This window comes from Cyprinus carpio, chromosome B10 (genome assembly GCF_018340385.1).
Source record: "Cyprinus carpio isolate SPL01 chromosome B10, ASM1834038v1, whole genome shotgun sequence".
In the NCBI taxonomy this organism is placed as follows: domain Eukaryota; kingdom Metazoa; phylum Chordata; class Actinopteri; order Cypriniformes; family Cyprinidae; genus Cyprinus; species Cyprinus carpio.
Window position 1 is genome coordinate 6,799,423 of NC_056606.1, and position 143,722 is coordinate 6,943,144.

At 36.8% G+C, this 143,722-nt stretch overlaps 11 protein-coding genes across 22 annotated transcripts in view; 5 read left to right on the top strand and 6 right to left on the bottom strand.

Moving 5' to 3' along the window:
* Positions 1-10,153: 10,153 nt before the first annotated feature.
* Positions 10,154-14,986, bottom strand: ndufa8 (NADH:ubiquinone oxidoreductase subunit A8). Its single transcript, XM_019094332.2, has 4 exons — positions 14,812-14,986; positions 12,801-12,964; positions 10,584-10,749; positions 10,154-10,459 (listed from the first exon to the last, which is right to left on the bottom strand). Exons 1-4 carry the CDS (start codon positions 14,860-14,862, stop codon positions 10,322-10,324), a joined length of 519 nt encoding a protein of 172 aa, XP_018949877.1. The 5' UTR covers positions 14,863-14,986; the 3' UTR covers positions 10,154-10,321.
* A 42-nt stretch (positions 14,987-15,028) lies between these two features.
* On the top strand, positions 15,029-41,563 carry morn5 (MORN repeat containing 5). Of its 5 annotated transcripts, none has more exons than XM_042732269.1 (6): positions 15,029-15,320; positions 16,087-16,234; positions 16,556-16,667; positions 16,766-16,897; positions 25,733-25,826; positions 41,452-41,563. In XM_042732269.1, exons 1-6 carry the CDS (start codon positions 15,274-15,276, stop codon positions 41,462-41,464), a joined length of 546 nt encoding a protein of 181 aa, XP_042588203.1. In that variant the 5' UTR covers positions 15,029-15,273; the 3' UTR covers positions 41,465-41,563. The 5 variants fall into 5 exon arrangements, with proteins under 5 accessions (XP_042588203.1, XP_042588200.1, XP_042588201.1 ...); XM_042732266.1 differs by lacking the exon at positions 41,452-41,563 and adding an exon at positions 37,540-38,463; XM_042732267.1 differs by lacking the exon at positions 41,452-41,563 and adding an exon at positions 26,686-27,154.
* On the bottom strand, positions 28,604-42,497 carry LOC109097833 (LIM/homeobox protein Lhx6-like). Of its 4 annotated transcripts, none has more exons than XM_042732263.1 (9): positions 41,700-42,497; positions 40,999-41,070; positions 40,375-40,557; positions 38,606-38,727; positions 31,644-31,861; positions 31,459-31,559; positions 30,333-30,428; positions 30,062-30,236; positions 28,604-28,969 (listed from the first exon to the last, which is right to left on the bottom strand). In XM_042732263.1, the coding sequence occupies exons 1-9, from the start codon at positions 41,775-41,777 to the stop codon at positions 28,881-28,883; spliced, it is 1,134 nt and encodes a 377-aa protein (XP_042588197.1). In that variant the 5' UTR covers positions 41,778-42,497; the 3' UTR covers positions 28,604-28,880. The 4 variants fall into 4 exon arrangements, with proteins under 4 accessions (XP_042588197.1, XP_042588196.1, XP_018966999.2 ...); XM_042732262.1 differs by having other exon boundaries at positions 31,644-31,864; positions 41,700-42,476; XM_019111454.2 differs by having other exon boundaries at positions 28,604-28,960; positions 31,644-31,864; positions 41,700-42,469.
* Positions 42,498-43,942: 1,445 nt separating this feature from the next.
* On the bottom strand, positions 43,943-57,065 carry LOC109097832 (probable RNA-binding protein 18). The gene is made up of 6 exons (XM_019111453.2): positions 57,048-57,065; positions 56,270-56,383; positions 49,765-49,891; positions 49,161-49,241; positions 45,209-45,297; positions 43,943-44,988 (listed from the first exon to the last, which is right to left on the bottom strand). The coding sequence occupies exons 2-6, from the start codon at positions 56,374-56,376 to the stop codon at positions 44,826-44,828; spliced, it is 567 nt and encodes a 188-aa protein (XP_018966998.1). The 5' UTR covers positions 56,377-56,383; positions 57,048-57,065; the 3' UTR covers positions 43,943-44,825.
* Positions 56,283-74,181, top strand: LOC109061465 (ribosome-recycling factor, mitochondrial-like). 3 transcript variants are annotated; one of them, XM_042732273.1, is made up of 7 exons: positions 56,283-56,420; positions 60,910-61,080; positions 61,404-61,556; positions 64,557-64,675; positions 69,672-69,763; positions 72,189-72,348; positions 73,572-74,181. In XM_042732273.1, the coding sequence occupies exons 2-7, from the start codon at positions 60,912-60,914 to the stop codon at positions 73,647-73,649; spliced, it is 771 nt and encodes a 256-aa protein (XP_042588207.1). In that variant the 5' UTR covers positions 56,283-56,420; positions 60,910-60,911; the 3' UTR covers positions 73,650-74,181. The 3 variants fall into 3 exon arrangements, with proteins under 3 accessions (XP_042588207.1, XP_042588206.1, XP_042588205.1); XM_042732272.1 differs by lacking the exon at positions 56,283-56,420 and adding an exon at positions 57,244-57,345 and having other exon boundaries at positions 60,875-61,080; XM_042732271.1 differs by lacking the exon at positions 56,283-56,420 and adding an exon at positions 57,247-57,345.
* A 12,509-nt stretch (positions 74,182-86,690) lies between these two features.
* On the top strand, positions 86,691-91,810 carry anxa3b (annexin A3b). Of its 2 annotated transcripts, none has more exons than XM_042732274.1 (14): positions 86,691-86,828; positions 87,268-87,312; positions 87,447-87,494; positions 87,585-87,672; positions 87,820-87,914; positions 88,001-88,114; positions 88,215-88,305; positions 88,420-88,500; positions 88,603-88,658; positions 89,360-89,453; positions 89,609-89,704; positions 89,893-89,951; positions 90,075-90,197; positions 91,465-91,810. In XM_042732274.1, the coding sequence occupies exons 2-14, from the start codon at positions 87,298-87,300 to the stop codon at positions 91,525-91,527; spliced, it is 1,023 nt and encodes a 340-aa protein (XP_042588208.1). In that variant the 5' UTR covers positions 86,691-86,828; positions 87,268-87,297; the 3' UTR covers positions 91,528-91,810. The 2 variants fall into 2 exon arrangements, with proteins under 2 accessions (XP_042588208.1, XP_042588209.1); XM_042732275.1 differs by lacking the exon at positions 86,691-86,828 and adding an exon at positions 86,884-86,904.
* A 1,350-nt stretch (positions 91,811-93,160) lies between these two features.
* paqr3b (progestin and adipoQ receptor family member IIIb) lies at positions 93,161-97,479 on the bottom strand. 2 transcript variants are annotated; one of them, XM_019085647.2, is made up of 7 exons: positions 97,323-97,479; positions 96,646-96,844; positions 96,411-96,573; positions 96,124-96,279; positions 95,142-95,339; positions 94,945-95,035; positions 93,161-94,058 (listed from the first exon to the last, which is right to left on the bottom strand). In XM_019085647.2, exons 2-7 carry the CDS (start codon positions 96,828-96,830, stop codon positions 93,916-93,918), a joined length of 936 nt encoding a protein of 311 aa, XP_018941192.1. In that variant the 5' UTR covers positions 96,831-96,844; positions 97,323-97,479; the 3' UTR covers positions 93,161-93,915. The 2 variants fall into 2 exon arrangements, with proteins under 2 accessions (XP_018941192.1, XP_042588210.1); XM_042732276.1 differs by having other exon boundaries at positions 97,327-97,476.
* A 1,818-nt stretch (positions 97,480-99,297) lies between these two features.
* antxr2b (ANTXR cell adhesion molecule 2b) lies at positions 99,298-110,142 on the bottom strand. Its single transcript, XM_042732277.1, has 19 exons — positions 109,963-110,142; positions 109,729-109,874; positions 109,379-109,453; positions 108,966-109,037; positions 108,786-108,867; positions 108,589-108,693; positions 108,307-108,375; positions 106,083-106,163; positions 105,938-105,998; positions 104,889-104,987; positions 104,510-104,579; positions 103,982-104,060; positions 102,978-103,073; positions 102,820-102,870; positions 102,644-102,739; positions 102,390-102,563; positions 102,198-102,278; positions 99,853-99,919; positions 99,298-99,771 (listed from the first exon to the last, which is right to left on the bottom strand). The coding sequence occupies exons 2-18, from the start codon at positions 109,869-109,871 to the stop codon at positions 99,881-99,883; spliced, it is 1,473 nt and encodes a 490-aa protein (XP_042588211.1). The 5' UTR covers positions 109,872-109,874; positions 109,963-110,142; the 3' UTR covers positions 99,298-99,771; positions 99,853-99,880.
* A 1,577-nt stretch (positions 110,143-111,719) lies between these two features.
* Positions 111,720-113,971, top strand: si:dkeyp-41f9.4 (PR domain zinc finger protein 8). The gene is made up of 5 exons (XM_042731980.1): positions 111,720-112,016; positions 112,096-112,263; positions 112,883-113,098; positions 113,664-113,855; positions 113,954-113,971. Exons 1-5 carry the CDS (start codon positions 112,014-112,016, stop codon positions 113,969-113,971), a joined length of 597 nt encoding a protein of 198 aa, XP_042587914.1. The 5' UTR covers positions 111,720-112,013.
* Positions 113,972-115,478: 1,507 nt separating this feature from the next.
* rasgef1bb (RasGEF domain family, member 1Bb) lies at positions 115,479-124,324 on the bottom strand. Its single transcript, XM_019085650.2, has 14 exons — positions 124,054-124,324; positions 121,687-121,876; positions 121,473-121,595; positions 120,157-120,294; positions 119,577-119,801; positions 118,800-118,874; positions 118,588-118,680; positions 118,205-118,307; positions 118,008-118,087; positions 116,924-117,019; positions 116,737-116,832; positions 116,530-116,653; positions 116,032-116,104; positions 115,479-115,907 (listed from the first exon to the last, which is right to left on the bottom strand). The coding sequence occupies exons 2-14, from the start codon at positions 121,867-121,869 to the stop codon at positions 115,886-115,888; spliced, it is 1,431 nt and encodes a 476-aa protein (XP_018941195.1). The 5' UTR covers positions 121,870-121,876; positions 124,054-124,324; the 3' UTR covers positions 115,479-115,885.
* Positions 124,325-142,932: 18,608 nt separating this feature from the next.
* Positions 142,933-143,722, top strand: part of LOC109068931 (chondroitin sulfate proteoglycan 4-like) — a 14,470-nt gene continuing 13,680 nt past the window's right edge. The window contains exon 1 of the mRNA XM_042732278.1: positions 142,933-143,200. Coding sequence (XP_042588212.1) covers positions 143,116-143,200 — 85 coding nt within the window. The 5' untranslated portion in view covers positions 142,933-143,115. The remainder of the gene's footprint in view (positions 143,201-143,722) is intronic.

Consider the following 143,722-nt stretch of genomic DNA (forward strand, 5'->3'; position numbering starts at 1 on the left):
TATTGCAATGCATCACTTGACATTACCCAAGCAAGTTTGAGCTGCAGAGTATCAGCTGAAAGCAATTTTGTACTGAGCGCAGCTGCCAGGCGGATAAGACTCCCTCTTTCGTTTACTTTGAAATGCTGCTTTTTTTTAACATCCAAAATACACAAGGCAGCCAAATTGCTGACATGTGTGCGAGGAGCAGTGAAATCCTGCATTCTTTCATGCCCCTCTATGCAAAACTCCCCATTGTTTATTTAAAGAACACAGAACACTTTAGCACTATTAAGAAACATGTCATATAGTAAACTAAAGGTTTCCTCCCAGGAAAAATCCCCCGTCGTTTATTTTTCTTTGCAAAAAGTTATTTTACTTTCTATTCGCAAACTCGCCACATACAGAATTAAAGCCATGGTTGTTGTAATTGAGTTGTGTACGGCTGGACACTAACAGGCAAGGAAAACGTGGAAGTGAGGTGCTTATTTGTGTTCAGGAAGTTGGACGAGTGGACTGGACTCCATCGCTCACTCACATCACATCACATCAGTGTTCACACATAACACCCGAACCACGCGGTTGCCTGGCATGAGCTGAGGACTCGCTTTCAAGGTGTGGTTCTGCTTCAAACCTCAGCTACTGTCTTTAACGCTCACATCCACAAATTGGTTAACCAATCTCCCCTCGGAATTGTTTGATTGTATTAGCTAATTAAGAAGACACACGGATAACCCTATTTAGTGATGCACCAAAATTAAAATGCTTAACCAAGCCCACTAAGCCAAGACTCAAATACAAAAATGCTAATTTTAAGTTATCTTTTGATTGAGAATTAAATATTTAAAAATGAGGAAATATTAATTATTTAATAATCACTTGTTCTTTCTTCAATTGGCATTACTACAATAATAACTAGGCTTCAATGACTTGTAAAATAAGTGTACAGTATAAACCAGGGCTTCCAATTTAACATGGTAGTTTAATACAATTAAACTAAATAATGAACCCCTGAACCGTCAAACTACACTTACCAGGGTTGTATCCCATTCAAAATTCAATTGAGTAAAAAACAGGAAGCAGGATTTCAATTTGAATTTGAATGCAAGGAATCATGGCTGGGCCTCACGAAGGGTGTTGGTGTTGGTGGTGGGGGGGTTGTGTGTGTTCACCTCCAAGAAGTTGTCCCACCATTCATTAGAGACAATCCTGTAAGAAAGCAGAATTAAATTAAATTAAGAAATTAATATGACCTCAATTTTGAACTAGGAAAGCTAAGTTTGTCAAGACAAATGACAGGATTCTCTGTCAAATTCCTGTCGCACTGAGGATTTTAAAATAATTAAAAGGAAATTTTGGCCAAATTTCAGTGCATTCCTACCCCTAATGGTAGCTGGTAGTTTAGAAGTCTTCCAATCTTCCCTCAAACATTCTTGAATGAATTTGTGTCAAAATGGATGTTCATTTAGTTTCAGCAATTATGTCTATGAAAACCCCATATGTTTTGACCACCATTTGCAAGCCAAGCTCTGTTAGCTGTTGATCTCTATAAGATCTGTTGTCATTCGGCGTTAATCTAAATAGCTGGTGGAAGTGGAAAGGGCAGAAAGGTCATGGTAAACAAGAATGATGTCATGAGACTCGATGAATATGGTTGTAATCATGTCAAAAGCACTGACCTTTACATTGAGTGACAAAACTGAATTGGATTCAGGATCCTTCTACCAGCTAAACACTTCCAGCCTTCCTGTCACTGAATGAGGTCTGCAGTGTAAATATAATCTGAACCTTTAACACACCGACAAACAGCGCGAGCACGAACTGATCTTCACATCCTTCTTTTGATTTCCAGGATGGCTGAGTGGATCCATCGTAAACAGAGGAATTCTGACTTCATTACAGTGTGCAGAGGTCTCTCTAGACAATGTGCTGGACAATCCAGATCATTTTGCATTCTCATGTCAACCGCCAAGACTATTGTGTCGTCCAACCAGTGACTAAGCTCTTGACTTCCCTGGATTTGCCACTTGTTCCCAGTGAGCAGCTGCAGCAGCGTGGCTTTCAGCAGTAAACAGGATTCTTCCGACCGACACTATCCTGTGGTTACCTGGAACAAACACACCTCCTTTTATAAGTGCTTTGACTCGTGGCTTTACTTGGATGTCTGGGCGGCATGCAGAAACATTCTGTTGAATGAAACAACCACTAAATAATGCCGCAGAGCCAATACAGCTGGAAAACTCCACAGAAGCTCTGAATGACGTGGCGGTCAAGACCGTATGATTCAATAAAACCTGGAAGTTAAGGGAAGATGCAAGAAAGAAAAAGAGGAAAGGTACATGAGAAGGTTAAAAAATAAAGATTCTTTGTGAAACTTTGGAGCACCTTAGGTTCATGAAAGAATTCAAAAGAGCTGCAGCAAAGTAGAAGGCTTTCAGTGAAGAACTGAAGAACTTAAATTACAGTCTGGTTCACTGCTGGTCTAGATGGTTGACCAGCATGGTTTATCTGGTGATACTGGTTAACCAAAGAACTTTGGATGGATCGGCTAAGAACATCATCCAGCACTGCATAAGCTTCAGGGCTGAACTTAAAGGAAAATTAAGAAACAGTATGAAAAGTCACCATATATTTTAAAACCAACATATTTGTAGTTAAAGAGATGGATTGGAACTATGGTCAGCTATTGAAACATTAAAGATAAAGAAAGTCTTGAAAATGGACATTAGAAGGTGAAGGGTTTGGGACTCCCAGAGCTCGGAAGTGTGTGGATCAGATCAAGGCTTGGAGTGGGAGGTGGTCCACAGTGACTGATGGCCCACCACGGCCCGAGAAACTTGAGTTGCAGGGAAAGCTTAACACACCTTGACATCCATAGGAAACTCAAGCCCAGCTCCGAGCAGAGTCAGATACGTACCACCAAAGCAGCGTGGCCGCTTCGCTCAGCACAGCTTTTAACTCAATCTGTTTAGATGAGCGCACAGAAAAAGAATGTATCCATCCTGCACCTCCTCCCCTTCACCGCTCTCTCCAAAAGCCCTGAAACCACATAGCCTACACAAATGCATTAAAATGACATGTAGGCAGATATGTATGGGAAATGAGCAACTGCATTTGAGGAGCATTCAGCGCAGTGCCAACCAGTGAGCTGACATGAGATCTCGCTGTATACGTTTGCTTGGGAGCAACAAATATAAGCTGCTGCCTACAAGACGGTGCCAAGATGTTTGGAGAAATCAAGGAAATAGCCCTACAGGAACATGTCAGTATAAAACAACAGCAAATACTGTAGTTTGAATAAAAAAAAAAAAAAAGTAGAGGTTTGTTTGATGATCGCATGTATTGGCTGGAGAGCCTATGTCTATGATGTAATTCCATCTCAGTAAGAAAAGGAAAACTCAAAGGAGTGGATGGAAAGATAGTCCATGGGACAATTTCTGGAATACAGTGAATTTAATTGCAATGCACCTAAAAAAATACTTGTGTCATTCCAAATCTGAATACTTTTATTATTTTCTTGTGTAACCTTAAAAATAAAATTTACATAGACTACTTGGTTCTTGGCTTTATTTTAGTGACATGGTTACTATGATAATGGTTTTCAAAAATTCTCCTTTTATGTTTCTTCAGGAGGGTAAATAAATGATGACAAGAAGTTTAATTTTTGGCTAAACTATCCCCTGAACATCTCAGTTCATCCTCGGCCAAGTCTTGCCTGAGGATACTGTGATTATTCTCCCTTCATTGAGTGAAACCAATGAATCAAGGTTGAAGTTTCAACAAACAATGCCATATATAACACTGCCCCTCTGACAAGAAATGAGGGGAAGGAGTGAGAGAGGGAAAAAAAAGAGAGAGAGAAAAGGATTTGGAGTTTGCACGAACACTGTGGCCAGGGCTGTAAATAGTCCTGAAAGCTGTATCTCAGAAGGAGAAATGGGAGGCTGGTCACGAGCCAACACAAACACAGGGCTGGCCCAAGAGGATCTGCACCGCAGGGCCCGTTTTCCTACTTTTCAAATACAGAGCCCCATGCCCTCATCAGCTGCCCTCCTCCACATCCCCTCGCAACTGTCAACAGCTGGGTCTGTCATTCACTGGAACCTCTTTTAATGAGCAATCAATCACTCTGCTATTTGTTTATCTATCCATATACAATATGAAGTCAAGAATGGAGCCTCAAGCCAGGCTTGTTGCATTCAAAGCATGCGTTCACTCCAGAGGACGCAGCAAAATTGCCATGTAAAAGGGGTTATGTTGCCACAGGCATACGTTGGATGGAGCTCTGCAATTAATCTTTGGAAAAGCGTGGAGACACCTGCAGGAAGGCCGTGATGCGTTTAGACGTCGCGTGTCATCACATACTTCAGTAACGGTTTGCAAACGATTTGTGACGCACTGACACTTTTCAAAAACTATAACTTCTGCCCAGTGCAATATCGTATTATGCAGCCAATTCAGAAAATAAACAAGCATTTATGCGCTGACACCTTTCAGTTTCAACACACACGTATTCGCGCCAAAATAACGGTTATTGCGAGAGAGCACGTTTGATAAACAAGCTGAAGTAGAACGTTTTCTGCCGTTGCTCAGGTGTGGTCAGGACGGTATGCACGTGTGCAGTTTTGTCCCGTTTTTAGCACATCGTTTTGGCTTGTGAAAAGAGTGGCTGAATGGATAGATCTGGCAAAGCTATAACGAGCCTTTTCAAAACAGAAAAGCCACTTCACACGCCATTTGGAATGCAAAGAACGAAGTGGCCATTAGTTATCAGATGTCTGTTTTGAAAGGATATACTGGAAATTTACATGCAAATCACTGCGTGAGGTCCAAGGATGGTGGGTGTGTCAGCTGAGGTAAAAGCTTGGTGGAATTTAGTTATTAACTTTCATAACAACATCAACTTATTTTACATGAATTTATATATTTAAGACCCTTATCATTCTAACCACTATCATTTAGTTTCACTGTGAATCCATCCATAGAGTTGAAGAGTGGGTAGTGATCTTACACTTTCTACTTTAAGCTACAGTTCACCTAAAAATTCTGTCATCATTTACTCACGTTTTGGTAAAAACCCATTTGACCTACTTTCATCTGTGAATCTCAAATGAAGACATTTTGAGGTATGTGGTTGCTCTGTTCCATTCAATTACAATGAGTGGGGACTAAAGCGTTCAAATTGGAAAGGACTCATGCATATCATAAAAAGTGTTATTAACTTAGTAGTATGATAAGTGTTGTATCTCCAATGTAAAATTTGTACTCTGATGATAAACCAGTATAGAAACAGTTTAAAAGTTACCAGACTACTTATGAGCAATTTTTTTTAGATATAGAGCTTCACACATGACATGTGAGGAAAATTTTTTGCGTATATTGTAGCTATGGATTAGGAATTCCCTTGACTTATAAATTCATTATCATGTTTTATTAATTAATTCCATTTTGTAGTTAAATCGCGGCCATGTTTTATTAATTTCTATTTTTACTTTTGGTTAAATTGTGGCTATATACTGTATACTAATTTGTTCCCTCGTTTTAAACGACCAGTTAGTGTGCTGATTTACCTAAAAAAGAAAACAAATTAAGAAGTTGTGGGAACAAATTATTAATTCATGACCACAATATCTTTGTGGTCTCCAAGGTGCTTCTAAGAATACCAACATGCTATATGTCCAAAACCAAATATCATGACAATACCATCCTATTGATGGTAATCATGATATTTTGATAAATGCCATTGTACTGAATGATTACCACGATATGTATATAGTATTCCAAGTAATACAAAAGATTACAATGCTATTGCCAATAATTGTCTAAAAATCCATGACATCACCATGGTATTTTTTTTTAGTAATTATGGTAAAACTATGCTATCTTATGAAATACCATGTAAACACCATGCCATATGAATTGGATAATCAAATGGTACCATAGCATGAGCATCTCAAAGTTGTACCACAGTTGTACTTTATTACAGTCATAGTAGTTTTTTGGTGGACACTGTCAAGGTGTTCAATGTGTTTCTTGTATTCTGCCAACTGCCATTTGAGTTTGCATGTGTGCATGAGTAAAATCAGTCTGTCCTGTCAAACACATGACATTAATCCCATTAAAATGCAGGGCCTATTATACTTATGGTATGGATCAAGTGCTGCGTTATCCTGCAGTTTGCATGTATTGTTACACACAGTGACATCTGGAGCGCTTGTCTACAGACTGTGGCAGCCTGTGTATTTTACTTAGACCTGCATGTGAGTTCAAAGCCACTTGAGTGAGAGGCCATTTTAAGTGGAAACATGAAAGCGCCTCTCAACACGCCAGATCAGAGACGAGGAGAAAGCCTCAAGTAAACATATAACATGCCATCTTTTCGTAAACAGATGCAACAAGGAGTTAAAACTACAGCAAGCCATATACACCAAGACAAAACCACAGTCAATAGGTTGTTTCAACATATCACACGGGCAGCAGGTCCAGGTTCTGGGGATCTCCGAACAGGTCATAGCTCATGCTTCAAAACATTATGTACGATGACTGAATGATAAGGTAACGCCAGGCAACAAGTGGTTTGTGCACATCGCTACCTTAAATATTTATTTGATCCTGTCAAAAGTCAGCGGTGAACAATAGGAATATTGACAGTATGGGAATGAGAATGAGCTCGTTTGTTTGAGTGTTTTAGCACCATGGACTCCCGTGCGGGCTGTTGCTTTGTGAAAGTCCAGTATTGTATTTCTTTCCGTTGCCAAAGCGTGCTTCCTGCGCCGGGGCAGAGTCGACCAACACTGACCTCCATTTCCTTTGTTGAGGTCTGAACTAGTGCTGCCACGAGCCCCCGGGCCCTGCCTCCAGACCCCGGCCTCCCTGCGCAGACCTGCGAAGCGGCCCAGGTCACCGCCGTCACTGTCGACGTTTCCTGCGGGATTCGGTGGATCGGACCGCACCTTTGGATATCTGGCGAGAAATTTATAATTAAACACTTTTGGCTCAGTAACAACAATGGCGCTTGACTTGCTAGACCTTAAAGTGATAGTGCACCCAAAAATTGTTCCAAAAAACGTTCTTACATTGAAAGTCAGTGGGGTCCAATGTTGTTTGGAACCCAGTGTTCTTTAAATATCTTCTTTTATGTTCTACAGAAGCAAGTCATACAAGAATTTTCATTTTTGGAGAACTATTCCTTTAATTGAACCGCATCGCAAATAGATGTTTCAAGTAAAATAGCCACTTATGGATTTAGACAAAACATCAGGCCAAAAAGCATCCAAGACTGGATATGTTGGTCCATTCTCATGGTTTCGGGATACTTTTTAGCTTGTCTGTTTTTAGATATGGATTGAGTCACTCCAGTTAAAGCCTACAGTATATATTTGTATGTTTAATTGTCCACTAAAAATTTAAATTTGAATTTGAATCTCTACTTAAGTTGTATGACTAGAGGTGTTCAGGTCACTAAGCCTTAACAGTTAACAGTGATGCATACATTAGCAAACACCATTAATGACTGACATGAAATTGAACAAATTGTGAGTCTAAGATGAAAAACGTGGCCTTGACTGGCTTAGCATTAAAATTATGACTGCCAGGATGAATATTTTATCTCTTTGCTCTTGCAGCTTTGGTCATAAGGGTGGAGTTTTAAATAATTTGATGATGAGCTTTAACATCTATCACCATGTCTTTGGACAAACACATATTATAAACACTTACGGCATGGAAACAAGGACATCTGCGGACTGCAGCAGTCCTGCTAAAAGTCATTGTTTTCCTACTAAGTAAATCAATGTCACATTTAAAACATTTACCGTTTCCACCTTTAACAAAGATAAGACTTTTAATTATAGACGGTCCCAACTCTCTATTCTGACTGGATTAGCTGAAGTTGACTAAAATAAAAAATAAATATACATTTTTTAAAAATAAGTTACTAGAAATAATTTAGTAATATAACTACTCTTAATTTAGTTTAAGTTGATGTACAAAATTAACTAAAACAAACACTGATATATATATATATATATATATAAAAAATTAGTTTATAATATATATATACACTGATATATATATAAAATGACAACAAAATTGCTAACTTTAAAATTAAAATGGAGAATCTAAAAATAAAAACTAATATGAAATATTAATAAAAACTATAGTAGTTTCTCAATGATGCTAAAACAACATTGATTATCTGTCAATTAAAATTATGATTAATAAATTTTACATTTATTGGACGTTTATTTTATCCTAATCCTACTACACTTTATATCGTGCCTTCCATGTGCATTGAAGTCACTGTAATGGATGCCTTCTATAGCTTATTGCTTTATTTGATCTCAAAGCACAGTTTACTATACAGTACTAAGCGTTATTGCCAGTGAGCTTCAACTAGAGAGACCCCATAAAAATTTGTCCCAGGACCTGGTAATTTTAGCATCAACCCTATTGTAAAACATTTGAACATAAGGCGACCTTGTTTTATAACTTAAATATTTTGTTATTATAAGCTTACATTTATTGTTTTGCCCCAGTGTTAACTGGTACTCTATATGTGTCATACTTCCCTTGATCTGATACCCTCAGGGCTCGTATCCCATAATTCCTCTGTCACTGGCACAAAGCTGGCCCTGCTCTATTAAATTTCTCTAGCCAAAGAAATGTCAAAGCAAATTCAGCAGTGCCTCTCAGGCTGCAGTCTGACATCAGCTTACTTTAGTTCTTCAAAGAGTACGAATTTCATCCCAAATGACGTTTGACTTGTATGGAGCAAGAGCGACTCTTGAGCTAAATTTGCACATATGAGGGGAAAAAAAGAACAAATTTAGTTCCACAGTTTGATTAAATTTCACATGTGGGACCTCCCAGAAAACGCTCCACATTGATAGAGAATCATACAGCGCCATTTTACTGGGACAATGAGCGTCTTTTACCTGCTTGTCATAAAGGTTAACATTCGAAAACCTGTTATGAAAATACACTGCAAAATGGAGCTTTGCACACAGGTTTATTTACTTAAGACAGCAGTGCTGTTGCCTGTAGGGCCAATTGACCTGTGCTGCTCTGGCTGTGCACTACTGACTCTTTGAACTTGTAGTGTTGTTCAGACGGTCCTGCTCCAGGGGCTGGTAAGGAAGTGAGGAGGCAGCTCTGGGGGAAATCGGCCTTTACCCGAGGGGACCGAGTCTCCAGCCCCTGAGGTCCATGACACTACACAGCCACAATCTGGTTTTGAAACACACACCATACCGCTGGATTAAGACAGGGGATGATGTCTGGCCAGAACAGCAGGCCAGGTGAATGAATGAATGAAAGCACCTTTATCAAGCTGTAAGGGTGAATACGTGATCGTATGAACACTTCTCACAGCCACAACACCGTTACAGAAAACACAGACAGAGTATAGTACCTGGACTACGTGCAGCTTCAAATTCAGAATCGCATTTAATTTCTAGAATCAATACAAGCTTGTGCTATCTGTGGCAGACTCATCGGTCAGTTTATAATCCTATATGGAAATGGAAGCCTATAGGTAAAGGCATCACATTAGAATAAACATTAAAATACACTGCTTTGCCATTTTGAGCTTTTGTATAATCAGACTTGTTAAAGATAACATTTAATAGTGTTATTACATTATTACGCTTTGAAAGATTAACTTTAAGTGAGGGTTAGATGGCAGTAAAGGAAAAATAAATGGAAAATATGGGCAATGAGAATAAACATAAATGCATAAACATTATATTTGGCGCATAAACATTATATTGAACATTTATCAAACTCTTGTTATTGTTTTATCGAGGATAATTATATAGCGACAATTAGCATTATCGTATTATCGGCCAAGCCCTAATATATATATATATATATTATCGTATTATCATATATATATATATATATATATATATATATATATATATAGGAAATTTAAATCTTAATTTCTAGCATTTTAATTGCAATTAGAGCAAGATTGTTTAATTATTTTAATAATAATTTATTAATTTAAATACGTTTAAATTATCCTGAGAACTACTCACCTAACAATAGGAACAATAGGACAACTTTACAGCTCAAATATTGGTCAGTGACAGAATACATTGAATTGCATTGAACCCAGAACATTCTTAAATCAAAACTATATAAAATACACAAAAAGCAAACTGAAGCCAAGTTTACATTACATCTTTTTAATTCGATAACATGTTTTGAATGAACAATTTATTAACATTTCTACACAATACATAAGGATTACAGTGCAACCACTGGCACACTGTCTCTCGTCTGGTCAGAAGCACGTAGATGGTGAACATGATATTAATAGGACAGCGATTGCCCCTGTTTACCAGTTCCAGAAGAACAAGCGGCTGCCATGCTTGGACGGCTGTAGCTCAGCCTGAATTGGAGTATTGGGCTCAGGTCTTGGTCTTGAAAGGTAGGGGTTTTCAGGCAAGGGCCGAGAGGTTGCCACCTTGGTCACCTGTGGGAGAGGTCAAACGTTTAAAGTACAGGATATGGACCAGGAGACCAAACAGACATCGAAACCGCTTCTAATATAAATTGGTTAATTTTAAAATAAGAAAGCAACGGATATATTGACCCACTTTGGACAGGTCTCCTAGCTCTGGCCTCTCCCAGCCCAGCTTCTCCAGCACACAGTTATCAAACGCCTTCTGCTGCTTGCGGCAGTGGCGCAGCTCAGCCAGGTTAGAGTAATCCAGACAGGTCCAGTACTCTGTGAAGGTCTCGGCACAGTTCCCCTTTATCTGCCTGAGGGTCAAGCAATATGTGATTAAAACAAACAAAAAAAAACTTAACTACATGCTAACAGTAGGGTTTACACTGTGTCCTAACCAGCCATAAGGAATCATGGCATACCTGAAAAGCATAGTAAAAACACATACTTGATATCAACATGACACATAATGCTTCTTTAGACAGCAACTTTTTTTTTTTTTTGGTTGTTCTTGTTGCATTTTTGTAAAATATCATGGAAAATGATTCCTGCTTTTATAATCTATGTTTCAGGTTTAACCCTCAAAATGTGTTGTGGTCATTTTTGACCAGTAGAGGGTTTTCATTTTCCCGAAAATGCCAGTTAAATGCATAGTTCATCCAAAAATAAAAATGTAGTCATCATTTACTCCGCTTCCACCTTGTTTCAAACCTGTATGAGTTTCTTTCTTCTGTTAAACACAAAAGAAGATATTTTGAAGAATGCTGGTAACCAAATAGTTGCCGGTCCCAATTGACTTCCTTAGTATTTTTTCCCCCATACAGTCTTCAAAGTATTTTTGGTGTTCAACAGAAGAAAGAAAATCATACAAGTTTGGAACAACATAAATAATGAGAAAATGTTTTGGGTGAACAATCACTTTAAATGTTATCGCATTGGTCTAAAACTTAATGACTTAATTCACACAGTGTACAACAACTTCCCAAATTTTTGATATTTTTTTGTATTTTTTAGAACTTCCCTCCACCTTGTTATACTCCCCAGTGTTCCTGTTAAAAAATAACTCACCTACACAAATTGCTTATAAATTTCTCATTATACTATATTATTAACAAATATTGGATTAATTTTTTTCCCGTTTCAATTACAGGTTTTTACTAGGGGTGCACGATAAATATCGGCCGATAATTAATGCGCATCTCGTCATTAATGATGGTTATCTGATGATAGTTAGTTTAGATGGTTCTCTTGCATGAACATAGAGCAGCTGTTACTACACAGAGCCTTGTTAACTGACAAGTGATAATGAATGGAATTTACCGCTGATTAGAAAAGTGTCTTTACTGACGAGATGCGCATTAATTATCGGTCGATATTTTCGTGCACCACTAGTTTTTACAAAGGCTTTGTATTTCTTTTTGGAATTGACTGATCATAGGTCTCAATGATCTGAGCTTATGCACCTCAGTTTTTCAGTGAATATTTCCCAAATTATTCACAAACAATGCTTTTTTCACTCTTAAACTGAGGGGCATAAGTGTAGATCAAAAAGGCCTATGATCAATCAGTTTCAAAATGAAATACTGCTAATGTGCTAACTGAAAGAAGGATTAAATCCAAGATTTGGTGATAATATAGCAAAAATAAGAGATTTATTTACAAGGAATTAGCACAAGGGTAATATAAATAAAGAGCAGGACTTTTGGTTTAGTGACTTTTAAGGAATGGATGGTGCTACTCAGCTTAATGCTGCAAAATTCAGCATTGCTCATGGCTTCTTGTGTCGCACTTGTTCTACTTAAAAACAGGTGTCGGATGTTTATTTAGATTCTGATTCTAGTACATGGAATATGTTAATGTTGTTTGTAAAACATCTCATCCACATGATCAAATTTTAGTATTTTATAAGCTTATCCTTCCATACACTTGCCCATTCATGACAGAAAATGGTCACAGTGCAGATGCATGACAATATGAAAACACAAGCCTACAATAATTCACCTGTTTGTTTAACTTAGCTAGTGGTGAGAAAAACATCTAAAAAAAACTACATGACAAAAACACACAATAGTGACTCATGTGAGAATCTCAAGTCATATCATAACAATCACAAGTTTACTTTATTCCGATATACTGCAAAACATCTCTGTATTCTTCTGTTCTATTTAGCATCTCTGAATAGGTCATTTTATAACGATAAACACTGAGAATTAAAATCTAAAGGAATTTCTCATTTGTAACAAAAAAACAAAACAAAAAAAAAAGTGTGTAAATTGCTTCACAAATACAATGTGCTCATAATTAACACATATCTTAAAGATTTTGAAGCACAATGTCAGGACAAACAGATAAAAGTGTTGAGTACCTGAAGAAGTTGAGTGCACATTCATTGACTTTCATCCCTTCCTTCAGACACTTTCTGGGGTCCTTCTCTTCCCAGCGGCACAGCATGAACTCTTTGTTGGCCTTGTCACATTGAGAGCCATAGTGATGAGCAGATGCCTTCAGTACGGCTGACGACACGTTAACCTGCACAGAAAACAGCAAAGTCCAGAGATCACATATAATGCAGGACAAAATCATTCACCTTTATTTTAATTTAATGTATGACATTAAAGATAAATGACTATTAAAGCACCAGGTCTGATGTGCATTAGATATTAATCTCCAATATAATATGGATCACATGGCATGCCTTTTCACCCAATAACATATTATGTATAAAAGCCTGTTATATGAAAAAAGCTGTCAATGTTAGTTTGATTTGTTACCCATTACCCTTAATAACACACACACACACACACACTGTTAGTGAGGTTATTAGAAAGAGAGAGAGAGAGAGAGAGAGAGAGAGAGAGAGAGAGAGAGAGAGAGAGAGGGCCTGCTATGCCGGCAATGTCCTATAGAAATCCCTATTAGAATATGGATGAAATTATTAGAATCAGTAATTGAGCCCATTGCCCTCAATGGCAGTGAGGTGTGGGGTCCACTGACAAATCCAAAGCAAGATTTCACCAAATGGGAAAAACATCCAATTGAGACCCTGCATGCAGAACGCAGTAAAAATATATTACACATGCAACGGCACACAACAAATAACACATGCAGGGCAGATTTAGGCAAATATCCTCTAATCATAAAGATACAAAAAAGGGCAATTAAATTCTGGAAACATCTGAAACTCAGTGACCCCCAATCATATCATCCTGCAATACCACGAGATGAGCAAAGAAAGCAGTCCCCTCCCTCAGCTGATCCAGAGCTTCAGACCTGATGCTTCACTAACATCTACTGATGCTCTGAATCACATCAGAATCAATCAGATTACTGCACAAATCAAACACAACTACAAACCCAAACACAACAACAGAGTACAGTGCAATGCTATTTGGCCCTAAAGAGAGAGTACAGTATGGCAGAGTATCTGTACACAGTGTCAGATAAGAAACACGCTGAAGAAGAAGCACGCTGACCAGATACAGACTCAGCGGACACAAGCTGATTGATAGAGATGGGCGGACACAGAAAAACATGGCTGCCACCGGAGCAGAGATTGTGTTCACACTGTGATCTGAATCAGATGGAAACAGAACTGCACTTCCAAACAGAATGCTATGATAAAATACAGCAGATCCATCAGACATTTAAGTAATAAATGTAAAAAAAGTAATAACACAAGAACTGCTGTGTTTACAGCTCAGTATGTGTCTGTCTGTCACTAGAGAAGAGAAAACACTCCACCTGCCCTGATCTGATGTCTCCAGCACATGTAGATTATGTTACGCCAGATTACTGTATTATATTACTTAGATGTATATTTTGCCTCAGTAAATCTAATACTGTATCTTATTTTATTTTATTTCTAACTTATACACTTACATACACCAATTCATTTTGCACTACATGCTTAATACTTTTTATATATTTTTATTATTACTATTATTCTTTTTCATTCTGTTAATACATAGGTGCACTATTTGTAAGCAGCACAGCTGCTTTGGCAATACAAATGTACAGTTTTTGTCATGCCAATAAAGCTCACCTAAACTAAAATTTCATTGAAATTGAGAGAGAGAGAGAGAGAGAGAGAGAGAGAGAGAGAGAGAGAGAGAGAGCGAGAGAGAGAGATAGTGACGTTAACAAAATATGAAACCAACCATTGGCACTTAGCAAGCCGCTAAAAACAACACTAATGTAACTTAGTCAACCCATTAGTTTCCAGTTCATTCAAATCCATGCTTTCTTTCCGATCTTAACTAACCAGCAACACTAGCTGAACACATTTAAATGAACTTCACAGGTTAACGTTAGCAGTGTTAGTCCTGCAGCTTCAGGCTAACACCTGTTTGTGTTTCCACTCTTTCAGACCTCGTTACCTCTTCGACGTTCAGTTCCTTCAGCGTCGGAACCTCAACCACGTCGGGCATGGTGCGACTTTTAGTCCACTAAAGCTAACCAAAATGAGTTTGACAGTTCACACCACAACGCAACTCAAGGTCCTCGTCTCTGCAGCAGGAGGAGGCCGCACGGAGAAGGTCAGTCAACTGCGCATGCGCGAAGAATCACGGGCGCATTTCGATGACGTCATGCGCGTGGAAACTGAGACGCTGTAGCGCCATCTTGGCTCCAAATAGAACGCAAAGTTATGGCACTACTTTTCTGCCAGTACTTTTCCAAACATTTGCCTGGCTCTGAGATGATTATTTATCATTTATTCTATCGCTTATTCATGCATGACCGTGGCATCTGTCCCAGAGGCGTGCTACCATTAAATATTTAACGTCTCGGTTGTGTTTCCATGGAAACAGTATCACGCTCTCGTTTCGCTGGTGATCAACATGGAGTTTATGGGAAGCAGTTATGATGGAGATTACAATAATAGCAGGTAAATCAACTTTTAATGATGGCTGATGACATTTATATGCCCTATCACTTGAATCTAAGTTTATGTGAGTGCCACACACTTCCTACATGTAATATTTTATACGATGTTTCCCGTTTTTAATGCTACCTTCATGAGCAAAGCTAAAGAGAGAACGGATTCTTGCAATATTACGTGTTCAAATGTTATTTCAATTGCTATATCGTTCGAAATCACACTGTTGTATATGTTCTCTTTTCCTATGCATGCTTTGGCAATGCAAAATAAAGCTAACTGAATTTAATTGAAAGGTCTACACAAACACATTTATATATTACATATACATACACATAGATAGATTACATTCATGTGAATAATAAATGCATAACTTTAAATGTGATAAGTGCTGGACCAAATTAAGGGCACTATGATTCTTTCATGCATCTGGTAAATTAAATATTTTTATGTATAAATTTTAAATGCATAAAATAATGTAAATTGAAACTATTTTTATATTATTTAATGAATTGTAAGGTTATGAAATTATGTCTTTTATGTGTGATTTCCTGAATATTTGAATTGTTTTCCATGACTGACTAATCAAGGGGTCATGCCATAAATACGACTCATTATTTTTCAAGTAACAAAAACAATAATGTATAATATAACAATACTGTTCACAATCAGTCTGGCAGTACTATTGTGATTTTAAAGATACAGTAATTTTAACAATGAGGAAGAAGTGAATTAAACGGTCTAAATTCCTCTCATCACATGTTGTTTTTCAAAGGATGGAGGGGACGGGTGAATACACACTTCCCACTCACACCAGATATATCGGAGAGATGAAAGACGGCGTGTTCCATGGAAAAGGAGTGCTGCATTTCCCCAATGGAAGCAAATATGAGGGAACTTGGGAGAAAGGAATATGCAAAGAGGTCTTTCCCTCCTCCTAATTTTAATAATTATCATCATATTTAATATTTAACAAGCAAAGTATCGAAAATATATTCTTAAATATTAACAATAATAAAATAATATATGCTGATCAAAATCAGAAGACAACAAGTATTGTAATTTGTAACACTTTCTGGTTGTAAACATTTATTGGGTCATGATGATAGTCGATGTAATGAACTGCACATGTGGTTACTGTGCTGTTGAGTGCATTTGAACAGATGACACTTGATTTGATATTTTGTATTTAATGCAATGACATTTAATTAAATGCTTGGATTAAGTGTTTTTGTTACACATAGGGAAAGTACACATTTTCTGATGGCCTGGAGTATAAAGAGATGGACTGGGATTACTGTGATGGGAAAGACAGGCGGTTCTACTCTGAGAGGTGTAATGGGCTCAAACCAGCAGGTATGGTTGAAATTATTGGAATTGATCATTTACAGCTAAGCAGCACGATTCTCTAAAATTATAAGAAAGGAAATAAGTCTCACCGTGTCTTTGAATAGGAGAATCCCAGGTAACTGATCAGGACCCCCCGCGGGCCATCCCTGATGGTTGCTATGACAGCGGCGATGGCTTTTATGATCCCAGCACTAGAGTCGTCAAAGACTATGATGGCAATTTTCTCAGGAACACAGGTAAGAGAATGCGTCATGCAATGCCAGAGCAAGTTTTAGTCTGTGTGTGTGTGTGTGTGTGTGTGTGTGTGTTTTAGTTGTGTGTGTTTGTGTGTCATTTGTGTTATTTGTCATTCACAATTTCCTACAAAATGTTCCATGAAATCCACGAAATCTCGATATATTTCTTAGTTCAATCCTTTTCGGATCTGAAGTACCTTTTAGCAAACATTTGCCTTTGGTCCTTCCACCTGGAACACATAAGACCACAAGCATTAGAGTGGCATAAATGGATTAGCTAAATGCATGTAGATAGTGTAGGGCTAAAGAGTGAGCTGTGAGATTGTAAGATAACTCATCTGTAGGTCTTTTCTCTCGGCAGACATGCCTCTGTGCTGTAGTCACTTGAATTGTTTTCAAGGAAAATGTAAAACACATTTCCCAGTGCCCGACATGGGATCTCTGATTTGAGGTGAATTCATTATGTCAGCCTCATAGATAGGAGGCCAGAACCCCCTATCAGCACAAGACCAAGACATGTTATTGATTAGAAAAGTTTATGGAATTAATAATTCCTTTGTTACCGCAATTAATTTATTGAATGTATCTACATGTTCGTATATATTTTGGGCTACAAGCAACTTACAATGTGATACATTCTATTCCTTAAAATTTTTTTATATATATATATATATATGTATATATATATTATATATATATATATATAATTTTATTAATAATATAAATTAATATTTAAATAAATAAATACACAACCGTTCAAACGTTTGGGGTCAGTAGGATTTTTTTTTTTTTCAAAGAAATTAATACTTTTATTTAGCAAGGATGTATTCAATTAAACAAAAGGGACAGTGAAGACATTTATAATGTTACAAAAGAATTACTTAAAATAAATCTTGTCATTTTTTAAACTTTCTATATATCAAATAAATCTGAAAATGCTTTTTGAGCAGAATTTAGAATGATTTCTGAAGGATCATGTTACCAGACTGGAGTAATAATGCTGAAATTTCAGCTTTGTATCACAGGAATAAATTACATATTAAAATAATACAGTCTTTTTATAAGCTGTAGTAATATTTCACAATATTACAGATTTTCCTGTATTTTTGATCAAATAAAAGTTTTTTTCAAAACCAAAATTTTACCAGCCCCAAACATTTGAAGTGTCTATCATTTATTTTTGCAGTTTGAGTAGAGGTGCACAATATATTATAATTTGTTTATTGTGACAATAAAATTACCATCATAACCAAGTTGTGGAATTACATTCTATAAATGTAACCTATAATGTGTTGATATATTGTCTTGTACAGTTTCTTTTGTAATATGCACATAAAACATAACCAGTCATATGCGTACACATAAAATTAACACTAGCATGTCATGTTGCTCTGTGAAGATCAGTTTATTTTCTAAGCTCTGTCACGTTGACTAATTTTACTTTTAGATTTATCTGCATTAATTTTCAATATGCCATATTGCATACTGAGTATAAAAACATGATAATGTATTCCATCTGCATTTTTTTAAGTTACTGTTCTATGTATACATGTGTCAGACTTACATCTTTTGCTGCTGTGCTATTATTTTCCTGCTCTCATATCTAGGTATCTGCATATGGAAGTTTGCTTGGGAATAATTTGGCAGTTTGCTGTATTTTCCAGTATTGTGAGATGCATAATTTGGTAAACACTGTCTAAAGCAACTACATGCAACACGATCTGCAGCCCCAGCTTTCGTCACAGTCTGATTGTGAGCTTGCATGACTATTTCATACATCTACAGTTACTATAACATAGGAAGACAGACACATCCTGAACAGATGTCAGAAGAGTTCTGTATCGAAACGCATACAGATTTCTTCTGTGAAGCAGAGCTCATGACAGAGTAAATTGGAAGCTGTTTATTGATATTGTTAAGAAACACAATCCGTGTGCGGTAAAGGAATAGTAGCAGCATGGTGATGCTAATAAAATTTGTCTTTCTTTCTTCCTTATGTGTCGCCATCAGGCCCACAGATTTTTTTAGCCTACAGAAATCTTCAGGAAGCACTGCAGATTTCCTTATAATTCGAACACCCGTCATTTACAAAGTGTTACACATCTCCAGCCGCTAAGTGTTTGTGGCCAGTCTGTATCTGTTAGCTTTGAGACCAACTATATCGGTAGATGTTGATATTCCTTCTGGGTTTAGCACAGTCTCAGTGTTTTGGTATTTTACTTCACACTAATATGTGTATATGTGTCTTCATATTGGACAGTTATTCATGTTCCTACATTTTCGTACACATTTTCATGTGTCAGTCACTCCATGCCTCTATTCAGGGTTAGCAAACACACTGTCACTTCTGCGTCAGAGTGGTACTTGTTCAGTCTTCAGATCAGATCATTTCCAGGCCTCTGGGATTACATCCTTACCACATGCGGCTGGAAAGTGAGAGCAAACATCAGAGACTGAGACTTACACAAGAGTGCAGACCTGTCACATTAAACCACATCCTGGTTATGACTCCCAGAGCCAAAGCCCACCCGCTTCCACATCAGTCCACATCACAGACTTCATTTGCATTTACATTCACATTCTAAGTAGAAACTTTCAAACTGAAGCCACTTACAATAAAGTGGACATATCACATAAGCCGTAGTTACCAGTTATGACTGCTCAACATAACAACATTGGTTCGACCTTTAAAGGGATAATTCACCCAAATATGAAAATTCTGGCATTAATTACTCACCCTCGTGTCGTTTCAAACCCATAAGACCTTTGTTCAGATTCGGAACACAAATTAAGATTTTTTTCGATGGAATCTGGAGCTGTCTGACCCTGCATAGACAGCAACACAACTGAAATGTTCCCAAGTCCAGAAACGTAGCAAGGAGATCTGTGAATTAATCCATGTGACATCAGTGGTTCATCCGCAATTATACGAAGCTACGAGAATACTTTTTGTGCGCAAAAGAAAAAATAATAATGACTTTATTCAACAATTTGTTCTCTCCGCATCACCCTGGTACCATTTTGGAGAATATCTCAGCTGCGTCATGGCGGAACTGTTTCCTACGTTGTTGTGATTTGAACTGAATGGAAACAGCGTATCAGCGTGACGCAGCTGAGATATTCTCCAAAATGGTACCAGGGTGATCTCCTTGCTACGTTTCTGGACTTGGGAACATTTCAGTTGCATTGCTGTCTATTGAGGGTCAGACAGCTCCAGATTCCATCGAAAAAAAACTTAATTTGTGTTCTGAAAATGAACAAAGGTCTTACGACACGAGGGTGATTAATTAATGACAGAATTTTCATATTTGGGAGAACTAACCCTATAACGGAATAGTTTCCCTAAAAATAATAATTCTATTATTAGTTACTTGCCTTCATGTCGTCCCAAATCTGCATGAGTTTCTTTGTTCTGTGGAACACCAAAAATGTGAAAATCTGCAAATTCATACAGATTTGGAGCAACAGGTGACTGAATTTAAATTTTTGGGTGAACTAATCCCTGGTCCTGCTTGGATTTTTTTGCTGGCTATCTGTTTGTCCGACCAATGGTAATTAAGCATGACGTCTACCCTGACTAAGTCCCATGGAGCAGGAATTGTTCACATAGTCTTCATAGCGGAATTCCCATTCAAACATACATCTGGCCTTCAAATCAACGGCAACTCCTACGTTGGAATGTATTACAATATGGAATATTGTGCATTCGTTTGGATTTATTTTTATCGCCTGGAGGTGATGGTGCATTTGTCAAAATGGGTGTGAAGACAGAATTTATTACAAGTAGCTTCCCTTCAGGATGGAGGATCACAGAGGGCACAGACGCTGAAGAGGCAAACGAAGAGGAATCACGTTCCCTGTGGGAGGATGTTTTTGGGAGGAGAGGAAAAAGGGACAAGTCCAACTACAGCTGTGGGGCTGAGAAACAGTCGGATCCAGGAGGTCGGCATGATGGGGGTGGCAATCCTAGGCAGCAGCAGCCTAGGCTGGACAGGAAGGCCTGCGGAAATGCCCAGGCTGCAGGCCAACTCTGAAGCTAGTTGGAGAGCAGGAGAAAAGCAGATAGGAGGAAGACCTGAAGAATCTCAACACACTGGTCATTTGAAGTCAGGGAGGGTGGGTTATTACAAGCAGCGGTTGCTGGCATGTCATGTAGGACTGCCCCTTGAGATGGGCAAAAGGCAGACTGAGACTCCTCCATATGTCCTGCTCTGCCCCAGTCAACCAGATTCTCCTCCTCTTTGTCTTGTATCCAAGACCAAAACATACTCTGATCAAGTTTAAAGCCATATGGCTTTTCTTTTCAAAAAAGGGAAAATTATATGGCAAAAAAAAAAAAACATTTAAATGACCAAAATAACAGTAAATACATAGTTAGTGGTATTTGCTCTTTCACTATTGTCTGTTCTTAACCTCTAACCCCAAGTATTCAACATTGGCGTGTAACCGTTTATGTTGCGGAGATGAATGATACCTCAGATCTTGCAGCTTGTTGAGGAGAGGAGAGGTGAGCTGGAATACACAAAATAAGTTTTGCCCAATTTACAGTCTGGATGAGTCACCACTAGTAGCCGAATGTTAGAGCCAGTCTGAAGATTTTGGGCAGTCTGAAATATCACATAGTTCTCGTAGTGTATGACGGACACCTAAATAATTTTTTGGCTTTAGACTATGATTCCATCCAATTGAAGGATATCAGAAGTATTTGATATTTTACGTTTCTTTCAGAACACTAGGGGCCCTATTTTAACGATCTAAGCGCATGGTCTAAAGCGCACAGTGCAGGTGCACTTAGGGCATGTCTGAATCCACTTTTGGTAGTTTAACAGTGGGAAAAATGGTCGGCACGCCTGGCGCATGGTCTAAAAGGGTTGTCCCTATTCTTATAATGAGTAATGGGTGTGTTTTGGGCATAATGTGCAATAAACCAATCAGAGTCTCATCTCCCATTCCCTTTAAGAACCAGTTGCGCTCGCACCATGGCGGATTCTCTATTTACACGGCGGTATTTGCAAGAGCAAAGACTGAATGCGTCTCCAAAGAGGTAACGGAGCTGCTCGTCTGCGAGCAAATAGGTAGCCTAATTCTGATACATGCAATGACTATCCATTATGACACGTAGGCATTTTTATATTTATGTAGCCTACACAATAATACTTTTTTACACTGTAATCCTTTAATTCTACATGAGTTTGTTTTGTTCGGAATGACTTGAAAGTCTGGTAGTGTGTGATCTTCAGTCGTTTATTGTATGATGCTATGATGTTGACAGTGTATGACGTCTAGTATTTTAAAATCTGACACTGATTTACAATATTTAACTGGCAGCTTGCATTAAATGAGTACCCAAATTGTAGCTAGGGTTCAGAGCATTGTAAAGACTTGTGCTCTTTTGGGAGATGTTTTTTTTTTTGGAATATTAAGCTGTTTTTTAGTATTTGTTTTTTTTAACTTGGAATAGTATTGCATCACAGTGGCATCTTTTGGACAGGCACTTTTCTTTTCTAAAAATATATTTTAAAAATGAATTTGAATTACATTACCCAAATCATTCCATAATGACACCTATTTGTCATTACAACAGTTTCCTCTATAAGATTCCTGGAGAGAAGGGAAGTATAAGGTCTGTCTGCTATAAAAACATGGGATGATTCCACTGGTTCCTTCCTGGCTAGAAAAGCTTTGAAATGTGAGTGGGGGCGTCAATAAAGCCCCTCTCATTACACAACATTTGTAATGAGCCTTGCCCAGCAGAGGTAGCAGGATTATAGGCTTTAGGGAGTACATAGGGTGTCCCGGTTGTAGCAAACTACTTTGAGCCAACCCGGCAGTAGGAGGCAGGCGTTTAGTTTATGATAGGACTGGAAATCATGTTTACAACCAGCTTTAATAACACTGTGTGTAAATGAGCGAAGGAGGTTGATACACTCCATTTACAGTAATTAAATTTGATTGACCTGTCAAGACATACAAATGTATATAGACCATATTTAGTACTATCCACAGTTTATTTTCATACTTAATGTGACTTTTATAGTTTTCTGAGTGGTGATTGCCCATGTTGAACTTCGCCATGGATGGTGTGTGTGGTTGCTATAAGGTTACTAAATTGTTTGGGTGGTTTTTAGTGCATTGCTATGTCATTGCTAGGTGGTTACTTACTGGCCCAAGCACAAGGAGTCCACCACAAATTTCTGTAATATTCTGGACTCTAGATATGATTCAGATTCAGTTTTAGCTGTTGTATCGTCTGCCAGGAAAACATTGTACATTTAGTTATCATATGAGGATATTATTCATATCCAATGCAGGACAAGTGAAGTTCTGAATAGTTAGTATAACAAATTTTAGTAAAGGAGAAAAATAGAAACAGTATTGCTTGACTTAGCATTAATCAATATATTGCTCTATCCTATTAAATATTTGGGGATTTGATGGTGATTATGCTTTTCAAACAATATTACTTTTGTCATGTTTTAGCCCCTATTCCTTGGTAACACATAACTTCACTTGAGCCAGAAGCTCTACTACCATATGGTTTGTAGTGGTTTCCTGCTTCTTTGATAATTGCTAAAGGTTCATGTTCTAAAATCCCTTCGCCAATGAAAACAGCCCAGGCCTGAGCCACAAGTCACTGCTTTAAGGTAATATCAGACCTTGTCAGAAGATGATCATCCAGCTATTCAGGATACACACACTGCTCCTCGAGCCTTTGAATAATCTTAGATGATCAGAGATCCTAAAGCCTTTAATAAAAAAAGAGCAGCTCTGGAAGGAAACACTTTTCCTTTTGATTGTATTTTAAGGATTAAGATAAACACCTCCTAACAAGATACAATTACCACTTCCCTTCTGACTCCTGGGCTTTGATCGTGTAAGACTGTGTATCATATTTGTTAGGCCACCTGAGTGAGGGATCAACATGTGTATGAAGAAAGAAGCATAAAACAGATTATTACTAGAAACAAATAAATAATTGGTGTTTTGTACAAAATACAGGCACTGCAATAAATTTGAGAGAGAGAGAAAAGCAAATGTTGGGAAAGTAATTAAAAAAAGCGATTGTATGGAGTACTTTCTCATGAATAAAATACTACCACATAAACAAAAAAAGATGCAGACAAAAGGTAATGAATTGATAAGGGGAAATCAGAATTTAAAACGGCCAAGAAAAAGAAACTAAACATTAGTAATGAAAACAAATAGATGGTTATATGGGTTACGGAAATTCAAGGAGATGAATTTCAGCAAAGTCTGAGGAAGTATGAGGGCTAAGACAGTTCTTTAAACAGCGTTCCCACAATGAATGTGCAATTGTGAATGACTTATGAAAGACTATTCCAGTCATTTGTGGTAACTGGACAAGGGTTTAAAAAAATTGTTTTATTGAAATTGCACTCAAAATATTTTAAAGAATAAAAACTTCTCCGACTGAAAAACATCATTTTAACATTCCCTGGTATTTTTCCATAACCGTGGGAACCCAGTCTAAACAAAGGGACCATAAGGACTTGTACTGTTTATGAAATTGTGAATTGACCCAACGATATCAAGAAGACAGAACTTTATGTTGATAGAGAGCGAATTGTGGCCTGTTAACAAAGAACTAATTTTCCAGCAGGAATAAGATTTTGGCCTATGCATTTTATTGTGGTGCTTGTTAAAGCCTCTATTCACACTGCTGTGTTAGATATAATAGCCTACATATAAGAACCTTGCTTTTGTAAGCTTCTTGACGTCGACAGTGGACACACAGACTTACCTGTTACGCAGTTAAATCTGAAACACTACTGTCATGTAAATAGCATGTGAAAAGTATAATTTACAGACCCATTCAGCCCTCGACGACGGATACGGAGGATGATTTACTTGCAGTGCATCTGATGTGAGTGAGACGTGTGTTCTGAAATAGTATTGTATTAGCCTATGAATTTAGCAAGTGCATGAATGCCAGGCAAACAATAAGTACTGAGGTGCTAATTTCGTGCAAATATAACCGTGCGAACTCGGTCCATTTACCAAAACCCGTTTACCGAGACGTAATTGTAGACCGACCTTGTCCATCAGCCATTGGTTGAAGCGTCCACGGAGGTATTAATTGGTTTAAAATAGTGATGAAATGTTCCTCTCGAGTGTGACCTCCATGTGGAGAGCGTGAGGTGGGAGCGACTGAATGAAGTGAGACGTTAGCATGCAGCTGTCGCAGAATGGACCGGTCGCGTGCTGGAAAAGTCTCAATTGCCCGCGCGCGGGAGCCAGGTAGAAGTGGCGGGAGGCGCATGGAGAGGCCGTTTAGGGCCATCGCGTGCAATTACCGACAATCAGAGGAGAGCTTAAGACCTGTTCTCAACAATGGGCCCAGTTCGCCATGTTCATGGGGGTGAGCGCTCAAGTGCGTGCAGCTGCGCGCTCACATTCAGCACCAGCAGCAGAACTACCTCGCGCTCCGCAATTAGCAACTCCTTTCAGTTTTAACCATTTAAAAAAAAGCAGTATATTATCCACTGTTTTTGGTTGCGGAATCATCTCTGGGAAGGCGAAGAAAAAAGGGAGTGATTGATTGTCGCGTGAAGTAGGCTGCTTGAGAGGGAATTTTCATAATTGTTGTCTTAATCCCGCACGTAAAAAATGTAAATTGCCTTTAACCGCATATGAATGAGTTTGACACATGCCTCTTGGAGCTCGATTTTTGACCAAACAATCAGAAAGGAAAAAATAGCACGTATCTCATTTACAAGTGTGCTATGCGCGTGCAGACTTCATGCTTTTATTATAAACATAGAAAGCGTTTTTCCTTATCTAAATGAGTGAAATATGTATTATTTGTCCTTGTAGACGACCAAGAACACGAGTGGATCGTGCGGACCTGCAGGAAGAGCTGGGATGAGTTCATTGGCCGCTGTCCAAGAAGCAACACACTAGAGGAGAAGTGAGAATACTCACACACAGGCGGGCCATTGTTTATCTGAATGACACACTGATGCAGCTTTGTGACGTTAGTTCGTTTCTCAATCCTGTTTTCTTTTCCAAAACTGAACTGAGATTTAAAAATAAAATATTTTCACTTTAAAAATATATTTTTTAAAATTAGTGATTACCACTACACTGATATCTGTAAAACTGCAACCCACAGAAAGCATATAATATGTGTGAATGAAATCTTAATGGAAAAATGAAAATAAAACATAAGTTTGCATTAACTTATACAAGTCCTATAGGCTATATATATAGATATATATATATATATATATATATATATATATATATATATATATATATGCGCAAAAGCTATAATTTAAAAAATATATTCTATATTGAGCAGCTTTCTGAAAATGTTTATTATGTATTATATGTGCTTTATTTTCTTTATTATTATTATTATGAGAAGTGAAAGAGTCCAACTAGAAAAAAAACCCTCAACTGAACAGCTACACAACAAGCCACAATAGAATAAAATATCATTAAATGAGTTTAGGTTTTAATAGTCATTACATACAGTTTATTTATTAAGACAAAACTATGTTTGAATAGATAATAGTGGGGTTTGGGTACAAACTCAAGTAAGAAAATGTTACATCATTGCTGTATTCTGCCCAAGCAAATGACCAGTACTGCGAAAACATTCAGCAGCTGAATACAGTGTTCTGTTGATGTGAATGAGTCAGATTCTTGCTCAGCTCGAAGGAAATGTGATGCAAAATCTTCTGCATTAAAAAATGTGTGTGTGTGCTTGAGTGAAGAGAGGATAGGCTAGTGAAAATGATGTCTCGGTGGGTCTTTTGAAACAGAACACGGGATACGAGATCATTCCTGTGATGTGGACTGACAGGGAATTCCTGTATGTGATGGCGATGGAATCAGTGATGGAGTCATTACTGCACACACTGACCCGTGAAGGGTCTGCCAGCTCCTCCATCAGCCTCTGATTGCTTCCTGCTTCACTCGTGCACACAGACCCAACACTGGCCCATGCATTTATACCACAGACAGAAATTAACCAGGGTTCAGGGAAAAATACCACTGAAAGTGACAAAAGAAAAAATGATCTGTTCTCTGTAATATTTGAAATATGTCATAATATCCTATCCTGTCATCATAACCTGTAGCAGTAAGATATAGAATCTGCATTTCATGTCATAAAAGATTGTTTCTTTCAAAAAATACTGTACTGGGAATACCATGGTACTGAATGAAACATCATTTATACTTTAAGAAATTACATCCAAGCTAGCACAAGTATTTAAAAAAAAAAAAAGGTAAAGGCAAACACATGTAAATAGTGCCTTAATAATAATAATGAAATATTAATTATATTTATATATATACATACAAAAATACATTCTTTATAGGTTTTTAAGCACTGGAAAACATTTGAAAATCATTTTTAAAAAGTATTTTTAACAAATTTGTTTATTTATTAAAAAAATGCATTATTAAAAAAAAAACATAGCCAAGAAATATTTAATTAATAATGCACAGCCACAGAAATAGTTAATTATTTTATTTTATTTTTTGCAAAACAGACATGTGGAAGTGGGGAAAAGTGCTTACAGGCTACCTGTCATAATAAATACAAGAATGTAGAGGCCTTGTCCCCCATTCAGAACACAAGAATGCATTTCTCAAATTTAAGTTACAATTTCAGACTTTTCCCCCGGTTTCAGACCTGTACACAGCTCCTATCTGTTAGTATACAACGTGTCTGCAGCAAGTATACAACACTCCCGCTCCCTCGTCACAGCTGAGGCATATACGGCACACATGTACGAAGAAAACAATGAAACACAGACACTTTCGTCTCCCACATAAAGTCAGGACACTGCTTAAATAAAAAAATGTACATTTTCTTTACATGTAGTTATCTTTACATTTTACTCAAGTGCTCTTTTTAGTCTCAGTTTTCCTCTTCCTTTCTATCTTAAGCACAAAATACTGTTATTTGTCATTGATAATCCCTTCTTGATACTTAATATTTCTTTGCATCTTTTGTAGAAAATGTTCAGAGCACTGTTTTCGATTTGAAATAATCTCACACGTCAGTTGTTGTCTATGATTCCGGGTAAACTGCAGTGACAACAGTAATTGAAATCATTTTGGAAAATAATAAAATTAGGGAAGATATCAAAGATTTAGGCATCTTTTTAAACTATAGAAATTATTATTCAACATTTTACCCCGAATCTAAAAGGAAACAATGTCACTTTTCTAAAACTATCTGCTTTCAAAACAAAATGTTGACAAACAAATGCAGAAACAACTTGCAGTTATTTTTACAATTAAATGATGTACGATTATTTTTAAAGTGAAATCTGTGGACAAATCAAGACTGCTGGCTTTTTAGGCCCCAAAAAACACAGATGCTTTGCATACAGGTGTTAGAACAAGAAAGCAAGGAATAGTGAACTGAACCGTGGCATAAATTCGTTTTACTGGCTTGGTACAGATTTCAATCGTGGCGTATTTCGGCAAGGAAGAAGAAAGAGAAAACTTGTCTTACCACCTGGTTCTATGCCATTTATTTCCCATCCACATCTCTTGTGCTTTTGCCTTTTTCAATCTAAATGTTTAACACTGATGCTGGTAACTTTACATTCCTTTTGTTTGCATTCAGAGTCTCCAAACGCTGAACAAGAGTCAGATGAGATTATCAGAAGAGAGGACGCACCAAGAGCGCTAGTCTTTTACAGTGTGTGCTCAAGTCTTTTCTTTTTGTCCAAAAGTCCAGATCCTGGTCTTGGTGACAAAGTCCTAAATTCACAGGTCACGTATGCGGTTTTCCTTAACCGAGAGTGACTAGATGCAGGTGAGTAAAATCCTGTCCAATGAAACCAGAGAGGAAATAGTCTCTCTCTATTTGCGAGTTCAGGGGTCAAGAGCAGGAGGGACCGTGACCCTCTCCTTCAGCCAGATCCGACCTCTGGGGTCGGAGGTTTGGAGCAGGAGGTCAGGGTGAAGGGGTCAGGGGTCAGTGCGAGGCGGGGTGTTAGCGGCTGAGAGGGAGCTGCGGCAGCGTCATGGCCTGATGAGGGAGGCTCTGTGTGGTGAGCACCGAGAACGGATGACCTGTGAAACCAAAACAAAATAAACACAACATAATATTAATCTCTAGTTATACTGATTCATCACTACATATTTTTAGTCCACTAGTAAAAACGCAACCAGTTTGGTTTTAAAAAAAAAAATTGTTTATCAGTACTGATGACTACTTTATACACTAAGTTTGGAATAATTACGATTTTTAAATTATTTTAAAAGAATTACATTTATTCATTTATTTATAACACATATACAGTGAAAGATTGTGAAATGTTATTACAATTTAAAATAACAGCTTTCTATTTTAATATATTTTATATTTTCTTTGATCAAAGCTGAATTTTCAGCATCATTACTCCAGTCTTCGGTATCACATGATCCTTCAGAGATCATAATAATATGCTGATTTGATGCTCAAGAAACAGTTCTGATTATTATCAATGTTGACAACAGCTTAATATTTCTGTGGAAACAATGATTCCATTTTTTTCAAGATTCTTTGATTAATCAAAAGTTCAAAAGAACAATTTATTTGAAATATAAATATTTTTGTTACATAAATGTCTTTACTGACACTTTATATATATATATATATATATATATATATATATATATATATATATATATATATATATATATATATATATATATTATATATATTATTTTTTTTTTTTTTAATCTTACTAACATTTAAAAGGTAGTGTATCACAGTTTCCACGATAATATTAAGCAGTACAACTGCTTTCAACATTGATTAAAAAAAAGTTTCTTGAGCATCAAATCAGTATATTAGTATGATTTCTGAAGGATCATGTGACACTGAAGACTGGATTAAAGACTGGACTGTATCACAGGAATAACTTACGTTTTACAATATATTACAACAGACAACTGTACTTTTAAATTGTAAAATATTATGTTATTTTTGATCAAATAAATGCAGCCTTGGTGAGCAGAAGTGACTTCTTTCAAAACCATTAAAAAAATCATAATTATTCTGAACTTTTGAACAGTAATTTATATATTTATATTAAGTAAATATTTTAGATATTATTATTACTGTTAATATATTATTAGCAATAACAATTAGAATGAAAAGTGGCACTGCAGCTCTGAGGAGACACTCACTTTCGATGTACCCGTGCAGGGCCACCATGCGTGCTCTCTCAGGACTGCCGAAAGGGGAGTAATGCAGCTCATCGGGCAGCGAGGGGGGCATGCGGGCCTGCGGGTGAGCTTGAGGTGGGCCGCTGTGCTGGGGGGTGTGCTTTTTATGCCTCGCTCTGCAGTTTTGAAACCAAACCTATGAAAATACAACCAACTGTCAAGACGAGCCATCTCTTTTAATGCATTTGAATGGAATGGAAGTATTAAGGAAACATTAAGAGATTTTTGTCACCTGTATGACTCGTCTACTCAGTCCTGTCATGTCTGCCAACTTCTGCAGGGTCTGAGCGTCAGGGTTGTTGTCCTGTGCAAACTGCGCCTGCATTACCTGTGCATATTTGTAAAGAATTCATACATTAAAAATAATCGAATAGGCCTGTATTAGAAATAATAATAAAAATGTAATTGCACATTATAATTATAAATAAAATTAAAATCCTTTTTTTAAATGGAACAGTTTATTGAAACTTTAGACAAAGAGTTTGCATTGTTTTTTGTTGTTGTTTAGAGTATCATATTTGAAACATCAGGCCTTTATGGCTCATAAAATATGATGTATTAAGAATATGGAGTTCATACTTAAGGAGGAAAAAATCTCAGAGGCCCAAACTGGGCAAAAAAATTCAATTTTGTGCAGTGTTGTTACAGTAAGTTTATGGCCAAAAATTGAGATGAAATTCTCATATCTTGTAATGTAAATCAATGATCTTTATAACAGTATATCAGGCTACTTGCATAAAATGGATATCAGTTTTCACTCTGTATTGGCCAAATAATGTCTTTGTGAAATGATATTTAAATGCTAGGTGTAATTATCAAAGCTCTGTAGTTCAAAACGTATAATGCAATGTAATACAATGATGATTGAGAGATAAATGTTCCTTAAAAACCTGACTGATACACACATATTAACATGATTTTTCTAAAAAATGACATATGGATAATCAAGTAAACCTAAGTTGCTTCAGTCCAATATAAATGTTGATCTTGAAATACTAACAATATAAATTATTCTAATGTTTACTTTATAAAATCAGTGAAGATTTCAAAGCAAAAAGACATTTTTACAATTATACTAAAAGTCCTTTTACTTGTCCAAAAAATGTATAAACGATCAATCAGACGACAGAAAGCATGAAGTAGATTGTAAGCAAAAAGTTTTGATCATGAGACCTTGGAAATTTGTGTTTTAAATATGATACAGTAGGGGTTGATTGCTTTCTGACAGTGCCATGTAAAAGGTGAAATGCTGTTCCATTTGTTTAAAACGTTAAGTGAAACTGAAATATGAACGTATACCAGACAAAAGCATAACCACAAAGAGGGCTTTGCTTCCTCATTGTGTTTGATCATCTTACCTGCAGCTGTTCTGCAGTGAAGGACGTTCTTGCCCTTTTGGCCGGTTTTGGTTGACTGTCCTGTTCTGACGGCACCGCCCCCTCCAGAGTGAGTCCGCTTCCTGCGTAAAAACCCGGGGAAAGTGGTTAGAAACTCTTTTCAGATCAACGAGACTTAAAGCGATATGCATCTGAAACACACATACCGCTCTCAGCAGCCCGTTTCAGGTTCTCCACCATTGTGTCGTAATGGATCCGACAGAGTACTTTCTCCTCCACCAGCCCGAACTCCTCGCCTGTGGACAGCTGGCGTTTGCAGGAGAAGCAGGCGAAGCAGGCCAGATGGTAGGCATTGCCTCTGGCTCGCCGTACCCAGTCGCTGGCGTAGATCTGCCGGCCACAGCGGGCACACTTTGTACCAAACCTACTGTGAGACAGAGAAGGGCTTGGGCATCAATACTTATCCCATAAACAATAAAACATGTTACACATGTGCTTAGTATTAAGCTAGTGTAATGATCAAAGCATTTGTGCTGTTTGCTTCTTGTTCTGAATTCAGTTTAACAGCGAAGCAGGTATTTTGTCTCGCCATGGAAAGCTCTCCATGGCAGAAGACAGAATACAGATAGACTGAACCGTGTCCAAAAGATAACTGCTCAACGTGTCAGACACGGCTGTAAAACTCTCAGCACAAACAAACCACTAGTAATTCTCTGAGCCGCAGGTCGACAGGAAATGTCTGCTGATAAACTGTGCTGATAGGATCCATAAACTCTATATAACTATTTTTAAACCACCACCACTTTTTCTTTTGTGAAAAGTACTTCAGATGTGATTAATACGCATATGTTAATTAATAAAGGCAGGGGGTTGATAAATTACCTTGTTTAATTTATGAAATATAATATTAAACACTATAAATTTAATAATTTATATTTTATTATATATGTATATATATATTATATTATTTAATATATTATAATATATATTAATATGTTATATATTAAACTATATGAAACTATATAACTATATTTTAAATCATTGAAAAATATATATATATTGAAATAATTAGTTTATAGTATATATTACTTTGTTTAATATATACAGTAAAAGTAATATTATTAAACAATATATTTTACTTACTATATATTAAGTGAAAAATATATAATTAGTTTGTAACTAAATAAAATGATGTATTTATAGTTAAATAATATATATATATATATATATATATATATATATATATATATATATATATATATATAGTTAAATAATATATAGTTATTTATTTATAGTTTATAAAATTAAAGTATTTTTAAAAATAGAGAATTTTCTGCAATAAATTAATCTGAAACTGCTTACTTTACATATAACTCTGGATAATTTCTCTTTTTTAGTTTAGTTTATCTATCTAGCTATCTATCTATCTGTTTGATCATTTATTTATTTATTCTACAATTTATGCACTGACTTTGCTACAAAATGTGCCATTCACCATTAGTCATGATGTGATTTGCGAATGCGATTGGTTCTCTTTTTTGCATTTATTTGCATATTACGTTGTGATTCTGTTTTTTTATGTTCAATTATATGTAATTATATAATACACTACGAAGTTGATGCAGAAATGGAGTTAAGATGCTGCATATTATTGATGTTCCTGCTGACATTATGTTAATCATCACATTCTCAGCCAAGTGTGATTTGTAAACCACATACGTAATCCATATTTACTTCAGCCTTGCATTTTCAGCAGCCGTATGGCCGTGTAGTTGCTCATAGCACCTCTTCTGTTATCCTGCGATCAACAGGACTCTGTAAACAACCCTGCGGCGATACAAACCAACAGCGAGCACTGCTAAAATGAAGTGTTATTTTGACTGGACGGGGCTGACCGTGCCGTTTTTTTTCTCTTGACCCAGACATCACATTTGGTTGACCAAAGAGGGTTCCAGTGTTGAGAGGACTAGAAGAGACTAATGCTCTGCAGATGGCCAGGCAAGGCCCTTTTTTGGCCTGAATCTGAGCCCCCCTCCACCACTACACCTCTGTCATTGGGAGCCCTTGTGTAAACAAAGTGTCACACACAACCTCCTCCGTCTGCAAAGAAACACGGGATATCGAGATAGCCATGTTTCCCCTGTATACGCTACTGAAGAATGATGACACCGGCCCCGAAAGTCCCACAGTGGGGCCCTTGGGGCGTTCATCCACTGGAAATGACATCATAGCCCACCAGGGAGCCCCACGGGGACCAGGAAACTTGGACCGGCACTTGTGTGTATGTATAATAATTTGTCTCTGCCAATCGGCACTTGAGCAGGATGAGCCAAGAAGCGAAAACAAACCTGAATCAAAAACCTTCAAAAATATTTACAGTCCACTTATGTGCAAAGTATCGACACATAAAACACGCCTCACGTATTAATGCCTGCAAAAAGCATTCAAAGGGCTTTCTGTGTACATTGCACACCATATTCTGACAGCATCGTTCCAGACAAAGAATACAAGGTTTGAGTAATGATGCATTTCAGACGTGTGTTTAGAGGAGAAACATTGTGGAACGGAGCCGTAATCTGTCATGGCAGTTCATTTACCGCAAAACCTTTCAGAAAAGCCATAAAGATCTTAAAGGGGTTTTGTTTTTGTTCAGATCTGCCACACGTCTGATTGTGCGTTGTTGTGCTTATTCTGGATTTATTTCTGTCCTGCAGTTCATAACTCGCCGGGGAAAATTCCTGCAGCCGCAAAGCGTTTCCCTCAGCGCCGGAGAAATTCACCTTTGGCTGGAAAAGAGAAGCTTGTGGAAGTACAAATTCGGTAGATTAAATTTGATATACTCTCAGAGTGTTATAATCTGGGGGAAATCTCCCTCTCAGAGACTGCTGAGACATATTAGCAGTGTTTGCTACGGCGAGCATCACTTTTACTATTGCTCATGGCGGTTTTTCAAAACCCTGAATCGTGAGTATTTAATTTTGGTATGTAACTCGTCTCATTCCATTGCTTGTGCAACAGGCATAAATAATACCGCAAATCTTACAACTTTTTGAGGTGTGCTTTTCCATTCTTTAGCACTTGCATCATCAAAACCTCATGGACGATAAATTGTCCGAGAAACATGGTAGTCATTTGTCAGCCATATCTAGAAAGCATAATAGAGACTTATATCATTAGATATAAAAATTGTCATAATTTACTCTTCTACTTGTTACGAATTTGAAGATATTTTGAAGAATGGGTCTGACCAAACAGTTGCTGGTAGCCATTGACTCCCACGTTATTTTTTCATATTACGAAAGTCAATGGCTACCAGCGACTGTTTGGTTATCAACATTCTTCAAAATATCCTCTTTTGTGTTCAATATTAAAAAAAAAAAATTCATGTAGGTCCTATTATTGCAGTTGAAAGTGTCTACTTCTATACTATATAGTATGCGAAAAATAGTACATGATAAAAAGTAGTACATCAAAATTTATAGTATGCGATTTGTTTGCTTTTTTGCATTTATTTGCATACTACATTGAGATTGATCGAAACCTAAATGAATTTTTTCCTTCTGTTGAACTTAAAAGAAGATATTTAGAAGAATGTGTCTAAGCAAACAGTTGTTGGTACCTATTGACTTCCACAGTATATTTTTCATACTATGAAAGTCAATGGCTACCATCAACAGTTTGGCTATCAAGATCCTTCAAGATTTTGTGTTCACCAGAAGAAAGAAATTTATACAGGTCCCTTTATCCCATTTGAAAATTCCTACTTTCATACTATATATATATATGCGAAAAACAGTAGTAGTACATCCAAATTTATAGTATAAAGCAACTGGATGACGTAGTTCTTCCACCAAATTTCTGGATTGTGCATTTGATGACTATTTAGCATCCCATGAGACAGGATTTGTGGATGGCAGTGAAGCGACGCGACTAATGCGTAGGCCACATGACAACACGTCAGATGTAGTACCATCCGAATTTTATTAATGCTTCACATTTATTCTATATAAAACATACTTTTTATGGTCACAAAGTATCAAACAGAATGTAGTACCTACTAGACAGTATGCGATTTCGGACAACCTAACAACACCTTAGCACCCATCCACAGAAAAAATTATTCTCTTTATATTTTATTCTCAAACATATCCATATGTTGAAGCAATTTTTTCCTCTGTTAACCAAAAACAACAACAACAACATTGAATTTTGTCATCGTAATTTCAGTCACTCATATAATTTCCGCATTCTCCAGCAAGTTATGAGTTACACGCGCTCTGTTTACTTCTGTTTGCATTTAAACACAAGAAGTCCTGTGCGCGCATATGGCTATTACAGTACGTCATCTCCTCCAAATCTAGCGATCGCAGCTCCGCACAAACCCACTCGGGTTACCGCCTTACTCCATCACCCTGTCCTTATCCTTTGGTTCCTCTGATTAACAGCCTCCTCTCACTTCCTGTGTGGCCTGGTGCTTGTGCCTTTGTGGCTGTTTCTTTTTAGTGTAGGTACAGTCTCCGCTCTGACCCTTACCACCAGATCTGCCCCCCCCCCCCCTCGTTCACACAGCAAACCCACTTTGATTTCCTGTAATTACACTCCATTAGAGCAGCTGTCAATCTGGCAGAGAAGAGAGACCAACACAACTGAAACATATCTCCTTATGTTTTGTTTTTTTTTTTGCAAGAAATCAATGGAGATGGTTTTCCTTTCAGGCCTATGATGGCCATCTTCTATTAGTGTTGTGCAGCACCAGCAAAACAATCCAGCTGCCAGAAACAAACATGGCATTGCGTTCATAAGCTTGTGCCACAGGTCCACCAATCACAAGTCTACTTATGTCAATGGACAAAGAAAACATATAACTGACATCTTAACTTGAAACCAGTTTATGGATAAATTTATGTCCAGTTGTATAAATATACACTCTTAAAAATGAAGGTTGCAAAATGGGTTTTTGCAGCAGTGCCATAAAAGAACCATTTTTGGTTCCTCAAACCTATCAGCGAACAGTTCTTAAAAGAAACATTTTTTCCCAGTTTGAAGAACATTTTTAAAAAATCTAAAGAACCTTTTTCCACTATAGAGACTCTTCTGTGGAATGGAAAGATTCCATGAATTTTAAAGGTTCTTTATGGAAACATCGACGCCAATAAAAAACTTAACAGTGTGGAGATTAATGTACAGAATTAGTTTCAAGCAATTATGTCAAATGCTGTGCTCTGCTAACTACTAGCAGTTATGATCTCAATCTCTTTATATGAAATATATATATATAAGGGTACCAAAACTTAGACTAAAAAAGGTGAAATCTGCTTATACTAAGAAACACTTGTATTTGCAGAAGACTTGACAAGAGAGATGTTTCAGTGCCACTGGAGAAAAACACATGTTCAGTGTACTTCAGATCAATTGTCTCTTTTTCAAGGCAAACGTGAGTCAATCAGTATTTTGCTTCCGGGGATGTTCCTGTGATTCCATGTCAAAAAATGTTAACTGTATACCTGATTATGTTTCCTGATTATCTCAGATAATTAGGGGGAAAAAATTCAATCTGAGGCTGAATTTTATTGTGCCAAAACCAACATAAACCCCTAAGGTTGCTGTTTTGACATACAGAACTGCAGAGGAACAAAAAACACATTAACATTTTATATTAATAAAATAAAATGCTGCTTTCATTTTTTCAATAAACTACAATTTTATATGTATATAAAGCTATTTTAAACATCTGAAAAATTGGATACTGGAATTTGCATTTATTTTATTTATCTGAATTTAACTTTTTTTGATTTATTAGTTTTCTACAAGCTACAAATCACATGAAAATCACTTAAAGTTTGAAGGTCAGTTAGAAGAAATGTGAATAGTGTTAGCATATTTAATGCCAATGAAATAATACACATTAAACCACTTGGAAGAATTTGTAAAACCCTTGTCCTTTTTATTTAACTGCCATCAATAAGCATTTCTCAAAGCATTTCTTAATTTCAGATTTCTATTGTACTAAACCACAACTCGCCATCTTCAGAATATGGTTTCGTCCATAATAAAATCTATAACATAATCCCCTATAAAGTCTATTTTGTGCATTCCTTTCAGAGTTTCCTTGTGTAATCACGCGTGGATAAACAGCCTGAGAGATCCTGACGCCCTAGACTCAACACAACCAGTGACATCTCGTGGAGCATCTCTTCAGATTATTGGCCTTAACGTAGAAAACAAACCCTTTCCTGCAACACAGCATTGACTTTAAAGGGGCCAGTCATTCACATTGACGGGCAATAAGCAGGGAAGGCTGGCCAATATCACACTGCCATTCACAGGCCTTGCTGAGTGCTCTGCAATCATGCCATATCGCAGCCCTTCTAGCCTCAATGCAATTTCACAGCTTCCCTGTCGGATCTCCCTCATGCCTTCCCATCAGCATATTACTAGATCTTGATACTTCTGAGATTGAATTATGTAACTTGTGTTTGATTTCTAACACCATTCAGTCGCATACAAGGAAATACTGGCAAATTTAACTCTACTAATAATCAAGTAATCAAGTACTATTTAGACCTCTCATTACTACTATTGACATCATCTCCTTTTGTGGACAGTAAAATATTTTTTTTTCTGTTTTGCATAATCCAATACAGACAGCAAAAGAAAAAAAAAATGTGCTTCATGTGTTAACATCTAACCAATTAAAGTATTATAAAATATTTACTTACAATAAGCTACAACTGTTATTTTGGTCTCAGATCAATTGTTTGTGTGTTTTATTATTATAATATAAAACGCAGTTCTAATGGAGCTTTAGAGAAGACAAATATAAGATTTCTAACTGATGAATAATTTAGCTACAAATACGAAATGCTTCTAATAAACAATGCTATGAATATCACGTTTTATGATGTTATTTATTGTTTAATTGGTGGCCTTTTTCAAAGATTGTATCACTAGACAATTAATTAAATTACAAACGGCGTATTGCATACTTATATGTATTTGCTGTGGTAAGAATTAGATCGCTACTTTTATGAGAAATCATATTTTTAGCAATGAACCCAAACGCAACACTCACGCATCGCATTTTCAACCAAAAGTTAATAATTAAGCAGTATTTCGTTAATATGCACTCCTGATATTTCTGAGGACAGAAAGTGAAAACTTACCCTACCTGAAATAATCCATTTTACAGAAGATTTCTTTATTTTTGATGTAGCAGCTGCTGTGTTGACGTAGTGACGTCCTGCAAACGGAACACTCCAGACACCTCACGTGCCAGATCAGATTATTGACCTGTAACAAACAGAACAGCCAATATGAAAATACAATAATAATGATGGAAAATAATTAAATTAGCATATTCTTTAAAAAGGCATTTCATAGTATTCGTCGTGCATAGTTTTGTAAAATGGAATGTCAACATGCATTAAAATTAATAAATCGAACCGCACACACGTGTTTCTATATGAACAGTTTTAAAATGACTGCCATATATAATCACATAAATGACAGGCTACTAAATAAAATGTTTTGTTTATAATTAAAGGTGTGATTTAAAATGTGATTTTTGTAAATGTTTTGTGAATATTTAATATTTGAATTGCGCTGTGTACAAAGGTTTTTAAATATAAATGTAGATGCATGCACTTTACGTAGCCTATTTTGTTGAATTTTAAGCAAAAAAAGTATAATTTAACACTGTTAATCAAACTTGCAACATATTCCGTCCAGAAATGTATAATTATTGATATTTCAAATTTGATAACTGAGATTTGGGATTTTAAATTATGATTATAAACATGTTCTCTGTGGAACATTTGCGACACACGTAAGGTGCATCTTAGAAATATTTATTTAAACATTCTGTCGCTAAAAATAAAAAATAATAAGTGTAAACATATTCCCAGACTCTCAGATCCCAAGAGCTGAGGAAAAGGGAAATGCACAAAAAGGGGTCTAAGTTTGTTCATCCTGACTAAATTGTAATAAACTCACGCACTGTTTTATTAGTTTCCGCAAAAGAGCAAAACACGACAGTCAGAGAGCTCGCGCTCTACTGATCCTCACGCGCAACACACGCACTTCCTGAAAAACAAGCAGGCCGAGAGCACAGGGATACTGTCAACCTCTGCACTAGAAACGGCTAGTCATTTTTAGAAAGCAAAATAGCTTCAAGACAACATTTTTGTTGCAAAATCAGCTATGTCTGTAGATTTAAAAATCGTAATAATTTTATCCATGTTATGCTGAAGTTTACTTTATTATATGATGTATGTGTAAAAATAACAGCAATTTGGAAATTAACCTCTTTTCCCGTTCACATTATTATAATCTTCTCGTGCAGACATTACAGAAACCTAAACCCAATCTGTTATACTATCAAAGCTGGTATGCATTTTTCCGAAATATGACTGATTAGTAACGTTTCTGCTTCTGAAAGCAACGAAATAAAACAAAAAAGAGAAACATTGTAGAAAGTACAATATAAAAAAAGCGTTTTTCTTTTTTTTTAATAGGCCTATTTACTCATTTATAGGCTACATGAGACCCAAAACATACGTATCCTCATGTAACATTTATTGAAGCATTTCATCAGGTTTGTTTAGAATCAGCTATCGTACGAGTAGGAAAGTTACAAATGTTAATCATTTAGTCGATTAAGAAGCCTCTTTTTTTCGATCTATTAAATTGGCCGCGGTGTATCAGACCCCAAACATTATAGTTAATAGGCTACAAATAATAATTAATATTAAACAATATAAAATAATTATAAAAGCGACAATCAAACAAAGCACAGCCTACTTAGTCGTTCCAACCTTGTAATTTTGTGCGCAAAAGCTTTGCAAAAGTCAGTCAAAAGCTCCACTCCAAACTTCAGTATTATGTCGGAGTCAGTTGACTGGTCACAGCAGATGACACACACACACTCGCGCCTCGCACCTTGAGCAGGTATCTGTCCAGGATCTCGAGGCCGCAGCTCGCGCACACGTTCTTCCCGGTGGACGGCACGGAGGAGGCGCTGGAGATGGGCGAGCAGATGGACGGCGTCGAGGGCGGACTGGGCGACGAGCGAGGGTCCTCTTTCTCCATATTAGACCTGTGAGATTCTCCGTCAGACTGTGACTGCGAGAGGAAAAAGCGCGATAAATATCACACTCTGGAAAGTATGAGGTTCAGAAGGTTGACAGGAATTTTCTGTTTAAAAAAATAAAAAATAAATCAAAACTGAACACTTAAACAGCAAGCAGTGATTTGCTGCACTTTTTTTCGAACATTTCGAATTTAATTCGTGTTGAAACAAATCGAAACTCTTCCAGTCTGAAATGGTCGCGTCAACTTAAATAGAAATAAAGAGGTTTTCTAACATTTGGAAATTCAGTGACATTTGTAACGCTAATAATATAAAAGCGGTTTACAAATCCAAACTGAAATAATCCACAAAATTGCATTAGGCTACCCCAGTAAAGAGTGTTCTGTTATGTTATGTGTGAAGGCCTTTTCTGCAAAAGCAAAACTCTGTGAACTCGCAACGAAGGCGCATTATCTCTCGCCGCGCGCACTCACCATCGCGCGACCGTGTTGTCCGTCCACGCAGCGCGACGCTCCCGGTGTGCTGTGCGAGTCTGGAGAGATCACCTACAACACAGTCAAGTCACAGTGCTCCATGTCAGGCATGGTCCCTGCTCTATATATGCGTCAAAAAACAATAAAAACGCTTTTAACTGTGCATCGAGGGCCTCGCGACAAAAAGCCCCTGTTTTAATGAAGCGATTTCAATTTGGATTGATTTTTTTCCCCACACTTAACCCGTGCCTCTTCCCATAATCGTATTTCCACGCAATCCAGGCAGCTGAAAAAAATAAACTACCTGCAATTACAAATAGCTTGAAATGCTCGCGATAAGAGGACCCTAGAGTGTCAATTTCAGCTGCCAATCAGAGGAAGCAACGGGCCACCCAAAGAATTGCAAATTTGATTTTTAATGGCAGTAATTAAAATCTAATTTTTCCTCTGCAGACTTGGCATGTGAAGAGGATGGACTGCAAAGCACACTATTCAGAATAGATCCTGATTCTCATGACATCACTCTGAAGATGTTACAGGCTGCAGGAGGTGATAGGCTATAGAGGACTTTCACATCGAGCAACATGTTGGCTGCTTCTCCAGTGAAACGAAGTTTTCTTTCTATGCAATTAAATGGATTATAATATTAAGCACGACTGCATCATCGTCCACACTTGAATAGGATACGATAAAAGTCTTACCTGTTTTGAGGGAATTCCTTCGGATAGAAACTGATTTCCCTCTGATAGAGGGGCCAAAGCCTCATTTTTCCAATACATTTGACGGCTTAACCTTCTCTTTCGATATCTTCAAATTGCTTCAAGCTTTTTCTGTTATAGATTCGTTATCCCATGCGGTCAAATTCGGTCTAATATGAACCCAGTTCGCTGTTTCCTTCCGTACAGTCAATCTGTAAACTAACAAACACGTCTAAAGCAAGTTTCGTGCTGGGTCAGTAAAGCGGCAGCAGACGCGCCGAGCGCGAGCGGTTCGTCGGGACGCCTTATTTAGAGCCGTTTGCTGGATATTTCCTATTTTTTCCCTCTTTTGGGATGCAGTCGCTTGAGTACAGGAAGTGGAGAAAATTGAGGGGCTGGCAGGTTTGGCTCCTGCTCTCCTCATAGGCAGTCAGAGCACAGCCTACCTTCTGAAAGTTTACAGATCAGAGGGGAGGGAAGAGATGTGGCCTGAGTGTGTATCGACATTTTGTGATGCTGAAGCCTTGCATGATGTTTGGGTTTTAATTGTCTGACAAATTGGCGATTAAAAATTATATTCGACATTCGAAAGTCAATATTTAGGCTATCAGGGCTCGAGCGTATGAGATGTAATAGCAAAAACAAGTTATAATATGTTATACAAAGATTTTAAAGAATATTTCACAGCACGTTTGATTCATAAATTATATGAAAAAGGCTTGATCTTCCAGCATAAAAAAGGCTATAAAACAAAATTAACTTTCATTAAAAAAAAGAAAAGAAAAAAAAAATCTCTTTTGAACAAAAAATGTTCAAATATTTCGGTTCTTTTTGTTAACAGCTGGATTGGTAATTGCAATTTTTATAACAACAAAAAAGACCTTTCTTACCGATTCCGTTTATGCGTAATGCAATGAAATGTCCAAACGCACGATTAAGTGTTTTTATTTGTTAAGAAATCCACTTGGATAGGCCTATGTGTCGTATTCTATTATACTGCAATAACATATCGTTCATGTAGACTATATTTAAATGCCAAACTGTAGCCTATATATAATTGATACAGATCATATTTTTATGCAGATGACTGTATCGCAAACTAAATGCATTCACAATGTTATCTGTTTCTTGAATTGGTTTAAAATGAGCATGTGAGATAAAAATATATCCCTCACCAAGCCTGAAACCCTCATGCTATTATTATGTCGGGGAGAAGCAACGGAAAAACACATTTCCATCAGATAATATCCAGGTAGAGGGAGCGGCGTACACCTTTTCTCTTATGCAACAGTTGCATTACGAGGAAAAGATCGTCTGGATATAGGCTATGCGTGCTGTTAGAATGAAGGGTTGCATGTGCATGTAAGAGATTATAAAGTAAAGTGTTCAGGTTCAATGGGAACAGCAGTTTTAAAACCCAACTATTAGCCTACTCGAATTTGGACTTCTTGTTCGGGTTTTGGAAATAAATACGAATAGAGGAATAATGTGACGTGACCTTGCAGAATTTAGTTACATCATATTAACCTACAGTTTATTATTATTAGTAGTATTATTTTATTTTGCCATAAGGGAAAAAAGAAAAGCAGCGAACAGTTCTTAAAATATTTTTTCCCAGTGCGAAGAACATTTTTCTACTGTCAAAAACATTTAATGCAAAAGGCTCCGTGGATGTTAAAGCAAAGGTTCTTCACAGAACCATCAATGCAAATGAAGAACCTTTATTTTTAAGTGTATGGCGGAAACTTGCCTCGTTTGTCGATGTGACTGATTTAGGCCTATTTTTTATATCACAAAAATCGGAAAAAGTAGTAGTGTCGAAAAATAAATGAACACAGTAAATTAAAAACAAACACACAGTAATAAATAAAATGAAACCGAATAAAATGAAATGGACAGGGGGTCAGATTCGCTATTGTTACAAAACCCCGCTATTGACGCACGCTAATTCGAATTTAAAAACGAGACAATTTTAATAAATAAGAAAACAGATTATTTTAGGGTCCAACTGATATTAAAATAATTAAATTCTCCTTATGGCAAGAGACTCACTATGCCTATTGTTAAAATTAAATTGTCCAGTTTTATTAATTAATAGTGGTGGGCTATTAAGACAACGCTGCTATAAAAATGGTCAGGCACTATTATCGATCATTACAGGGAGCTCAAAGCACTGCAAAAACAGCACAACAGACCTTACTGTGATTTAAATACACAAACATGTCCATGTCAAATGAAAGCACAAGTTGTTTGTGCACCTCATAGGAGGACCGTTTTATTTATTTTTGAACAGGACAGGAGCAAAATCTATCAAAATACCTGGATATTTACACTTGATCTAAACTGTTGATGACATCAGCTGTTGTGATGCCCCCTCTCCAGATCACGTGATAAAAGCCCTTTTCACGTTAGACTTAAAAAGATAAGATATTAAGATAAACAATGCATAATATTGTGCTTCACAGCAGTGTAACAAAGACTGGTAAAGTCTGAGTAGTATGTAGATTTCAGATCATAAGACTCACAACACACAACAACACTTTCACAAGCAGCACACTGGGCAGTTTACAAGTGCATAAAAAACTATTTCAAGGAAGGGATGTGAACTGAGATTGTGAAAAGGTGCAAAACTCTATCATGATTTATGTGCATCCATGATTTTCTCAAACCTGTACAACTGTTGTTTCTTCTGTGGAGCACAAAGGAAGATATTTTAGGGTTCAAACAACATCGGATCTCATTGACAAAAGACGTTTATCAAAATCCTCTTACTGCTTTGGAACAACAAAGGTGAGTAAATGATGACAGAATTGTAATCTTTCTACTGAACTATCCCTTTAAACCCTGAAGAACTGAAATTACTTGGGTAACAGCAATGTTCAAAAAAGGAAAAATGAATTCACTAGAATTATGTGGTTAGATTCTGCTTACATCAGCTGTCTTTCACAGTAAAAAGACTCCTCCACTGGCCGAGAAACAGAACAGCACTACCAATCAAAGGTGTTGGACTTTCTCGTCTCATGATACATTACAGTCTCTCACTAGCCAAGAGACAAGAGCAGCTTAGCTTATGTCTGCACCCCTCGCAGTCCCTTCAGTGCAGCGACACTTGCACAGCTGTTGGAGAGGTCATCTTCTGAATCTGCGGAATGGCTTGTAGTAGGGCTGGGACCTCTTGTCTCTTTTATCGGGGGGTTTGTTGTAGATATACGCAGATGGGCCGGAATAGTCATCTGGGTTTTCTTCCATCAGCTGCAGCTTGGCTTCGATGGCACGGATCTTTGCATTAACACTTTAAACGGAAGGGAAAGGGAATCGAGAGAAAAGAAAAGAGCATTAACCTTCTTATCCAGTCCAAATGGGTCACTTTCGTCAATGTGACCTCAAGGCCATTTGGAAAGGGAATGGTTGAGAACGAAAACAAAAACAGTAGGGAAAGCCAACAGGAGAAATTCGAAACATGGGAGAAAATGAAAGGCAACTGAGAGATTTTGAGTGGTAATGTCTCAAACCCTAGTGTGGTTGGCAGCTCCTCGGCTTCACTGGATGAAGGCTCTAAACTGGCCGGCACATTTTTGTCTCCTCTGAAGGGTTCAAACTTCTGAAAGACAACAAACACACACCAGGATGGATACAAGACTACATGCACTGAGGGGTTGTGTAAGGGTTGTATAACTTGCTGGGCCTTTAGTAACTTAAACTCATTTGGTTGCTTTAGAGACCAGAAAAAACAAGAGTTGGCTGCTTATTAGTCATATGCTCCCTTGGAATAGTGTGGGAAAAGTTGGGCTATGCAACATCATAAACATTCATTCCACTCAAAAACGTCCATCCAACAATCCTTGAGATCATGAGGAGGATGATGATAGCTCTTGGGAATCTGTGAGGAATAAAAACAAAAAGATTTGATGAGAGACTAGAAAATTATTTACAACTGGCTTAGACATGTATTTAGGAATTTAGGATTCTAATGTATCGAAACACAATTAAAGACACTATGAAACTGCTTTCACGATGCATTTAACTTCCATAATGAGACACATTTATTGAGTTAAATTGAATATTAGGTGTCAAATAGTGTTGGCTGGGACTTGTCTCTTTTTAGGATGGTGGAATTTTATCTGCTTGGTTAGATTTTGTTTGAATAATAAAGAGTTTGCCAATGTTGAGAAGAGCTTGTTGTTCCAGATTCCTAAACTGAAGTAAGCTTTGGCACGTGACTACTGAACATACGCAAATGATCCTTTAAATCATTCATTATGAGAGTTGCTCTTACTTTTCGAAACAATCAGACCTGCTGGATGATAAAACAGGTGGAAAAAAAAATCTAATATCCAAAATATCTTAGCGATATAGTGACACCCTCCTTTGAAAGCAGGAAACCTTTTCATAAGCCCATAATATAACCATCTGCTTATAATTCATTCATTTGGCTTATGCAAAAACAGGAGGCTGCAGTATTTGCGGTTGAATGTTACTGAAAAACTAAACAGTACTTTATTTCCATTATTTCCAGTACTCTATTTACATTACATTTTCTCAGATATTTTTTTTTTTTTGGGCGACAATCATTTTTATTGGCAACAAAATGATGAAAATAACATTTTTCAGTTTCAAATGTTTGTTAATAAATGAAAATAATTAATTTTATTTTATAGTTAATCTTTTTTTTAATTGCAAAATCTAAAAATAAATTAGCCAATTTTTTTTAAAGTACTTTGATTTGGCTTTGTTTAGGCAAGCAGTTTCCTCGACAAAAATAAAATAAAATAAATACATTTTTTGTATGTAGTTGTATGTCTGCACAGCTTTTGTTACATAAACAGAACATTTATTCTAAAATAATGTAATTAACTTGTAAGTACTATTAAATTTTGCACAATGAGACCAAGGGCAAGTAAATAGGTCAACTTTTGTAAAATCACATTTTTAAAAAAAACAGAAAACCATAAAGCAACATTCTAAAAGCCTGTTTCTGATCCTCTAGGTTACAATCATTTAATCATTTAACTTCTGTTTATTTTCCTTTTGATCGCTGCACTCCACACAGACAACTACGTATAAAGAGGAAGCCATTTTTTAAATACACCACATTTCTCAGAGAGCTTCACTGGACCAGAGGCCTTCAAAGGGCACGGCTGATAAAACACAGCGCTGAAGAATACACCGATACCCACACACGGTCTTCCCAGACCAATCCAACACTTTCACCAGCCTCACAATGAGCAGAGTGTTGGGTGGAGGTGGTCAAGAGGACCTGGAACCAGACCTGTCTGCTGCTACTTGTTGTCAACAACTCTGCACTGTTGACCTTGACCCCGGCCTGGTGTCCCGCTCCCCTCAGACGGGGAGGGACAGAGGGGGTGCGCAGGAGGGGCGCATTTCTCAACCATACAGGATTTCCTCACTCCCAGTGGCAGCTGCCTATTGTTAAGGAGCCCCTCACTATAGCTCAACTATATGTGTGATCCATGATCTTCATGGTCTGTTTTGTTGTAGTGGCACCCAGATATTCGCTCGAACAACAATAGAAGCATTTATTAATGTCATTGATGGACTAAAGTTAACGGCATGATGCTAAGGTGTTTTTAGGTTGTTGCTTTGTGGTTGCTTTGTGGAGTGTTGTTAGGATGTTTTGAGTGGTTACTGGGTGGGCTTAATGGCCCAAGTCAAAACAGCCCACCCTCATGTCTACATGGCAATGTACACACTTTTCTGGACGCTCTATTCACATGGCAAGTTATATGCTAAACTGTTTAAACCCACCATGCGTGAGACTTTAGCAATGGATGTTTTTCCATGGAGTATGTTTTTCACGAGCGCAGTATTAAAGTCTGAACATTTATCATGGACAATGGCGTAAAAAATGGTAAACGTTGGCCTGTGTGTTGTCTGTTGCGCTGTCATTGCGAGTATATTTACTATTTTTAAATTAAATTGTGTTATATTTTTTTTTTACGCTTTATAACAGCCAACCTGCTCTCAAAGATATAAGTATCAGCCATTAAAATGTCACACAACAAAAAATGAAAACAACGATGACTGGTGAAAAAGTAATAAGCATTGCATGGTATTAATTTTCACACACACAAAAAATGTGATTCCAGATTAACCAAATTACTGAGTTCACTGTTGGTCACGGTTTTATTTTCTTTTTTAATTTATACAATACCATTCAAAAGTTTAGGGTCAGCAAGTTTTTTTTTTTTTTTTTTTTTTACTTATTTAGCAAGGACAGATTAAATTGACAAAAATGGCATTTGTAATGTAACAAAATATTTCTGTTTCAAATAATTCAATTCTTTTAAACTTTCTATGCACCAAAAAAAAATAAAAAATAAAATAGTATCACAAAAAATATTAAACAGCAAAAATGTTTTGTTTTTTTTACATTGAAAAGCAGTAAATCAGCATATTAGAATGATTTCTGAAGGAAATGCTTTACATTTACATGCTCTAAATTTCAAAAATTACATTTTAAAATATATTACAAATGATAACAGTTATTTTAAATTGTACTAATATTTCACAATATTACATTTTACTGTATTTACTTTTTTATAATGCAACCTTGGTGAACATAAAAGACTTCTTTAAAAAAAAATCATACTGATCCTAAACCTTTGAACGGAAGTGTGTATTTTCTAATTTATTTATTTTTTTACTGTGGGAAAAAAGTGCTGAAGTAGGATTAAAGAACAGAATCAAGTTGTGTAATTTTTTTAAATTAAGCTCAAAGAAAATTCTCAAAATTAACTGTGTAATTATTTCAAATTTAGCAAATATTATTTAAAATAAATGCTTATTTTATTTGAGCAATGTTATGTTTTATTTACTATTTTTAAATTAAATTGTGTTATGTTTTTTATATGCTTTATAACAGCCAACCTGCTCTCAAAGACATGTATCAGCCATTAAAATGTCACACAACAAAAAATGAAAACCTTCATGAAATTCAGTCAGAACAAGGCCCATGATATTCTGGTCTCTAGATATGGCCTTCCTTCAATATAAGTTGAATTTTGTATTTTGTCCTGTTTTATCATCCTTAAGGCAAAAATCTGATCGATTAAAACATATGGGTAACACTTTCTTTAAAGGTCCCATTCTCACTATTAACTAGTTGCTTATTAGCATGCACATTACTAGCATATTGGCTGTTTATTAGGACTTATAAAGCAAATAATAATGCCTTATTCTGTATGACCATATTTTATATCCCTTAATCCATCCCATACCTAAAATTAACAACTACCTTACTAACTAACTAAGCAGCAAATTGTGTTCCCCATTCTAAAGTGTTACCAAAAAAAGAATTATTTGTAGCCCTCCATAAAGCAAAAACAGTTACTTAGGTTAAGAGACTTTAACAAACTACTAACCTAACTAACCTATCGTATGAGCAATAGGAATAGTGATGATTGTCTAAGCAAACACCACAACTTATGCGATACCCACCTTTACCTGAGCATGAGCCCAACGCACCACTAACTTCTTAGAAAGTGCCAATTTTCCATTCAGACACTGAATAGCCCGTTCAGCCTCCTGTGATGGACAGAAAACACAGATTGTTACAAATGCTATGCTTTAAATAATGATCACAATCATGCATGCATCTATTAACAAGTAACTATACTCTGCTGACACTATCAGGAAGAGTTTCATGTCTATTTTTGAAATCCTCTATTAGTGCTGTTCAAAGATCGTCTCTGAAGTGTCTGGATTCTGAACCTTCCTGTGTGTGTGTGTTTGTTTGCTGCTTTCTAGTTTCTGGCTGCTGCTGGAAGCATGGCGTAATGATAGGGAACAATAATGGCTGATGATGGATCACTAGTTTTCCAAGCTCTCATGAAGGGTGTGAAGGAGATCTGTAAACACACATTTCCCCTTCAACAACGCCCTTGGGACTGCCTCATATTACACTCCAGAGAGCCAACGGTTCCTTATCTGCATCAGCTGTCTGGGTGCCTCTTAAAGACTTGCATATCATTACTGGATCAAAATTGACACGTCCTTTGGTATTTTGGGTGATTAATTCTCAGATGTTGTAAAGAAGAACGAAGAGAACCTCTTTGGTGTGGTAGTTGACAAAGCAGTATCCTCTTGGCTGGCCCTCCAGAGGACCTGACTTGTGGAACAGGAAGTCAAACTGCTTCACTTTGCCAAACTTCTCCAGGAGCTTCACTAGGTGGTACCTGCAGGAACACAGAGTGATTTTATTTTGAAGTCTAATTGCCTTTTAGCAACATACTTGCAGAAATAGGGGTTCGACAGTCATAATGTCAAAACTAAGGACACTGGAATTATAAGCGATTGTATTCGTACTGCTTCCTTTAACAAATGGCACTAATAATTGTACGGACCAAGAATTAAAAAATGAGTGATTATGGCCACAAGGGAATAATACACGTCATGGTATCATAATTCTTTGTAAGCAAGGCTTGATCAGAATGACAGGTCTCTTTACACCTCTTTAGCTGCTGTAAATCTTTTATGCACACAATACAAAGGATACAGCAGAGGGATATAAAAAAGCGGAAGACTGAATTCCTTGAAGAGTTTAATTTAGGAAAACCATTACAACGAGTACAGCTTCTATAACCTGCTGTCATGGAAGAAATACACCCTTATTATTGCTAAAAACAGTGCTGATTATTTTGTTAATTAATGAAGGTCGACAGGGTTGAATGTCATTTTGAACCCCACCGACTTACACTGTAGACCAAAACAGCTGAAACATTCTTCAAGATATATTTTTTTGTGTTCCATGAAAGAAAGAAAGTGATTGCGATGTAAGACAGGTGAAATTGAAATGTTGCAAGCCAGATTCAAATTCACAATGCCCATATGATCACCAAGGTTCAATGTGTTGGAACACATCAACATGAAATGGCATTTGCAACTCATTCAATTCCAAATTTGACATATTTCCAAGTGAAAGTTGGACGTGCATCCATTGGGAATTGATTTGGGAATTGTAAAAAGTGGGTGTTGCATACCAAGACCGGCTTAGTGGTCTCTATATGAATGAACGTTGGAAAAGAAAATAGAGGGTTTGGTGACATCAGCCAAAAAAAGAATCTCTAGTAAAAGAAATTCTTCAATACAGCTAGAGAACTCTTGTAAAATAAGAATAATGAATTTCTTTCCAAGAGAACTTCACGCTGAACCTGTGCTATTCAAACAAAGAGAGCTCCGTGCAAATAGTCTTCTTCAAACAACCATGTTCACAGCATTCGAGAGCAGTCTAGCATGCAGTCTGTGCATAAAAGAGAATGTTTGCAAGTATCCTTCCTTGCTTCTGCATGTTCACCTCTACGTCATCCAAACCGTTAACATTTAATGTGACTTAACGCTGCATGAACATGACTCCATTTGCACCTAATGTTTTTTCATGTTGTTGGAAAACAACATCTGACAAAAGCAAAATCAAGGTTCAGTGACATGAAATTTGTTTTTTTTTTTTTTTTTTTTATCTATGAATATCAAAGACACACAAAAAAAATGCAATTTCTATAAACAATTACTTGAAAAACACATTCTTCATAAAAGAGGTATTCATCTAAAAACTATTTAGAGCACAAATAACAAATAAGTGGTACATGTACTGAGTTAGGCTAACTGAGACTTGTCATAGCACTTGCTTATTATTGCTCTTTTGTTGATTCTGATTGCTTCTATTGTTCTCATTTGTAAGTCGCTTTGGATAAAAGCGTCTGCTAAATGGCTAAATGTAAATAACGTACAATAGATCTGCTATTATAATGAAGAAGAAAAGCCTCTTAAAAAGGATGAAACTTTTGAAAGGAAAACATCTAAAAAAAAACTTCATGTGTTGGCGCCGATAGCCTGGGCAGAGCGCCGACATACAGCGTTGTTGCGCAACGGGCATCCTGAGTTTGAAACCCGACTCGAGGACCTTTCCCAATCTCACCATACCCCCCCCCCACCCCACTCTTCGCTTTATATCAGCTCTGATCTGTCCTATCATAAAGGCAAAAATGCCAAAAAAAAAATCTTTAAAAAACTGTCAGTTGGTGCAACCAGTGTGCAGAAACATGAAGGGGAAAATCAGGACATGGTATCAAACTCATGTCAGTGTGTCAAGGTCAATAAGTCTTTATCTTCGAAGCTCCTACTTGTCGTTAAAACTCAAGTAAATTTGAAGCAACTTGTCGCTAGTGTTGGCATCATCTTCAGTTATTCATCTTGACGTAGTGGCATCACATGGGCATCCCTGAAACCAAATTCTAAATTACTCATGCAGCTCAGGAAGGCATTCAAGCATTTCCTGCAGCTAAGAAAAGGCTGGGAAAGCTACCCAACTGAGAATCAAGAATATGCTCAAGACATGCTAGGGATAAACAACAATACATTTGTGGAACTTCTTTCTATATTGTTGTTCTTCCAGCATGACAGCCAGAGTGTCTGGGAGTTGCCTCCTGCACCAAGACGAGGAGATGCCGGGGATTTCTTTATTGTTTTGAATGGTTGAGGTTATTTTTAATCCTGGAAAGGTAGGAACGCAGATAGAACTGGGGGTCCTGGCTTCGGTATTAATGTTTTCCCCTCCTCTCCCAGGAGCTTTTCTCCAAGTAGTACTTCGCACTTTCCCAGCCACCACCCTCTCAAGCTAGGACCACGGGATCTTCCTGACTTGCCACAGATTGAAGCATTGATAGTGTCCCGATTCAAAGGGACAACCTGTAGCTATTTTTTTCAGACCACAATGCATGCCCCCAGAGAGCCATAAAATGTGCCATTTGGGAGGAAGAGAAGGGGTCCGTTTAAGGAGCTTGGAGTATTTTGTAAAGTGTTGATGTGAGCCAAGCATGTCATTTGTTTGGGCCAAAGAAGTCGGAAACCTGCCCACCCACCTACAGTGTCTCCCATTTCAGTATCTCTGTGCAGCATGCAGTCCTAGACCTTGAGAAACATTTAGCACCACAGAATCAAAAAAACAGCACGGATATCAAGGTCAAGGAGCGATTCCAACAGACACGTGTCTATTTCAGATGACTGAAGGGTGTGGTCTGAAGCCAGTGCTGTTTTCCTCCTCGGCCGTCCCATCGGATAGGCCTCCTGTTCCCTTCTGCCCATGTAACAGACAATGCAAAGCAGGCCTCCAAAAAGCACAAACAACCTGTGGCACATGGTAGATCCATCACCGGCCCTAAATGGGCCCCAGTGGAGCATGGACAGGTCAATATGTCAGCCTGTTATTACGACAGCAGCTCCTGCTTTGTGTGAACGGCTGCATCCAGGTCTCAACTGTGGGAAACCAAACCTTAAAGATAGTTTGTATATTTGTGTCAGAGAGACTGTGCATGTGTGATGGGGTGGAGCTCTGTAAATGTTGACGGATGTATTCATTAGATGGAAAATGCGAAGATAGGTTGTCATAACTGTCCTCTACATGGGTTGGTCGAACTTCAGCACATGGTATCTGAATGTCATTCAAGCTTCAGAATAAGTGAAGGTGGTTCTGACAGAGGCCAAAGTGCTTGAGAACTTGTGAGACACCTGTGACTCCTTTTTGGGCTGTGTCCCATTACACATCCAAGTTCCATATTATGTGAATGTGTACATCGGAAATCGTTGATATTGGGACAGTGATGAGTAACTCTGTGCCACTGAAACAACTTTCCAGTTTTAGAAAGGTTTTAAAAATGGGACAGCTCTAGAAATGGCTGACTCCTTAGGAAGTGTACTTACCTCACTAGTGGATCGAGACACACCCTGGATAGAGTGTCGACACAGGGCTGATTTGACAGATGGAAAGTATGAGATTCGTGCAATTTCAGCAATGTGACTTGTCATGGCGCCCAAGCGCTGACTGTACCACAAATCAGCGTCATACATTCATACTACATTTCAGTGGAAAATAAATGCGAGGAATTAAGCAACTGTGTCCAGAAACGTTAATTTTTCCATCTAGCTACAGCTTGTGATTAATGTAACGATGATGGTGAAACTTACAGTCAGTAAGGTAGATGGATTAGCACTCAAGAGAAACAGTTTACAGTGAAAGAACAGAATGATTTTCTTTTTGTCTTACTGAAATCTGTTGGTGAGTATTTGCAGAACTGTAAATGTGTATGTCACAGACTTTTCCAAACTTGTGATGTACTGAGATTAATCATATTAAATAAATGAGGCTGTTTGTGAAGTGATGGAATGACTGACAAAAAAGTGTTTTTCTCAATACATTACCGTTACATCAGAATCTAAACATGAAGGCTCGCAGATGATTTTTCCTAGATTTTAAACTTCCAAAATGTTACTTTAGCTTGCTAATTTATTGCTAACTGACAGATGAAATTGTTTGTTAATGCACAAAGGCCAGAGAAATAACATGAGAATAACTTAAGAGAGACAAATGGAGTGTTCGTACTGGGTTTTTGTTTTCAATCCCAATAGCTACTGGGTAAAACTCACAAAAACTGTCAAGAAATGTCATATTTCACACAAATACTTTACATAAAAAAAATTAAGCTTGCATTTAGGACCACTAAATTCTTTTTGCATTGTGACATTAGTTTTATTATTATTATGCACTACTCCTGTGCAATATTAGGTAACTGTACAGCAAAAAATTATTTGTGATTCAAATTATTAAAAAGCATTATACATATAAAAATTAAGTATAATTCATAGTAGTATTTGTTGCATTACAGGCAGGGTAGATGATTTGGTTCAAAAACAATTTTTGTTATGCTGGTAAGACTTCAAATCCTGATAGAAATCACTAAGTTAAGTGGTCTAACTGTATTTACAGTTGTGTTCATAAGTTTACACACCCCTTGCAGAATGTGCAAAATGTTAATAATTTAAAAAAAAAAATAAAATCACTATGTTAAAAAGGAAATCATCCAGGAAATGACATACAGTATTATGATTCAAGGGTATGTATACTTTTGAGTGGGGTCATTTTTATAAATTCAGTTATTATTTTGTCTTGTGGAGTATATGTAAACATTTGTTATGTGAAATAGCCTATTCAGGACAGTACTAAATAAAAAATAACATGCAATTTTCATGATCCCTCATATTTTGTTTCAATTATTAACATTTTGCAAATTCTGCAAGGGATATGTAAACTTATGAGCACAACTGTGTATCGTCTGTGGAAGGCGTAAGACCATAAAATGTTTGTCCAATCATATCCCTCGGTCCTGCCTGTGCCCGTTCACATGTTTTGGAGGTGTGGCTTTAGAGAGTGATTTGCAGGGAGGGTGGGATCTTATGCTTTCAAAGCTAGTTTGCTAATTGCTAGCCTCTCCTAAATCATCTACCCTACCTTTAAATTCAATAAATGCAAAAAAAAAGTCCCAGTGCAAAATAAATGTAAAAAAGTATTTTTTTTTTTAGAAGTTTTGTATGCTGTAAACCGTACTTTATGCACAATAAGGTTTACCTAGCCTTTATTTGAGAAAATATGATTCCCAGTGTGCACAAACTTAACAGATTACATTTACTTAAAATGTATAAATTAAAATTATTTTAAAAATTACCTTGCAAAATTAATATTATAAGATAAGTTCAAATTATTTTTTCATATTGATTGATTTTGATTATTTCAAATGTAGTAAATACGTAAAATAAATCTAAATTTAATTGCAGCAATTGTCATGCATGTTATTTAAATTATATAATGTAAAATCATATATATCCGCTTTATATATCACCCATTGATCATCCTGCTCTAAGATATTGGCACTGGCATCAGCCTTTAAAACATCATATATCGGTTCACTACTACTGACCACTTGTGTTTGGATGACCAAAAGAGCATATTAATAAGTGTAAACAAGACCAAGATTCCTAATCGTTGTTAAAGGTCATGGCCATCCAATTCCTCAAAGCTTTTTCCTCATCTCCTTAGTTTTTACATAAATCTCTTAAAAAAAAAAAACTGCTACAGAGCAATACCTAAAGTACCTTTTCACCTCCCAACTCAATTACCGCTCTCAATTATCCACTTACTTAGAAACCCCAGGAAAAAGCTGCCTTTGGGTGAACGCTGACCTCACATAGCAGGACTCCACCACTGTTTGTGCGTGTGTGTGTGTGTGTGTCTGTGTGTGAGATCTGCAGGACCCTGAAGTGGAACTCCCTACTACAAACACTCCCAGCATGTGAACTAATTAATCTTCCCAATCACCAGCCTGTGGGCATCACGGCTGTTTTCATTCAAGCAGGTTATTTAAAGAAAAACAGAGGAGCGAGAGGGAAGGAAACGCCTGTCTAGACGCCGGCCCGGGCAAGCCGTACATTTTCCAGGGGCGCTCCAGCAACGTGTGCTATTTCTCTTATGCTTCCCTTCTGTGTCACCCAGCCACCCCCTCTCCACCTTGAGCAGCCGCTACAGGTTCACTAAGTAAACACACCAGGTGAATGAGAAATGATGGTAGCCCCTCAGCAAAACAGGTCTCCACGGCAGAGCGGCTCTCTTTAACACGCCTTGTCGTCATCTGCTCATTCTCCAGCACAAAGACACACTTGGCTAATCAATCACCCGGGCAGCTCCGCAGGTCTGCCTGGGAGGCAGCGCAGGGCTGGCTCACACTCACTCTGTGATTTTGGGGTCAATGTTGCCGATCCAGAGCCGATGACCGTCCTGTGCCGAGCCACCTGACAGGATGGAGGCATTCTCCACAGTCTCTGCAGCAGACTGCATCAGGCTCCTGAGAAAAGACAGAGAGCTGTTTCAGTGACGCGCAGGTAAGTATGTGCCTCAGGTATTTGATGTGTTTGAATATATGTAACTTTCTTCTATCTATCTATCTATCTATCAAAAGTTTATATCAATAAATCTATCAATCTGCACTTTTGTGTCTATCTATATATCAGTCAATAAATCTGTTTATCTATCTATATGACTGTCTAAGAAAAACAACAATTTATCTACCTACCTATCTGACTGTATCTAACCAACTATCTATCTATCTATCTATCTAGACAAAAGTATATATCACATAACAGATCACCTTTATATAAATGATCTGATTGATAGCCACACGTTTTATTTAATTATACATTCTGTTATGAGGGTGTGATATATGCAGAAGAGTTATATCTTAGGCCCCTTAGTGTGATAATAATCACGACAATTACATTAAATGCAGTATGAAGACGATACTATCAACGATATTTTACAAATTACGTAATTCTGAAACAAGCACGCTTAGTGTGCAAACACTGTCCTGTTATAGAAAAACTGTAACTGATAAATAACGTAAACCTAGCCGATAAATAATTAATTTTCCATATGAATGGTTGTTATGCTAACAACTAGCTAGCCATGTTAACAGATTAAGTTAACGTTACGTAGATTAGCAGAGCACTCACCCTTCTCTCGTGTCCCTCTCCTCTGCTCTTTAAACCTAAACTAAAGATACTGTGTATAAAAATTGGGTGGCGATGCCTCAAAACCTAAAATTCATCTCCTATATCTGCCACACGAACGAGTCAGACAAAACACTTGAGTGTAGCCAGTTAGCTTAGCATTCATAACATCAACAACGGCGCCGGAGAGTGACGTTGACCGGTTCTGATGACGCAAAACGCTAAAATGCGATGACGTGTGCCCTTGAGCTGCCCATGTTGTCAAAAAGGGACTGTAGACACATTTTTCTACATGAGGAAAGTGAGTATGTGTGAATAACACTTAGCGGGATTCATGTATCTGTACTCGCTGTGTATGTTTCTGTTTTCTGATTTCTGTAGTGTCCCTGTTTTCTGTAGATGCTTGGAGTAACTTACATTTGTTGTGTACTACAGTGTGCTAATGCAGACTTGACTTGAGGTCAGATGGACAGCCTGTCTGTGCTGAGAAAAAAAAAGCATGTAAAATTCGTGTCCCTTTAAAATATTTATTGGGTAATGCTTGAAAAACATTGTTTTTGATACCACAGGGGATAAATAAATGGAAGGCAAAGGAGAGCACGTGTTGTTGTTTTAGTTTCAGAACATAATATCCATATAGCATTGGTTAAGGTGTTGTTAAAGGTTGCCATACTAAGATGATGAATTATTTCACGCTTCATGCTTCTGTTCTTTAAATGTTCACTTTTAAGCGTATTCCTCTCATAAATGATGGATCATAAACTTAAAACCGCTTCCTTCTCATCACTGTATGGAAAATACAATTATATTTAATTAGCTAGGCCTATAGGTTTTAGATTTAGAAAAAAAGAAACTGGAAAATAACCCGAATGCACCGAGCATACATTACATAAATTAAAATAAAAGCATTTCAAATGATTAGGAAATAGAACATTTGCAAAATGAACACTGTTCGACCAGTTTTATAATATAAATAACTGGACATGATTATTATTTTTGCAGCAACTCTCTATTTTAAGGCTGTTTAATTAAAGACATAGCTCATATCATGTCATTTTTTCATTTACCTCATTTTGTTTATTTATTATTATTCACTTTATTTATTTATTATTTAATTTATTCATCATTTATAAATGTCATATTTCATAATAACAATTAATTTATCCAAAAATACATAAAAAGATGATTCTTAAATAATGGCTTGAATAAACATTTTGTATGATATTTTTTTTTACATTTCTGACCATTTGGGACATAAATACCATACTATATATTTTTTTGCAACAACTGTATTTCCAGCCTTTTTAATTAAAGGCATAGTTCAGCTAAAAGGGAATATCATGTCATTATTTATTCACTCTCATTTATTCATTCATTTTATTTGCTGGTTAAACACATAAGAGAATTTTCACAGAATGTACACGCTGCTCTTTTCCATACAATTCTAATGAATGGTGACCAAGGGTTGTTAAAGGAATAGTTCACCCGGTGTGGATGTTTTTATCAGCTGTTTGGACTCATTCTGACGGCACCCATTCACTGCAGAGGATCCATTGGTGAGCAAGTGATGTAATGCTATATTTCTCCAAATCTGATGAAGAAACAAACTCATATACATCTCTGATGGCCTGAGGGTTAGTACATTTTCAGCAAACTTTCATTTTTGTGAACAATTCCCTCAACAACCATTAATCACCATTCACTTGCATTGTAAAAGAGCAGCATGAGTATTCTGCTAAACACCTCCTCTAATGTGTTCAACAGATGAAATGAAGGTGAATAAATGAGGGTAAATAAATAATGACATGCTCTTTCTTTTGCCTTTAATTAAAAAGCTTTGAAATACAGTTACTGCACAATGTCAATTGCGAGCAGTGGCTTAAACGTCATGAAATCCAACCACTGGTTTTTATTACTGCAACCAAACCGATATGCAACACTGTCTCAGTTTTACAGTAAGAACTTTAAGAGTTCACACTGTAAACATTTCTTTCATGAGGTGAGCCAACCGCTCTCATTCCTACCGGTATAAATCAAGCGGCGGCGCAATGTAACTCACAGACCACCTGTGCAACAGTTTTTCTGCTTGAAGGCCTCTCTAAAAACTGCCATCATCTCTTTCTCCATCCACAACCCGTGGACCAAAACACCCGTGTCGGACAACTCCCATCTCCTAAGGACGACAAGAAGAGTCACGCTTTTCATTTTTTGATCTGCGTCTAACCAGAACAGCTGCGGCTCCCGTTGAACCTGCAACAAGCATCATCAAGGGCCGATAAAAATCGCAGCTTGTGCGTGTTTGGGGAAAAGCTGCAGCGGCTGCTGTTAGACCCGTGCCACAAAGTTATCTTTATCACAGCAACTGTAAAAACACACGGCCAAAAACTTGTTTCAGTCTCTATCCTTTGGAGAAGCAGAAGCCAGGCTGTATTTTGACTAGCGGGATACCTCACGCTAGACAAAACAAAGAAGCAATGACAGAGGCACAAGCAACCCATGAGCGAGCTTGTTTCAGAGCACCTGCAGAAGAGCGCTGTTGTACAGTCCACGCTGATAAACAACCACCGCTTGAAGATTTATGCTACTAGATGAAGCGGCGGTGACACACACATTGCAGGACTCCGAGTCTCCGCTAATGAGCTGACGAGTTGAATCAGATGTATTCGATTAAGGAGACATCCCTAATGTGCAGTGTTGGGGGACCTCCAGGACCAGGATTGAGGAGCACTGCCCTAACCCTGAGTATTAAACTCAGCACTGTTTGTGCTATGGACATGAATGATACGTCAAATCGTGCGGCTGCAGGGGAGTTGTGCTATTACTTTTCTAAGCCATCATAAGACTTACAATTTTCATCTGGCGGACTATAAACAAGGTGGAAAAATGTATAAATTACATTGAAGAAAAGTCTTGAGACATATCAAGGGACTAGAATATAATAAAAACTCAGGGATGGACTCTTTTGACTTGAGCCAGGAAGAAACCACCCAGAACACGCTAGCAACATGAAAAAAAAACATACTAAATGGCTAAAATGTCATTAAAACTTCTTGATGAAAAAAAAAAAAAAAAATTTTAATTATTGTTTTTTTTTTTTTTTTTTTTTTTTTTTAAGTAATTTGACATATGGCATGGATTATGTTACATATATAACATATAATATATTACATTTCTATATTAAATTAATGAAAATATTTTAATAATTAAAATGAATATATTATAATAACAATTTACTAATGCAACTAAAAAACACAATTACATTTAATAAAGAAAAAATGAATCAAAACAATTCATAAATACAATTACTTGAATAAAGCCTTTGTATCATACTTTTACTTTTACTTTTTTAATTTTCCTAATTAAATTTGTTTTGCTATTTTGTAGGATATAAATATTAATAAAATATACATTTTTTTTAATTATTTTTTTCTTCACCATTTCAAAGTGATGTGGTGCAACTAAATGATATCACAAAGAGGACCCCCTCAGACCCTCACAACTGTCAGTCAATAGTATACAAGTAATCTTACCTTTTATGATAATAAGATACAGAAATTAATAATTAAATAAAAATTAGACAATGAAATTACATATTCACAATGGAATTACATCTGATCCTATGCTTTGGAGTTCAGTTTGACTCTATTGATGAAACTGATGGTTTGCTTGTCTGTCTCTGGGTCTTTTTTAGATTTTACAGACGCCCCCTGGTGGCAATATTGTGTTGTGGCTAATGTGTTTTACTCTTTCTTTTTCTTATGGAGTATCTATGTTTAATGTAAAGTTGCTCTACATGTTTATCATCCTTGCATAAATAATTTTCTCTCTAGTTTTTTTTTTTTGTTTGTTTGTATTGTGACCACAGACATGGCATTGCATCATCTTAACCTCCTGCGACCAGTACTGTGCAGATTTCTGCCCTCCGTTGTGAGGACCCCGCTGGTGACTAGTTCAAGAGTCCCATCTCTGCCCCAGGCGAGCTGTCCCACGCTTCTGCCGAATTATGTCCGGCATTATGCCACAAAGAAGAGCAAAGGTGAGTGGAGTGCCACGGCTACTTATCCCTCACAGAGCCACAACAAAGAAGATCCAGCATAGGGGTAGGAGTGAGATTGTGTTTGTTTTCCATAGCAGTGCTTGTTTCGGTTCATTCAAGTGGGCTTTAAGCCCATATGAAGAGAGGAGAAATCCCCTCTTTCCCCGTCTGACCTCCAAATCCTGCTTTCATTTGTAATTGCTAAGACAATCAGCCAGCATGCTGGTCACAGTCTTTCATTTCTATCTCCAGCTCTTCTTTTGAAGCCATCAGTGATGAAGACATTAATGTTTCTTTCTTCTTTGTTGCTTTTTATATGTTAGCAAAAGCAAAAGGGCAGACAGCTAAAGTGAACATCAATGCGGCGTTGGTGGAGGATATTATCAGCCTGGAGGAGGTGAAGGAAGACATGGCTGCTGTCCTGACTTCTCTGAAAGAAGATTTCAGCCGCAACCTCAGCATTCGCACATCACCAGGTCAGGACCTTGCGTGACACTGACACACAGGCAATCCGGTGCTTTTTAACCTGTAACTGGTTTGACTAGTTAGCCCCCACTGGTAAATGTTGTTACTACAACCTCTTGCTGCTTTTTGACCATTGGAAGCCATTAAAAATATGTGAATATTCTGATGAAATACATTTTATAACAGGCTACATTGAACTCATAAAGATTTCTGTCTATTATAATAGCTGTATTATCGATGTTCAGTTATTTTTGGAGAGCTCTTAAGAGCATTGAACTGGAATTGGCAAGAGCTCACAGAATTTGAATTAGAATGACAAAAAAGAGGAACTGATGGAATTGCAACTGATAATTCTACACAGACACACAGCAGAAGAATTACATAATTCAATTTGACTAATTATGCCTATTTAGTCACTGATGTGTAGAATAAATTTGTTTCTCTACAGATTTATCCAAGTTTAGAAGTTCAATACTGTCAAAGCAGTTAATGTCCATTATATATATTTTTTCAAATAACTTTCACTTTCATTTTGAATTAGGTGATTATATAAGTCATTATTATAAAAAAACTTAAATTTAACCCACCTATCAATATTTTGAAGCAATTCAGCACACCTTTATTAGCTTGTTCGGGTGTGTTTAGTGAGGGTTAAAACTAAACTTAACAGCTTGTTGGCCCTCCAGGACTGGACTTTAAGAGCCCTGATCTACATTATCAATGCCACTGAGGTTACACAAGGCTAGAGGAGTATTGTGTTGCCTCGTCCTCCCATGAGGATCAATGCACGACGATCCACCTTTTTTCTAGCCGTGACCATTGTTCCAAAAGGTGGGGTCAACCTGTTTGCGATCCTACTTCCTAAAGTACATCCAGGTCAACCCCGTTCACTCTAGCCCAATCCCAAAAGACCCAACAGTTGGGCATTTGGGACTTGTGGTTGTGGAGTCCATGCTCTTTCCTTTGACCTCTTGACCTTGCTAGTCCTTCCCTCCCTGCTCCTTGATCCAACTTGGTTCCTTGGAGTGAATATGGAAACTCAGTGCGATAGCAAAATGAAATGACGTTCTTTTAAGCAAATTATGAAATCATCTGGATTTAGTTAAGCAGCGAGTATATTATGAAGGACAAGAGAATCACCTTGGCCGAGGGAACGAGGTTGCGCAGTGCAGGATTAATGTGGTGACCCGGTGTCTGGGCACACAACATGAGGATTACAGTCTGTCGGTCTGTCATCTATAGGATAGACCGCTTACGCTTGGATATACACAAATATACCTTCTCTTGTTCCAGATAAATCTGCCGTCAGAGGACATTGCTTCACAGAGACATTTGTATTTTTCCAAACACCTCATCGGTTCAGTGTTTCCAACAAAAGGCTTAAACAGTCATCATATTGGTGGTTCTTCTGCAAGAAAGTACATCTAAACTCAAGCCAGTGTTGCGTCTGAATATTGACTAACCTTTAGGTTTTTGAAACGGAGAGGGCAACAGGTGGTACCATGACCAGAAACAGCCCATTTGGCTAATAGCTTCCCCGTTAAACTTCATGGTTTTTTTAGTGGAGGAAACAGCAATATGTTTCATGGAAGCGTTAGCAGATGTGAAGGCTTCCAGGTAGCACACATACAATCTGAGGTGGGATCCTGGCCCAATTTGAGATTGAGGTTTGGGCAAAGTCCCATATGCACTGTTCAACCCCTTAGAGATTGGACAGAAGCTGAAGTATGATCGTCTTAGATGTTACTGTTCAACTGAGTGGCAAAATGGTGCATATATAGAGGATTTGAAGTTCTTGAGTGTTTTCTTTGGTCAAAAAGGCACATGCAGGTTCTAAAAAAGATCAAAGTGCAGTGCAGTGCATCTCAGCTGTTCTCCAGCTTTTAGAAGTGTGGGATAAAGTAAGGTAAGACTGGGAACAAAGGGCGGGAGACAGAAACATTGCTGTGTGAGGTAAGGCAGATGAGGGAAGGAGACATGCTGGCGAAATGTTCTGGTTTTCTGTTTGGAGAGAAAGGAATGGGTGCTTTCATCCCTCAAGGAAAACGAGACATGTTGTCACAACAGACATCGAAAGGTGCCTCTTTTTTTGCAACCTTCATTTTTTTAGACCGTTTGGGAAAGGATACAGAATGCAGGCAAGTGTCTAGTTGACAGACAGTGAAGGTAGTTATTGCATTGTTTTCTTGAAGGGATAGTTCACCCAGCCTTGCATCATTCTAAACCTGACATTTTGAAAAATGTCTTTTTTTGTACATACAATGGTACATACAGTGTTGCTTTGGGCCCTAATGACTTTCATTGAATGAACAAAAGCAGTCGAAACATTCTTGAGTTCAGAAACATTCTTTTTCGGTTCATGCATTTCCTGAGAATGCATGACCTTGGTGTTGCTATTGCCTTTACTCTTTGAGTTCCAGCAGCAATGCACAACATCTTGTCGGTTGCTTATTTTCCATTTTTGCCGCAACTCATTGGATAGTTTTCATTGGTCCAGTATGCCATGGCTAATAATTGTATATCAAACATATCACATACACTCTGATTAATTGTGATTTTTTTTTTATGCTTTTTTCACTTTCAGTGACGACAAAATTTCTGGTAACACTTTAGTTAGGGCACAAATTCTCACTATGAACTAATTGCATATTAGCATGCCTATTACTGGAATATTGGCTGTTTATTAGCTTATTCTGCATGACTGTATTTTTTGTATCCTATCTCATCCCTAAACTTAACATCTACTTATTAATAAGCAGAAAATTAGGAGTTTATTGAGGGGCAAAAAATATTAGTTAATAGTGAGAATTGGTCCCAAACTAAAGTATGACCAAATTTTTCTATAACATCTAATAAGAAGGAGGTGTTATGAAACTGTATGACATTTTAACAGGTGTATTGCATGTTTATTGCTATGGGTTTTTTTTTTAATTGGCAAATGGTTGAATAACTCACTTTAAATTGTGGAGAAACGCACTGGTTAACAAAGGATTGTGTTCTTGTGTTCTCAGGTGCGCTGGACCACATTACAGTCACCACAAAGGATGGCAAATTTCCACTCAACCAGCTGGGCCAGATATCCATGAAATCTCCTCAGCTACTTGTGGTCAACATGACTGGCTTCCCAGAGGTACGGAACCAAACTACAGATGGCTTCCTAGCAGAACTTCAGTTCATACTGCTGCATGCAATGTCAAGCACACACACCAAAAAAACACACTGTTTCTCCTACTGAAACCTGAGTGTGATGGACTCTTTCCAGCCTGGTTTCAGAGAAATTGATTGATTGTTGGGGGAAGCCCTTTGTTCTTGGAGAACGATTGAAACGTAGGCCAAGACTCTGTGGTTAGCTGTCAGGCCAGGAAATGACCGCAAAGTGGCCTCTGGAACTTAGACCTGAGTTAATGTGTGATATCTCTCTCTCTTTTCGGTGTCTTTCTGCCTCTCTACACATTATGAGTCGGTGTCTTTCTGCTTTTTCCTCTCCTTCTTCTCCCGTCACCACACTCTCTCCATTGATATATACGAGTTCTTTCGTCCTGATGTTCAGATAACCCTAATGAGATTAATGCTCTCACTTCTTGGCCTATGTCCACTCAATACCAAAGGCTCTGGTTTCCTGGTGGCTCTAAAACCACCAATCTACTTTCGTCATCCATCCTGGGAGACTTCAGGCCAAAGATTGCGTGTATGTAAGGGATAATGTATAGTCAGCCAGTCATTATTGCAAAATTAACCTTGATAGGATGATCAAAACCAAAGCACGGGGTTTTGCTTCACCCTGAAGGTGATACATAGTTGCTTGTAGCTTTGGCTTGAAGCTTCTGTTAAGAAAAATAGTCCATTACAACATATCAGTTGATCAATAACACTCCAATAATATTACAATGTTAATTTATTATATTACATATTATATTGTATTTTATTTCATTCAGGAATGCACATAAGTGGTGTGCAGGTGTGACCAAAATAAAAAATGCACTGGGTAAATAAATTCACACCACTCATTTGCATGGTTGACAGCTGTTAATGCATAATCACCATTTTAAAACAAGTAACCAGACGGAAAAACTTATGCGCATCCCTGATTATATTATATATGCTGGCATGGAGAGCAGTGAAATTTACAGATAAGAAGTCATTATACAAAAACATTTAACATCTGAGTGCCATAAGCATTACAGAGAGCCATGTAAAGAATACAGAAATATGACCAAATGTAACTTTCCCTTGTGTTAACAACAGTTGGGGTGGCACGTTATGTTATTGATCTAACAATTAACCATTTGCAAATGGGTTTGCCTTTCTATTAATCACCTCTATATTAACATAATAATAAAAAAGACCCTGCACAGTATTAAGGGGTCAGTTTTTATGTTCAGATTACCATAATACCATATGTGGCCGTTTAGGGTGTCAGAAAAATCTGGCCATTACCTAACAGGCCTGCAAAACAACACAGAGGTGACTGGCCCGGGCCAGAAGGAGGTGTTATGAAACTGTATGACATTTTAACAGGTGTATTGCATGTTTATTGCTATGGTTTTTTTTTTTTAATTGGCAAATGGTTGACTAACTCACTTTAAATTGTGGAGAAACGCACTGGTTAACAAAGGATTGTGTTCTTGTGTTCTCAGGTGCGCTGGACCACATTACAGTCACCACAAAGGATGGCAAATTTCCACTCAACCAGCTGGGCCAGATATCCATGAAATCTCCTCAGCTACTTGTGGTCAATATGACTGGCTTCCCAGAGGTACGGAACCAAACTACAGATGGCTTCCTAGCAGAACTTCAGTTCATACTGCTGCATGCAATGTCAAGCACACACACCAAAAACACACTGTTTCTCCTACTGAAACCTGAGTGTGATGGACTCTTTCCAGCCTGGTTTCAGAGAAATTGATTGATTGTTGGGGGAAGCCCTTTGTTCTTGGAGAACGATTGAAAACGTAGGCCAAGACTCTGTGGTTAGCTGTCAGGCCAGGAAATGACCGCAAAGTGGCCTCTGGAACTTAGACCTGAGTTAATGTGTGATATCTCTCTCTCTTTTCGGTGTCTTTCTGCCTCTCTACACATTATGAGTCGGTGTCTTTCTGCTTTTCCTCTCCTCCTTCTCCCGTCACCACACTCTCTCCATTGATATATACGAGTTCTTTCTGCCTGATGTTCAGATAACCCTAATGAGATTAATGCTCTCACTTCTTGGCCTATGTCCACTCAATACCAAAGGCTCTGGTTTCCTGGTGGCTCTAAAACCCACCAATCTACTTTCGTCATCCATCCTGGGAGACTTCAGGCCAAAGATTGCGTGTATGTAAGGGATAATGTATAGTCAGCCAGTCATTATTGCAAAATTAACCTTGATAGGATGATCAAAACCAAAGCACGGGGTTTTGCTTCACCCTGAAGGTGATACATGGTTGCTTGTAGCTTTGGCTTGAAGCTTCTGTTAAGAAAAATAGTCCATTACAACATATCAGTTGATCAATAACACTCCAATAATATTACAATGTTAATTTATTATATTACATATTATATTGTATTTTATTTCATTCAGGAATGCACATAAGTGGTGTGCAGGTGTGACCAAAATAAAAAATGCACTGGGGTAAATTAGTTCAGACCACTCATTTGCATACCGACATGTTTGACAGCTGTTAATGCACAATCACCGTTTTGTAATTTATTTCAGGACGGTAATTTTTATGTGGATATGTTATTATATTATATATGCTGGCATGGAGAGCAGTGAAATTTACAGATAAGAAGTCATTATACAAAAACATTTAACATCTGAGTGCCATAAGCATTACAGAGAGCCATGTAAGGAATACAGAAATATGACCAAATGTAACTTTCCCTTGTGTTAACAACAGTTGGGGTGGCACGTTATGTTATTGATCTAACAATTAACCATTTGCAAATGGCTTTGCCTTTCTATTAATCACCTCCATATTAACATAATAATAAAAAAGACCCTGCACAGTATTAAGGGGTCAGTTTTTATGTTCAGATTACCATAATACCATATGTGGCCGTTTAGGGTGTCAGAAAAATCTGGCCATTACCTAACAGGCCTGCAAAAACAACACAGAGGTGACTGGCCCGGGCCAAAAGCAAACAGCTTCATGATTGTTCTAATCCATTACACACTCACTGAGGAGAGGCTGTTGTTTTCCAGTCATTCATTAAAGGGCCAGGGAAGGTGCAGCCTTGTTGAGAAACCCCAGTGGCTGTTGTGTGTTGTGCTGCAGACAGCAGTCATTAGCTTTTACTCTCCGTGTGCCTGTGTGATATCCAGAATCATTAAGAAAATTAGGGGTTTTTGCCCACGCTTTCTCAAGTTGACTTCGAACCCTATTCTCTTTTTAATCACAAGTACAGTTGGTTACAGGTTTTTTCCCCACTTACTAACCAGAGCAGTACTGGTTTTATCATAAAATTATGAACCACCAGGAAGTAATGATGGATGATGATCAGAGAGAAATCGCACGCACAATGTCTGTGAGTCAGACCTCACAAGAAATGCATATTAACATCAGAGGAATGTGTGTACAGCACATGCGTGTATACTTTCTTTGCCTGTTTCTTCTTGTTTGGTGAAGAAAAAGGTTAACTGTATGAGTTATAAATTTTATAGTTCTTTATTAATTCATACAACAAACTGTGGTTAATATGTATCTTTATTCACACACTATCATATGAATAACCAGTCAGTAAATAGACTGGTGTAAATTGCATGAAACTAATTTTTTTTTTTTCATTTCTGTGATATAAAATTTCAAACTTAACTTCAAACAGGACTAAAAAATGACTCACGGTTACTGAGTCTGATTCAGAGGCCATATACACACTGCAGCTAATTTCAGTTGTCATTTCACATTTTAGTGCTTAATCCTGTTCTGTACACACACTCTTCAGTAATTTATGGGGGTGACAACCACAATCTACAACCGAATTGATTCCTGAAAAAATCACTAGTGGCAACCGCATTTACAGAAATTCCATGCAGTGTGTACAGAACCAAACTCAACAACTAGTTGGTAATGATGTACTTAAACACGTATCAAAGTTGTGTCTGTTCTGTACGTGCGGGGCAATAAAATCACAGGGTATGTTTTGACTCATTAGTGTTGCCAGATCTTCCTAGAAAAAAACAACAACAAATAAGAAGCCCATAATTACTCAAATCCAAATCACATCAAATTAGCCACAGGTCAATATATTGCGACATGACATTATTAACTCTGTAAACTGGATCAATTTATGAGCTGAGCCCAAACAACAAGCCCAATGCGCTTATAATAAGTGGACATGGCAACCCTTTAGGAACGCACTCTGCATAGTAGCCTTTGGATACCAAACACGTGAGACACCTGGCATGGTGCCGGTTCTGTTCCGTACAAACACAAAACGATAATTTAGGGGATTCAATCCGATATTTAAATCCGGTTGTCACTCCTGAATCTTGTGTATAAAGTGTGTATGCAAAACAAAATATTTCACACAAAATGAAATATGCAGTGTTGTAATGGGAGAACTTTATAGCGCACTACTGTGCTAAACGTTTGTTGTTGCAAACTACTTCACATGCTGTTTTATGTCATAATAGGCATATACAGTATATACTGTGCAGTATGCACTAGTATTCCAGTCCAAACAGACTAAATCCACTATGAGGTATACACACTAGACTGCCTGCACACAAGTTCAGAGTGTAATCTCAGGCTAGTCTGGCCACAGGAGTTGTAATAGGTTATGAGGTGAACAGGCAGAAACCCCCAACACAGGGTCACGGTGGGTCATTGCCCTGCACTGCAACCTCTCAGGTCTGTCCCACGGGATCAGGCGCTGACAGTGCCCCACGGCGCTTCCTACACCACACACTCCACCCCTCTGCCCTCCTCTCTGGAGCTCCATCATGAGGAGATGCTGCCCAGCTCCTTCTGGATCAAAGGGCCCAGGTTTGCGATACTCCACTGATCTGGAAGGGGGTGGTCTAGTGAGATATGAGGGCTGGAGAGATGCAAAGGGTGTGTGAAGGTTTGCAGCAGGTACCCCAAGCCCAGCTGGCTGTCATTAGCTCTGATGTGTGTGTGTGTGTTTGTGCGATGTGTCCTCAGGCCATGGCAGCCGTCACCCGTGCCTTACAAGACAGCAGCATGGGGCTCAACCCGGAGGTGGAGGGCACCATCATCAGGGTGCCTGTTCCCAAGTGAGTGTTTTACCGCCCAGGGCCTGAATCCCCATGACCACTCTCACCTTTCCTTTTAACAACACTTTCTACAAGCTTTGTTTGCTTTCACTCCAGTTCCTGTCGTTCTGTCTCATTCTTATCCTGTTGTCTGTGCAATGCTAATGTCTCTTTAATGTGTTTTTAGCTTGCTAAGGCATGCATCACCATTGCTTTAGGACATTTGGTTTTAGAGGGGTTTTTGGGCTCTTTTCTTAAGTTAAGACTTTATAATTCTTAAGACTGGAGACCACCTAGACCAACTGAAAACCTGCTTGACTGGGCTGGGAGACCAGCTTAGGCTGGGTTTAACTTTTTCAGCAGGTTAAAGAAGAGCCTCTTTTCACTAGGCGTAATAAACGATCACCCTAGGATCAACACAGAACAGGGCTATCACTAATGATTATTTTGGTTATCATAGGGTGACCATATGGTCCATTTTTACAGGACCCATCCTTGCCAGGATTATCTATATTCTATGTTTGCACTTTGCAGATTGATCATTGTATGACATTCATGAGAGCTATAGAGAGCAGAGCACATGCCTCCTTATGCATTCGAATCACTCTTGCGGTACATTGGTGTCATACAATGATTGGTGACGCTTCAAGTCAAACGAACGAACAAGTCACTTTTATTTATATAGCGCTTTTAGCAATACAGATTGTGTCAAAGCAGCTTTACAGTATTAAATAGGAAAATAGTGTGTCAATAATGCAAAGAGACAATAATAAACACTCAATTTTCAGTTAAAGGCAGTTAAAAAATGTTCTTCTGGGATGGGGAAGCCCCCAGACCCCAGTACAAGGATTATATTTAGAACCATGTCACCTTTTTCACCTGAGTTTGCAGGTATGTATGTTAATAGAGTACTTGACTTGAATCAAGGAATCGTGACAGCCCTAATCCAGAACATCTTATGGTGTGTTCACACCAAATGCGAAGCGAATATGCCCATCGCGTCCCTCGCTCTAGATTACTCGCAAGATGTTTTTAAGTGAATATGGCTATGGTTTTTATGGTTGTTGATTATTCGCTGGATGTTTTTGTTGTCACTCGCGCCTTGTTGTCTGGGTTCACAGCACCATACAGAGGCACACACTCAGTGAAGTAGTATCATATAATTTTGGGCTGTCCGCAAACAGCTACAATGCGCTCCTCCATTTTCTGAATCAACCAGATGTGCCAAAAGCTCTTCGCTGATTGGCTTGTGCGAGAACACATCAGGCGAATTTTCTGCTCAAGTTGAAATTTTTAAATTTGCCCAAAGACGCGATTGAGGCGAATATCTCACATTCATGGCAAACGCGTCGCACATTTCACGTCATTCCCATCTCCTGGCACGAATTCGCCTCTGTTCGCGTCTTTGCATTGACTTTGTATATAATCTACTCACGTGAATAATTAAATTCCCGTTTGGTGTGAATACACCATTAGGCTACATTTTACACTACAGTTTTCGTTTTAAAACACATAACTTTTCTATGGTTACACCTGTAGTTTACACTACTAGCTGCACCTTAGCAACCACCCAGAACACACTATCAACCGCATAACCATTCCAAAGCAACCATTCAGAACACCCCAGCAACTGCATAGTGACTCCCTAGGAACCACCACTTTATCAACACCATAGGAACACCTTGGAAAAAACATAGCATAACATACCAACTGCATGCTTTTCATAATGTTTCTTTTTATCTCAATCCAGTCATATCCTGTTCTTTTCCATCTGATATATAAAACTCGCCTGTTCTGTTAGTGTTTAAGATAGCTTTGTATTGTAATTTTTCATGTTCCCTTCTGTTTTCTGTGTACTTTCTTTTATATGTGACACAAAGAAGCAAACGCAACGGTCTTGAACCTCTGAGCGCGGCTGCTCTTCCCTGCCAAGCCAAAGAGTCTCGCCGCATGGCCTTCATTCTACAAACCACAAAACTGTTTGATTACGAGGCCGCGCTGCAGCTCTAGCTCCAGCAGCAGGTGCTCGTCTGGCAGGGCGTTCGGAGGGGCCGAACGTCTCGCCCGTAATCAGCGCAGCCTCCTTGCATGCATTTGCATTTCTAAAGAGAGCGGGAGGCTTGATTGGCTCCGAATCAGTAATTATGAACATTGTTTGCAGTAAACAGACACTACTCTTGGACTGTTTGCAAATGGCTGGCAGCAAAATGCCAATTATAAGATGGGGAAACTTCTACATCTACAGCAGAATTTGGGCGAGAACAACAGTTTGTTTATTGTCAAACTTTTAGTTTTATTTTCAAAGACCATGCTTATTGCTGTTTGAATGACGTGACTCATTCTCTAAATGTCATTTAGTCTAAAAATATAAACCAGCACAACTGATCTGAAAACGTTTCAGTGATTATTATGATCTAAAATGAGTTGGTGTGTATTTGACTTCCAGGGTGACGCGTGAACACAGGGAGAATCTGGTGAAACTGGCAAAGCAGTTCAGTAACAAGGCCAAGGATTCGCTGAGGAAAGTACGGACGAATGCCGTCACGCGAGTGAAGAAGTCCAAAGAGGGCATCTCTGAAGATACCATTCACTTGATAGAAAAACAGGTGACACAAATGAGGATATAACAAAATAATAAATATTAATTATCAATTTTTTTTCTATTAATATCAGTAGTAGTAGTAGTAGTAGCAATAATAATAATAATAATAGTAATAATAATAGTAAATATTGTATTGTACTTACATTTTAATTAATACATTAAATTTATATTATTGTTTGTTGTAGTTTGTTGTTGTTGTTGTTGTTGTTTTTATTATATTATGTTATGTTTTGTTTGTTGTTTTGTTTTTTTTTTATTAATAAATGCATAAATATTCATTTAAATTTATTAAAACAACAACAACAACAATAATAATACAGTATTAATACTTATTTTATTAATAAAGAATTAATGTTTATTATTATCATTAGTAGCAGTAGCATCAGCAGTAGTTGTAATTTGAATAATTATTATTACATATATTTTTAATTATTGTTTTGTTCATATATATTTTTCAAAGTAGTAGTAGTAATAATAATAATAATATATTATTAATATTTATTTTATTAATAATTAATTAATGTTTATTATTAGTAGTAGTAGCAGCAGCAGTGGTAGTTGTAATTTTAATAATTATTATTATTACTTATATTTTTAATTATTGTTTTAGTAATAAATATTCATTTCAGAGTAGTAGAAGTAGTAATAGTAGTAATAATAATAATATTTTATTTAATGTTTTATTACTATTAAATTAATGTACATTAATAGTGATAGTAAATAATTATAAATATTGTAATTGCTGTTTTATTCATTTTAATTAGAACGTTTTAGTAATAGTAGTATTAAATATATAAATATAATAATATTAATATTATAAATATTAATACTAGTCTTATTATTAATAAATGGATATAGATTATTACTGGTACTTTTAGTAGCTGTGGTAGTGTTACTAAAATAATAATTAAAATGTTATTAATAACTGTTTTTCTATTAATAAATAGCCAATAATTAGCAGCTAGTAGTAGTAGTACTAATGCAAATATATTTTTTATTATTACTACTAAATATAATTTAGCATTAGTACTAATTAGTAGTAATAATAATAAATGGTAAAAAAAAAAAAATGTTGTTTAATAATAAATAAATAAACTAACCGATAAATACCCACAAGGTATTTTTTGCAGTCACACAAATATGTTATTGTGTAAATATTGTATGGTATTTATGTATAACTAATAACCATATACATTTGTTCTGTCTTGTGTTCTCCAATATCACCAGATTCAACAAATGGCAGACGGTTACGTGGCAGACATTGACAAACAGCTGGCCACTAAAACCAAGGAGTTACTCGGATGACAGCGAGGCCTTCCAGACTTTCAGAACGCCCCCGGTCCGTTTGTCTCGCTATCATCAGGCCAAAAACAGTCAGCTGATCTTGTGACTGGAACAAAAATCCCCCAAACAGAAAACAGTTAATGATCGTGGTGATGGAAGCGGCGAAGGTGGCGTTTTAGATGGTGTTTGGGTGTTTTTCTCATGCATAAACAAATGTTGGCGTGGCACGCCAGTGGCTTATTGTGCTTCTTGTGTTCACATCTCCAAACAAACAAACGCAGGACAAATGAAGTTTTAATGTGATTTGTGGTACTCCTCCTAATCAAAGCGATGCCACAAACGTGGTGTTTATGTAAAAGGCACCGCACTGAATGTAAACGCTGTGGTCTTTAAAGGAGGCTGAAAGTCACACAGGATGGAGAATGAGAGCACAAAGCAACATGCTGCCAACATTTGTTTCGCATTCACAATAACCACCTAAAAATAGTCATTATTTTCATCTGTATGATCAGATCTAGCCATGTAAACTTAATAAAATGCTTCAGTTATTGTCCTGTTGCTGTAGTCCGTGAGTGTGTGTGCGCACTTCGGCTTTTGAATCATATTTCCACATCCGCTGTCCTTTGTTTATTACTGTTGAAACTTAATGCCCAAGATTATTCTACAATGGCATTGTGAAATATATCTTCTTCTGCCACAACATTTCTGAATTCTCAGTGCTCAATACTGATTCTTATTGGTTGATGAATGTTCCAAGGTTTTTCGGCTACTCTCTTTAAAATAAAAGGGGATTTTTGCAGAAAGTGCTATAGAATAGCCATTTTAGGTTTCCTGAATAACTTTTCAGTGAACAGTAACCATTTGTAACTCAAATTTTAACCAAAACAACTATTTTTCCTGAGTGTAAAGAACATTTGAATCCTTTTCTCACTATAACACTTTTATAAAATAATGGTTCTTTATTGGCATCAGTGGTTCCATTTAGAACCGTTAACATCCATGGAAATTTTCCAGTGTATTTTATAGTGGAAAAAATGTTCTTTCGATTATTTAAATATTCTTTACACTAAGAAAAACAGTGGTTCTTTTAGGAACAGTTTACTGAAAGGTTCTTTGCGGAACAAAAGATGGTTCTTCTGTGGCATCAAAGCCTCATTTGGAACCTTTACGTATTTTTTAGATGGTTCTTTATGGAACTGTAGGTACCAATAAAGAAGTTTTTCATTCAGGCTTCATATGACTAGTTACAGGGTTTAAAAACCATTAAGAGCTAAAAAAAAAAAGGGGGGCAAATAATTTCAATTTTTTCTCTAATTGACTTCTTATCATTTCAACAGCTGGAGGAAAGGTGAATGGGGTGAATGCTCAGCCAAAAATGGCTAAACGTGACTAGTCAACAGGAACAGGGCTGTTTCTAATCAATTGCGTAATAAAGAGACAAAAATGTAACAAAAAAAAAAAATTGCGATAAATATAAATTATAACTGTGGTATACATAATTGACTCTGGGCCATTGAATTTTTGTTTTTTTTTTAAATGAAACGCATTTATGGTTTAACAGCTTTGTGGTTGCATTATCACCTCCTGGTTGCGAAATTGTTTTTGTTTTTTTTGTTTTTTATTAATGCAACATTCCGTCTTCAGTTTTTCCTTACATGTCCAACAGTATTTCTAACAGTATAACTAACCGTAAGCATTGTCTCTAATGGGTGAAAACCTGGGGTCACTAAATAAACAAAAGTTTAGAGGAGCTAGTTCGCAGACAGAGGAAATGGGCAGGTTTCCCGCGGTCCATATGTCAGCAATTTGGGGGCATTGTATACCTTGGCCTGAGAGAGAGGCTCGTGATCGATGGAGGGGTGAAAAGCCCGAGTCGCTGGCTCCGCGCGCTGCCCCGAAAATTGCTTTCAGCTGATAGCTTCATTTCACTTGACATTTATCAAGTGGATTACTGTGTGTTTCTCTGTTTACCACTACCATGATGGAGAGGACTGCGATAGCAGCGGGGAGACCAAATGTTTTTCCTTCTGTGTCGCTGGAAATATATACATGTAAATTGGCTCTATAAACTCATGAATTGACAGTAAACTCGCATCGCAGAAATACATACGCTGCGTTACGTGGACCGTCACCTCTTGACCCGTGTCGGAACGGGGTCAGTGTGCATGCAAAATCAAAAACAATACATCTATTAACCGAGGCAAGTGTCCAGCGGCGTTTTCTGTCTTGAACGCTTGAAATCTTCCGTATTTCCCCCCCTAGTTTGCATGCAAATGAGTTAGGACTGCACTGCATTATTCATCCTCTCAGTCTCGTGACAATGCTAGAACACTGATGTGCTGGTTAGGTGGGAATATGAGCACTTTGCAGACACCGGGGTCTTCAGCGAAGGAGCAGAGCGGTGCTATACTTTCCCTGTCCGCGTGCGCTGATTACGGTCCACGCACGCATCCGAGATGCCTCGAGAGCGCGTTTAATCACTTCAGTGGCACCGAATTGGCTCCCGCGCGCTCGACGCGTCCTCGCCTGAAGTGCGCGAGCCACCCCGACCGCCTCATCAAGAATCCAATCAGTTTAAGCGCGAGATGCACTTCGCTGGAGATGAAAAGAGATTTTCCGTCGGGATGTCGGTGCCATAAGGGCATGATCACTGCATATGCAAAGTGGAAGGAAAATTAGCGCGGATTCTCTTCCCTCTGATAGTCATGCATATATCAGAGGAGCGTGTAAGGAGTTCAAAACGAAGCCTTTTCTGGCAAATGCATTATTCATTCTTGATCTCGGGTCAATCTGAGCGCTTTTTCAAGAATTACACAACTTAATATGTGGCTGCTAGTGAACTGCATTGTAATGCAGGCATGATGACAGCCTGCGCGAGCGCGCGGTTACGTGCTCATGTCACTTCACACTTGAATTGGACTTCGAGCTCGCTGCTGTTATTCGATATCAGCCTAACAAACTTTTCCTCCATGATCATTTATTATGCTGCCTGTGAGGAAACAGAATCGAAATCCCTCTTTTTTTTATTGGAAACCTTTTTTTCTACAGTTTTCTGCACATTCATGGAATCTTTCAAGGTTCTTTATAAAGGATAAAGTGGTTCTTTAAATTATTAAAATGTTATTTACACTAAGAAAAAAAAAATTCTTTTAAGAACTGTTCACTGAAAGGTTCTTCCAAGGCCAGAAAAACCTTCTGGAACATTTATTTTTACTTTTAACATTTTAAGAACCTTTAACAACCATGGAACCTTTTCTTTGCACAAAAGTTTCTTTAGATTTGATGGTTGAAAATGTTCTTTATTGGAAATTTAATGGTTATTTTTAGAATTTTTAACATTAATGTTATTTTTGAATTAAATGTTATTTTTTTTTATCGCTGCTAGATATACAGTACATATTTAAAGATATTTGAGTTTTCAAAATGTAGAAGTTTGCCATTTTTACTTCTTGTATGAAATGTGGTTGGTCATTTATTTCTTGCATCTGTTGAAAGTTCCCGACATTATTTGACATTATTCTATTGTTTTCTTTCCTTGTGTTTACATATTTCCTAATGAAATTGGGAAGTTCAGACAGGACAGATTGATTAGCTTATCCCTTAATAAAAAAAAATGTCTCTAAAATAATTTAAAAATGGACAGTAGCCACAGCTATGAATTATGATTTGCTACTTGCTATTGCTCGGTTCAGGTGGCATAAGAGGAATTAAAGGAAGGGACATGTTCATTTTGGAGCCATTTGATAAGACAAAATGAGAGATCAATCCGTGTTTTCCATGAAGTGGAAATTTGTACTTTTTATTTCATTTTATAATAAATAATAAAGCTTTATAAATAGTTTTTTCTTTAAGTGTAAAGTGCTTAATTTTAGGACCTTTGCTCAGCTTTTGCCCAAGCTTAGCTAACCTTAAACCTTTTATTGTTTTCCAAGCACTACAAATGCAAATCTGATTTTTAGACAAAATGTAAACAGGTTAGACACTATATTGAATTTAACATGGATGAAAACTAGGCTGTGAGGGAGAGACTTACAATCTTTAAATCAGTGTTGTGGAAAGTTACTTTTAAATGTAACACACTGCAATATTGTTTTACTCCATAAAAAAGTAACTAATCACGTTAGTTACTTTTTATGGAAAGTATGCATTACATTACTTTTGTGTTAGCCTACGTTTTGTTACCTATGCTGGGCTTGCTTATACATTTTTAATAGAAAAACAAGTTATATTTTTGTCAACCGTAAAGGCCCTTTCACACCAAAAGTGAAATTAATAAGCCTTAGGCTGAAGGAAATGCCTCTTCATTTACTTTCATGAGGAAGTAAGGGGACAGGACATGTCAGTGAATAAATGGGGAAACAAAGCAAAATGCATTACTTATTTAAAAAAGTAACTTGTAAGTAATTTTCTTGAAAATATAAAGGTAATTTGTTACTTTAGGCTACTTAAAAAAAAATCTGATTACAAAACTCGCTTTACTTCCCTCAACACTACGTACAATGACACAAACTGTATAAAGGTCCTAGTTCATGAAGAATTTTCAGAACTCACAACCTTCATGTCATTTTTGTCCAATAGTCAAACAATCGGTATGTTGTTAAACAACAGCACAATCCATTGTACGCACTTACTTCAGCCTCGTTTTCATTCCTGTCATAAATGAAATATGGTGCAAACCTGACTAAGGTCTATTCTAGTTGGGATTTTAGTCTGTGGAAATAGTTTCCTTCCGGTTGCCCTCCATCCAACCTGAACGACCTAAACCTGCGCTATATGTGCAATTAGATCCCGGCCCAGGGTGCGCTCATTAGATGAATCCTATTGAACAGAAACGTCTTTGAGTTTGAAGTGGTTAAACTGTCATTTCAAATCGTCTGGACCTTGTGATTACCAGCACGGGAGGAATTATATATTTAGCTTTAAGTCCGTGGCGATTTCCTGCCCCTGTCTTGATCCTAAGTGACTGGAGCTCTGGATGCCCCCATCTCCACGGAGTCTCGATATTCCCGCGGGAGGACTGTAATCAACGGCTCAAAGCACGGAGAGATGCGAGATGAGGCGAGTGGGGGTCACATAGGCCTACATGCGCACATGCACAAAGCTTAAGTCTTTACTGCACAAACGAGAAGGGAGGCACCTGCCATGCAAGTTAGTTAAAGGGACACGCGACTGGGGTGAGAGGCCTCTCACTGAGCCCATGATCACTAGTGTCAGTGCCGTGGGGAATGAAAGTGGACTGTAGTTTTGTGTCGCGAACAGATTTAAAGATTGGGTGGTGTGACTGCTCTCTAAGGCCACCAAGATTTCTCAGACAGTAGCTTCTAAAAATAGGCTACACTTTACTTCAGGAATCTGAGGTGGTTGTAGTCTCACACTTTGACTTAAAATAAAGGTTCCAAAAAGGGGTTTTCAAACGATTTTTGTTCCAAAAAGAACCTTTCAGTGAATTGGGGCCGGCTGCATAAACTGTTAAAAAGTTAGTCATCTAATTTTTTTTTTCCCTCAAGACTGGTCATAAATTTTAACATTTGGTTATGAAAAAGGCAAATTGGTCTTATTTGCATTGGAAAAATGAGATTACCTCATGGTGGCTAAGTTTATGCAACTGGCCCCAGTTCTTAAAAGAACTGTTTTGTCTTAGTGTGAAGAACATTTTATTAATCTAAAGATACTTTTATCTATTGGGAAGGTTCCATGGATGTTAAAGGTGCTTCACTGAACCATTAATGCCAATAAAGAACCTATATATATTTTTAGTGGCATGAAGTCTGGTCAACTTCATAGCGCATTAACTTCCACAAGAAGGACATGTAAAGCAACCAACCACATTCTATTGTGTTTTTATGTGTCCTTTAGAGGAGGATAATCTGAAATGACACCAGAATAATAGGCCAGCATATAGAAGAAAAAGGCAGTCATTTTTGTGTGGAAGAAATCGGCCCAAATCAGGAAAGATCTTATGTCTATCAAGTGTATAACATGTGCTAAGTTCTTAGTAAATCTAGCCGCTTTCATGTTGGTTTCATAGGGTTTTGAATAAATCTAAAATTATTGATTACTTATTGACTGGATTCAGTTCAATGAATTAAAACTATCATGTGGTGCAACCATCAAGTAGAAAGAAATACCATATTTTCCTTACACTGTGAGTGTACACATCTAGTTGTTATTTAAAAAAAAAAAAACAGATTTTGTAGGTTTTTCAAGTAAAAGGGGTATTTATTTAAAATATCATGAATTATAATTTCTTATTATTACATGTTAAGGAATCACATCATGCATTTTAAAAATGGAAATAACTTTGTCTATGCTTAAAAAACTCTAATTATGTGATATTTGAGGTGATTTATTGATCCTGACAGGGTCTGTGGTCCTCTCCATGATCATTTCCTGTTTTTATGCTTGTGCTGGTGTTGCTGGACCACGTGACTGATTTTTTGTTTTTGTTAAAATACTTCAAGAATTAAATTTTAAAGTTAAAATGTTTAAATTTTAAATTAAAGTTTTTCTTCATTTTGATATCAGGATGGTTGTATCACGGTTATATATTTTTGACAAATACAAGTACTATGTACTTTTAGATAAATTAATAAATAGGACAAAAAAAAATCCATATGTAATTAGTTATAATGCGAAATTAGTCACAGGCTAATGCCCCCCAGAGTTCAATGTCATCAGAGAGCAGACTCGTGATGCCTAACAGAGCCCCTCTTATCAAACGCTAAGTCACAAAGAAGAAGGATTAATGCATCTGAGTCCAATACATGATAAGCTTCATTAAAAAGAATTGTCTTTTCGAGGGTAAATGCACGGAGTGGACAGGAAGTCTACTAATCTGTAACCTGATGCGCAAGGAAGGAAGGACTCAGGAACCAGCCTTCAGAGCTTTCACCAATCATATTCATCACAGAACCCAGTCCAGCCTCATTAGACCACAGCGCTGCACTTAACTAAACATCTTTTCCATAAAATAAATGCTTCCAGGTTACCCTCCGAGCAGGTCGCGCTCGCATCTGATCTCAATTACCGGCGTGCATGGGTCGAGGCTTGAGCCCAGCCGATGGCGCAGTGCTGGACCTCTGAATTCATCGGCTGAAAGCGTCAACCACGGCCTACATATGTCCTGTACGTCACATTAAACAATGGGGGCTGGGGGTCTTATTGAATAATTGGTTCCTCATGGGTTCTTTCTTGAGGAATATTAATTACGAGATGATTCAAACCGTTTTGGGGTCTTTGGGTGAGCATTGTGAGGGGAAGTGAGGCCTAGTGCAGCGACGGTGCACCGTTTGAGGGATTTAACTGTCATTTTGGAAGGAGATCGGACATTTGGTTTGTAGCTCAAGAGGTGGCATTCCTCGTCGAGGGCAGAGAATTTCATGTGGATTGAGGTTTTGGCAGCGTTTCCCAAATTAATAGAGTCTTTCAGCATCTAATTTTTCTTACGGTCGCTGGAAATGAAGAAAAGAAAATAACAACTAAGAGCTGCACTGCATATGCTTTCTGCTGGCACAGGAAAAAAAAAACTTGTTTTCTCACAAACAGGACGCCAAAATACCACCAAAAAAAAAAAGCGGAAAGAGTTTGTTTGTCTATGTCTCCTGTGGTCCTTGGATCCTTGAAGACACACATCAATCTTTCGTCTTTTTAGTCTCGCTGTGGTTAGTTTTAAAAGCAGCAAAGGCTTCATTTTAATGTGTTTGTTAGGAAGCAGCATGTATATGCAATTTTAGCCTCCTGATTTAGTCCTTTCTCCTGATTTAGACAAGACTCCTCCATGTGGCAACAGACAGAAGGACAGTCATCCTTTTTAGGATTTGAGCAATTTTAGTAGCCTGTTTTGTTCTGATGCGAAGACGACATAAAGATAAATAATTTTTTGGGGGTCTGGATTCAGCAACTTTATTTTTTTTTTATTTTTTTTTAATTCGCTTACATTAGAGTTGATAAACTTTAATGGCATGATTAGGAGTAGGTAGTATGTCAGGCTAGTTGTGACACTTTGTCCTCCGTTGAATATTTTTTGAGGATATACAGTAGGTTAATAAAGAAAAAAACACAACACAGTTAATTTAAAACACGTTACAGTGTTGTGTCATAAAAGGAACCTGCTATTAAACAGCATATCATAGACTTTTTAGCTATATTTAAATCGTTAAATAATTTTGAAACACAAAACAAAACATTAAGCAGCAAAAAACAAAAGTACATAAAAAACAAAAACATTGTTTAGGCATAAGATATTGTAATTAATACATTTAAAACAATGTTAATTTTATTATTTTACTTTTATTCCAGTAAATGTATAACATTTAAAACATGTCAACTTGCTCCTAACAAAAAAATACAAGTCAAATTTCACTTAAAATCTATACCATAATTATATAATTATTAGTCTGAATGTCTGCTAGTGTAGTTTTATTGTTTTTTGACTATAACCCAGCTTTAGCAAAAAACTGAGTTTTCAATAGGAATATTTGTTTTTAATCATTTTTATGAAAATAAAATACAAACATTTTTTAAAATACATTTTTGCCCATATTTGCACAAATTGTGAAATAATAATAGCAGAAGTAAATTAATTATTATTATTATATAGTAAACATTATTATGGAAAGTATAGTAAACCTTATGTGTTATGTGCAAAAATGCTGAAAAACAGTGAGTTTAAAAGTTAAATTCATATGCATTTCAGTATGCATTCATTTAGCAGATAAAATACAATTTTATGAACATATTTTAAAAATATATATATAATAAATGATTAAATAAAATGTTTATATCAGAGGACAACAGTTATCAGAGGAAATTAAAATTTGGTTTATGATTAAAATGTTTTGCCAGATGCTTTTTTTTTTAGTTTTTTTTAAAATATATATTTTGTATATTATTAAATTTTTTGAAAAAGATTTTTGACACATTTATATGTTCTAAACACACTAATCTTTTTTCTTTGTCCCTGTTAAGTCAGTTTATATCTAATTGAATCTAAGTTTGTTTTTATGTCAAATTTGCTCACTTTATCCAGAATAAAATTCTATATATCATATTTCATAAATGGAAGTTGACAGATTCTGGATTTGCCTCAGCTATAGTGCACAGTCTTCTGCGAGCACCAGCTCTTCTGGGCTCTTTGGGAAAGACGTGCTATCCCACAGTGTTCTGGATCAATCTGCACTCAAGATGTTATTCCGGCTTGGATCGTCCGCTGCTTCCTTCAACCCACAATTTCCTCAAGGGTGCTGCACTGGAGATTAGACTATAGATAAAGTAGACTGGTGTTTTACATACACTCAGCTGGCCTCTCGTGAAATTGAAATATGAATGTATCTACAGCAGTGGTGTGGAGAACAGGTGATTTAGCGAAGCTGTAAACCTCAACAGCTCTTGACAAAAGAGAGCTGAATCAGACTCTCATCAAGCTCTTTGCTTTTCACACTAGATCCGTTTCTCAGAAATTTCCACGAGGTCAGGGCTTTCGAAAAATAAAGCTAATTTTGATTATTTCACAGTAATGACCAGCAGAGGGAGACAGCAGACAGTGTAACTCGTTAGAGTCCTCTGCTACGGGGAGACTGGGGCTAGTTGTCACAAGCCTTGAATCTTAGTCATAGTAAAACCTTAGACTAAAAATCCAGTATCTTTTATTATTATTATTATTATTATTAGCAGTGGTTTTTGTATATTCATTTAAAACGTCTAGTTCATTTAATCCTTCTTGAATCTGTATAATTTTTGGGAACCATGTCCTAAACTAAAATTACAGTATATATTTCTATTTTTGTAATAGTAAGCATCTGAACGCAATAAAACTACACGATTTACAATGAAGTTTTCTATTTTTTTAACGATTATTTATTCTTTAGACAATATTTTTAATGTAAGGTTGAGGCAAGTTGTCTAATATAAGTTGTTTTAAATATTTACATTTATGCGTTTGGCAGATGTTTTTATCCAAAGTAACCTTTATTGCATTCAAGGTATGCAACATATTTATAGGTTAAATAATTTATTGTGATTTTTTTATTTATAGGTTAAATAATTTATTGTGATTTTTTAAAACTTATTATTATTATTAGTTAAGAAAAATAATAATTTAAAAAATCACATTTGCTATTTCATAAATTCTTTTTATTTTTTCATAATTGTTGTACTATTTATATTTTTAATATTTTAAATTTTTATGATTATTATTTATTTATTTTTCTGAAAACCATGAAATCGCCTACAGAAAAAAATGGATTAACTTTGAAACTTTTTTAACTCAGAAATTGCTAGTAAATTTAATAAAATTTATGAAAAAAATTTATTAATTTTTATTAAAATAATTGAAAGAAATTTTGCATCACACTATTTTCTTGTAAAAAAAAAAAAAAAGAAAGAAATTTTGCATCACACTATTTCATTTTGAATGTAATTAATGTTTGGTATATTGTGCAAGATTATTAACTTTAATATTTCACAAAATGTATTCTTCTCAAATGAGTGTCAAAAAACAGAAGCTTTCCATTGTGACAACTTACCCCATAAAATATGCCAACATAGTTAACATGTTTACCGAACTAAATTCTTTTTCCTGATCAGTACTTGCAAATATTCAGTAGCTTTTTGTAGCTGAGACTGCAGAAATACATTGGAGACGTTATGTTCCAGCAGACAGCAGTACTGTTATGCAAGTGTGTCATTTCATATTCCTTATTTATGTGTGAATGTGAACTGAGTTGTGCTCCACATAAATAATATAATGGTTTGTGTTAGTTAAGAACTCATTTTTATTACTCCCTTATATTTTTCCATGACGTCAAAGTGATTTTTGTGTGAGACAGGCCTACCTCGCTCTCATGTCTGCTGTTTGTCCTGAAGTAAGGGTGCAGATGGAACCTGCTGGTAACCTGTTGTTGTTTGTTCTGTATGGGACGCTCATATGGTCAGTGGTTTCCGTCTATCTTCTCATCTGTGTCTACCTGCTCTGCACTTTACACTGTAGGATTCAAAAAGAGAAGAATCACGAGAACGACTTTGGAGACATCGTATGATGAGCTTGTATTTACATCTTTCTCTGGTGAGGATTGTTGTTGGGCTTTTAAAGATCAGATTGTGATTTTTTTTTCTGGTTTTATACTGTGGAATGACTCCCAACAGGAAAGGACTAGTTAAATTTATTCTGTGTATTCGTTTTGTAGTTGAATATGAGTGAAATAAAGCTGTAAGTCATGCACTGTTATACTTTTCAGGAAATGATACTTTACATAAATGTTTGTTTCTTCCCACCAAGATCTAAGACTTCATTAAATGTCTATTACAGTAATCAAACAGGAACATTCAGTTAGCTCATATAAACATATTTATATCTGACGTTTCATGTTTTAATTTTATGACTGTGCTAACAGCTGCTGGTTCTGGCAGAAGATCCAAAGTTAATAATACAATCAATCAACCTCCTTGTTTGCACAGGAAATTATGAAGTGTTGTTTAATTTTAGTTAAGGTCACTTTCCGGATATGAGGTTTCTTGCTCGTTTTGGCATCAATATACAGTTCCCACGACTCATTAAACTGGTGTGTATGTAAAACATGGCCTTCATATGTCACAAACTAGTTTATTAAGACCAGGTCTAAAGATCTCAGCTCCACAGAAGTGTATGTTCTGGGAACATGAGCTTTTGTTTCTGAAAAAAACACTTTTTTTTTTTGATTGTTTATATATATATATATAATATATATATATATATATATATATATATATACATATATATATATATACATATATATATATATATATATATATATATACATATACATACATAGATCTATAATATATATTAAATATATATATATATATTATATACATATATATATATATTATATATATTATATATATATATATATTTATATATAACAGTACAGGTCAAAAGTTTGGAAACATTACTATTTTTAATGTTTTTGAAAGAAGTCTCTTCTGCTCATCAAGCCTGCATTTATTTGATCAAAAATACAGAAAACACAGTAATATTGTGAAATATTATTACAACTTAAAATAATAGTTTTCTATTTGAATATACTTTAAAAAAATAATTTATTCCTGTGATGCAAAGCTGAATTTTCAGCATCATTCCTCCAGCCTTCAGTGTCACATGTAACATCCAGTCTATCACATGATCATTTAGAAATCATTCTAATATTCTGATTTATTATGAGTGTTGGAAACAGTTCTGCTGTCTAATATATTTGATGAATAAAAGGTTAAAAAGAACTGCATTTATTAAAAAAAAAAAATAAATTCTAATAATATATATTCTAATAATATATTTTCTTTACTATCACTTTTTATCAATTTAACACATCCTTGCTGAATAAAAGTATTGATTTTATTTAAAAAAAATAAAGAAAAAAAATTACTGACCCCAAATTACTGACCAGTAGTGTATATTGTTATATTACAAAATATTTATATTTTTAAAACAGCATAGCTTCTTTTTTTTTTTTTTTTTACTTTTTATTCATCAAAGTATCCTAAAAAAGTATCAAATGTTCTGAAAAAATATTAAGCAGCAGAACTGTTTCCAACTTTGATAATGAATCATCATATTAGAATGATTTCTAAAGGATCATGTGATAATGATCCTAAAAATTCAGCTTTGCATCACAGAAATAAATGATAATTTAAAGTATAATAAATTTAAAAACAATTATTTTAAATTGTAATAATATATCACAATATTAAATTTTTTTCCTGTATTTTTGATCAAATAAATGCAGGCTTGATGAGCAGAAGAAAAGAAACTTCTTTCAAAAACATTAAAAATAGTAATGTTTCCAAACTTTTGACCTGTACCGTATATATAGATATATATATATATATATATATATATATATATATATATATATATATATATATATATATATATAGTTAAAAAAGAATATAAGAAAATTAATATTTGCTGAAGAGAAACAACAAGCTTAAAAATACATTTGTATTTTAAAATATGCAAATGCAAAATAGAAGCCATATCTCGACCCTGCTGCACATTTTAACTCGTTTATCACATAGGCTTCGTGATTTGTGGCCACGTATTTAAAACTGGCGTGATACACGAGCTCATGGTGATCTCATCTTGATCTCATATCCTCTGTATTTGGGTGTAGTCACTGAGAGACTCGTGAAAGGTGTGGCTTATAGTGGACGGACGCTTTAGCAAAGGTAACGTTTCAAGTTTTCTTCCTGTGTCTATAGAAATCAGCGTTAAAGCCAATCGCGCGCTTACCAACATTGTCGGGTTTGATGTTTTGTTTGTTACAGTGTTGCCAAGTATTCATCCGTAAAAGACGCCATATTTTCACGTTATGTTGGGTTTGCTCTCAGCGAGCGCGTAGTGATGTTAGCGGATTTCGTCATGCCCTTGTGAATCGCATATGAAATTCCATAGAGAATAAACTTCGCAATGAGACATAGGCTATGTAATCGGGATCTAATCATCCATTTTTAACACACATTTCATTAGTGCGTTAAAAACGGCCTGCGTTGGGAGAATAAATGCTGCTTAATGCTTTTGAAAACATCCGAACTTTTGTTAGTGACTAAAAGTATATAACTTAAGAACACATAATGTTTACTATAACTAACTAAGATCTGGTTACAGGACTGAAACCCAGCCACAACAACAGCAGGAATGTCTTCTGTATGGGTCAGTGAGGCTGTTTATTTCATTTCTACTTGAACCGTTTCAGGAGAAAGTGACTCTGCATTTACATTTCAGTGATATTTACTGAAGAGAATCATTTTTCAGAAGACTTAGTACTTTCTGTTGTCTATTTTCAGGATGATTTGGATCTTCTCCTGGACTCCCCCTCCTCTTTGACTGTAAATGTAAGATTGTGATCATATTTTATACAGTTGTAGATTTTATATAGTAAGTTAAACATGTTTATATATCAACATATTCCATGTTTTGCTAAGTCAACAGTACATGGCACCGTTAAGGAGAAGCCGGGCTTTAATGCAGGCGAGGATGCTGCCGCTTTAAGGAAAGCTATTGAAGGCATTGGTAAGTCATTAACATGGGTGTGGACTTTTAGTGAACTTACACTGTACACATCCCGCTGAGATGTTGAAATCCTGTTTCTTTCTGTTTGCTGGCTGTTGGTTTTATGTCACAATGAGGAACTGTGTGTTTGCGTTTGTAACTCCTCAGGCACTACTGAAAAGACTCTTATTGACATTCTGACTCAAAGAAGCAATGCCCAGCGTCAGCTGATCTGTAAAGCATATCAGGACGCCACTGGAAGGGTACAACACCATATTACCTGTACACATGTGGAAATAAGTGTTAAATGTTGTCTGATATATAAAAACGTGTATGTTTTTCATCTTAGACTCTTTGTGATGACTTGGAAGGTGATACACATGGACATTTTGAGGATATTTTGGTGGCCCTGGTCACTCCTCCTGCTAAGTTTGACTGCCAAGAGTTCATACGGGCTATAAAAGTACACAATCCTTTTGACTGCTAATAGTTTAGATGCCTTTATTTGGAATTTAACCAAGACTACATTAATGAAGTTGTTAACAGATTGAGTTTGATCACAGGGTGCTGGTACAAACGAGAGCGTTTTGATAGAACTTTTTGCATCACGCTCCAACCATCAAATCAAGGCTATGTGTGATGCATATTTGGCTGGTTTGTATTTTTAACGTTACTTATATTATATTTTTCCATAATGTAAATGTGTTTACAGTATTTTTTACAGTACTTTGACTCTTGGATGCCAGTTAAGTGTTGTCTATTTTCCAGAAACCGGAAGAGCTCTGATTCACGACCTGAAATCTGAAGTGTCAGGGGACTTTGAAAAGACCTTGTTGATCCTCGCTGAGGTTCAGTCAAATCAGTTTTTTTTTTTTGGTCCTGCATCATATTTAAATTCATTCAAATGAGTGATGCTGCTGTTTCACTTACCATTTTTCTCTCTAACTAAAGGTAAGAGGGTTGAAAGTACGAACGTGGACGTGGCAAAAGCTAAAGAGGATGCCAAGGTGAAGTGAAAACACTCTTGCTGATGTTTTAGCAGGTGTATAAATAAGTACAACCAAACTCAGTTAAAAGAATCGAATGAAAAAACGAAATCTCCAATATATACCCACATACTTCAGTTATTCTGTCCATGTATGCCAGTGTATCAAAGGGACAGTCCACCCAAAAATGAAAAGCCTTACATCATTTATTCACCCTTACGTCGTTCTGAACCTGTACGAGTTTCTTTCTGTCATGACAACTTTTGAATAGTTTAGCATGGTAATAGACATGGCAGTGGTAATGTGTTTGTTCTTGGCGGAATAGATCTCCTACGCTGATGCTGCGGCGGCAGAGCAAGTACAGAGAAATTAACCCATAGCAGATCTATACAGGTGGAGCTGGGGAAGGTGGAGGGTTTTTGAAGCGTGCTGCAACTGCTACAGCAAGCACTAGCCGAGTATTTGAATATTAAGCAGCTGCTGATGCGAAAAGAAACCAACCAGCTGTGCTATGTGAATAATGATGTGATTATATCAGATTAAGTTAAAACCTATTGGCTAGCGCCATCTAGAGTTTCATGACAGAACTTTGTATTTCTTCTGCAGAACGTAAAAGAAGATCTCATTGACTTCCATTATATTTTTGTTCATACAGTTGAAGTCAGTGGGAACCAAAACTGTTTGGTTACCAACATTCTTCTTCTGTTTTCCCCACTGTGCAGATCTTGTACGAGGCAGGAGAGAAAAAGTGGGGAACAGACGAGAGCAAGTTTATCGACATCCTCTGCCACAGGAGCGTTCCTCAGCTCAGACAAAGTACACCTGCTGGCTTAGTTTCATATCTATAAATTTATATACTATTTTGTAATCATTCTGAAAGAGCGGTAAAACCAAGTAAGACCGATAAGTGAGGATCAGTGTTCCAGTTTACTTTCAGCAGTGTGAATCATGTTTCAATCGTTATCTTTCAGCTCTGGTTGAGTATAAGAGTCTGAGTGGAAAGACCCTTCAGGAAAGCATTGAACGAGAGATGTCTGGAAGACTGGAGGAGATTCTGGTGGCTATAGGTGATTATAAAGTTTTTTAGTGGTATTTGTTAAGGCACGTATTATTTCTCATAAAATGCATAAGTGTTTTCAGTTTTGTTTAGATTTTTTTGTTTTTTTTTGTTTAATCTTTTGTTTTATTTTATATTTTATTGTTTCATCCTTAATTTTGTTCTTGTAAAATCTAATTGAAAATGTCTCTACTTTAGTGAAATGTGTGAAGAGCGTCCCAGCATACCTTGCAGAGCGTCTGTATAAAAGCATGAAGGTTAGAACTTTGCTGTTTTGTCCCCCTGCTTTCTGTGTTCAGTTCCCCTGTTTTGTCCCATTAAGATTATGCTGTGCCTTTATATGAGGTTTATTTCTGAACAAGAAACACCTGTGCTTTCAGGGTGCTGGTACCACTGAATCTACCTTAACTAGAATCATAGTGAGCCGTTCAGAGCTCGACCTGCAGGAGATCAAGGCAGAATATAAGAAGCTCTTTGGGACTTCTTTATACTCTGACATTGAGGTAAGAAGCATTAAATGAGAACTTATACGCTGTACATTACACTGAAAATATATGCTGTAGAAACATTCAGTGCAAGTAAACTTCACGAATAATCACATGTAACACATTAAAATTACATGTGAAATTTTGAAGTAGAAAGACTTTGGTAAAAACATTCTCCTTAAACTTCAAAAAATTATTTTACAGTGTAAGTCTAGAATCTCCTAAATCCTTTCCTGCTCCTATTCATGTGATTGTAACAAGACTCTGTTCCATTTTCATGTGTACACCTTCAGTAATATCTGAATGGCTCTGGTTAAAGTGTTTAGGTTGGCGGTAACAGTGTCTAATAAGGATTTGCAGATGAAATGATTGACATCCTCAGAGGGCGGGACTGGTGATTAGCCCCACCCTGTAGAGCCTTGTGTGTGTTCTTTTGGCTTTAGCTGCCTTCAAGTCATGTGTTTTCAAATTGAGTGCATATGAATGCCATTATGATGTTGTAATTACCAGAGGGGGACTAGTTTTTCTTTAACTGAGATCGGGCGTGTCAGTGAAAAATTTAAGATTGTTTTGTTGTAATTTTGTTTTTTGTGTTTGTTTTTTTTTACTGTGTGTTTTTTTTTTTTTTTTTTTTAATTTTTTTTTTGAAAAATTATAAAGCTTATAAGTCACTGCACAAGAATTGTAAAATGCATAGAAAAGCATGAGTTGCACATCCTTTCCTTTTCAGTTTGCTTAAAGCATAAAGCAATCCCATTTTTTGTTAAAAAGTGAAAAAGGCTTATGACTTCTGAACACGTACAGTAGGCTCTTCAAGGCAGCATTTGGCTGGTGCATCTTGAAGGGGTTTATAAATAGAATTTGTTAATTCAATTGACTGCATGACAACGTCCAAAGTCATACCGGTTTCTCTGAGGTTCAGCATAAAACCCAAAGCGAAAACACGTGAGTTTAACATTGTACTGCAGCATTCTTTTGACTGGCATGTGTGCCTCTACACATCAAACACTCTTTGCACTGTGACCTGACATCTCCATTGTAATCACAAATCTGCTGCTTTAAAGCATTGTCATTTGTTCCCTTTCCATATTTTACTGTTATTACTTTACTATTTCCCTCCAGTCTCTTCATTTTTGGCACTCTAAAATCAGTGCTTTTAACAAAGATCATAAATATATTTCTAAATAATGAGAATAAATAAAGGTTATAAACATTTAGCAAGTGCAGTATAAGGTTTAGTGTCAGTAGTCACATTCATAATGTCCTTTTTATGTCATTATTGTAGTCTGAAACATCGGGGGATTTTCGTCAAACCCTGCTGAAGATCTGTGGTGAAGATGGAAAATGAATGTATCCACTGCCAAAGAAGAATACATCACTGCTGAAGTGCTATAATGTGAAAGAATGTCCAAATATAACGTTATTACAATTAAAATACTATCAATGAATCAGAAGAGCTTTATGAAATGTATTTTTGAACTAACTTGATTGTTTATAATCATAGATAACTTGGTTTCATAGTAACCCTAATATAACAAAGTAGTTTTAGTATCAGAAAATGCATTTTAATTTGTCTATTTTTTACACACTATGTCTACATAATGAAGAATAAACGTTTTTTTCCTATCAAATTTTGCTATTTGAGATAGTCTTCAATGTGTTGTTCTATCCCTGATCCAGCAGGTGACAGTGAAGTACATGTATTTGCTAACAAAGGGGTCAACGATTAAAATCTTTTGGGATTACAGTGGGACAAGCATTTAAGAGACTGCTCATTTTGCCTTGCCACGCACTCATAAGTATATAAAAACAGAATTAGGATGACATTTGGTCATAATTCAGCTGCTGGAATCAGACTTTCATCCTCATTTGGAGATTATTAATATCTAATCCCCCAAGACAATGCAGATTGTCATGAGAAAGTGATGTTTGCAGATGCTGCTAAAGCCAACAAAAGATTCTTAACTCCTTTCGCCAGTAAAGAAACCGCTGATAAGACTTGAAACAGGTTTTAATTTGCTCTGGAGCATCTGTGAGGTCAACGACAGATTGTGAAATTATTTGAGGCCCAGAAGTATGATTTCATTCTAATGAGATATTGCTTGCATCAGTGCTAATACTTGGAGATAAAGCAAGACAATATCATGAGCAGTAAAGAAATGTTTATGCAGTGCAAACTGATTTTACACACAGTAATTTGGGTTTTTATTGAAATTCATCAGACAGCATATACAAAGTAAGATAAGCATGTGTACAAACAGTCTGCAGAAGTGACTTAATCACTGTTCATAATATACAGCTGTTAAGTAAAAGAAAATCTGACCTCTAAACCTTTTTTTTCTTTTCAATTAGTCTTCCGACTGGAAAAGAACAATGCACTTGAAAATCCCTAATGCCACTAGAGTAGAACAAAACACTCGGATTAAAACAGATTTCAATATGATTAAGACGGTTCAGCTCCTTTATTATGCCAAAACTCAATGTAAGATGGTATCATTAAGGGATTAAAGACAGACCATGACACAAGGTCAGCTTTCACATGGCATACATATAACATTCAATGTCCTGAAGGATTACGATATTGAAATAATAACTCACGAACAAAGGTTGTAAAACACAGTATATTGAATACAGTTCTGATATTCAGTTCTACGTTGCGAAGTCGGATTCGTTCTTTTGTTTATGGAACCGATTCTTTCTCAAATCTTACACTGAATCGTTCAACAACTCAACATTTAAAGTTAGGTGAATCAAAGATTTAGTTTTTTTTTTCTAGTATTTTGGTTTGTTTGGTTCTGTAGGTAAATATTTAGAATAACAGCAAAGTACAGTAAACGGTGTGTTTGCACTACAAACCAGTGTGTCCATAATGAAGATATTACATTTAAATAACATGGTAAGACACACCAGTTTGCGATATCAAGCAGCAAAACAAGCTGTTTAGTAGACCTACAGCTACACAATATAGGCTCCACACGAAGTACAAACAAGATTGTTTTATTCAGTTCCACAATTCAGATAGATATTCATTCAGACAGGCAGTTTACATCATATCAAATAAAGAAAATTAAACCACCAACAGACGTTTAAAAAGGATGAGATGGAGAAAGTCACGCAAAAGGTTTTGTAGGCCTTGATATGTTCATAACATATGTTCATAATCAATTCAGTGTAAGTATAGTGATTTTGACCCATTGTTCACAAAAAGTACTTAAGTAATGCTTTCTTAGTCATTTAAATGCCCAATTTCCAGTGCTGCAATTATACTTGAACACGAATGTGTTTAATACATCATCAAAACAACTCCCTTTACCAAACAAGTATAAAAAAAAAAACAACGACAACAAAATGACAGAAGTACCCTCTACCATAGAATTCATCAGTCACAGATCTGTGATAGTTAAGAGCGTTTAAATGAAGGACATTCCAGAAAAGTTAGGCAAGGTATTATCAGCATGTATAGTTTGACATCCCCAATGATACCATGGGGAATTGCTCAATAGAAAACAAAATACATGCAGTAACAGACGAAGACACTTGATATCCAGCAGTGAATATGTATGGAACATTTGTTCAGGCTGAGGAACTCAACTGATTGCACGTAACCCAGTACAGTAGGGTGTTCAAAGGCAAATGAGAGTTAAAGTTTCATTGTTTGATTCTATTATCAACATGCCAAACAAAAACCGAATGAATGTGTTGATCATAAATGGCTCAGGTGATTGTGTAACTGTGTTTAACCATGACTGCTGTAGTCTGTGCAGGGCTGATTGTGTCTGTACTTCATGATGTAGACAGCGGTTTGGTGCCACCAGTAGAACATGACCACCACCAGCACATGCCAGAGCTGGTGACTGGCTCCAAGATAGTTCAGCTGGCCTGTGAGGACCGACACAAAAAGGTGGGTAAATATTTGTTCTGAATCAGTGTGATTCTTGACTAATGTGGTCAATTCGATTTTATTTGATTAGAATATTTCAATATGATTCATTAAAAAAAAAGCACAACATGTAACCAGAATTAGATTGGTGATCTGGATTTGATAGTTTTTAACAACTTAAAATCTAACATCAGTATTTAACAAGTTTTTTCACCCCAAATATATGGTGAAAGATTTTCACCCCCAGGCCATCCAAGATGTAGTTGAGTTTGTTTCTTCATCAGAACAGATTTGGATAAATTTAGCATTACATCACTTGCTCATCAGTCGATCCTCTGCAGTGAATGGGTGCCGTCAAACAGCTGATATAAACGTCACAATAATCCACAAGTGATCCACACCACTCCAGTCCATCGATTAACATCTTGTGTAGTGAAATGCTGCGTGTTTGTAAGAAACAAATCCATCATTAAGATGTTTTTAACTTCAAATTGTTGCTTCTAGCTAAAAGTCCTCTTATCCATAATATTGGATCTGAATCAGGAGAGAAATATACAGCTAAAATGCCTTTTGATAGATTTATTTCTTACAAATGCAGCTTTTCACACTTCACAAGATGTTGATTGGACGTTAAGACTGGAGTGGTGTGAATTATTGTGATGTTTTTATCAGCTGTTTGGACTCTCATTCTGACGGCACCCATTCACTACAGCGGCTCCATTTGTGATCAAATGATGTAATACTAAATTTTTCCAAATCTTTTCACATGAAGAAACAAACTCATCTACATCTTGGATGGTGTGACATTTTAAGCAAGTTTTCATTTTGGGGTGAACTATTCCAACTATTCAATTAAATAAAGCAGTTTAGTATAGAAAACATCACCTGGAAAGTATCGTTCTGGGATTTTACTGACGTAGAAAAGGAATGCTGAGGCGGCAATCAAATACATGATCATGACTCGAGGAAAAAACACCTGCAAAGAGATGACGTGATCGATATTAACAGTACCACAACCCTCACTGGTAGAAGTGATGTATTTCTCTTTCCCTCCTCACAGTGTCTCAATGCAAATATATCACCTTTACGATTTCAGAGTCAAATCCTCCGTTGAGCCAGACCCAGTGGCAGGCTGGGATGATGCCGTATCCGGCCACTGAGCAGAACATAAGAGAGCGCAGTTTCTTCCACTGCTGTGTGAGGTAGAGCGGATGAATCTGAGCTGAAAACACAGCCAGGATGAGAGCCAGCACCGTCAGCAGGTACACCTGCCTCCAAAACTGAAACAAACATCATGTGCACTGAAGACTGGAGTAATGATGCTAAAAATTCAGCTTTGCATCACAGGATTATATGTGACCCTGGACCACAAAACCAGTCATAAGGGTCAGTTTGCAGGAATTAATAAGTAAGCTTTCCATTGATGTATGGTTTGTTATGATAGGACAATATTTGGCCGAGATACAACTATTCGAAAATCTGGCATCTGAGGGTGCAAAAAAAATCTAAATAATTGAGAAAATCGCCTTTGAAGTTATCCAAATTAATTCTTAGCAATGCATATAATTTTGACCCATACAATGTATTGTTGGCTATTGCTACAAATATACCCCAGAGACTTAAAACTGGTTTTGTGGTCCAGGGTCACATTTTACATTTTGAAATATATAAAAATATAAAACAACTTTTTTTAAATAGTAACAATATTTCCAAATACTACTGTTTTTATTATATTTTTGATCAGATAAATGCCGGGCTTGCTGAATTTAAGATTCAATAATTAAAGATTTAATAATTTAATAATAAAGATTTAAAGATTTAATAATTAAAAATGTAATTATTCCAAACTTTTGACTTCTTGGTAGTGTATACAATAATATAAATACGTATAAATAAATAAATAGGTAAAATAATATTAGAATTAATAATTAAATGTAGCTAATTCAAAATAAATTAAAATAATTTAATTTAATACATGCAATAAAAACAATACAAATTCAATTAAAGCTGTAAAAAGAAACCATCAGATTTGAAGTCCGCTCTCATAAAACACATCTGTCGTACACTGTTGCAGTAGAAGGCATAGAAGACTCCAGGCACATAACATCCCAGAATCCCCACGGATATTCCAGCATAGTCCAGAGCAAGCCAGCGGCGACACGTCTTCTCCGAGCGATGACAACAGAACAAGTGATAGCCCACAGAGCACAGCATGCAAACCTGACCACACAATAAAAAAAGAAAACCCCATTAATTAATGTGACTCTTCTTTGTTCCTGTGTATTATTACACATCATTATCTAAACTCAGTCAAAGCACATTAATAGAAATATTACCATTTTATATATTACCTGAAAACAAAACAGTCCTATTGAATAAATGACATAGTCCTCTCGTGACGCCCCTGCAGACGGCAGCACTGTGGCCATGTGATTCACTCCCAGCGAGAAGAACAGCAGGAACCCCAGCAGATGACTCCAGATGTTCACCGTCTCATTGGACAGAATGAATATGCTGTAGGATATGAGAAATAATGAGTAAACGAGTGGCAACACATCTACACTATCAAAAGGGAAAGAAACGCACCTTTTGAGGCACAGTTTGGATGGCAGGTGTGCTCTGTATCCATCTGTGATGTACGGATTCTCCTTCAGAAACACTGGGATCTGTTCATAGGTGTACAGTCGGATTCCTCTCGGCACGAGCACGGGCCAGTACTGATAACGGCCCAGCTCCATGTAATGAGTGCTCTTGAGGATGCTCTGGGGCATCTTGCTTCATGTGGCTGGAGGAACAAATGTAAATGTATGTCTTATTCGATTCAATGAGGCTGTGTCTCAAAACAGCGAGCTCCATACACACACACACACACTGTATCATTAAAACCCAGTAATCAGCTCCAACAAAAAAGCCCTAAAAGCAGATCACCAAGATAACTGTGAAGATTTAAACTTGGACAAATTGTGCTAATGTTACTGTTCGAGTCGGTTTTAATAACTTTGCATGTTTTGAAATCTGTGGCTAGTAAGGTTCATTCATATTTATGTTTCTGTTTGTTTTACTTTAGGTTTTATTTTATTTGCATGTTTTTAAAAGCCATAAATGCCCGTGTATTGCTGTGAAGATTTGAACATACATAACGTTAAATGTTTAGTTTGTGCCGCTGATGTCTGCTGCAGGCTAACAACAACTGCGCTTTAGTGAGGATTAGATTAGGCTTTTAAATCCATTAGAGCTCAGTGTAGGTACAGCAAACCTCTCACCTACAGGTGAAGACCTGCCGTCTATCCCATTCAGCCCTAAATGTTTCTTAATTTCTGATTAATAACAGAATATGTGCGTCATGTTGATGACCGGCGGTTAGCCGACCAGCTAAAGGCTAAAGAGGCGAGTGTGTGACATTAAAATCCTGCGACACACACACACACAATGCGACGGGAAGTCACTCTCGCTCCATAAATTATGTTTTTAATGAAAAAAGCATATACTGTATATATACATATACATTATGTATATATATATATATATATATACAGTATATATATATATACAGTACAGGTCAAAAGTTTGGAAACATTACTATTTTTAATGTTTTTGAAAGAAGTCTCTTCTGCTCATCAAGCCTGCTTTTATTTGATTAAAAATACAGAAAAAACAGTAATATTGTGAAATATTATTACAACTTAAAATAATAGTTTTCTATTTGAATATACTTTAAAAAAATAATTTATTCCTGTGATGCAAAGCTGAATTTTCAGCATCATTCCTCCAGCCTTCAGTGTCAACATGTAACATCCAGTCTATCACATGATCATTTAGAAATCATTCTAATATTCTGATTTATTATGAGTGTTGGAAACAGTTCTGCTGTCTAATATATTTGATGAATAAAAGGTTAAAAAGAACTGCATTTATTCAAATTAAAAAACAATCTAATAATATATATTCTAATAATATATTTTCTTTACTATCACCTTTTTATCAATTTAACACATCCTTGCTGAAATAAAAGTATTGATTTTATTTAAAAAAAGAAAGAAAAAGAAATTACTGACCCCAAATTACTGACCAGTAGTGTATATTGTTATTACAAAATATTTATATTTTAAAAACATAGCTTTTTTTTTTTTTTTTTTTTTTTTTTTTTTACTTTTTATTCATCAAAGTATCCTAAAAAAGTATCACATGTTCTGAAAAAATATTAAGCAGCAGAACTGTTTCCAACTTTGATAATGAATCATCATATTAGAATGATTTCTAAAGGATCATGTGATAATGATCCTAAAAATTCAGCTTTGCATCACAGAAATACATGATAATTTAAAGTATAATAAATTTAAAAACAATTATTTTAAATTGTAATAATATATCACAATATTGCATTTTTTTTTCTGTATTTTTGATCAAATAAATGCAGGCTTGATGAGCAGAAGAAACTTCTTTCAAAAACATTAAAAATAGTAATGTTTCCAAACTTTTGACCTGTACTGTATATATATATATATTATATATATATATGGAAAGAAATTAAACAATTAAAAAACAATGATTTAAACAGATTTTACAAAAAAGCACAATTTCGTATATAATCTTTTATTTATTTAAAGTATGTGTCTGATTCTCAGCCCCCCATTTACCTTTCAGGAAAATAATCTTTCATAAAATATAAGAGATTAGGATTATCATTTGGAAAATCCAGACATCGTAACATGCAATAATCAAACATTGATTGTGTTTCAGGCTAATCCCTACCAAACTATGATATTTCATCAGACGTTCTAGGCTTTTCATTTTCTATTAGACCATTTGAGGACTACAGCAAGAATTCATTAAACATTGTAAAAACTCATAAATGAACCATTTTGCCCACAAGTGAATTAATGGATATGCCATTTACCTAATTAACAATGTCACAATTTCACTTACCTGAAAAGAGTCACACGATCCTTCAGAAATTATTCTAATATGCTGATTTGCTTCTCAGTTATTATTGGAACTTAACTGTTCTTATTAATATAAGTATTTCTGCTGCTTAATATTTTTGTGGAAGTCATCATCATTTCTTTCAGTATTCTTTGATGAAGAGAAGATTCAAAATGACTTGATATACAACAATAATCTGTTGCAACATTAATCTACCGTCACTTTTGCTCAATTTAATGCAGAATATTAAATATTAAAGTTTTTTAAATATTTCTGTTAACTTTTGAACTGTAATGTGTCACAGTTTACACAAAAAAATTTAAGTGAACTACTATATTTTATTGGATTTATATGTCCTTTACTTGATTAACAAACAGTGTCACACATGTAATCTACTGATTAAATCAAATTGTTATAAATAAATATAAGAACAAACAATTAAATACACATCTGCATGAATTTACTGGATAATTAACATCTTTACTAATAATAATGAAAGAAATAACTATGGAAATAAAAATAATATTTTACATTTTCTTTCCTTTGACAAACCCATTCATAATACACTCACAAGAAGGCACTGTATTGGTTTTTTAACTAGAAAACCCTAAACAAACTGATTGTTATAAAAGCAGTGAATTCAACCATATTCAAAGACATGCAGAAAAAAATCAGCAGGATAGATTTACACATGTAGGAATTAAAATTCAAAGGTTCTAATTCAGAAGTACAGGTTTTCACACGGTGTCCATACAGCTGTGGATCTGGATCCTTTCTGTCTGAACGCACCTGAAAAGTGACATTATTATGAATACTATATTGGTATTTCTGGGCTTTCCAAATATTATCTTAAAATTGATGAGAACTTACTTTAAAGTAAAGGACACATCGTGTTTGGTCAGTGATGCTGAACTCGGTTGAATTTGATGCAGCGCCCCTGAAAGACAAAAAACCCAACAAAAGCAGAATGTACTCTACATTACAGAGCCATAATGGAGGACCGACTGTCCCACCACCCCCTCTTACAATCACACTCATCTCTTTACCCCATTATCTCTTATAAATGTGAAATATGACAACTCGAATCTCCTAACGTCTCTGCCTCATGTTACTGGCTATGCCCTCATTTTGAGACTGGTGAAAGATCTTTCACCCACCATTCACTGACTAGTCCATATCACATTAACTCAGAACTCAAGCTAAATCATCCGCATTGGATTTTTTTAATGCAACTCATATGGTAAAAAAATAATTATTTTGACAATATTTTTGTCACGCTGACATGTACGATAATTTGGAATAATTGAGTTCAATTGAGAGAAGGTTTGATTTTAATTGGCGGTAAGGAAGCAGGAATGATGGAGGTCAGGCAGGCTAATCAAGCAACACTAATCTTTGACAAACCCTGTTTGGACAGATCTGGTACCATGAATGTAGAACAGGTACCAGTGTCAATAATTAAGTGTGAATCTTTGGTGTGAAAAAAACATGTATAACAAGAAAATGAGGGGCGCCTGTCTTTGAAAACCCTGCCACCGCATTGCAATGGCATTGCTATGCAGTTGGTTGCTTGGTGGCTGTTTACTGATCTGAGGGCACATTATCATTCGGCAGACGAAAAAAAAAAAAAGTTGCATTATGTATTCACATCATACTTGGCATGAAAAGGCTTTAAACACACAGAACTCCTAAAGACAAGTAAACAGGGAATAATATAAGAAAAAGGTATTTAAAAAATATTTAAATCTATTTTATTTTACTTTTTACTTTTATCTTTTTCTTATGTATTTTAAGAAAAAATTATGTATTTTAAGAAAAAATTTTTTTTTTGGAATTTTGTTTGTAAAGGTTTTTATTTTTTCAGGTATTAAAAAAGTAATTTTAGTTAAGGAATTTGTGTTATATTTTTGATATGATATTTTTGCGCCCATAGCCAAACACTTCAACAATATTCTCATTGTGCCCTAGAAGGACGTTCTGTTAAACACATACTAAGTGTGACAGTGCAATCAGTGTGAGGTCAGAGGTCACTTTTGGCAGTGAAGTGTCAGACACTGCCGACACAGAGTGCCACATCATGACAACTTGAACTCTGACAGTCAGGTCAACCTAATGAGTGTAATAGTGACGACGTCTCTCTGATGGGTGTGTGTTTGAGGGTCAGTTCATAACCAGTCGGTGCACCGCACACAGACGTACCACCGTAACGAGAGCGTGATCTGGTCTGTCTGTGACAGGACTGTCAGCCTCGTTTATGCAGCTTATTAGTGCTAATGAGCCTTGTCAGCGGTTGCATGAGCAACACAATAGGGACTTTAAGCAACCTCCACTGATGGAACTGCAGCGGCATTCAGACGTCATATTGCGCGTGCGCGACTTTAACTACTACTTCATAACGTTCTACTGTAAACATCTACTACTGGAGAACAGCTGGCTTGCTGTAGTCGTTACAACGCGACAGATTAGTTTAGTAAATGTTACGTTTTATGGTATATAACAGTGTAATTGCATCAGTATATGACTCTACCATTAGTGTTTTATTTAATCTGTGTTGATATGGTTTAAATTTAAGCTAATTTTAATGATAGATATGGTAGGTATTAATTTAGGCTTTCATCTTTCATCATTCATCTTGGATCTGGATTAATGTAGACGTAGTCTAAAATACTGCCACATTGCAGACTGCTTTACAAAAAGAACAATCTTATAATGCAAAATGATTTAAAAAAAGGAATTTTATTATTGTGAATGTACATATATTTATAATTTTATGTATATCAACAAAAAATATGTATACGATTTGAAATTTGTTCTGTATTGTATTTTTTGTGCATGTTATAGCGTCACGTTATTAGCTTAGCAACATACACCAAATTTTATTAAAAGCAATAGAGAACTAGAGAATTTACAGTGATGTCTTTGTAGGTGTAGTGCTATTTGTGTGATTTGTTGTTCCCTCTGTAGAGCGTTCCAAATGCTCACTTGTGAGGTTCCAGTTACATTATGCAAAACTAGTATTTCCTTGTATTTGTCTTAACAACTACAAACTATAAAATATCAAAGAACTTCAATTTACTGTTTTCTTTACTACATGAAATAAAAAAAAACATGAAAAAAAAGAGATTTATTTGTTGATAACCAAACATTTTAATTAACAAAAGCTATTTTCCTGTAGTTTATAATATACAGGTTTGCATTAGCCAAGGCCACCGTACCTTGTCATTTGCTGTGGGTCTCATGATAGCGACTCTGTCGTATTGTCTTCGCAGCAATGCTAACACAGCATCAAAACGCCCCTAATAAACATTCACATCACAGAAAAACACACAGAAGCACAATGCCATTTGTAAAAATAGACACATTACCACAGTCATCCAACAATGAAAATGTGTTGACAGGAAGCTTACTTTAATGGGCGTGTACCATTTGTCTGGGACTGGGGCCTGATATATTGGTGGTGGTCTGGGTGGGGGTCTTTTTACAGGCTCTTCAAACTCCTCCTCTGGCATTTTGACCACAGCATTTTTGGCTTTCGCTAATCGCGTCCCTTCCTCTGTAGAGCCCTTCTCACCCCAGCGAACCTGTGGATGTTGTAAGCTTCAGCGCATATCCATAGAATGTTTGTTCTGTTTTTTTGGATTGCATTGGATTGTTAAGTCACCTCCATCCGTGTGATGCCACCAGGCCCTCTGCCACCATAATAAGACGCATCCACTGTAGGCCATTTCTTCTTCGGCAGAGGGTCCTCCTCAGGTTCCTGTAAGATATATACCAAGCATTTCAAGAAATTGTCAGTTTGGCAAATTTAAATTTCAAGCCCCATAGTACTGTACCTACAGGTATTGGGCGTGGAGGCGGAGGGCGAGATGGGGGTGGATCTCTGATTACCTGTCACAGGAGTAGAAAAACCGTCTGTAACTCTGTATAAATAGTAATATCTCATTAATATACACGTTTGTAGAAAATAACACAAGATGTGTATCTGTAGTGCTCACCACCATGCAGCAGAGCGGCCAGAACCACCAGAGCACGATTAAACCCAACAACACCAGCAGCACCAGGATGACAATCACTATCACTGTCCCATCAGACTATAAGAAATGAAAAAAATATGTTTGATTTAGAATCATAAACGTTTTGTACAAATGTTACCTTTATTCTGCTAGGATGCATTAAATTGATCAACAGTGACAGTAAAGATGTTTAAAATGTTATAAAAGCTTTCTACTGTTCTTTCGAACATTCTATTCATCCAAGAATCCTGAATTTTTTTTTTTTACACAATTGTTTTCAACATTGATAATAAACAGAGATGTTTATTGAGCAGCAAATCTGCATATTAGAATGATTTCTGAAGGATCATGTGACACTGAAGACTGGAGTAATTATGCTAAAAACTCAGCTTTGGATCACAGGAATAAATTACATTTTACACTATATTCAAATAGAAAACAAAGTTTTAAATATATCACACAATTACTGTTTTTGTTGTATTTTGGATCAAATAAATCCTTGGTGACCAGGAAAGTTTTCCTTTTCAAAGCATAATTATATATAATTTAAATATATCTGAAATATATTTAAAAATAAATATTACACGGGGAAAAAGCTAAACAAAATGAGAAATTAGAAACTAAAATAACTTTAAATACTAAAATTACTTATAAAAAGATGGATAACTAACTAAAACTTAAAAAAAAAATTATAAATGAAAATAAAACGTTTACTCAAATATTACAAAAATGCAATAATACTGTGTGAGTGTATATATATATATATATATATATATAATACTGTGTATATATATATATATATATATATATATATATATACTAAAAGAACACTGAAATCCATTGTTTCAAGAGAACATGCAATAACCAACTACTTTGGTTTAATTATGTTTCTATAACCAGATTGTTTATTGTGGTATTAACTGACCTTTTTGGCAAATGCATGTATTATTACATTTGTTTTGTTAAAAAGTGTATTGTGTACTTACACATGTTGTGGCATATATTGTGATTGGACTTGAAATGAAAGACTGGCCATTATTCAGACTAATGAGCACTTCGAGGGAGCTGTTGAGAGAGGGAAAGTCCGTTATTACTGGATTAAATGCCAGAGGCGGAGCATAGTACATCATACAAAAAGACCAACAGTGCTGTACTCAAGTATTCTTTTTAAAACAGCAAGATTAATGTCTCTTGAAAAGTCTCTTTCATCTGTTCAAAACAAACCTGGCCATGACGCAAAGCAAACGGTGGCTCATTTTGCACATCTCTTGAAGGCATTGCACTACAGCAAACAAAAATGTGCTCCTGTCACACACACTGCTTTGTTTCGGCCCTGCACTGAGCCTGCTCCTTATCAGTTGTCTGTTAGCTAAGCTATAAACAGAAACTGAGATAAACCGCCCCCAAAGGGAAAAGATGATGAACTCGTTCACTTTGCATGTCGGCTTGTAACAGCTGTGGCTCTGAATGGAGAGCCACTGTTCTCCAACTGAAGCTGGTCCAATGCCACTTACTGTCCAACCTCGGTCAACACTGGCGCTGGACACAGAACGTAATTATCCTTCACTGCACTCGGCTTCTCATCTAGAAGGAAGAGAGAGCAGCATGAGACTGCCATAAAATGCCAAACACTGGCTGAAACACAGAGGCATTATTTAAGGATGTGGCTGCATGAAACTTCCCCATCGGCTAAAAAAGCAAGAGCCTGTGGAGCCCATGAAGAGTTTAGGGCCTCTCTTCCTAGCAAATAATAATAACATTGTGATTTAATGTGCTATTTATTCATTTGCTGAATGGGGAGGTTAATTATATGGCTTGTTTTTTAAGGCGTATCTTTGTGGATAGGGTGTCTTGTTATGTTTTATAATAGATGGAATGCATTCAGTGGCTTACTGTAAGGATCCTGTTGATTGACAGATAATGTGCAGACCACACCTTCTGAGGTTCTTCCCTGCGTAAATCCCCTTCCTCGCAAAACAATGTTGAAAGTTTCTAAAACACAGTGTTAATTAGTGAAATTAGTCATAATCATGAGTTCAAAAAGATAAAAAAATCAGGTTTACATGGACAGAATTTTTTCTTTACACTGCAGGTCTTGATGCCCAATTCCGATTTGTTGACTAAATCCAAATTTTTTGACTTAAAAGTTAGATGTTGACCCGGAAGCAGGGTTGCCAGGTCTTCAAAACAAAACCAGTCCTATTGCTAAAACCAAACAAACTCAGTCATGATTTTTCTGCGGCTTTCCCATCCATCGGGGGTCCCTCGAAATCACATTCTAGGGTGAGGTAAAGATCACTTTAACATACAAACTAAAAAACAGCCCACAGTATGCGTAACAGTTGCCACAACAGCTAACATGTCAACGTTGATCTTTTCTTTGGAGAACAAGGCATCAATTTAATGGCAGCACTACTGAGTATAATGTGTTCTATTGTCTTTTGTTGCATTGTTTCCCGCTGCGCTGCTCATGTCCAGTGTGGACATGGTGTAAAAGTAGGCCATTTCCGCAGGAAAACTGCAGACTTGGCAACATTACCAAGAAAAGTGTCCGCCTGAGTTGACGTCAGTTGCCACTGTCTCTTATTCAATGACACACAACTCGCATTGACTGGGGAATATCCCAGTGTTGCCATGTGAATTGTGCTACTTTTACACTGTTGCTCATTTAAACTATTTCCACAGAGAAAAAAACATGACTGGCCTAGTTTTGGGCAAATTTTCAATAACAGTTGGGTTTTGACCTGGCAACCCTGGAATATCCAATCTGTCCACTTACACTGTAGACACAAATGCATGTATCTGATTCATATCTGATTTATTCAAATGAATATCGGAATCCATGTGCTTTTTTTTCCTGCTTACATATTCATGGGTCATATCCGATCTGTGCAACATAAGAGGAAAAAATCCGAATTGGGTCACTTGAACCATAGACGTACCATTCACGCAAATGCTGGAGGGCTCAAGGTTGAAAATCTCTACACAGGATTTCTTTAAAATCTGTAAACACAAATACAAGTCAATTAGAAGGCAGCATATAAACCGCATTTAAGAAAAGCACTCTTTGTCTGTGCTAAACCTCACCGAATTTACAATGTTTTTGAGGGCCTGGAATCCATCCACAACAGGAAACACTTGATCTTTGCTGTCTGCAATATCTGTAAGCTATGAAAACATATTAAAACTGGCATATCGTGTCAGAAATGACTATTCTTTTCATAATATCACATCACTGTAGCTGCCAATTCTTGAAGCAATTGTGCTACCATTTCCCAAGCCAGAAGCAGTCTCTTGCTAATGTAAAATGGGCCGGATATGTTCTCTGCAGAATGCAATTACACTCAGCATCGGACAAGCTCATCCACCAACGTCAATATAAAGGATCCCTCTGTTACACTAATGCTGTTACTAATGCACATGAAAAAAAACAATATCGTCATGACAACAACATTCCCGTGACAGTGATGCACCAACAGCTAATGAACTATGATAGATTAAGACAAAACAGAATGTTAGAAAATAGATTTATTACATTTTCTGAAGAAAATTAGTTTTGCTTGCCAGCGTGAAATGCACCAATCATGCTACGGTTTCTAGCTGATTGCTTAATGATCCAAATCAAAAGAGCCCACTTTCAAGTTTATACAAAGTGCTTTTAAGACAAGTCATGTCACTCGGAGGCCATCTTTGAAATGCCTCTCAGGCACACAAGTGCAGCTCTCTTCTCTTAGAATGGGGAAACATCTAATTCTCCAAAACTGTTCACTAAGCTTACGATTTAATTTCATATTTGATATCACCAAAGAAATCTGACAACAACTGTGTCATAAATGTTGTTACTTTTGCTCAAATAGCTAATTTTTCAGGCTAGATCAGCCAGTGCGCATGCACAGTCTTAAAAGCGTGTCTGTATTATTATAATAATTTCTTAAGTTTATGTTTTTCTTTTCTGGGCACTCAAAGCGCTTTAGATAGAAGGGGGGTAATCTCCTCGTCCACCACCAGTGTGCAGCATCCATCTGGATGATGCGACGGCAGCCATATTGCGCCAGAACGCCCACCACACACCAGATTATTGGTGGAGAGGAGACAATCAGTGTATGGGGATGGTTAGGAGGCCAATGGGTGAATTTGGCCAGGATGCCGGGGTTACACCCCTACTCTTTTCGAAGGACATCCTGGGATTTTTAATGACCACAGAGAGAGTTTAACGTCTTAAACTTTTTTGACAGTATAGTGTCCCCATTACTACACTGGGGGCGTTAGGACCATAGACTGTATAAAAACATGGACGTAGTGTCCGTGACGTCACCCATAGACTCCTGAAGAGCGGTTTTGAAGCTCAAAGTGGGCAGATTCAAAGTTGGCCGTTCTGGCAGCACGTCACCGCGCGACTCTCCCCCGGATAATCGAAAATCGGGAAATGGGCAAAAAGGCGGGAGCTGGTTGCTAAAGCCACGCCTACCTAGCTCGATGGCATAGTCAGCAGCGGCAATCCACCTGTCACTCAAGTGGCCAAGCCCTTAATTATGCAGAACTTTAAGGCTTAATATAATTTAAACGGATGAGGTTTAAAAAAAAATTAACCCCCTCTCACAGTTGTCATGGCGGGCAAATTAGCTATATAGACCAAAAGAAATTTTTGAAACCAGGCTGTAAACATGTTTTTTCTGCTGTAAAGTTGGGCATTTTAACATGGGGAGTGCTATGGGACTGACTCCCCTTTTGCAGCCAGCCTCAAGCGGCCAGTCGATGAATTGCAGTTTTAGTCACTTCCTTGTTGGCTTCACGAGAGAGAGCGGGAGCTTGCCGCTTGGTTAGGACCCACAGAGACCACAGGGTGAGCACCCCCTGCTGGCCTTACTAACACCTCTTTCAGCAGCAACCTGGTTTTCCCAAGAGGTCTCCCATCCAGGTACTGACCAGGCTCAACCCTGCTTAGCTTCAGTGGGCAACCAGTCTTGGGCTGCAGGGTGATATAGCTGCTGACTACACATGGCCCATGACTACATAGCAACCGGGACGCTTCTAACAGCACCTGACTTTAACAATCAGTGATTGGCTCTTTCATTCAGAAGGCGGGGCTTCCTGCGATTGAGTGGCCATATTGAGCGTTGCATTTTTCCCCATTCTAAACTATACAACTGACACGTCTTGCGTATTCTATAGTCTTTGGTTTATACAATATTGTAGTCTCTAGATATAATATACAATGTAAGTCAATGGGATTTTCTGTTTGTTTTTGTTATTCAGTAGATGAAAATTGTACATCTTTAATATAGGCTACAGTAAGTTCCATCTCTCTTACCTGGTTTGCATCAAAATCCTTCACGCCAACACAGTATACCCGAGCACCATACTGTCTCACCTGATCAGCCAGAAAGTGAATGAGGAATTCATTAAATAGTTTATTAAATATGAATATGCATAATATTAATATAAATCCAGAACATGTCAAAGCTTTATTGCAAAACAAGGCAGAAGATACTAAATATCTCAACATTTTATATCAGTTCAAACATGCAATAGTTTCCATTTAACAAATGCTTATGCAATATTAATATTTCATATATGTGGTATGCTGCTTTACCTCTTTCACAGCAAGATCATGCGGATAGACCTCCAGCTTCCCATCAGTCAGTGCAATAATGATGCTGGATGCTCTTGTGCCCTGGGTCGTCATTTGTTCAAATACCTAAAATGTTTTTATTTGTTATGATCTCTGACATACATATAGTAGGAGAAAAAAGATGCAATGCTTTTGGTGATAATATATCATCCGCTTACCTTTCTTAACCCCTCATGCATGTAGGTTTCACCAGCAGGTCTGATCTTGCTCAAACTTTGCAGACCATTATCAATAGCTGCCCTAAACACCCAGGCAAATACATCAGCTTTATGCTTTTTATCTGGATTTATATTAACAATATTACGGTATGACTCACAATAGACTGAATGAAATCGCACCTGTCTCCAGTGAGAGGCAAGACTACTTCAGCACTAGAAGAAAAGACTATAAAGGATACTCTCATTTTTGGGCTGAAGGAAGTAGAAACAATCAATTAGGAAGTATAAAATCAAATTTATTCTCTGGGTGGGTAGGAAAAATATGTTTTCTGAAAGAGTCTGATAGCCTATTTAACTTTTATAGCAGTAAATAGCAGTATAACTAGGTCACCATACCAAACACTAATCCAAACATACATTTTACACAGACTGAAGTTAAATATAGTAATCTAAAATTAAGTTTATATTTAGTTCCACACATGTGCAAGAGCTTGAGAGTTTTTGTACAAGGCCAGACTCTGAAACTTTATAACCCAGTCGATAGCTTTTGTTAGTTGGTTATAAAAAAGCACCTTCTAACTTTAGTTTCTTACCTTACAAAACGATTAGTCAGTTGTTCCACAAATCCATAGATCTCCATCCAGTTGTCAGAAACACTGCCTGACCTAGAATGATGGTGAACATTTGGTGCATCACAAGATAAACAGGGCCATATAAGGGCCCCTGGGAGCTATGCAGAAAAACAACAACTGTAGGCTACCTCACAAAATACCAGGACTATTAATGAGCTCACTGGAGTTATTTTTATTCATAATATTTCAGTCAGATAATTACACGCCTAAAGAAAGAGAGAAAGAGAGAGAGGTGTGGGGGTGTTTGGTTGGTTTGTTTGCATGCATTCTTTAAAATATAGTCTTTTAAAGATATAATTGTAAAGTAATAGTTCAAAACAAAGTATAAATCAAAGGCTCCGTGGCAGGACCCATCTTCTCCTTTCCCAAATGAAGTCAGGAGAGAGATGCAGAAAAGTTGGAAGACCCAGGTGGCTTTGATGGCATGCTCGCTGTCTCCCCTCATTCCTGTCATGTGCTGTGAGTTGTTATGGGAACACGTCAAATCCAGTGATAGAAATGCAGCTGGCGCGCGCAGTTATTTCACCGTCGAACAATAATGCTACATTTAAACGCCACTCCTGCTGCGCTCTTCGGGAACTATTATTCGTTTCCTGTCGTTTTCAGATATCCATGTCCTCCACTCCAGATTCATTTCATTCCGTGAAGTTTTTCTTTTTTATTCAAAGCAGGGTCCGGTTTGCGCTGCACATGAACACTTGATGCAGTGCGCATGCGTTGAATGTGGAGTTGCGCTCCTTCTACGCAACAGCGTGTGAATTTAAAAGAGCAGGGATAGTTTTGTTGGGACAAAAGAGAGCACAATAAAACGATTATATACGAAATGAAAGGCCTCTGGCAGCAATAGCAGAAGGGTGCTGGCTATATAGGTAATTCCTACAACTTTCGAGCTTTGAAACCTTTGAAACGTTTTCAAAAAAATAAAAACACGTAAAGCCTAAACAAATTGACACAGAATGTCCACCCTGTTACGCACCTGTTATATAGGCCTGCTGCATTGAACTTAATTTTTTTTTTTTTAAATCAAGAGATATCATGCCACCAGATCTTGTTTTATACTAGAGTACCCTAGTGAAAAATAAATATGTTTAAAATACATTTCATGCCACGAATACATTTACCGGTACATATTTATGTAGGCTACTTAATAAAAAATACCCTGCAATTGTACTTTTGGTATACTAAACTGGTATACTTAAAGTCTGCTAAATTAGAACAACTCATTTTGTACTTAATTCACTTTAATTTTGTGGAAGTAGTGCCAAGTCCATAACATATACTGAAGAAAATGTGTGCTAAAGTGGAATTATTGCAAGTATACTTAATACTTAAGTAGGCTACTTGAATAAAATAATTATCATATTATTAACATAGTTGTCATCAATTTCAGAATTTGCTGATTTTAATATAATTTTAAATTCTATTTTAGTTTTATTATATTATATTAAAAATGTGTTGGCTATGCACATGTCACGACACACACACACACACATGTATTGCCACTGTCATGACAATTAATCGAGGAGACGAGGAATATACATAAACAGTCTTTAATCCATAAGACACAGGCAACACATCCACATAACGAGTAGACCAGACAAAATGGGAACTGAACAGGCAGGAACTTAAATACAAGGGTAATTAATAGAACACAGCTGAACGGAATCATAAACTAAACAAGGACTGGAAAATGACCAAAAAATTAAACACAGGAAGCAAAACACGGACCAGAGTCTGACATTACTCCCACCTCCCGGAAGGCGCATACCCCACCGTACAACATCCAATGGAGATGGATCTGGAGGGCTCTAGGAGCAGGGTTACCAGACGAGAGGCCTCCAGAGCAGGTGCCATGGTGGATCTGGCAGCTCTGGGCACCATGGCGGAGTAGGGAACACAGGAGGCCATGGCCCCAGCCCCTGCCTTGGCCTCTATGGCTGGAGCCCTACTGCATATGCAAGTGAACACTGCAGTAGTAAATCAAAATGATTTAAATGCGTAAAAAAAAATAGTTTTGGATGTCTAGTGTAGAGTTTAATTTTCATTTTAGAAAGCTCACAGACTAGAATATTCAGTTGAAATTTAAAATTATAAATGTCATAACTTGGGGATTTAAAAGGCATTGCATTGCAGAAAACACCCTTTTCAAGACAGACAGACAGACAGACAGACAGACAGATAGATAGATAGATAGATAGATAGATAGATAGATAGCCTGTGTGTGAAGGCTGATAATAGCCTGCAGTCATAACACTTGTCAGTGATAATTCACGCCTGAACGCACTGCTGTTAGTTAGTATGACAGTAATGAGCTCATCTCAGCGATGTCAGGTTCGACGTTTGAGCCGAAGATCAGAGCTCAGGAATCAGCCACACATATCCACGATTAGCGACACTGACCCAGAACGACTCATATTAGAGATAAGAGCTCATATTAGAGACAGGAGCAGGACAGGTCAGGAGGATCGGGGCGGAGTCTCGTCACAGATAAATGACTGCGTTCATAATTTAAGAACCATCGCCTCAGAGCATCCAAATCAGGACTCATTCCAAGACACCGACTCAGCTGAGAGGATTTTATATACTTGAGATTAGAATGGTAAGATGCGTTTATGGTGATTATTAAAACTCTGTTTAAAAATACAGAAAGTGAATTTGATTTTCAGATGTTGTCTCAGGGTCCAGAGGAAAGCGCGTGTTTTCTGAGCAGCATCAGGACCTCTCGAGCCGTGCCTGCAGGAGCTGTGCTCGGTGCATGTGCTCTGACACACACCTCCCTCTGCGACAGCATCGCGTTCATTGCCTGCAAGTGCGCGGACAGACGAGACACCGCCTGTGTGCTGCAGGTAATTTAGATAATTAATAAATGACTTACAGACCGGGGGTGGTTGTCGGGATTTACGCAGTGAATATTTATTTGAATGAAACTTAATATCTCTGTGTGTAGGCCTATATATAGAACATATGCTTTAAGGTCTATGCTATAAAGAATCCAGAGATTCTTTCATAGAGATTTTCACCATTATTGCCTATAGGAAAAATTTTATTTTTGGGAATTGCAGTTATATATAAAATAAACAAAAACATATTAAGCATATGTGACAACTTCCCCTGACGTGACATTAATAAAACATACTATTCAAATAAAATCTTCCTGTATTTTAATAGTAGCATTAATCTAAATGTATGTCATGTTAACCCAGCTATTGCAAAAATATAACATAAAATTTTACTTTCAGTACAAATCCACTGCTAGGGAAAATCCGAATTTGTGTAAAAGCAATTTTAATGATTACAGAAATTTTAACATTACAAAGATATAGACTTTGTGGCCTCTTCACCATTTGACAGCTGTATACCTCCAATCTTGGCTATTATGAATTATGCACATAACTTTTGTTGTATTACAAATAGTTAATGTATTAATTTTCAGATATTAAGGACATGTTCATTTGCATTGTTCAGATGGATCCATCAGTGTCAAGCAGATATCTGCAGATGATTCAGTCAGCCAGGAATGCAGAGGAGCAAAATCTAGAGGCATATATGAAGAACGGACATCTGGTTTTCAGAGCCATAAAAGATATTCCTGAAAACACTGAGCTTTTAGTCTGGTATGGGAGAGATCTAGCCAAACTGCTTGGCCTCAGCACAGAGCAAAAGAACACAAAAGGTTTGAATGCATTATATATTTATGACCACATTATATTAAATGCAGTGTTTTTTTCATGAATGCATCAGTGTTTTTGAACAAACTGGCTGAATTAATTAATGATTCAGTGAATCACCCATGCATGTTTCATCACCAAATTAATCAGTGTTTTTGAAATTTATTTAAAATAGAAGGCCTTTATCTTATATATTATAAGCTGTTGTTGTTATTTTTTATTTGAAACGGTAAAACAAGTGTTACAGACACATTATAGGAAATTGTAATAACAAAAAGCACATGAATCTGTTGAATGTTGATTCAATGATTCACTCATGTTTGTTTCATTCTTGATTTTGAGTCACTCAAAAATGAACGAATCAGTGTTTTGAAACGAAACTTAAATTAATGATTCAATGACTTGTCACCACCTACTGCCAATACATAAATGTTTTACTGTAATGTAAAATTACTCGTTATTTGATTTCTCTTTTAGGTTTCATTTGCTCTGCATGCAAACAGAGTTTTCTCTTTGAATTCCCTCTGGTGGCACACAAGAGATTTTTCTGCATAAAGAAACCTACAAATTGCTTGAAGAAAATCACCATCCCAGAAATTCATAGTCGCAAACCTGCCACAGACTTCCACAATTTAGCACGAGAGCTGGAGAACTGCAGGAAAAATCGTCCCACAGATGCAAAGAGCCCTAAAAGAAGACGTTCTCTTGAATCAGACACAGACGAGAGCGATGGCGAACCGTTATCTTTGGACACCCTTGGAAACAAAAAGGTATTAGTGAAAAGGTTTTGTGTTAATGGAGTGAATAGATTTTCCTGGTTGTCCTCCAGTGAAAAGTCTTTCAGCAAGGGCCAAAATTCTCCATGCAGCCAATCACTATGCCATGACAACTGCACAAAAGTCCTAGACAACCAGGATTTGAAATCTAGTACAATAGTGACAAAGTCTGCGTTCACCACTAGAGTGTCAAACGATGTTCAAGGTGACAAGAACAAGAAAAGCGCATTCACGCAACCTCCTCCTCATATCCCGCTGATGTCATCCAGTCTTACCAACAACCTCATCACTCGGACATCTATCCTCCCCAGCATTCTCCCGCTCAACTTCCACAGCTCTGCTTTACTAAACACAGGTCTTTCCAAAGATGCAAACCTTTGGCCCAAGACCTCCCATCTGCTGCATCCACACACTAATCGTCTGCAGTCGCTACTGACCCCCTCTCTGTCTTCTCTTGGTCTACCTTTCCAGAACTGGTGCGCTAAATGTAACATTTCTTTCCATTTGACATCGGACCTGGTGCAACACATGAGGTGGTACCAACAAGAGGGGGGTGATGGGTGATGGGAGGAAGAGGGGGGGGAGGAGGGGGATGCTGAAGTGTCCCATATGTAACGAAACATTCAGAGAGCGTCATCACCTGTCACGTCACATGACCTCTCATACATAAGCTTATATATAAAAAAGGTACTGTCTCTCAAGTATTTCTCCGACATTTCCTAGAACTATCTAAATAAGCATTTTAAAACGAGTAAAATCACTTTTTAAGCATAAAAGTTAGTGTTTAAGATTTAGATTTTAGTTTTTTTTATATTAAATAAATATTTGAGAAATCTTATTCAGGTCAATCTGATAAAATTATGCCAAGTTATTTGGGAAATTTTTTAAAATCCTGTTTTTCTTTGTTTTGTACGACACACTGTATTTTACATGTGGTGCCACTTTGTAATGCACTGTATTTAAAAAAAAAAAACTAAATAAATGCCATTTGAAAACATCAATTATTTGTGCTGTCAGAAAACTATTTGATGTCATCACTGTTTTCTTGTTTAAAAAATTTTTATAGTCCCTTTTATTACACAAGTATAAATGTACATATATATACATTATATATATATAGATATATATATATATATATATATATATATTATATATATATATATATATATATACATTATATATAGATATATATATATATATATTATATATATATATATACATTATATATATATAGTACATAATTGAATTATGTAACCAATAGCTTTTTAACCATATAGCAGCATTAAAGTGTACATTATTATTATTATATTATTATTATAAATTTTTTTTTTGGTGAAACAATCCTAAAAAGCCAAACGGATCATTGGATTCATTTAAATGGTTCAAAATTGTATCTAAAGTTTATCTAAATTGGTCACCACATGTTGTAGTATCAATGCTAGTTTGGACACTAGGTGGCGCAAGAGTACTTGTTTATTTGCCGTCCATCTCTGCATATCACAAACTATTAACAGAACACAGAAATTCAACAATAAAATGACATAAAATAAAACTGTACGAATGACAAAAAAAAAAAAAAGTTAAAAAAACAAAAACAAAGGAGTGACCACCCAAAAATCAGCTTAATTCAGAGATCCTTTATAGGCAAACATATACACTGAGCACATGAAACTATAATACACATAAAAATATCTTTTTTAATATTGTAACAAATATGTTCAGTACACAAACTATTAATACCACTTACCAAAAGCAAAAAACAAAATGTAATAGTAGAACAGGTCAGCCAGCGACACGCTCTTAATTCACCCAGGAGATCTATAGCATATTTATAACACATTTCATTAAGGTACTTGAGGTAAATGAGATGAGTACGTTTCCTTTAGCATAGTGTTACTGTCACAATGAGAATCCAGCCTCAATTTCACCAATGAAACAACAGAAAAGTGTAATGATTATAAAAGTCCTTCAAAGTCTTCAGTGCCATCAGTCCTTGTGTTAGGACACGATCCCAAATTCACCATTCACATTCTACTGAGGGACGACCTACAGCAATGAGAAACAAACAGCATGAGAAACCGAGTGCGCATTTACAGTAGTGGCTAGTCATTGTTCTTTAAAAAGTACAACTTAATGTCTTAAACAAGGGTTTTCAAAAAAGCACTCGGACCTGAGTGAACGGCGCGTGTCTCTCTCCAGATTGTTTTCAGGACCTTCACTCTCATATGAAGCGAGCTGGAGCTCTGAAACACAACAGATACATTTATTCCATAAACCCAATTAATTCATCCAAAACCAAACAGATACATTTATCCCCAATTAATTCATCCAAAACCATTTTAACGTGACAGAGACATGTACTTGCTATAGTAATAACAGGAAATTATGCACAATTACAATCAACTAACCGTAAACCAAACCCTGTAGTAAGTACATGTAGATAATTATTATTTACTCAATACTTATTTGTAATTACACTTCAATGAGGTTACCTTAAAATAAAGGTGAAATATTTACTAAATTAACTAAAGTATTTATTACAGAAATAGGCGACTCCATTGTATTATTTGAATACTGAATTGTGATTGGTCCTTTCTTTTTGCGAAACCTCTACAGCCATTTCACCATCTATTTTTCTGAGTGTAAGTAGAAAGCAGCGACGGCTCACCATCTTCACTGAACACTGGTGTGCTGATGAGATACTGCAGGGTTTTCCTGTCCCTCTCAAAAGGACAGATCACCTGCCTCCAGGACAGAAACTCACTCACTTGCTTGGCCAGCTCCCAAAATTTCTGTAAGACGAGTAAAGAAAAGCTTTTAAAGCGACTAGATAACCAAGTGATATAGAGTTATAGAGTATTAAATGTCAATTCACCTCAAAATTGATGTGGCCGTTAGGCAATCTGTTGACACAGCCTTCATTCAGGAAGTAGATATCCTTTATGAACAAGCTGAAGAACGGAATAACAATCTGAAAGACAAGAACAGTGAATTCATAATAAATTCACATGCAATTCTTAAGTGTTACAATTAAACTTTTGTAATTATTGTAATTAAATTACCATTTCTTGGCTTGTGTGTGCTGTACTAGACCTCTGAGTTGCTCCCCGCAATGCAGTGCGGTAGTTGTAGAAATTGCTAGATGGGTCCATTTGGTGCTAAAATACCAAAACAAACAGCAAAATTAACTGTGTGCATAGAAAATCATGCATAGTTTAAAACATCCATATAAAGTGTCAGTCTAAAAGTCTGAGACTACTAGTAAGAAGACTTCAGTGTTTAATTTATTCTAATGTTTTTCCATTTTAAATAAACATTTTTGCAAATCACAATGTCACTGTGACAAATTAGCTTATTTGTATGGTATCTGTTTAAAAAAAAACAACAATGTTGTGTATTTCTAAGTTTACATTATACAGTGGTTTCGCAAATCTAATTTAAGTCAATGAAAAGATGTGAATTTGCGTGGGGCGACAAAAAACACAGGAATTGGTCGAATTGTCACTCAAACCAATCAGAAAAGAACTTATTGACACATCTGGTTGTATCAGAATTGTTTTCCGCAAGTGATGCAAAAAACATCGCTTGATTAAACTTAGGGCTGCACAATTAATCAAATTTCTAATCGGGATTACAATTATGGATGCCACAATTACGTAATCATTCAAAGTGGCAATTAATTGTTCAAAATACACTTATGTTATTCTGCATGCTTAAGATGCGTTTTTTTTCTTTCTACATGTTATCTTAAGGGTTTTTCCCATTATTTTAATTTTAGTTTAAGTATAACATTATAATACCATTCATATTTTTACTAAACCATTCCGATGTGTAGTTGAAATTTGAGGCTTAATACTATAGAAAAGCACTAAAAGTTTTTCAGCTTTTTTTTTTTCCTATAAAAATTTGGCATGCAGTTGCATCAAACAATGGTATAAAAATCATTCAATGTAAATTGTGATAATCGTAATTAATAATCGCAATTACAGTTTCAAGGGAGTAATCGACAATTATGTTGTTTTTTTTTGTCATAATCTTGCAGCCCTAATTAAACTACAGTGAGTAACGCGATGCAAAAATTATCTCGTGTTAGGTGTGCACCATTAAACTGTTGGACCCCACTGTATATCTTTCTCTCTTCCTTACCACCAAGATGTCAAACTTGTCTGTGTTGACTTTATTCCAGGTTTTCTTCAGTCTGGATACAGGGTTCATGTTCATCCCAGCTACACAGTAAAACATTGTTAATAATGTGAAATCAAGACTATGGCTAAGAAACTGTATTTTCAACATTGCATTTGAAAATTCATAGTTAACGACAATATAATTCAATATGTACTCACTAATAATGGCCATTAATGAGTTGAAGTTTCCGATGTTGAAGCATTCCTGTGCCACGTCTATGAAGAACTCCAGCACTCTTGCTCTGTGTTTCTTCTTCACCGGCTGAAGACAAACCAGCAGAGGGAAGCATAGTGTCAGTGACTGCAAATCATACAGTGTTCTCAATAGGTTTTGCTTCAGGAAGCAGATTTTACATTGGAAATAAAAGTAGCAAACCACCAACTTAGCATCTTTCAAAAGTAACAAAATGAACCGCACAGGTTCAGAATTATACAAATGACAGAGCTGCTACACAACCTTTGACGTCAACAACAACAGATAAGATTTTTGTCTGCTAGCACTGCTTTGCTTTATTCCCAAAATAGATGAAAGGTGTGCTCACCATGCAAATTTCTGTGGCTGTCAGGTAGCTTAGTCTGTTGAACCATTCAACATAAGCCTCCAGGTTACTCGCTTTTCTTTTGCTGAAGAAACTCTGAGGGACAAATGTTCAGCTGTCATTGAAACAGTCAGCTGCGTCTTTATCTGTGGCCATTCTGTTTCCATTTACAGTGTCTTACGTAATCTCTGACTTCAGCTGTGTGACTGGCTTACCTTATGGTTGTCCGAGGGTCTTTTCTGAGCAAACGCTCGAACGAATTCTTCAGGGCCAATATAACTGAGTCTCTCCTAGAAAACATGGGAGCAGATTTAAAGTAGTAGTTTATCTGGTAATAACATTTTGCTGAAAACTTACTCTCAGATTGTCGATGTAGATGATCTTATTTCTTCTCCAGTACATATTTGGAGAAATGTAGCATTACATCACTTGCTCACCAGTGGATCCTCTGCAGTGAATGGGTGCCGTCAGAATGAGAGTCCAAACAGCTGATAAAAACATCACAGTAATCCACACCACTCCAGTCCAAAAGTTACATGTTTGAAGGAAACATATCCATCATTAGGATGTTTTTAACTTTAAATCATTGCTTCTGGCTAAAATACAAGTCCTCTATCTATAATATTGCATCTGAATCAGGAGAGAAATATGCACTTACAACACCTTAATGATGGATTTGTTTCTTACAAACACACAGCTTTTCACTTTCACAAGACATTAATTGATGGAGTAGTGTGGATTCTTGTGATGTTTTTATCAGCTGTTTGGACTCTCATTCTGACGGCACCCATTCACTGCAGAGGATCCATCAGTGGGCAAGTCATGTAATGCTACATTTCTCCAAATATGTTCTCATGAAGAAACCAACTCATCTACATGTTGGATGCCTGAGTGTGAGTAATTTTTAGCAAATTTTTATTTTTGGTGAACGATTTAAAAGTGCAGAACATCAATACTGACAGCCAATCAGATTGAACCTTGCCGTCACTCACCATCTCAATGTGCGTCAGCTGTTGGGCAAAGACGAAAGGGTCATCGCACAGGTTCAAAACGCACTCTTCTCTGCGTACTAACTGCTGCTTGGACTTGAGGGCGAGTGGTCTGTCCATCGCGGCAGCAGTGGCGCTGGACGTCGCCAGAGACTCCTCGTACTGTCCGAGGGTGGTCAGTTTGCGTAGGAGGCGCTGAATGAGTCTCTGCATGGCCCTCCGTGAGAGCTAGTCAAAAACAACACAAACATTTCCTACATCAGCATTATAATATCCATTCATGTCTGTACTCTGTAGCCAAAAATAACATTTGGTAACTGTAAGCTGTTGTGTTGATATCACAGCTTGAGCAAAAAGGAAATACGTCAGAGGCCTTGGAGCCAAACAGCGTACATGCAAATCCAACACATTTGCATTTGGCTTCACATCCATGTCATGTTGTTGTCCAATATATCGGTATATCCATACAAAAGCTGTTTCGAATGTAGCCATATGTCAATATTTATTTAGTCAAGATTCAACTTAGTTGAACATGATGCAATCATTGATGTTTTTGCATCAGGAAGGCATCATCTCTGCTGACCTCATCTCCAAAGGCAAGACGATGGGTCATCTCTTTGAGGCTGCGCATCATGCGCTCATCCCTGAAGTCGTACGGAAAGGTTTCTGTCCATTCTGTGAGCAGCTGCACGATTTTCGGTGCTATTTCCCTTATTCTTTTCTGTTGAATAAAGCAAGACAATTTAGCACTGAATCATCTACAGTTTGCTACAAGATAGTAGCTATTGTGTACAACTATTAGGAAGTAATAGCTATTAGCTACTAAAACATATGTTTACTAAAATCTGACATTTTCAAGTACAGTTTTTAGTAAAGTGAATTGTTTAAACATTTCTAGCATGCCTTGGGGTAAAGATCCTCAGAAAGATTACATTTTTAAGTTACTTTCTGGTGCAATAAATGTCTAAAGTAGTTTTTGTCTTGCCTAAGATATAATAGGGAACGTATTTAAATGATTCAACAAATGAATTTAAAATAATAATTGATGCATACTGAAACAATACAGAAAAATGTTAGATTAAATTGAAAAACCAAAGAACTTGTAGGCATAATTTACCTAAAAATGAAAATTCTGTCATCATTTTTTTACCCTCATGTTGTTCCAAACCTGTATGAGTTTCTTTCTTCTGTTGAACACACAGAAAGATACTTTAAAGAATGTTGGTAACCAAACAGTCGCTGGTACCCATAGACTTCCACAGTATGAAAAAAACAATATATATATAAATAATGGAAGTTAATTGGAACCGCAATAATTTGGTTACCAAAATTCTTTAAATGATCTTCCTATGTGTTAAACAGAAACTCACATGTTTGTAACAATCTGAGGCTGAGGAAATGATGACAGAATATTTTTGGGTGAGCTATCCCTTTAATGTATTTTCTATGAACCCAAAGTTTCAAACCCCTAATGGGAGTGATTTATTTTTGATGTGTTGTGTCACATGGTGTTTGCGGACAATTTGGCATATTAAAATAGAATTGATTCATGAGTTGTCACACAGGTGTGTGTGTATTGGCTTTTTAAAAAATGTTTCAAACATAGCTACAATCATTTTATTATTATGTATGACTCTTTTGAATCATTTGTTCAAGTGTTGTTACATAACGCGAATGTGTTTCTGCACTGATGCCAGACTTATTCAGTCATTTGTTATGAATAATCTTATCTTTTGGTTTGCATCCATCAAGTACCTTTCACTGGCCAAGTCTGATTAATTCACCGCATTATCCAAAAACAGACATTACCACATGGTTATGCAATACATCCGAGTTATATTTCCAGAGAAGGTAACTTTGTGGTGATGTAAAATGACTCATTTGGTGATATAAGATTACCTTATCTGTCTGTGGGTCGCCAACCCTGTGATGGTCCACACAGAGATAACAAACACGAGACATGAGCTCAAACGGATGCAGGAAGAGACGGGAACTTAGCAGGAAAGTGAAAATGTATGATCTCTGTAAAATGACAGGAAAAACTAAAGCGTCAGTCAAACGCTGACATTTACCATGCAACTAATAATTATCACAGCGAAGGCTGTATACTTACGTCAGGGTAATAGTCCACAGTCGGGACTAAGAGCTGTATCAGGGCTTCCAGAGAGCCAGACACAAGCTTATTATCACGGTAGTGCAGACCCCCATAATTCTCCTCCACAGGTTGGCGGTGACTATGGCTGCTGCTGTAAGTGCTAGGGTTGAATTTGCTTGAATATGGAGTTGTCTGTGGCATTTTGGACCTGTGGATGAAAATATTAGTCAGCCTGTAAGAAAGTTGCATAGCAGCATCCCTCTGAAACAAGGTGTGAAATGAACACCCACCACCAGATGAACATGGCTACATGCAAGCGGTCTGTATTTTGCTGATCTACCAGTCAAACTGCCTCGGCTGATGCGATTGGACAAGAAGTTGTGTTTAGAAACAACAACATGCTTGAAGAAACTTATTGAATTTTTCACATGCCCTGCCAATATTTCCACCGGATGATTCATAGATTAAATTTATTTGAATGTGCCAGAGAGTGTTTTATTAAACATTTAGCTGTCAGTTTAAAATAAGTAAATAAGACACCATGATAGGGATACACTTATAAACACATTTCTTTTTTTTTTCAATCCATTTTAACTTATGCATATGAATTTCAACTTCAATATTATAAGTAAACCATGTTTAAACTGTTAACTGGCCAAACGGTGGGCCCAATTAACCCATTGCAAACCTTTCTAATCTAAACAAATTGTGTATCATTGGAAGCTCAGTTCATATTTGGTGAGTTTTCTTCTCCGTTTCCTATTCTTGTTTGATTTAAATAATGTGCAAAGTGCTTTCTTTAAAAAGAGACCAAACTTCAAACCATTCAAGATTTAAAGGTTTCAGGTGGAAATGTTATTATCAGGTTTATGCTGAAACAGTTGGACAGTTACCAGGTTAAGTTTAGTTAGTTGTAAAGTCACACATACTTTGTCAACATAAGCTAGTTAATACAAACCAGCACCAACAGGGCAAGTGACATTTTTGACAAGTCAGTCTGAACCCTGGACAGGACTAAAAGTTACAAAAGTTGCTCCAAGTGAAGTGACCTGAACGCACCTGACGTCATGCTTACAACTTCCCAACTCGCATATATGAACTTCCCAGGAGGAACTGAACAGTGAATGCACTTGACACTATAATTATTTGTACAATGCAAAAGAAGTTCAGTTCTGATATTTTAAAGCTATTCAAATTGGGAGAAAACAAACTAACTAACAAAATGCAAAAAGGCATTTACTAATCACAGTGGATGGAGGTCAGAAGAAAAGTTAATTTCCCTCCTGCTCTGCACTCTCTAAAGCTCCTGTAAACTTGGTGTACTCTTAACACTTATTGGATTAAGGAAGAGTCTTGTGGTCAAGCAGGTTTAATGGCAGGATTCTTTTCTTGAACCACTGATCTCCTTTACTGAGTCCAGTGCATCCTATACCACAGACCTACTGTTCTGCTCCATTCCATGTAGAACCCACGAGTTGCTCATTTGCGAGATCAAAGCCAACATCCCTGTGGTTAAAAGCAAACGTTCCAAATTCTTAAGGTACCCAAAAACAACTAATTTGACTGGCAGCGATGTTTCTATGACAACAGTAGTGACTCACTGACCGTCCACGTTGCGTGCGAATCTTCCTTTCGAACGAGTCTCGTGATTTTCCTTGTCGCTTATTCATCGATCATTAAAGTGATATTTCACACACAAATTATAACCCTGTCATTATCATTTACTCATCCTCGTGTTGTTCCGAACCTCTATGACTTATCTTTCTTGCGTGGGAAAAAGAATAAATGAAAGTGTATGCAAATTGTGGCTGTCATCACGTAACATCAGAAAATCATATCTGTTGGGAGCAACAGTTAGTAGTGACTATACAATATCTCTGGATGGAAATGTGTCGCTTCCTAGGGGAAGCACAGTAAACAACTTCATTGCAAACTTTTCTGGAACAGGTCATATTCAGTGTGACAACAGAAATACACAAAATGCACAAATTCATGAAAAGGAAAAGATGGTAAACAGTCCGTGTAATTACACGAATCTGCCCTTCACTAACTAAGTAAGCCCTGACTCATCAGACCAGACTGAAAATCACAGATGGACGCTGAGCAATCACTCTTTACACATATATGAGCAACACAAACGAAACGAAAACAAGTCCAAACAGACGGATACAAAAAACACACATCTGAAAAAAGGGAAACTAAATATGCAATAAACTAAATTTTAATACGTGTGTTGTTTGATTGCAAAATTACACATTCAATAAGTATAGAAAATAATTATTAAGCATGAATGGCATTATGACACGGTCATTTTAAAAGTTTTTTGAAAGACTGTGATTTACAAATCCCTGTAAACATACCACGAAATTAAAAAGGTAAACTTACGAGAAAAGTTATATGATATGGATATCCAAGGAGGTCCAACAAAAAGACTCCAAAACGCTTGCACACTACAGATCAAGTTGCTTTACAATGAAAGCTCGCTGATAGTCTTCTTCTCTTTCTCTTGCGCGCGATACTAATGATTAATACACTGTTAATGTGGCGCAAACGGATACTGTGTGATGGGCGATGGTCTCCATTGTTTTACTAATAATCCAGATCGTGAGCATGAGAAACTAATAGCGAATCCTGTAACACCGAAAGCATTAAGAAGGAAAACCGGAAAATGCGGTCTCGCCCACAAGAGAAGACCGACCAATCAGAGGCAGGAAGCAACAAATTGAAATTTCCCAGTGATCTTATTGGCCAGCACGATGTCCATCAACTCCAAGACGCGCACAAACCACTGACAAAACAAAAACAGTCGGGTGTTTTGAAGGTTCGAGTTCGCTGAGGCTGTGTGTACACACCCTTCACTTGGTTTTATTTTCCAGGACAGTGTTCGTTCATTCTGGCTCTGTGAAATGTGCAAAAATCATGCTTTGCTTTCTAATAAGGCCTGAAGAGTCACCAGAAATCCAAAAATTGCACTAGGTAAGTGTTAGGCCTATAGGTTCCAAGAAAGTAACTTAAATTAACACCTGAGGAAATTGTTAGGCAACATTGTGGATGTAATATATGTCTGAGAATGTATCTGCCTACATACACAATGTATATAATCAGTGCTCAAGAAATTAGCTCTTTATTTGAATTCAGTATATCACAAAATTATAAGAATAAAAATAGGGTTTTGCAGTGATGACATGTTTTCGTAGGCCAACCTGTAAGTTACCGTCACTTTTGACAATAACTTTTCCATTGGCTTTTGAATTTTTCCAGAAAATAGGCTTTGTTTATAATGCAAGGTTTATAATTCTTGCATGTTTTGTTCGTCTTGATAATCTTCACAAATTAACACAACTTTAATGAGTTACGAAGTCTTAAAAAAGCTAAATGTGGGCTATAAATAAGCTACACCACAGTCACATGACTTCAACATCACCATTACTAAGCGTCCGCCTACTCTTTCGGTCTTTATTAAGAAACATTTTCCCTGAAAATTTGAGTTAGAATGGTTTGCAAGAGTGTGATTATGAACACAAGGCTGTGAAATCAGCGTGGGGGTGTTTAGCATCCCTGACAACCTCCGTGATTGGATTTTATGTTTATAGAATATAATGTAAAAATACATTGAGCTTGTGTTAACCACAGCCCTTATTTCAGGCATTTAACTCAAAACTCATTCAAAAAAAAAAAACAGTTGACCCAATGGTCTTCAGTGCTAACTCGCTAGCGGTATTGTCCTATGAGAATACACCATCTATGCAAACACAAAGTTTATTAATTTCAAATAGGTTTCCAGAAAAACTTCCCCAGTCTGCACTGGTTGCTCAAAAAGATAATCCCGCCCCAAAATGTACGTCATTGCTTGGGCAAATGTTGCTGTGTGCAGTATTCCCGTGGTAAACACTAGCTTCCCACTCTTTCCAGAACAGCTTATTTTTTATTTCTGTGGGTGTGGTCAGAGTTTGGTGTTATATAAAAGTTGAATTACATCGATGCAGAGGTAGGCAAGTCTCATTTTATAAGTAGGTGGTTTGCATTTCGAGCCCGTACCGTACCTCTCCAGCTCCACTCAACAAAGTGTCTGTAAGAATAATTCACCCCTGCGAAGCCTTTACTGAATGATTTGCTTCGCCCACACCGTTAAGAGGCACCTAATGGTGAGAGTTTGACTTGAGCTCAGTAACAGTGCTTCAAGCTGTAGCTCGTGTTGGATTCCACCCACGGCGCTGAAGCCCTGAAACCTTCTGGCCCCTGCAGGGCGTCAGCTACAGAAGGATGGTGTTATAACATATGGTGAACACACATCTTCTGCTTACACCCACAAAGACTCAACCAGCAGAGCAGAACCCTTTGGGAACTCCAGTCTTTTATATCTCTAAACTAGCTGTGATGATGATGTCCTTTATAGACTGGGGTTACATAACCGGAATCTACGTCAGCACACACTTCACAAGAAAGTTTCCTTTGCTATTTTTTCCTGCCAAGCATGCAACAGCAGTGTTGTGACCTTTTAGCTGCATAATAAATTTCCTGCATAAATAAGCATCGTGGCTGGACTATTTCTGATTAAATTCCTTTAACTTTCAATGCAGTATAGTCAAAGCAAGTCATAAGAAAATTAAGTTGTGTTCATCTGCGCTGATAGCCTCGTGGGCAGCGCACCAACATACAGTATAGCACTGTTATGCTTTGGGCATCCCAAGTTCGAGTCCTGGATCGCGGACATTTCCTGATCACATCCCCCTCTCTATCTCCCACTACGCTTCCTGTCATCACACTGTCCTATCACAAAAATTCCACCAATAAATCTTTAAAAGAAAATATTTACATTTTTTTTATTTATTTAAATTTGAGTTTGATATCTCAAAAATAAGAGCTTTCAGTAAGATTTCGTTTGGGCGCAGTACCAAACGTTTCCACTAGATAAAATAGATTTTATGCAAACCAAGGGGTGTTTTTTCTTTTCCCTCTGGAAGCCCATTTCCACCACTGAATTAAAAAATAAAAAAGACTTCTGACTTTTTCTCACAATTGCGATTTCTTACAATTTTGACTTTTTCTCACAGTTGTGGGGTGTAAATGAGTTGTGAAGTCATAAGTGCGTGATATAAAGTCACAATTGCGTGTTATAATTCCATTTTTAGAATTGCAATATAACAGAGATATAAACCTCACAATTCTGACTTTTTTTCTCAGAATTGTGAGTTCATATCTTCTGGTTGTGACTTTATTTCTTGTAATTGTGATTTCTTGTAAGAATATTTCATATCTTACAGTTGTGACTTTATTTCTTGTAATTGTGAGTTCATATCTTGCAATTCTGAAAAAAACTTTATTTCTTGTAATTGTGAGATCAAAAATCATAATTGCCAGAAATAAATATCAGAATTGTTAGATAAAAACTCACAGTTACCTTTTTGATTTTTTTATTCAGTGGTGGAATCGGGCTTTCATGTTTTTACTTAGCAAGTAAAAAAAGTTAAAAAAATTTGGGTCAAAAATGACTGAAGAGCACCAGAGGGTAAAGAAAGAATAGGAATATGGTACCTAGTTGTCACCTGCTTGTTCTACTATACCATAAAAACAATTGAAACAAGCAAAAATGCTAACAAAATTCACTTAAGGGAAATTCCATATGACAATGGAAATGAAACCTGCAAGCCCATTAAGGATGAGTGCAATAACATCTGTTGGTTCGGACAATGGATATGCTTGAATAATGGGGGTGGGAGTATGACTCACTGCTTTCCGTAAGAAGAAAGTGATTCAGCCAATGGTGCCCTCTGTGTGCGACTGAATAGTTCAGTTGCCTCCCGTCAGCTGTCCCCATATCCATGGTGACGAGCCCCACCGCAAGTGGTTAATGACTCCCCATCTCACATGCACACACTCATGAAGTGTGAACTATTCATGTCTGGGTCGGGCCGATGAAATAGTTTTCCGATGAACATAATTCTAAAATTGTCTCCCCCTCCCCTTTTCAAGTCAGAGTTTCCTGTAAATGTACACATGTGAATTATCGAGAAAAAAATAATAAATGATGAAGTGTTTTATTCAGCTAAAATAGGACATGATTGGAGTCTGGGGTAAATTTGTTGATGAGTAATCGCAATTTCGTTGCATCAGTCCAAAACATTTCACAAAAAGTGCCATATTTTGGAACAAACTAACCCCTTTTATCCCTTCTGTTTTTGTGGTCTGCTTTGTCTTTTAACTGAAACCATGTTTATGTTTAACCAAAAAGTAAAGAAGAGTCACCAGAGATCAAAAAATTGCCACGCAGGTAAGTGTTAGGCCTATAGGTTCCAAGAAAGTAACTTAAATTAACACATGAGGGAAAATTGTTAGGCAACATGTGTGGATGTGAATATATCTGTCTGAGAATGTATCTACCTACATACACAATGTATATAATCAGTGATCAAGCAAGAAAAAATTAGCTCTTTATTTTGAATTCAGTATATCACGAAATTATGAGAATTAAAATAAGGTTTTGCAGTGATGACATGTTTTCCGTAGGCCAACCTGTAAGTTAGCGTCACTTTTGACAATAACTTTTCCATTGGCTTTTGAATTTTTCCAGAAAATAGGCTTTGTGACCAACAAGGTTTATAATTCTTGCATATTTTGTTCGTCATGATAATCTTCACAAATTAACACAACTTTAATGAGTTACGAAGTCTTAAAAAAGTTTAATTTAGCTACACCACAGTCACATGACTTCAACATCACCATTACTAAGCGTCCGCCTACTCTTTTCGGTTTTTATTAAGAAACATTTTCCCTGAAAATCTGAGTTAGAATGGTTTGCAAGAGTGTGATTATGAACACAAGGCTGTGAAATCAGCGTGGTGGTGTTTAGCATCCCTGACAACCTCCTTGATTGGATTTTATGTTTATAGAATATCATGTAAAAATATCTTGAGCTTGTGTTAACCACAGCCCTTATTTCAGGCATTTAACTCAAAAACTCATTCAAAAAAAAAAAAACAGTTGACCCAATGGTCTTCAGTGCTAACTCGCTAGCGGTATTGTCCTATGAGAATACACCATCTATGCAAACACAAAGTTATAATTTCAAATAGGTTTCCAGAAAACTTCCCCAGTCCGCCACTGGTTGCTCAAAAAGATAATCCCGCCCCAAAATGTACGTCATTGCTTGGGCAAATGTTGCTGTGTGCAGTATTCCCGTGGTAAACACTAGCTTCCCACTCTTTCCAGAACAGCTTATTTTTTATTTCTGTGGGTGTGGTCAGAGTGTTGGTGTTATATAAAAGTTGAATTACATCGATGCAGAGGTAGGCAAGTCTCATTTTATTAGTAGGTGGTTTGCATTTCGAGACCCGTACCGTACCTCTCCAGCTCCACTCAACAAAGTGTCTGTAAGAATAATTCACCCCTGCGAAGCCTTTACTGAATGATTTGCTTCGCCCACACCGTTAAGAGGCACCTAATGGTGAGAGTTTGACTTGAGCTCAGTAACAGTGCTTCAAGCTGTAGCTCGTGTTGGATTCCACCCACGGCGCTGAAAGCCCTGAAAACCCTTCTGGCCCCTGCAGGGCGTCAGCTACAGAAGGATGGTGTTATAACATATGGTGAACACACATCTTCTGCTTACACCCACAAAGACTCAACCAGCAGAGCAGAACCCTTTGGGGAACTCCAGTCTTTTATATCTCTAAAACTAGCTGTGATGATGATGTCCTTTATAGACTGGGGTTACATAACCGGAATCTACGTCAGCACACACTTCACAAGAAAGTTTCCTTTGCTATTTTTTCCTGCCAAGCATGCAACAGCAGTGTTGTGACCTTTTAGCTGCATAATAAATTTCCTGCATAAATAAGCATCGTGGCTGGACTATTTCTGATTAAATTCCTTTAACTTTCAATGCAGTATAGTCAAAGCAAGTTATAAGAAAATTAAGTTGTGTTCATCTGCGCTGATAGCCTCGTGGGCTGCGCACCAATATATAGCACTGTTGTGCTTTGGGCATCCCAAGTTCGAGTCCTGGGTGTCCTTGTTTGTGTACATTTACTGTTCATTTCATCTCTCTTTTCTATCACTAAGATTCCTGTAATAAATCTTTAAAAGAAAATATTTACATTTTTTTTATTTATTTAAATTTGAGTTTGATATCTCAAAAATAAGAGCTTTCAGTAAGATTTTGTTTGGGCGCAGTACCAAATGTTTCCACTAGATAAAATAGATTTTATGCAAACCAAGGGGTGTTTTTTTTTTTTTTTTGGATTTGAGTTTGCCACCACAGAATTAAAAAAATAAAAAGGACTTCTGACTTTTTCTCACAATTGCAGCTTTTCGTTTCTTGTTATTTTTTCTCACAGTTGTGGGGTGTAAATGAGTTGTGAAGTCATAAGTGCGTGATATAAAGTCACAATTGCGTGTTATAATTGCATGTCAGAATTGCAATATAACTGAGAGATATGAACCTCACAATTCTGACTTTTTTCTCAGAATTGTGAGTTCATATCTTACAGTTGTGACTTTATTTCTTGTAATTGTGAGTTCATATCTTCATGTGATTTATTACAGTTGTGACTTTATCTGACTTTATTTCTTGTAATTGTGAGTTCATATCTTGCAATTCTGAAAAAAAAAAAATCAAAATCAAAAATCATAATTGCCAGAAATAAATATCAGAATTGTTAGATAAAAACTCACAGTTACCTTTTTGATTTTTTATTCAGTGGTGGAATCGGGCTTTCATGTTTTTACTTAGCAAGTAAAAAAAGTAAAAAAGTTCTAACAAATTTTTGGGTCAAAAATGACTGAAGAGCACCAGAGGGTAAAGAAAGAATAGGAATATGGTACCTAGTTGTCACCTGCTTGTTCTACTATACCAAAACAATTGAAACAAGCAAAAATGCTAAAAATTCACTTAAGGGAAATTCCATATGACAATGGAAATGAAACCTGCAAGCCATTAAGGATGAGTGCAATAACATCTGTTGGTTCGACAATGGATACGCTTGAATAATGGGGGTGGGAGTGTGACTCACTGCTTTCCAGTAAGAAAGTGATTCAGCCCATGGTGCCCTCTGTGTGCGACTGAATAGTTCAATACCTCCCTCAGCTGTCCCCATATCCATGGTGACGCCCCCACCGCAAGTGTTAATGACTCCCATCTCACATGCACACACTCATGAAGGTGAACTATTCATGTCTGGGTCGGCCGATGAAATAGTTTTCCGATGAACATAATTCTAAAATTGTCTCCCCCTCCCCTTTTCAGTCAGAGTTTCCTGTAAATGTACACATGTGAATTATTGAGAAAAATAATAAATGATGAATGTTTTTATCAGCTAAAATAGACATGATTTGAGTTCTGTGGTAATTTTGTTGATGAGTAAGCGCAATTTCTGTGATCAGTCCAAAACATTTCACAAAAAGTGCCACTATTTTGGAACAACTAACCCATTTTATACCTTCTTTGTTTTTGGTTGCTTTGTCTTTTAACTGATAACTGTTTATGTTAACCAAAAGTAAAGTATGTTTTTCAGTGAAACATAAAAGATACTAATTTCTGTAATGAAACCGTAAAGTGACCAGGTGCTGTCAAGTTACATAAAATATTTTGAAGTCATTTTGTGTGATGAACAGACTGAAGTCATTATTGACTGAAAATCTTTTCCTCTGCTGTAGCTTTTGTGCCAGGTTGGAAAATTAAACCAATCCTTAAAATATTCATTTGTGGTCCATGGAAGAAAGAAAGTAAGTTGGTTTGGTTAAAAAATGAGTGAGAGTAGATTGTGTATTGTTTAAATATTTATTTATTGTTAATAGATTAAAATTAATCAAAATATGAATATTGTAAAGACTTAAATTTTATGTTTGGAGCTGCAGGTGGCTGGAAGAGTCCTTGGAGAGGAAGGTAAAAATTATACAAACAGGATGGGCTGCAACATGGCTTTGTCCTTTACATTTCAGCGCTGTTGTGATCCTCCTCCTCCGCCTCCTACGTGATCCAAATTTGTTTACCACTTACTTTAAAGAGCCCATACTTAGAGTGTAGTAACATTCCAGCAGAGCCTCATTGTGCGGCCATGCTGACAGATCTGTTCATTATGAGTGTGTGTGTGTGTTCAAGCTCAAGGGAAAGGGAGTGGATAAGAGTGCAACTCTTCAAGCTCGCATACATGCACACACACACAAAGCTGGAACAGTAAGTACAGCTGGCCAGGAAAAACAACATGGGAGAGGGAGGGACTTTCAGGAAGAGAGGGAAACTGAAGGAGAACAACCTCAACCAGACAGGATCTCATTCCCATAGTTTGCTCTCTCTCTCTGTGTCTCATTCGCTCCATCTCTTTCCAAACCAAAGTGATAAAAGTAAGAAAACAGGGTACAGCATCTGGTGAGCTTCTGCATCACTGCATCTAAAAAAGTGTGTCACAATCAAAAGTCACTGGAGACATGTTGGGAGTTTTTGGGATGTTTGTTTACAGTAGTCTTATCTGTGTACATTATTACAGCTAAATTTAACTTCCAAAAAAGTGATAAAATTACTCCCTTGTGTATAATGGTCTCCTCTGTACTTTGGCCCAAAAACACAAACAAAGATTCTCTGTAAACATTCTAAGGAACAGTTTCCCAAAATTCATGACAATTAAGTATATTTCCTCCCCAAATTATCTTTACTGTAATGCCAAAAAAAAAAAAAAAAACAACAACAACAAAAAAAAAACAATCAAACATTTATACTATAATGCAAAAAAGCTGTATTATTTTAAGTTAAAATATCATTTTATTCTTTAATATGCAGAAACTGTTTAGTGTAATATTCAGCGATAATTGTAAGCCATAAACTGAAAACCCTGAAAATGTAGCACTGCACTTGTGGCACAATCAAAACATTATTTTGTTTATTTAAAGGCACAGTATGTAATTTTTCGCCGCTAGAGGGTGCATATTCAAAACAAACAAAGGCGTAGTTTGATGCTGTGACTGAGTGTGGAATCATGGGAGTTGTGGTCTTCATCCCCACAGCCGATGCAATCTGATGAGACTCGGGCAGAAATCATGTTCATGGATGAGCTAATGATTTATTAGTGTAGTGGAAAGAAGCAGGGTGAGGCTGAAAGCCGTTAAAGCGAAACGAGGCTGCTGAACGAGCGTGACACACGGCTCGAAAGCAGCGGAACTCTTATTATACCACAGTCCACCCGCTCCTTCCGGTCGTGCATATGTGGGAAAACATGGAGTGCCGTTTTATCATACTAGATACATTTGAAAGTTCTGTTATAATGCTACTCTGTACGGTCGTCACCTGTCTAATAAAACGCACAACATATTAAAGCATCTTTGGTGTTTCCATGTTTTCTACAAAACAAAGTTAAAATTGTTTATTTCTCTGGATTTAAACATTCTTCGAAACATTTGGGATAATGTAAGTACACAAGTTTGCAAAATATAAAACACTGTTCTAGTAGTTTTTGGATATTTAAAAAAAAAAGTCTTACATATTGTGCCTTTAAGCATCCTGGCCACAACAAAGGTGACAAAATTTTGCTCGACCAATAGCGTGAGTTTGGGGCGGGCCTGTATGTTTGATGACCTATGGCAAACAGAGGCAGTGTTTGTGAGACTTAGCAATTTAGTTTGGTGTCTAGATGCACAGAAATTAAACACTTCAGTTTTAAATTGTAAAGTATAAAAATTGAAATTAAAATGGTTAATTTACTATACAGTAAAATCACCATTAAGAAAAAAAATACATTAAAAATGTATTGAATGTTCTTTTCAGTGTTTGTGAGACTTAGCAATGTTCTTTTCAGTGAAATAGCTGAAATTTTTTTTTTTTAGATTGAGTTTTTTGATTAAAAGGAAAAATTTTTTGTGGGATTGTGTGGTTTGATTTAAAGTGTTCCTTTCTCTTTGGAGTGTTACAAGCTGTCTGTGAATGGATAAGATCCCTAAAGTTGCACAGACTAAAGTCTCAAACCCAAAGAGATATTCTTAATAAAAGTTAAGACTGGGCCACACCCTCCTAAAACACCTCGTTTAAACACACCCCCACATCTCTACGTCACGATGTGGGAAGATTTGCATAACGTTGCCCAAATATTCACGCAAAGAAAGAAGGTGTAACTTTGATTTTCACTGTAGTATTGTTGCTGCCGCCGCCATGTTGTGGAGATGCTGTGTTTCGTTGTGAAAGCGAAACTACTTTCTTTGGTCTTCCAAAAGAGGACACAACTAGAAATCAGTGGTTAAGTTGTATTTACAACACCGAACAGTTCAAACAGAACAGTTCAACCCAAATATTCAGATGTGTGCAGCACATTTTATGGAGGACTGTTTCCTGATCCTGGGAGAGAAGACTACAATGCCACTGCTTCTGACTCACAGTCTGTAAGTGTGTTTACATATTTAAAGGATTTGCCACTGATGATTCAAACATGAGTTTTGAGCAGTGCAGAGAAGCGGTTGTTGTTTGTCGTTTCTCCGATCACAAATGCAGACATGGTTTTGTGTTTACACGGCGTGATGCAACGCAACACATAAAAAGACAGTATAAGTCATTATAATCAGTAATTATGTCCCCGCTGGATGCAACAAATGGCTAATTTGTAATGGGATTTATTGGTTTTGTCTTTTCGCACCAGTATTCTGGTTTGTATTGGTTTTTTATTGTATGTTAGGTGTTCTGACCGGGACACACATCACAGTATGTTAAGGGGCGTAACATTTACTTGATAGGTTTGTGGTATTAGGACAATTTGATTTTAATGGATATATGCTTTGTAAAAAAACAACGCGTTTCAGAAGGTGGGGCATAAAGGAGAAACAATAATGTACAGTATATGGAAAATAATGTGTTTTTTGAACCTTAAACTGCATAAACAGATTTCATTACAACAAATACACAAAATAATGTTTTGACCCCTTTAAAACATAGCCTACATACTGTTATTTTATTATATGTAGTTCATCAAGGTTTTTACAGTGAGCTCTTTGCTTTTCAAACAGACTTTGAAGTCTCGTCCTCTCATCAAGACAAACAGTCTGGTAACCTTATGTGGGCCTCAGCAGTACAATCACAGAAGCTGTGAGAGCGTCTACCGCAGAGCTCCTGCCAGCCAAATCACCAGAAAAACAAACAATCTCCTGAGATGGCCTCAACCTTACACTGAAGAAAAACAGCAGATGACCTCACATGCCAGAGAATGGCTTAGTTTCCTTTCTGCTTATTCAGCCACAACGTTCGGTGTCCACTGCCATAATGTCAATGGGAAGCAATGCTAATGGCTTTGTTATGGCAATGTGCTACTTCATTAATAGACGTTTGTGCTGATAAAGGTGTGTTGGCTTCCCCTGGTGAGTATCTCTGTGTGCGTTAGGGCCTCTGTATTTTTTTGAAAAGGCTTGTTAAAAGCAGCCCGCCTTGAGAGGTGGAAATGGGGCCAAAGTGGTAAACACAGCTGTGGCAGACCTCTATTGTCTTAGCCACTCATACAGGGCTTCATGAAAAACACACAAAGGAAACACAAACACTGGACATTCATAGATATCAACTGGAGTATTTAATGCAAGATAATACTAGTTATGGTAAAAAAAAAAGGTTTGATTGCAAATATTCTAGAAAAAAAGGATGTTGAGCGTGTTTTAGGAAGTGCGGTTTTCTAGGTGGTGATCATAATATGGCATTTGTTCCTGTACAGTTGTCAAACACTCCTTTCCTGTGTTCCCTTGCTGTTTTCTGCTGCACTAATGTCTGCCTGGTTCTCGGGCCCTCAGGCATCAATCAGTGAATGACCTGATTTTGGATGCACACGCACGCACACACACACACACACACACACAAAGAAAGAAAGTCTGGTGCACTATCCTCGTAGGGAATCTCCATAGTCGTAATGGTTTTTATACTGTACAAACTGTATTTTCTATTGCCCTACACCTAAACCTACCCCTCACAGAAAGCTCTCAATTTAAATTTGAGAAGACCTCAATTTAGGTCCCCATGATGACACAAGTCCCCATGAGTTGGTGTGTATTCAGGTTTAAGTCCCCACCAATGTAGAAAAACATGTATACACACACACACACACACACACACACACACACACACACACTGTACACACACACACACACACACACACACACACACACACACACATTTATTGAGATAAAGAGCTTGGATCATCTCTTGCTCAGTGTTCCAGACAGACTGTTTTGCTGTGTGTCTTTGTCCAAAATCAGCACAGCAGAGATTATGCTCACTGAATATCCCTCCACATCCTCTCAGCTGGGATAAACTGCTTATAATATCAGTAAATCATTTATAATTGTTAGTATTCTATAATATGTGGTGTTTGGGATGAACATGTTTCCCTGTCTACACAATTCTGTTACTTAGGTTCAACAGTTTGTAGGGTTTGTGAGTTATGGTTAGTTCTGTTAAGGTGAAGGTACCTTAAATATCCAGTACATAGATGATTCTCATAAATAATATTATAACCTAGGAAAACAACTTTTGAAGAAATTGTCACTATGCTTGTCAGTGTAAAACTCTTGTCAACTTGTGTTGCCAGAGCATTGCTTGGCAACACCTCAGTGATCCAAAAGTTGGCAGGGTCTTCTGAGTTACTAATGCCCCGTTTACACTACTGTGTTTTCGTATTAAAACAGCGTTTTAGAATGAAAACGATCCTTGTCTATACTGGTGTTTCTGCTGCGTTTCAGAAATGATCTCCGTTTACACTACACAACCTAAAACGCTATCACGTGACCATTCATGCAGGTACAGCCATAGATATGAATAGGTAGATTCCCTATTATTTAGATCGCGGATGCGTCTACGTGCTTTGAGCGATCGAATGGGGAATCTACCTATACATCTATGGGTACAACAATTCGCATGATGTTATTGTTTACATGGTCGTCAAAGATACGCAGAGCGATTGTGGGCAGCCACGCAATTGTTTTCAAAAGTCTCCGTTTTGGTCCGTTTACATTGAAATGCAACCCTGGAGTTTTTAAACTAAAACAGGGTCTGCAGCGTTTTCAAAAGTCTCCGTTTTCGAGGGTCGAAAACGCCGGAGTAGTGTAAATGATAGGCGTAACAGTGTCAAAAAGTTATGAGTTTTGTAATTAAAACGCACTAGTGTAAACGGGGCCTTAGGTGTTGCTAGGGAGTTCTGAGTGGTTGTTAGTCTGTTGCTAGTAGTGAGTTGGGTCTTTTGGGTCACTAAGGTGTTGCTAGGGAGTTCAAGGTGATTGAAAGGGTATTGCTAGGGTGTTCCAAGCGTTAACCAGGTGATTGCTAGGGTGTTTGGGCATTACTAAGTGGTTGCATACAGCACAAAACAACCTACCCTCGAAAGTCTCCATAACTCTCTGGTCACTAGATATTGATCTGTCCTAATGTAAGTGTTTAGGATTTTTTTTAATATAAAAATTGTTAGTCTGATATCCTTAAATATTAGTAGCTCACTTCTCCAGTTGCAAGCTTGGAACAACGATGTGCTGAAGTTTAATACTTACAATGATGATAGCAGTAGTAATAGTGCCTCTGCACCATAAATACGCTTCAGGCTCTAAAACCTGTTATTGCGTCCATCTTGTGTGTCTCCTTCACTCTAATCAGTGTAATTGTCTCTGCCCCTGGGATTTAAACTTGTAATCCTCCACTAGCTTCTGTTGGGGGGAGACTCACCTATGGAAATAGAAAAATGGGGGCTTTCATTAATCTCCTTTACATCAGATCCCTTTAGCATCAGCACAGAGATCAGCCTTTCCCTTCTCAATCTCAGACACATACATTCACTCACATGACGGCAAATGAAAAACACAAAAACAAGGATATTTTTGATATTCCACACCACTAAATATCCAAACTCTCTGCTAATGTTGTTATCCTTGTGAAATAGGAATTTACACACAGATACATACATGTATGAAATCGGTCACAACTATTAATTTTAAGATTTTTGCTGTTGCACTCTCTCACAAGTGCTTCTCTTTCTTCATTATATGTATATAATGGATGCACAGTGTAGTGTTCATCCCGAGCAGTGTTTCAGGGCCACCAGCTGGCCCTTCCCTCCATCAGGCGTCTAGATTGAGAATATCAGCTGTCAGAAAAAATTCCCCTGAGCACGGAGGCCTCTGTCTAATAGTATAGAGCCTTCATCTGCAGTGTCTTGCAGGCATGCAGATCCAAGTTGATTGAATTTGAATGCAATCTAGAATATCAGTCAGATTGTGTTTACATGTTTGCTTGTATTTGTACACATGCCATTGCTAAATGCTTTAGGGCAGTGGTTCTCAAAAATAGATCGCAGCTCTGTTCTGATAGGGTTGCAGACAGCAAGTCTGCAATACTAAATACATTCCAGGGCCATTATGAAGCCATTTTTTTTTCTATATAAACCCAGCATGCAGAAATTTTAATGTTAAGTTTATTTACCAAATATACAAATCCCCTAAGCATTTAATGCTGGCCAAGGCTGCATTTATTTGATCAAAAAATACAGTCAAAAAACAGTAATATTGTGAAATAATATTAGAATTGTGAATAACTGTTTTCTATTTTAATACATTTTAAAATGCAATTTATTAATGTGATTTAAAGCTTGAATTTTCAGCATCATTACTATGGTCTTCAGTGTCACATGATCCTTCAGAAATCATTCAAGTTCAAAAGAACAGCATTTATAAAAAAGAAATATATATATACAACAATATAGTTACTGTCACTTTTGATCAATGTAATTCATCAAGTATTTAATATATTTAAAAAACTCACTGACCTCAAGCTTGTATTTCTAATATACAAGTACTCCACATATATTTTTACATTCAGCCAATGTCATGTTAATAATTTTCCATATTGCTAAGTATATGGTTTGTGGTCATTTTAATGTGTAATTTTAAGGACATCACAGCTTTAGTGCAACCAAATGCTAAGTGATAACTCTGTGTTTAAAAATGGTTAAAATTCCTCTTTAAATGTAGATCAAAGAGAACATATCAGTATTAGCAGGAGCGTTTGCTGTCTGGTTTCAATTGTTTTGCTATTGCACAATCCCAGACTTATTCCAGAGGCCTGCTGTCTACGTACACTCCGGATACGGCCTGTCTCATGGCAGTCAGAGCTCCAAAAAAGTGGATTGTTATGCAATCTGGTGTTAGCCTACACCATGATCCACAAATAAAGTATGCATGTAGCCCAGTTACTCGGTCCAGAGCAGGCTTTTTCCATCCACTGCATATTGAAATAATTAAGAGTGTTTGGAGGCCGACACTGATCTGTCAAATCAGAACTTGTGGGTTTTGGAGCAGTCTCAGGGACATTGCATATTTGGTAATCTCCGAAAAAGTAGGCCTTTTGGGGGGAAAAAATGTATCCTTCTTTTTCGTTATGCAACAATTTCAGGGTCAGTAATGTGTTTGAAACAACCCTATTTGCTCTTAAAACTTAGCGTTACTTAGATGAAATATTCAGGTCCCATTACATTAACTGATCATATAGTTTGTAAAATGTAAAACTTGTGTAGTTAAAGCAACAGTTCAACCAAATTTTTTTTAATTTGCTTAAAATGTAGGCCTACTTGCCCTCAGGCCATCCCGGATGTAGATGAGTTTATTTCTTCATCAGAACAGATTTGGAGAAATGTAGCATTATATTAATTTCTAGTTAGTGGTTTTTTTTTTTTTTTTGTTTTTTGTATGAATGATTTTGGGAAAAGCTGATAAAAATAATAATCCACACCACTCCAGTCCATCAGTTAATGTCTTGTGAAGTAAAAAGCTGTGTGTTTGTAAGAAACAAATCCTTCATTAAAATGTTTTCATTTTAACACTACTGGTCAAAATATGAGTCCATAATCCATAATAACACTTCCTCCAGTGAAAATCCCCTGTTATCCTCTCAGATCAAAATCCACCAAAATATTTGTTTAGAACTGTTTTCGAGCATTTTCGCTTCTTTCCTGATTCAGGTGAGACATCTTCCTCACTGGAGGAAGCAATATACAGTGGTGTGAAAAATTGTTGGCCCCCTTCCTGATTTCCTAATTTTTTTTGCATGTTTGTCACACTTTAATGTTTCAGATCATCAAACAAATTTAAATATTAGTAAAATATAACACAAGTGAACACAACATGCAGTTTTTAAATTAATGTTTTTATTATTAAGGGAAAACAAAATCCAAAACTACATGGCCCTGTGTGAAAAAGTGTTTGCCCCCTGAACCTAATAACTGGTTGGGCCACCCTTAGCAGCAACGACTGCAATCAAGCGTTGGTCAAGGAATGTTGGTCCACTCATCTATGCAGAATTGTTGTAATTCAGCCACATTGGAGGGTTTTCGAGCATGAACTGCCTTTTTAAGGTCATGCCACAGCATCTCAATAGGATTCAGGTCAGGACTTTGACTAGGCCACTCCAAAGTCTTCATTTTGTTTTTCTTCAGCCATTCAGAGGTGGACTTGCTGGTGGATCATTGTCCTGCTTCAGAACCCAAGTTCAGTTCAGCTTGAGGTCACGAACCGATGGCCGGACATTCTCCTTCAGGATTTTTTGGTAAACAGCAGAATTCATGGTTCCAGTGATCAGAGCAAGTCTTCCAGGTCCTGAAGCAGCAAAACAGCCCCAGACCATCACACTACCACCACCATATCTTACTGTTGGTATGATGTTCTTTTTCTGAAACACGGTGTTACTTTTACACCAGACGTAATGGGACACACACCTTCCAAACAGTTCAAATTTTGTCTCGTCAGTCCACAGAGTATTTTCCCAAAAGTCTTGGGGATCATCAAGGTGTTTTCTGGCAAAACTGAGACGAGCCTTTATGTTCTTTTTGCTCAGCAGCAGTTTTCATCTTGGAACTCTGCCATTCAGACCATTTTTGATGTCTAGCTAATTCACTTTGTCAGGCAGGTCCTATTTAAGAGATTTCTTGATGGAGAACAGGTGTGGCAGTAATCAGGTCTGGGTGTGGCTATAGAAATTGAACTCAGGTGTGATAAAAAACAGTTTTAACGGGGGGCAAACACTTCTTCACACGGGGCAATGTAGTTTTGGATTTTGTTTTCCCTTAATAATAAAAACCCTTCATTTTAAAAACTGCATGTTGTGTTTACTTGTGTTATCTTTTTGACTAATATTTAAATTAGTTTGATGATCTAAAACATTAAAGTGTGACAAACATGCAAAAAAATAAGAAATCAGGAAGGGGGCCAACACTTTTTCACACCACTGTATTATAAACTTTGAAGTTAAAAACATCTTAATGATGGATTTGTTTCTTAAAAACATGCCGCTTTTCACTTTACAAGATGTTAACTGATGGACTGGAGTGGTGTGGATTATTGTGATGTATTTATCAGCTGTCTGGACTCTCATTCTGACGGCACCCATTCACTGCAATTCATCCACTGGGTAACAAGTGATGTAATGCTACATTTCTCCAAATCTGTTCTGATGAAGAAACAAACTCCGCTACATCTTGGATAACCTGAGGGTGACTAAATTATCAGCTAATTTTCAGTTTTGTGTGAACTACTCCTTTAAGAACATGCTTCATTGAAGACATTTACGTTTGGAAAAATGATCCATAAGTCTTTCCTGATGTAGTGGTTGATCTCCACCCACCGCAGCCAAATTAATGGCAGTAAACACATGGCCCAGAACACGCTGCTCTATATCACAGGATACAGGCCTGGCTTGTGTTCGTTGGGAATAATTATGGACATTCAAAATGAAGTGAATCAGTCAACAGTTTCTCCAAACTGCCCCAGTGCTGACCTAGCTAAGTTCTCTTCCCCTTCATTTGGATCCCGGCCACCTTACTGGCACTCAAAAACAACAGGTTTTTAAAGATTTGGCAATAACAAACATGTTTTCCCTGAACGCTATTTATAAGAGTGTTAAGATGATTCAGTAGTGCAGCTGAAATCACAGAACTTTTATGTTTTTTCATATTAAAGAACAAGGCAGATGGAGCCCCCTCATATTAAAAGACAGCAGAGCAGAGTTTAACCAGACAATAGGGAGTCATTATTGACAGCAGTTGGATGTGAGTCAGAAATGAAAAAGTATTGGGTTGTATGACGTATGAATTTTACCCCAGATAGTTCAAATGTGGGAGAAAATGCACTTTAATAAATTCATCTTTTTTTTTTTTTTTTTTTTTTTTTTTTTTTTAATGTGTTACCTAACATTTGCTGTTCTTGGCATATCTACTCATGGCTGGGTTCATTTTGGGCTTTTTGCTTCTGCACACACCATACTGAGCTGTAGCTGTAAGATACACTGCTTTTTTTTTTTTTTTTTTTTTTGTTTTGCTGTTTGAGTTCCCTTACACAAACAGAACCGTGATGGAATGAGGTAACACCATGATACTTTCGTGATATGATATTTATATACTGTAGAATTACTCTGGAATAACATCCCAGCTATGTTGTATGCGTATTTAAATGATTAAAAATAACATATAAATATAAAGGCAACAATATGTCAACTTGGTCTACTTATTGTTGGGCAAATACTTTTACATTTAATAAAAAAAGTTCTTTAGCCACACTGGCCTGAGAATAAAATGTATAATATTAATATATAATCCTGTAATGGAGAGTTTCTAACCTATAACCTTAGTTGTGATCTGTGTGTACATGTGTTGTTTCAAAGGGATTAAGAAAACTAATACTTAAGTATTATCTCGATAAAGACACGTGCTACGAAGGAAGCGATATTAGATATTAGTCACTGATTGAAATTTGCTTAATGGGTTAAATTATGTTTTAACACCTTATGTAGTGTGGTTGCGCCCCCTCGTGGTCATTGTAAAAATAAATAGACTATAAACAAACCCATCAGTAAACGCAGATATTAAATTGATGTCTATTTTGTAATGCTTTTTTTTAAATTTATTTAGTTTTTTTGCTAATATGATATTATTTATATCCTAATATTTCTATTTATTTTTTATAGCTATAATGATTTGAAATGCTGGAACTTTTAACGTATGATATATTTATAAAAGAAGAGCAAATAAACAAGAAAAACATTAAATAGACTACATACATACTAAAAAAAAAATAATAATAATGACAAAATGTGTCAGATAAACATTGGCTTTAACATCATGATTGTACGCATTCGAGCTATCCTAAATTAACAGATCAATAAGGATGACAAAAACGAGTCACAGATTCTGCAGCTTTAAGATTTCAGTAGCTTTCATTACTGCTACTAAAGAAGAAGCATACCTATTTCTGAGGCTGGTATTTTCCTCCGTAATTATGGCGTGAGCATTATGAATATGCATGAAGGGGCGGGGTAACCCGTCACACGCCCGTGACGTTCTTTAGATGACAGATTTGCAGGTACAGTGATTTAAAGTTAACAATGATTTAAGTTCGCGCAATGGACGTACTTTGGGGACTATTAAATCAATAAGACATTTAAATTGATCTGAAATACTATGAAACATGTGGATTCACATTTCCTTTGAGCAAAAGTTTTTGTGGAGCGTGTTTGTGCTGCTCTCTTTGACTGGTGGAGAGGCTTTCGGAGGTGAGTGTGAGCAGACCACGACATTAATAATATAATATAAATTTATTTTATTTAATATTGATATGATTTGTTTTTATTTTTTGTTTTTAGAATAGAATAGAATGTTTTTTTTTTTTTAGTTAGTTTATGTTGTCTATATATTTTATTTTTGTTTTTATTTATTATTTTTGTATGGAACGATTATTTATGTAAAATACATCAAATATAAACAATAATTCATAAAGAACATATGTGGAGATAGTGACATTTAAGGAGTAATTAATACCTCACTGTACAAAGTCACTTCTGCACATGTCTGATATGGGATTAGATATAATCCGATCTGTCCAAGTTAATTTTGTTTACTTGCAGCATGAATGGAAGCGACCTCCCCCAGTCCAAAGACAGATAGAGACAGTAATCTGCAATTCAGTGCATTTTTAAAAACATCCTAACATTGCTAGAAAGATGAGATAATGTTGCTTTAAGCATTTAAAAATATGAACCCCAGTTTTCAGCACTGAAATACTTTTATGAGTGTAA

Bases quoted from the DNA above. Each gene is read 5' to 3' on its own strand.
- morn5 (XM_042732266.1), top strand. From the start codon at position 15,274: ATGGAGTTTATGGGAAGCAGTTATGATGGAGATTACAATAATAGCAG. The intron at 16,668-16,765 runs GTATGGTTGAAA...GTCTTTGAATAG, and splicing joins TAATGGGCTCAAACCAGCAG to GAGAATCCCAGGTAACTGAT. The intron at 16,898-25,732 runs GTAAGAGAATGC...TTGTCCTTGTAG, and splicing joins CAATTTTCTCAGGAACACAG to ACGACCAAGAACACGAGTGG.
- LOC109061465 (XM_042732271.1), top strand. From the start codon at position 57,276: ATGACGTGTGCCCTTGAGCTGCCCATGTTGTCAAAAAGGGACTGTAGA. The intron at 57,346-60,909 runs GTGAGTATGTGT...TTGTGACCACAG, and splicing joins CATTTTTCTACATGAGGAAA to ACATGGCATTGCATCATCTT. The intron at 69,764-72,188 runs GTGAGTGTTTTA...TTTGACTTCCAG, and splicing joins ATCAGGGTGCCTGTTCCCAA to GGTGACGCGTGAACACAGGG.
- paqr3b (XM_019085647.2), bottom strand. From the start codon at position 96,830: ATGCCCCAGAGCATCCTCAAGAGCACTCATTACATGGAGCTGGGCCGT. The intron at 96,280-96,410 runs GTAATATATAAA...TTGTGTGGTCAG, and splicing joins TAGGACTGTTTTGTTTTCAG to GTTTGCATGCTGTGCTCTGT. The intron at 95,340-96,123 runs GTACGACAGATG...TGTTTGTTTCAG, and splicing joins ATGCCTTCTACTGCAACAGT to TTTTGGAGGCAGGTGTACCT.
- si:dkeyp-41f9.4 (XM_042731980.1), top strand. The intron at 112,264-112,882 runs GTAATTTAGATA...TGCATTGTTCAG, and splicing joins ACACCGCCTGTGTGCTGCAG to ATGGATCCATCAGTGTCAAG. The intron at 113,099-113,663 runs GCATTATATATT...AATTGCTTGAAG, and splicing joins AGAACACAAAAGGTTTGAAT to AAAATCACCATCCCAGAAAT.
- LOC109097833 (XM_042732262.1), bottom strand. From the start codon at position 41,777: ATGTATTGGAAAAATGAGGCTTTGGCCCCTCTATCAGAGGGAAATCAG. The intron at 41,071-41,699 runs GTAAGACTTTTA...ACTGTGTTGTAG, and splicing joins AAGGAATTCCCTCAAAACAG to GTGATCTCTCCAGACTCGCA. The intron at 31,560-31,643 runs GTATGTGTGTTT...GTTTTTACGCAG, and splicing joins GAAACGGGCTGCTGAGAGCG to GAAGCGGACTCACTCTGGAG.
- LOC109097832 (XM_019111453.2), bottom strand. From the start codon at position 56,376: ATGCAGTCTGCTGCAGAGACTGTGGAGAATGCCTCCATCCTGTCAGGT. The intron at 49,892-56,269 runs GTGAGTGTGAGC...GTGTTCCTGCAG, and splicing joins ATTGACCCCAAAATCACAGA to GTACCACCTAGTGAAGCTCC. The intron at 49,242-49,764 runs GTTCTCTTCGTT...TGTCCATCACAG, and splicing joins TCAACTACCACACCAAAGAG to GAGGCTGAACGGGCTATTCA.
- ndufa8 (XM_019094332.2), bottom strand. From the start codon at position 14,862: ATGCCCGACGTGGTTGAGGTTCCGACGCTGAAGGAACTGAACGTCGAA. The intron at 10,750-12,800 runs GTACTCAACACT...CTTGACCCTCAG, and splicing joins TGTGCACTCAACTTCTTCAG to GCAGATAAAGGGGAACTGTG. The intron at 10,460-10,583 runs GTGGGTCAATAT...CCTCTCCCACAG, and splicing joins AGCTAGGAGACCTGTCCAAA to GTGACCAAGGTGGCAACCTC.
- antxr2b (XM_042732277.1), bottom strand. From the start codon at position 109,871: ATGACAGGAATGAGGGGAGACAGCGAGCATGCCATCAAAGCCACCTGG. The intron at 108,868-108,965 runs GTGCGATTTCAT...CTGGGTGTTTAG, and splicing joins TTGCCTCTCACTGGAGACAG to GGCAGCTATTGATAATGGTC. The intron at 104,061-104,509 runs GTAAGTGGCATT...CTCTCTCAACAG, and splicing joins GTGTTGACCGAGGTTGGACA to CTCCCTCGAAGTGCTCATTA.
- rasgef1bb (XM_019085650.2), bottom strand. From the start codon at position 121,869: ATGCCACAGACAACTCCATATTCAAGCAAATTCAACCCTAGCACTTAC. The intron at 118,875-119,576 runs GTGAGTGACGGC...CATGTTTTCTAG, and splicing joins AGCTGACGCACATTGAGATG to GAGAGACTCAGTTATATTGG. The intron at 118,681-118,799 runs GTAAGCCAGTCA...TTTGTCCCTCAG, and splicing joins GACCCTCGGACAACCATAAG to AGTTTCTTCAGCAAAAGAAA.
- anxa3b (XM_042732274.1), top strand. The intron at 87,495-87,584 runs GTAAGATTGTGA...TGTTTTGCTAAG, and splicing joins CCTCCTCTTTGACTGTAAAT to TCAACAGTACATGGCACCGT. The intron at 89,952-90,074 runs GTTAGAACTTTG...CTGTGCTTTCAG, and splicing joins GTCTGTATAAAAGCATGAAG to GGTGCTGGTACCACTGAATC.